General features: G+C 45.1%; 3 protein-coding genes across 4 annotated transcripts; all 3 read right to left on the bottom strand.

Moving 5' to 3' along the window:
* Window positions 1-23,104: 23,104 nt before the first annotated feature.
* LOC109907539 (poliovirus receptor homolog) lies at window positions 23,105-105,466 on the bottom strand. 2 transcript variants are annotated; one of them, XM_020505563.2, is made up of 10 exons: window positions 105,029-105,466; window positions 74,333-74,442; window positions 73,784-74,027; window positions 73,178-73,477; window positions 72,605-72,722; window positions 71,786-71,934; window positions 27,242-27,377; window positions 26,980-27,037; window positions 26,749-26,844; window positions 23,105-26,257 (listed from the first exon to the last, which is right to left on the bottom strand). In XM_020505563.2, the coding sequence occupies exons 1-10, from the start codon at window positions 105,111-105,113 to the stop codon at window positions 26,027-26,029; spliced, it is 1,527 nt and encodes a 508-aa protein (XP_020361152.1). In that variant the 5' UTR covers window positions 105,114-105,466; the 3' UTR covers window positions 23,105-26,026. The 2 variants fall into 2 exon arrangements, with proteins under 2 accessions (XP_020361152.1, XP_020361151.1); XM_020505562.2 differs by lacking the exons at window positions 23,105-26,257; window positions 26,749-26,844; window positions 26,980-27,037; window positions 27,242-27,377 and adding an exon at window positions 59,418-64,831 and having other exon boundaries at window positions 105,029-105,447.
* Window positions 105,467-115,288: 9,822 nt separating this feature from the next.
* Window positions 115,289-120,051, bottom strand: LOC109907537 (transcription factor 19). Its single transcript, XM_020505561.2, has 5 exons — window positions 119,798-120,051; window positions 119,187-119,349; window positions 117,936-118,547; window positions 116,705-117,683; window positions 115,289-116,623 (listed from the first exon to the last, which is right to left on the bottom strand). Exons 3-5 carry the CDS (start codon window positions 118,192-118,194, stop codon window positions 116,314-116,316), a joined length of 1,548 nt encoding a protein of 515 aa, XP_020361150.1. The 5' UTR covers window positions 118,195-118,547; window positions 119,187-119,349; window positions 119,798-120,051; the 3' UTR covers window positions 115,289-116,313.
* Window positions 120,052-120,786: 735 nt separating this feature from the next.
* LOC109906923 (uncharacterized) lies at window positions 120,787-133,667 on the bottom strand. The gene is made up of 9 exons (XM_020504743.2): window positions 133,489-133,667; window positions 131,719-131,777; window positions 131,338-131,358; window positions 130,901-131,173; window positions 130,296-130,595; window positions 129,799-130,086; window positions 129,374-129,552; window positions 126,141-126,239; window positions 120,787-125,850 (listed from the first exon to the last, which is right to left on the bottom strand). Exons 2-9 carry the CDS (start codon window positions 131,762-131,764, stop codon window positions 125,458-125,460), a joined length of 1,599 nt encoding a protein of 532 aa, XP_020360332.1. The 5' UTR covers window positions 131,765-131,777; window positions 133,489-133,667; the 3' UTR covers window positions 120,787-125,457.
* Between the last annotated feature and the right edge of the window lie 4,609 nt (window positions 133,668-138,276).

Below are 138,276 nucleotides of genomic sequence, written 5' to 3'. Positions count from 1 at the left end.
TCATGTTCAACCCTAATCCAAGTCTCAACAACCACAACCCTAACCTAACCCTAGCTTCATGTCCACCTTCATGTTCAACCCTAATCCAAGCCTCAACCTCAACAACAACCACAACCACAACCTAACCCTAGCTTTATGTCCACATCCTGGTTCAACCTAACCCTAGCCTCAACAACCCTAACTTAACCCTAGCTTCATGTCCACAACCTGGTTCAACCCTAACGCTAGCCTCAACAACCCTAACTTAACCCTAGCTTCATGTCCACATCCTGGTTCAACCCTAACCCGAGTTTCATGTTTACATCCTAGTTCAACCCTAACCCTAGTTTCATGTCTACATCCTAGTTCAACCCTAACCCTAGTTTCATGTTTACATCCTAGTTCAACCCTAACCCTAGTTTCATGTCTATACCCTAGTTCAACCCCAACCCTAGTTTCCTATCTACATCCTAGTTCAACCTTAACCCTAGTTTCATGTTTACATCCTAGTTCAACCCTAACCCTAGTTTCATGTCTACACCCTAGTTCAACCCCAACCCTAGTTTCCTATCTACATCCTAGTTCAACCTTAACCCTAGTTTCATGTCTACATCCTAGTTCAACCCTAACCCTAGTTTCATGTCTACATTCTAGTTCAACCCTAACCCTAGTTTCCTATCTACATCCTAGTTCAACCCTAACCCTAGTTTCCTATCTACATCCTAGTTCAACCCTAACCCCAGTTTCATGTCTACATTCTAGTTCAACCCTAACCCTAGTTTCATGCCTACATCCTAGTTCAACCCTAACCCTAGTTTCATGTCTACATCCTAGTTCAACCCTAACCCTAGTTTCCTATCTACATCCTAGTTCAACCTTAACCCTAGTTTCATGTCTACATCCTAGTTCAACCCTAACCCTAGTTTCCTATCTACATCCTAGTTCAACCCTAACCCTAGTTTCATGTCTACATTCTAGTTCAACCCTAACCCTAGTTTCATGTCTACATCCTAGTTCAACCCTAACCCTAGTTTCATGTCTACATTCTAGTTCAACCCTAACCCTAGTTTCATGTCTACATCCTAGTTCAACCCTAACCCTAGTTTCATGTCTACATCCTAGTTCAACCCTAACCCTAGGTTCCTATCTACATCCTAGTTCAACCCTAACCCTAGTTTCATGTCTACATTCTAGTTCAACCCTAACCCTAGTTTCATGTCTACATCCTAGTTCAACCCTAACCCTAGTTTCATGTCTACATCCTAGTTCAACCCTAACCCTAGTTTCATGTCTACATCCTAGTTCAACCTTAACCCTAGTTTCCCATCTACATCCTAGTTCAATCCTAACCCTTGTTTCATGTCGACATCCTAGTTCAACCCTAACCCTAGTTTCATGTCTACATCCTAGTTCAACCCTAACCCTAGTTTCATGTCTACATCCTAGTTCAACCCTAACCCTAGTTTCATGTCTACATCCTAGTTCAACCCTAACCCTAGTTTCATGTCTACATCCCTAGTTCAACCCTAACCCTAGTTTCATGTCTACATCCTAGTTCAACCCTAACCCTAGTTATGTCTATATTTGTCTACATCCTAGTTCAACCCTAACCCTAGTTTCATGTCTACATCCCTAGTTCAACCCTAACCCTAGTTTCATGTCTACATCCTAGTTCAATCCTAACCCTAGTTTCATGTCTACATCCTAGTTCAACCCTAACCCTAGTTTCATGTCTACATCCTAGTTCAATCCTAACCCTAGTTTCATGTCTACATCCTAGTTCAACCCTAACCCTAGTTTCATGTCTACATCCTAGTTCAACCCTAACCCTAGTTTCATGTCTACATCCTAGTTCAACCCTAACCCTAGTTTCATGTCTACATCCTAGTTCAACCTTAACCCTAGTTTCCCATCTACATCCTAGTTCAACCCTAACCCTAGTTTCATGTCGACATCCTAGTTCAACCCTAACCCTAGTTTCATGTCTACATCCTAGTTCAACCCTAACCCTAGTTTCATGTCTACATCCTAGTTCAACCCTAACCCTAGTTTCATGTCTACATCCTAGTTCAACCCTAACCCTAGTTATGTCTATATTTGTCTACATCCTAGTTCAACCCTAACCCTAGTTTCAAGTCTACATCCTAGTTCAACCCTAACCCTAGTTTCATGTCTACATCCTAGTTCAACCCTAACCCTAGTTTCATGTCTACATCCTAGTTCAACCCTAACCCTAGTTTCATGTCTACATCCTAGTTCAATCCTAACCCCAATCCTTACCGTTCATATACAGGATGGTCGACAGCCATACGATGTACTGTATATACCACAAGAATGTACACTGCACAACATGTTTAAGGCAACATGCAATCATTTCTAAGGTTTTACTGAGTTCATATTAGGAAATTAGTCAATTAAAATAAAGATATTAGGCCCTAATATATGGATTTCGCATGACTGGGAATAAAGATATGCATCTCTTGGTCACAGATACCATTGAAAGGAAGATAGGGACGTGGATCAGAAAACCAGTCAGTATCTGGTGTGAACACCATTTGCATAATGCAGCACGACACATCTCCTTCGCATAGAGTTGATCAGGCTGCTGATTTTGGCCTGTGTGTTGTCCCACTCCTCTTCAATGGCTGTGTGAAGTTACATGCTGTCGTACACGTCAATCCAGAGCATACTCAATGAGTGACATGTCTGGTGAGTATGCAGGCCATGGAATAATTGGGACATTTTCAGCTTCCAGGAATTGTGTACAGATCCTTGCAACATGTGGCCGTGCATTATCATGCTGAAACATGAGGTGATGGCGGCGGATGAATGGCACGACAATGGACCTCAGGATTTTTCCACGGTATCTCTGTCCATTCAAATTGTCATCGATAAAATGCAATTGTGTTTGTTGTCCATAGCTTATCCCTGCCCATACCATAACCATCATGGGTCCCTCTGTTCACAATGTTGACATCAGCAAACCGCTCGCTCACATGACGCCATACACCCTGTCTGCCATCTGCCAAGTACAGTTGAAAAAGGGATTCATCCATGAAGAGCACACCTCTCCAACTTGCCAGTGGCCATCGAAGGTGAGCAATTGCCCATTGAAGTCGGTTACTACGCCGAACTGCAGTCAGGTCAAGACCCTGGTGAGGACATCAAGCATGATAGATGAGCTTCCCTGAGACGGTTTCTGACAGTGTGTGCAGAAATTCTTCGGTTGTCCAAACCCACAGTTTCATCAGCTGTCCGGGTGGCTGGTCTCAGACGATCCCGCAGGTGAAGAAGCCAGACGTGGAGTTCCTAAGCTGACATGGTTACGCATGGTCTACGGTTGTGAGGCCAGTTGGACGTACTGCCAAATTCTCTAAAACTATGTTTGAGGCGGCTTATGGTAGAGAAAATGAACATTCAATTATCTGGCAACAGCTCTGGTGGACATTCATGCAGTCAACATGCCAATTGCAGGCTCCCTCAACATGAAACATCTGTGGCATTGTGTTGTGTGACAAAACTATACATTTTAGAGTGGCCTTTTATTGTCCCTAGAACAAGGTGCACCTGTGTAATGATCATGCTGTTTAATCAGCTTCTTAATATGCCACACCTGTCATGTGGATGGATTATCTTGGCGAAGGAGAAATCCTCACTAACAGGGATGCATACACATTTGTGTACAACATTTAAGAGAAATAAACTTTTTGTGCTCATGGAACAGTTCTGGGATCTTTTATTTCAGCTGAAGAAACATAGGACCAACACTTTACATGTTAAATGTATACTTTTGTTCAGTGTATATGTTAGAGTCAAACAATAGTAGTATAGTACATTACAGTACAGTATAGTACGGTAAGCACACCGATGGAAATGTTTTGAGTAAGCAAAGTATGTGCACACCAGTGGGGGCTGCTGAGGGGAGGACGGCTCATAATAATGGCTGGAATGGAGCAAATGGAATGGAATCAAACCATGTGTTTCATGTATTTGATACCATTCCACTAATTCCACTCCAGACATTACCACGAGCCCGTCCTCCCCAATTAAGGTGCCACCAACCTCCTGTGGTGCAAACGTTTGTGTGACTTGTTAATGGGAATTTCTATGTTGTGTCAAAGACAATGTATGTGAGTGTGTTGCTACATGTGACTATGACGACATAGCTGTGTGTTATTATTAATGTATGTTGCTCTGGGGGGCTTTAATATGAGCACTGTAATCCAGATCGACATAATCTCAGATGAGATCACCACAGTGGTGTGTGTGTGTGTGTGTATGGTGTGAGTGTGTGCTTGTATGTATGTTTGTTTTACCCACTCCCAGAATAAAACAAAGGGAGGAAGCGAGAGACACAAAAAATAACAGAAGGGAGGCTGTGAATGGAGAAGGGATTTTATTTTGTATTTTACCTTTATTTAACTAGGCAAGTCAGTTAAGAACAAATTCTTATTTACAATAACGGCCTACCAAAAGGCATCCTGCGGGGACAGGGACTGGCATTAAAAATAAAAATATAGGACAACACACACACATCACGACAAGAGAGACAACACCACATATAGAGAGACCCAAGACAACAACATAGCAAGGCAGCAACACATAAACACAGCATGGCAGCAACACATAAACACATCATGGGAGCAACACCACATGACAACAACATGGTAGCAACACAACATGGTAGCAGCACAAAACATGGTTTTGGTTCAACCCTAACCCTAGTTCTGTCTACATCCTAGTTCAACCTTAACCCTAGTTTCATGTTTACATCCTAGTTCAACCCTAACCCTAGTTTCATGTCTACATCCTAGTTCAACCCTAACCCTAGTTTCATGTTTACATCCTAGTTCAACCCTAACCCTAGTTTCATGTCTACACCCTAGTTCAACCCCAACCCTAGTTTCCTATCTACATCCTAGTTCAACCCTAACCCTAGTTTCCTATCTACATCCTAGTTCAACCCTAACCCCAGTTTCATGTCTACATTCTAGTTCAACCCTAACCCTAGTTTCATGCCTACATCCTAGTTCAACCCTAACCCTAGTTTCCTATCTACATCCTAGTTCAACCCTAACCCTAGTTTCATGTCTACATTCTAGTTCAACCCTAACCCTAGTTTCATGTCTACATCCTAGTTCAACCCTAACCCTAGTTTCATGTCTACATTCTAGTTCAACCCTAACCCTAGTTTCATGTCTACATCCTAGTTCAACCCTAACCCTAGTTTCATGTCTACATCCTAGTTCAACCCTAACCCTAGGTTCATATCTACATCCTAGTTCAACCCTAACCCTAGTTTCATGTCTACATTCTAGTTCAACCCTAACCCTAGTTTCATGTCTACATCCTAGTTCAACCCTAACCCTAGTTTCATGTCTACATCCTAGTTCAACCCTAACCCTAGTTTCATGTCTACATCCTAGTTCAACCTTAACCCTAGTTTCCCATCTACATCCTAGTTCAATCCTAACCCTTGTTTCATGTCGACATCATAGTTCAACCCTAACCCTAGTTTCATGTCTACATCCTAGTTCAACCCTAACCCTAGTTTCATGTCTACATCCCTAGTTCAACCCTAACCCTAGTTTCATGTCTACATCCTAGTTCAACCCTAACCCTAGTTATGTCTATATTTGTCTACATCCTAGTTCAACCCTAACCCTAGTTTCATGTCTACATCCCTAGCTCAACCCTAACCCTAGTTTCATGTCTACATCCTAGTTCAATCCTAACCCTAGTTTCATGTCTACATCCTAGTTCAACCCTAACCCTAGTTTCATGTCTACATCCTAGTTCAACCCTAACCCTAGTTTCATGTCTACATCCTAGTTCAACCCTAACCCTAGTTTCATGTCTACATCCTAGTTCAACCTTAACCCTAGTTTCCCATCTACATCCTAGTTCAACCCTAACCCTAGTTTCATGTCGACATCCTAGTTCAACCCTAACCCTAGTTTCATGTCTACATCCTAGTTCAACCCTAACCCTAGTTTCATGTCTACATCCTAGTTCAACCCTAACCCTAGTTTCATGTCTACATCCTAGTTCAACCCTAACCCTAGTTATGTCTATATTTGTCTACATCCTAGTTCAACCCTAACCCTAGTTTCAAGTCTACATCCTAGTTCAACCCTAACCCTAGTTTCATGTCTACATCCTAGTTCAACCCTAACCCTAGTTTCATGTCTACATCCTAGTTCAATCCTAACCCCAATCCTTACCGTTCATATACAGGATGGTCGACAGCCATACGATGTACTGTATATACCACAAGAATGTACACTGCACAACATGTTTAAGGCAACATGCAATCATTTCTAAGGTTTTACTGAGTTCATATTAGGAAATTAGTCAATTAAAATAAAGATATTAGGCCCTAATATATGGATTTCGCATGACTGGGAATAAAGATATGCATCTCTTGGTCACAGATACCATTGAAAGGAAGATAGGGACGTGGATCAGAAAACCAGTCAGTATCTGGTGTGAACACCATTTGCATAATGCAGCACGACACATCTCCTTCGCATAGAGTTGATCAGGCTGCTGATTTTGGCCTGTGTGTTGTCCCACTCCTCTTCAATGGCTGTGTGAAGTTACATGCTGTCGTACACGTCAATCCAGAGCATACTCAATGAGTGACATGTCTGGTGAGTATGCAGGCCATGGAATAATTGGGACATTTTCAGCTTCCAGGAATTGTGTACAGATCCTTGCAACATGTGGCCGTGCATTATCATGCTGAAACATGAGGTGATGGCGGCGGATGAATGGCACGACAATGGACCTCAGGATTTTTCCACGGTATCTCTGTCCATTCAAATTGTCATCGATAAAATGCAATTGTGTTTGTTGTCCATAGCTTATCCCTGCCCATACCATAACCATCATGGGTCCCTCTGTTCACAATGTTGACATCAGCAAACCGCTCGCTCACATGACGCCATACACCCTGTCTGCCATCTGCCAAGTACAGTTGAAAAAGGGATTCATCCATGAAGAGCACACCTCTCCAACTTGCCAGTGGCCATCGAAGGTGAGCAATTGCCCATTGAAGTCGGTTACTACGCCGAACTGCAGTCAGGTCAAGACCCTGGTGAGGACATCAAGCATGATAGATGAGCTTCCCTGAGACGGTTTCTGACAGTGTGTGCAGAAATTCTTCGGTTGTCCAAACCCACAGTTTCATCAGCTGTCCGGGTGGCTGGTCTCAGACGATCCCGCAGGTGAAGAAGCCAGACGTGGAGTTCCTAAGCTGACATGGTTACGCATGGTCTACGGTTGTGAGGCCAGTTGGACGTACTGCCAAATTCTCTAAAACTATGTTTGAGGCGGCTTATGGTAGAGAAAATGAACATTCAATTATCTGGCAACAGCTCTGGTGGACATTCATGCAGTCAACATGCCAATTGCAGGCTCCCTCAACATGAAACATCTGTGGCATTGTGTTGTGTGACAAAACTATACATTTTAGAGTGGCCTTTTATTGTCCCTAGAACAAGGTGCACCTGTGTAATGATCATGCTGTTTAATCAGCTTCTTAATATGCCACACCTGTCATGTGGATGGATTATCTTGGCGAAGGAGAAATCCTCACTAACAGGGATGCATACACATTTGTGTACAACATTTAAGAGAAATAAACTTTTTGTGCTCATGGAACAGTTCTGGGATCTTTTATTTCAGCTGAAGAAACATAGGACCAACACTTTACATGTTAAATGTATACTTTTGTTCAGTGTATATGTTAGAGTCAAACAATAGTAGTATAGTACATTACAGTACAGTATAGTACGGTAAGCACACCGATGGAAATGTTTTGAGTAAGCAAAGTATGTGCACACCAGTGGGGGCTGCTGAGGGGAGGACGGCTCATAATAATGGCTGGAATGGAGCAAATGGAATGGAATCAAACCATGTGTTTCATGTATTTGATACCATTCCACTAATTCCACTCCAGACATTACCACGAGCCCGTCCTCCCCAATTAAGGTGCCACCAACCTCCTGTGGTGCAAACGTTTGTGTGACTTGTTAATGGGAATTTCTATGTTGTGTCAAAGACAATGTATGTGAGTGTGTTGCTACATGTGACTATGACGACATAGCTGTGTGTTATTATTAATGTATGTTGCTCTGGGGGGCTTTAATATGAGCACTGTAATCCAGATCGACATAATCTCAGATGAGATCACCACAGTGGTGTGTGTGTGTGTGTGTATGGTGTGAGTGTGTGCTTGTATGTATGTTTGTTTTACCCACTCCCAGAATAAAACAAAGGGAGGAAGCGAGAGACACAAAAAATAACAGAAGGGAGGCTGTGAATGGAGAAGGGATTTTATTTTGTATTTTACCTTTATTTAACTAGGCAAGTCAGTTAAGAACAAATTCTTATTTACAATAACGGCCTACCAAAAGGCATCCTGCGGGGACAGGGACTGGCATTAAAAATAAAAATATAGGACAACACACACACATCACGACAAGAGAGACAACACCACATATAGAGAGACCCAAGACAACAACATAGCAAGGCAGCAACACATAAACACAGCATGGCAGCAACACATAAACACATCATGGGAGCAACACCACATGACAACAACATGGTAGCAACACAACATGGTAGCAGCACAAAACATGGTACAAACATTACTGGGCACAGACAACAGCACAAAAGCAAGAAGGTCGAGACAACAATACATCACGCAAAGCAGCCACAACTGTCAGTAAGAGTGTCCATGACTGAGTCTTTGAATGAAGAGATGGAGATGAAACTGTTCGGTTTGAGTGTTTTTGCAGCTTGCTCCAGTCTCTAGCTTGCTCCAGTCTCCAGTCTCTAGCGAACTGAAAAGAGGAGCTACCCAGGGATGTGTGTGCTTTGGGGACCTTTAACAAAATGTGACGGGTAGAACGGGTGTTGTACATGGAGGATGAGGGCTGCAGTATGTATCTCAGATAGGCCTAAGAGGGTTTTATAATTAAGCATCAACCAGTGGGTCTTGTGACGGGTATACAGAGATGACCAGTTTACAGAGGAGTATAGAGTGCAGTGAAGTGTCCTATAAGGAGCATTGGTGGCAAATCTGATGGCTGAATGGTAAAGAACATCTAGCCACTCGAGATTACGTCTCTGTAATCTAGCATGGGTAGGATGGTCATTTGAATCATGGTCAGTTCGGCAGCTGGGGTGAAAGAGGAGCGTTTATGAAAGAGGAAACCAAGTCTAGATTTAACCTTAGTGTGCAGCTTTGATAAGTGCTGAGAGAAGGACAGTGTACCGTGTAGCCATACTCCCAAGTACTTGTATGAGGTGATTACCTCTCTAAACCCTCAGTGGTAGTAATCACACCGGTGGTGAGAGGGGTATTCTTCTTACCAAACTACATGACCTTTGTTTTGGAGGTGTTAAGAACAAGGTTATGGGCAGAGAAAGCTTGCTGGACACTAAGAAAGATTTGTTGCAGAGCTTTTAACACAAAATCTGTGAGGGGCCAGCTGAGTAAAATACTGTATAATCTGCACATAAATGGATGAGAGAGCTTCCTGCTGCCTGAGCTATGCTGTAGATGTAAAGTGAGAAGAGCGTGGGGCCTAGGATCGAGCCTTGGGGTACTCCCTTGGAGACAGGCAGTGGCTGAGACAGCAGATGTTCTGACTTTATACACTGCACTCTTTGAGAGAGGTAGTTATCAAACCAGGCCAAAGGCCCCTCAGAGACACCAATGCTCCTTAGCCGGCCCACAAGAATGGAATGGTCTACCGTATCAAAAGCTTTGGCCAAGTCAATAAAAATAGTAGCACAACATTGCTTAGAATCAAGGCCAATGGTGACATAATGTAGGACCTTTAAGGTTGGATAGACACATCCATAACCTGAGCGGAAACCAGATTGCAAACAAGAAAGAGTTGATTATTGGCAAGTTTTTCCAACACGTTCGATAACCAGGGCAAAACAGAAATAGGCCTAGAACAGTTAGGATTAGCGTGATCTCCCCCTTTAAATAAAGGATGCACCGTGGCTGCTTTCCAAGTAATTGGAATCTCACCAGACAGGAGAGATGTTAAAAAGGTCAGAGAGGCTCTGCGACAATAGGGGCTGCAACCTTAAAGAAGACAGGATCTAAACCATCTGACCCAGATGTTTTTTTTGGGGTCAAGTTTAAGGAGCTCCTTTAGCACCTCAGACTCAGTGACCGCCTGCAGGGAGAAACTTTGTAGAGGGGCAGGGGGAAAAGAGGGCGGAGCATCGGGGCTATTCGCATCAGAAGGGGTGGGAGACAAGGAAATGTCAGATGGGCAATGAGGCATCGCTGAGTTAAATAGGAATCCTGACTTAAGTAAGTGGTGATTAAAGAGCTCAGCCATGTGCTTCTTGTCAGTAACAACCACATCATCAACATGAAGGGACATGGGCAGCTGCGAGGAGGAGGGTTTATTCTCCAGCTCTTTAGCCGTTTTCCAGAACTTTTTGGGGTTAGACACACAGAGAGTGAACTGCTCCTTAAAGTAACTAACTTTAGCCTTCCGGATAGCCTGAGTGCACTTATTTCTCATTTGCCTGAACAAGAGCCAGTCAGCTTGAGTATGCGTGTGCTGAGCGTTACGCCAAATTGAGTAATTCTGCCAGATCACGGTCAAACCAGGGGCTGAACCTGTTTTTTCTATATGGGGGCGTGTTTGTAAACAATACCACTGAAAATATAGACAAAAAAGGTCCAAGCATCTTCGACAGAGGGGATCTCTGCCAATTTATAGATGCCAGGTCATGACCGAAGGCTTGCACATTCAAGTTCTTTAGCAAGCGTCTATGACACACCAGGACAGATCGTTTCACTGAGCAGACATTACGAACACAGGCTATAAAACAATGATCACTAAGGTCATTACAGAAAACACCAGACTGATACCTATCAGGATTATTTGTGAGGATAACATCAAGGAGAGTATCCTTTTTGGGGTGTTTAGAGTCATACACATTTTTTTTTATGGAGTCCCATTGCTTTAGGACTTGATCAGGCGGTTTAAACATGTCCCAGTTTAGGTCACCTAGCAGGACAAATTTAGACTTAGTGTAAGGGGCCAGGAGAAAGCTTAGGGCAGGTAGGGTATAGGCCGGTAATGATGGTGGACGATAACACAGAGCAACAGTCAACAAAGAGCTATTTGAAAGTTGAATGTTTAAAACCAGCAAATCAAATTGTTTGGAGACAGACTTGGTGGAGACAACTGAACACCACCTTTGGAAGATCTGTCTTTCCGAAAAAGGTTCTAACCAGAAAGGTTAACATCAGTGTTCAAAACACTTCCTTAACAACGTCTCAGTAATGATCAAAACATCTGGATTGGAGCTCTGAACCCACACTTTCAATTGATCAATTTGAGGTAATAAGCTTCTGGTGTTAACGTGCAGAAAACCCAAGCTTTTACGAGAGCAAAAATCAGTGAAACAGATATCAGAGCACAAGTCAGAATTAGAGCTAGCAACAGCAGATGGACCAGGGTGTACATGGAGAAAGGAGGCTGTGAATGGAGCGTGAAAGCAACATTAAGGATGACTGAGAACAGAGAGCTAGGGAGAAAAATGAAGAGGCAACGATGAGAAGGGGAGGAGTGGACTGAGTGTGAGGAACTGTGACAGAAGGTGATAGGAGTGAGGGAGGAGAAGAGAGTAGCGAGGGACTTGGAAAAAGGGAAATGCATTTATTTTTGCAGTCAATGGCAGGAGTCTGACTGAGGATCAGGTGTGTGTGTTTGGTTTTACTCTACTTGTGGGGATCAGGAGGACATCTCGCCGGTCCCCACAAGGAAAAGGCTATTTTAGGCTTAGTGGTTAGGGTTATAATTAGAGTTAGGGTTGCAATTAGGGTTTGGGGTTAAGGTTAGGGTAAGGTTAAAGGTTAAGGGTTAGGATTAAGGGAGATGTCATGCATCCTCTGAATATCATTATTGTTCGTCCACAGAGCACCGACATATCCTCCAGGGAAAGCAGGGGAGAACACACACACAAGCACTGTGCTGTTGCATAAGCTCCTTGAGATGCGAGAACAAGGGCTCCTTATGGTACTCTTCAGGGTGGCTGATGAGTATGGGAGGATCAGACAGAGGACGAGAGGACGAGGAAAATAGATCGATATCCCCTCCAGACCTGTGCAGTGTGTTTCTCGCAAGATCACTAACAGCGATTGTGTAATTGCTGTGATATCACATTAAACCGACAGTGCGGTAGAATGATGCTAGGTTTTCGAGACAAGTGCCACAGCTTAGCACAGCAACTACTGCTACTATTGCTGAGCACTTGAACACTACCAGCGTCATACTACTACTGTTAGGATCAACACCATTACTACTACTACTACTACTTCTATTAATATTATTAATAGTACTACTGCTACAGCTCTCTCTCTCTCTCTCCACCCCCTCTCTGTTATTGTGCTTAATCTGCCTCCCAGCTGTTTTTCTGTCTCCCACCCCCTCCCCCCCTTTGAACCCCTCCCCTCCTTTGAACCCCCCCTCTCTCTCTTCCTGCTGCTGTCTGCTCAGCACTAATAATTTTACACAGTCATTTTAGGGGTATATGTGGCCATCAGACGTTGACACTATGGCATTTTGGGCAGCACACAATTAGCAGGAATCTTTCTACGCAAATGACAGAGGATACCTCAAAAACGGATATCATTCATAACCTGGGTCTTTGAGCTCTAGATCAAAATATGACATCATCGACGTTCTATCTCGATGATGTCATCTAATTCAGCCATTAGGGTGCCAGACTTCCGCATTTAACAACACCACATTCTTTCCTTGCTTTGTCATAAGATAAGTAGAAACCTGGCCCTGGGCTAATATATTAAGCAGTACATGTACTATATATTAAGTATATTATATTGCTTTTAGGGAAAGTGAACGGGGATAGCTAGTCAGTTGCACAACTGAACGCATTCAATTGTGTCTTCCACATTTAACCCAACCCCTGTAGTTGTACATTGTTTGTAGCTTTGTGTGTGGGGGGAGGGAACGGATAGTGTTTCACTGTGCCTTTAAAGAGGTCACGCAATCCATACTGGAGTGGCCCATCACTACCAATAGGGAGATCTCATACATAATGGATTGAGCTGCCAGCAGTGGTGACCACAATATGGTGTGATTCCATTCTCTCTTTCTCTTTCTTTCCCCCTCTTTCACCAATAATCTCTCTCTCTCTACTCTCTCCTTCTCCACATCTCTCTCTCTCTCCATCACCCTCCCTAAACTCTCAATCTCTCATTGTTACTCTCTTTCCCCATCACTCTCTACTCTCCTCTCCACCCTCGCTCTTCCACTTTCTTCAGGTTGACTTGCTCTCGCTCGCTCGCTCGCTCGCCCGCACCCACCCACCCAGCCATCTAGCCATGACACACTGGTTCTGGCGGAGCATGAGAAGTACTGTGAATCACTTTTGGGGAGAGTTTCTGTATTAGTTCAATAATTCACATGAACGTGTGTGTGTCTGTGTGTGTGTGTGTGTACCATGTGATCCCACACCCGTTGCACGAGCCAATCAGGTCTTTGGGACTGAGTGCAAGCTGACGGATTGGATCGACTGACTGACTTGACATAAACCTCTTGGCACCGTTGGGAGCATAGGGCGTCCACCATGACCCTCAACCTCACTCTTACCTGAGCAAGGGCTTTTTGCCTCTTGCCAGGAGATCCCTACTTTATTCAGTTCTTGAAGAGTGGAGCATCTCCAGTTGGTTTTGGCCTTCCCTGCTTTCTTTTTCCGTATGGGTTGTAGTCTTATGTTTGATGTGTATGTCCAGTCCATTTCCTTCTCCTGATTACATTGCTGATGGCCTCCTGTTGATTTATTTTTTCTTCTACAGGTTGTGGTTGTATATTTTGTTTGGCCACCATATCCTCACAATGTATTGCGGGGAGTTTTCAATAAAGACTACTTTATTGATAAGGGATTGTGTGGTTTTCCAGGTTTTACAGCCATAGAGAAGAACAGATTTTACGTTTGTGTTGCAGATGTGGTTCTTGGTGTTTATGGAGATCTGTGATGAGACCCACATTTGGGGCGGAGCTTCCTGAAGGCATGTCGAGCGTTGATGAGGTGTACTGTAGCTCGACATCCTTGTCAGTCCCTCGTCAGTGCTGATGTTGCTTCCAAGATAGAAGAAGTCAGGCATGTTTTCAACAGTTTCCCCCATCTACAATGCATTTGTAAAATATTCAGACCCCTGGACTTTTTCCACATTTTGTTACGTTACATCCTTATTCTAAAATTGATTAAATCGTTTTTTCCCCTCATCAATCTACATACAATATCCCTTAATGACAAAACCAAACAGGTTTTTATACATTTTTGCAAATGTATTAAAAATAAAGATCTGAAAAATCTCATTTACATAAGTATTCAGACCATTTACTCAGTACTTTGTTGAAGCACCTTTGGCAGTGATTACAGCCTCAAGTCTTCTTTTGGGTATGACGCTACAAGCTTGGCACACCCGTATTTGGAGAGTTTCTCCCATTATTCTCTGCAGATCCTCTCAAGCTCTGTCAGGTTAGATGGGGAGCGTTGTTGCACAGCTATTTTCAGGTCTCTCCAGAGATGTTTGATCAGGTTCAAGTCCGGGCCACTCAAGAACATTCAAAGACTTGTCCCGAAGCCACTCCTGCCTTGTCTTGGCTGTGTGCTTAGGGTTGTTGTCCTGTTGGAAGGTGAACCTTCGCCTCAGTCTGAAGTCCTGAGCGCTCTGAAGCAGGTTTTCATCAAGGATCTCTATGTACTTTGCTCCGTTCTTCTTTCCCTTAATCCTAACTAGTCTCCCAGTCCCTACCGCTGAAAAGCATCCCCACAGTATGATGCTGCCACCACCATACTTCACTGTAGGGATGGTGCCAGGTTTCTTACAGACGTGATGCTTGGCATTCAGGCCAAAGAGTTCAATCTTGGTTTCATCAGAACCAGAACCATTGTTTCTCATGGTCTGAGAGTCTTTAGGTGCCTTTTGGCGAACTCCAAGCTGGTTGTCATGTGCCTTTTACTGAGGAGTGGTTTCGTTCTGGTCACTCTACCATAAAGGCCTGATTTGTGGAGAGCTGTAAAGATGGTTGTCCTTCTGGAAGGTTCTCCCATCTCCACAGAGGAACTCTGGAGCTCTGTCAGAGTGACCATCGGGTTCTTGGTCAACTCCCTGACCAAGGCCCTTCTCCCCTGATTGCTCAGTTTAGCCAGGGGGGGCAGCTTTAGGAAGAGTCTTGGTGGTTCCAAACTTCTTCCATTTAAGAATGATGGAGGCCACTGTGTTCTTGCGGACATACAATGCCGCAGACATTTTTTGGTACCCTTCCCCAGATCTGTGCCTCAACATAATACTGTCTCGGAGTGCTACGGACAATACCTTCGACCTCATGGCTTGGTTTTTGCTCTGACATGGACTGTCAACCTTATATAGACAGGTGTGTGCCTTTCCAAATAATGTCCAATCAATTGCATTTACCACAGGTGGAGTCCAATCAAGTTGTAGAAACATCTCAATGATGATCAATGGAAACAGGAAGCACCTGAGCTCATTTTCAGGTCTCATAGCAAAGGGTCTGACTACTGATGTAAATAAAGCATTTATTTATTTATTTTCATAAATGTGCTTTGTCATTATGGTATATTGTGTGTAGATTGGTTATGATATTGTTTTATTTAATCACTTTTAGAATAAGGCTGTAACGTACTAAAATGTGGAAAAAGTCAAAGGGTCTTGACGAGAGAGAGAGGTAGAGAGAGAGGTAGAGAGGTAGAGAGAGAGGTAGAGAGGTAGAGAGAGGTAGAGAGAGGTAGAGAGGTAGAGAAGGAGAGAGAGAGGAGAGAGAGAGAGAAGGAGAAAGGGAAATGTAGATAGGAAAGGTCACATGGGATGCAGCTGGGAAGTTTGATAGGCTAGGGTTTCTCCCTGCCTCTCTCAATGCAATTCAAAGGGCTTTACTCTCTTCATTTCCCCTCCTCTCCTCCCCACCTGTCTTCCGCTCTTTGTAAAGCCTCGTCTGATTCCATGACAGAGTTGCACAATGGCAGTGATAGAGACAGCGGGAGATAGTGGACGGCTGACTGCAAAATAGAGGTGGAGCTACACTGTACTACACTGAAAATCGTATGTACGTTTTGAATATCCAGTGTCTTAAAAACCCATACGTGCTGGGTATCTGAAAAATTTAAGACACGGAAATAACAAATAATTCAATAAATCAAATCATGTACTAGAACCTCGATTTTTAAATACCAAAGCACTCTTCAGATTTTTTGCAACACAAAAAAAAAAACTTGGTATTTTCACAAGGACATCAAAATCACACTCTCCTGTCTCTCCTATTCCATTTTTTATTTTTTTTGCGCTCAGGGATGCATTTCGTGAAGACATACCCATCCGTCAACGTGACGCTCCATTGGAGCGAGCAGCAGCGTGTTGTTGGGCGAAACCTTGAGATGAGCCATGGCTCCCTGAGCTAATAGGGAAAGAACACTGTCTGTACTTGGGAAAACAATACCTCTTGTGTAAGGGTCTGGTCTGGATGGATGTCTGTCCGTCTGGTCTGTCAGTCTCCTGTGTGAAGTAGGTCTCCCTACTATGGGGTGTAACTGGTTTATGAGAGACTGTACTGTGTCTACCATATGAGTCTGCGATCTTTCAGACTTGAGTGTCTTTCTTGAGCATCTCTCTCTCTCATTTATGTGCCATCCCTGTAAATGTTTCTCCCCCCCCCCCCCCAAGTACTTCCACACACAGGGTTTGACTTCCTCTGTTGCGAGTTTGTCATTCCATCCACGATGATGACCCTGTCCATTTATATTGCGGTGATATTAGTCACACTGTGGTACCCAAAATACTTTGTGTTCTGACTAATCAAAAGGTTCTGGGATATTCCTGCCACCCACCAGGCCAACAAAGCCAATATCTCGAGACAAACAATCTCCTGCCATGATCCAGAAATAACTGTCCACTACCCATCCTTTGGGAAACCGCCTTAGAGGCAATACTGAACTTTGGCCTTTGGGGGTGATCTAGAGCCTACAGGGGTCCTCTAAATGGATAGAAATATTGTCCAGAAAATACCTAATTGGAAAGAGAAAATGGTTCCCCCCTCACATAATTCATATTAGAGTTCAGGAAGCAGTAGACCTGGCACAAATCATGGTATATGACAGGACCTTTAAAGGGAAAACTCCTCTGCCATGCTTTTTTAGAATGATTTAGAATAATGGAGTTAGTACTGTACTGCTGCTTTGCGAAATATGTGGTAATGTTATGTTCACACATTGTTCGTTATGATCAGATTTCTGTCCTGATCGCTCTTTCATTCCTCTCCTCTGCCCCTCTCCTGTTTCACTCCCCTCTGCCCCTCTCCTGTTTCACTCCCCTCTGCCCCTCTCCTGTTTCACTCCCCTCTGCCCCTCTCCTGTTTCACTCCCCTCTGCCCCTCTCCTGTTTCACTCCCCTCTGCCCCTCTCCTGTTTCACTCCCCTCTGCCCCTCTCCTGTTTCACTCCCCTCTGCCCCTCTCCTGTTTCACTCCCCTCTGCCCCTCTCCTGTTTCACTCTCCTCTGCCCCTCTCCTGTTTCACTCTCCTCTGCCCCTCTCCTGTTTCACTCTCCTCTGCCCCTCTCCTGTTTCACTCTCCTCTGCCCCTCTCCTGTTTCACCCTCCTCTGCCCCTCTCCTGTTTCACCCTCCTCTGCCCCTCTCCTGTTTCACACACCTCCTCTGCACCCTCTCCTGGTTTCACCCTCCTCTGCCCCTCTCCCCTGTTTCAACCCTCCTCTGCCCCTCTCCTGTTTCACCCTCCCTCTGCCCCTCTCCTGTTTCACCCTTCCTCTGCCCCTCTCCTGTTTCACCCCCTTCCCCTCCCCTGGTTTCACCCCCCCCCTCTTCCTAGTTTTCACCCTCCTCTGCCCCTCTCCCTGTTTTCACCCCTCCTCCGCCCCTCTCCTGTTTCACCCTCCTCTGCCCCTCTCCTGGTTCACCCTCCTCCTGCCCCTCTCCTGTTTCACCCTCCTCTGCCACCTCTCCTGTTTCACCCTCCTCTGCCCTCTTCCTGTTTCCACCCTCCTCTGCCCCTCTCCTGTTTCACCCCCTCCCCCTCCTTGTTCACCCCCTCTCCCCCTGTTTCACCCTCACTCTGCCCCTCTCCTGTTCACCCTCCCTCTGCCCCCTCATCCTGTTTCACCCTCCTCTGCCCCTCTCCTGTTTCACCCTCCTCTGCCCCTCTCCTGTTTCACCCTCCTCTGCCCCTCTCCTGTTTCACCCTCCTCTGCCCCTCTCCTGTTTCACCCTCCTCTGCCCCTCTCCTGTTTCACCCTCCTCTGCCCCTCTCCTGTTTCACCCTCCTCTGCCCCTCTCCTGTTTCACCCTCCTCTGCCCCTCTCCTGTTTCACCCTCCTCTGCCCCTCTCCTGTTTCACCCTCCTCTGCCCCTCTCCTGTTTCACCCTCCTCTGCCCCTCTCCTGTTTCACCCTCCTCTGCCCCTCTCCTGTTTCACCCTCCTCTGCCCCTCTCCTGTTTCACCCTCCTCTGCCCCTCTCCTGTTTCACCCTCCTCTGCCCCTCTCCTGTTTCACCCTCCTCTGCCCCTCTCCTGTTTCACCCTCCTCTGCCCCTCTCCTGTTTCACCCTCCTCTGCCCCTCTCCTGTTTCACCCTCCTCTGCCCCTCTCCTGTTTCACCCTCCTCTGCCCCTCTCCTGTTTCACCCTCCTCTGCCCCTCTCCTGTTTCACCCTCCTCTGCCCCTCTCCTGTTTCACCCTCCTCTGCCCCTCTCCTGTTTCACCCTCCTCTGCCCCTCTCCTGTTTCACCCTCCTCTGCCCCTCTCCTGTTTCACCCTCCTCTGCCCCTCTCCTGTTTCACCCTCCTCTGCCCCTCTCCTGTTTCACCCTCCTCTGCCCCTCTCCTGTTCCACCCTCCTCTGCCCCTCTCCTGTTCCACTCTCCTCTGCCCCTCTCCTGTTCCACTCTCCTCTGCCCCTCTCCTGTTCCACTCTCCTCTGCCCCTCTCCTGTTTCACTCTCCTCTGTCAATCTGTGAATGAAACAAACTGAGTGACTCAGAAAACAGGAAAAAAAAGTTTAATTTTAGCATCAACACGTAATTCCCTCTCCCTTGCCATCGCTTCTATAAATACACATCTATTTTGTAGGGGATGGGGCGAGGGATGGAGGTTGCCTGGCAACCACATCCTGTCTTGCATGTCACATGACATGGTTTTACTAGCACTGAATTCAGGAGTAGTAGCACACTGGTGGTATACAAAGCTTGGCATAGTTGCTGGCAGCAGGCATCACATCAGAAACCCACACACATTCAAACACACACACACACACAGCTACTAACAAGAGAGTCTCCTCACATCCATTTGAAATGGGGTGACAAAGAGGTGTCTGTCAACAATTGTATGCTTTTACTGTAGGCTAAATGTTAGATACGACTTTACGTGTTGCTTAAGGCTGGAAAATGGAATGACATGGAAGCAGAGGGAAATAGGGAACTGTGTGTACCAGATGACCTTTCTGCACATCATTCTGGATGAGCAATGAGCAGCAGATGAGCAGCAGAGCAATGAGCAATGAGCAGCAGAGCTGATATGTAGATGAGAGAGGAAGTGATTGCATATAGGTCGCAAGTGGGTTTGTGGGCACGACTTCGGAAAACTATCTAGCGTCTCTCCTCGAACACCCCTCTCTCTCTCCTACTGTGGTATCGTCACCACAGAAGGGGACTTTATTCAATGAAGAGCAGCACTTTAGCAGACAAGTGTCATTCGACATGTTCCAAGCGATGTTGAGGCGAGAAACATTGAATAAGGCTCAGCTCAGTCGGCTAGATGTACCAACGAGGAAGTGATCGAGGAAGTGAACGATCACGCCTCTGAGCATTCACATTCACGGCTGACGTCAGGCCCACCACTCCCATTGGAGGTGAGGTAGAGCCACCGAGCATTCCGATTGGGTGTTAGGGGCCAGCCTGTTGCTGGGCTGTTTCCATGGTGATCACTGTTTTTCCGCGCCACATCGGGAGCCAGGGAATTCGTGGAAAAGAGGAAATGGTGGGCGAGAGAGGGAGAGACTGACATGGTTCAATTAAGAGAGAGAGAGAGAGAATTCTGGGATTGTTGTAGGCAGTTAAGATGGCTGACTCAGATGAGAGACAAGGGGCTTAGCAGATAGTTAGCACTGATATAGAATCAGTTGTGTTCATTTGCTCATAATTAGTACATCTGGGTCTTTCCACGAAATAAGTGCCTTTTGCGTCCCGTTAATATTTGAAATAGACATCATGCACCAATATTGTATTTTAAAACCATGTTACAAATGGAGTACCTTTTAAAATAGACTACATGAAGAATTCAATAAATAAGATTTTTTTTATATGAATAACGGCATCTTGACATGTCCCACAGTCAACTCGGTGTCACTCCTAGGAAGATTTTAACCCACGAGATCCCAACATTTCTTCAAGTTTCTCCATCACCGAACTCTCGTTTTAATATGGCAAAACTATCACTATTTGAATATTTTTTTTCAAAAAGAAACATTAAACATCTAATAGTTCTAACATCTAACATCTACTGTTTTTGGCAATTTTCTGGTGTTTTTTTGACCACCTGGGGACATTTTGTTAGTCCCCACAAGGTCAAATGCTACTTCTAGAGGGGTAAGGGTAGAGAAGAGAAGGGTAGAGTAGAGAAAGAAAAAGCAGCTGGAGAGTGAAGCCCCTTATTCCCATTGAAAAAGCCATATGAAAATCTCAAGGCAACTGATTTAATGCCAGTAGTTAATCCCGTGAGATGGTGGGCCACTCTCAGCTCTACTCCCCACAGAACACAGTGTACAATACCACAATAATAACACAATGTAGAACATTTGTTTCCTTACAAGAAACCACTATTTGGGGGCTAGTATAGGATTTTAACCCTGGACCTCTCATAGCTCAGTATGCTGCGAATCACCAGAATGAGTTTGTAATAGTTTTGAAATAAAAACTTCTCCATCCCACTCAAAACATGTACACAACCCTATCATAACAGAAATACCTACTAGGTGTGCTGATTGTGCTATAGTTAATCGAGTGTGCTGTTGAGGACCTAGTTGAAAACAGCACATGGCCTTGTCATGTGTATGACCGTCGGGTGTTTCCTTACAGACATTTCCATTAACAGAATGAGGTATGAAAAGCATCATTATCTTACCAGTCAACACCCCGCCTGTTCACATGCACACAACATCATGGTTGATCTCTGCAACCCACTGCTCCCTCTGGTGGCCGGTCTGGGTAAAACGTTTCTCCTCTGATTTGGAATTACTGGATGGCGAAGTAATTATATGACGAGATGTAAACATTATCATTTTTAGATTCTAACCATTAGGTAGTGTTTGTATAAAAAAAATATATACATAATTTAAAAAAAGTTGGATTCACTAAAGCGATAGTGCAGGAAAAGTACATATGTATATATTTGTTTCCTTACCTTGAGAGTTTGAGAAGGAAAGACCTCAATCCACACTGCGATTTAGCCACTGCCACCAATGGCTAATTTTTGCATTTTCAGAACAAAAACCAATCAATGTATCCAGATTAGCATGTTTTAAATGTCATGCCCAAATATGCTACCAAATACTTTATTTAGTGTCACAAAGAGGAGCGATTTCACTGAAATGACATGCAAACAGAGAATATCAAATTAATAAAATCTTACCACCATATATCACTTCAACATACCAGACACACATTCATATCAGTCAGTGTTTTAATCCCAAATGACTAAATCAATTAATTATTTGATCTATAGTGTGTGTAGTTTAATGGAAGGTGGATATTGAGGTAATAGGAAGAGCAGGCACAACTATGATCTGAAATAGCTGCAGGCAAAAAGCTATTCCTGGTGATTTTCTTAACCCCCCCCCCCCCCCCCACACACACACACACAAAAAAAGCATGTTATAATCTGCTGTTATAAATCTGGTCTGTGTTGGCAACTCTAGCCATGTTGTCAAACTGTTGATCTACGGATCAGAGAAGGGAAGAAGTGTTGTTTGACTCCGAGGCCTACTTACGGATACAGCCACTGGTAGTACTTGGGTGAATATATTTCATCTCCATCACTAAGCACTCTAACCATAATTGAAAGTGCTTTATTATCAGACACTTCCTTCATCTTCAACACAAGGGTTAGTGATGTAGCATTAGCATAATTTTGGTTCCCGTCTCATTTAAAACCGCAATCTGGGATATTTACAGCCATCATTAATCATTTAAATTAATAATTTTGTTCCATTATAAACAGCGTCTTTGTAAAACAATGCACAACTTTAAAGTACGTTTACAATTATCATGTGGATGTCATGGACTGTCAGTCCTTGCAGAAAGAGCACCGTTTATGAATTTGAGGATTCATTGGAGGGGGGGTTACATGACCCCAGCCTCATCCCTCATCTGTATACCAAAAGAAGTGACGGGCAGCCCATTTGGCTGGGGGGGAAAAAACTAATCCCAGACTGCACCTTTAACACTCCCTAGTCTGTTTAATATACGCTTCAACACACATCCGGATGCCTGGCTCAGTAGCTCAAAAAAAATGACAACACTTTTCACAAGCAGCACGTCTAGTGGTGCCTAACATTTTTTTTTGCGGCTAAAATAATACTCCTGGATTTGTCTGTGCTTGAGCCTCCGGAGGATATGTTTACACACAAATCTCAGGCATACTGTAATTTGCCATGTTTTATGTTTTTGGGGTTTTGTTAAAGTGTGAAAGTACCTGCCGCTTTGAAATGTGCTCTGGGGCCCCAGGAGGCCTATAGCCCTATAACACTAATTAATGTAATTAAAGACAGAGGTTAACAAATGCATGGTGACAGTTCTAAGGCCAGGCTATATCACTTGGGTGCTGGCTATAGAATGGTAACAGACACATACTTGTCCAGGGGCAACGAAGGGCAATCAGTGTCAGCTACCACTGGACATTGTACTGCCACAGGATGTGATGCTGTCAGTGACACATGTTGGTTGGTCATTTAGGAGCCTTAAAGGACTTAAGGCCTGGAGGTCGTTGTGACTCAATAGAAGTTTAACAGAATACAGCGAGACATTCAGGGCCTTTGGTTTACATTTTATTCGACAAGACAATGATCCTTAAAACACATAATAGGTTTTCAAAAAAGCAAATGAAATCTTTAAAAAAGGGGGGGGCAAAGGAAAATTAAAAACATGTTTATTAAAAAACAAATCACAATGATCTCAAGTGTTTGGCTTTCCACAATCAGAGGTTACCTCGTCTTTTTTTAATCTCATATTTATTTTCTAAGACAGAGACAAATGTGTAAGTGAACAAGCTAAAAAAATTAAGTAACGAAGGCACATCTGGCTTGGTGATGAAAAAAAATGCGACAATGAATGTGAGATAATTAAACAAGCCGGGAAGGAAGAAGACCGGATTCAGATTAGCGTTAATCGCTAACATTCACAGTTTGTATTTTTTGGCATTAAACCTATCGGGACGGAGGCAAAGCGCTTGGCAAACACACACTGCAACTCTTGCCTGCAGCGAGAAATCGTTATCAGATGCCTTGACTATAAAACAACAGAACTAAACAGAATGCTGACTCATTGGTCTTTGATAATAACAAACCCAGGGGGCCCAATGATTGTCGTTTTCTAAGGTCAATATATCAACACATTTTAAATTTTGAGGCTCTTTTTATAGGCAAAACACAAAACAGTACAATATATTTCCGAAGGCAACATGAAGCAATACATTTAAAAAAAATAAAAAGAAGATGGAATCACAGTTTATGAAAGCAAAAAAAAAAAATGCACAGTTAATTTCCCTTTGAACTCTGACCTGTGTAAGGGCTATAAAATTCAGATGTGATTGTCTGACACTGCACCACTTTATGCGAGCCCGCAGCCATACGTTTTCAAAAATGGCGGCACGAGTCTTTTTGCACAGAGAAGAAGTTGAGCTACCCATAGTTCCATGCAGCATGCAGACATTATCTTTAAAAGAAACACCATAGAGACCCGAAGTGCCACCAAAAGCCAATGAAAGTTGTTTTCAAAGTGATTGTCACATCAAAAAAAAACGACAATAGCGCAGTGGAGCACTGACTGATTGAATAAAGAACCGTGAGGTAGGCAGTTACTACTGTGTTCTATTTCTCTGTGTCCGTATGCCCACCTAGCAGTCTATATACCATATCTATTTTTTTCTACATCTGTCCAGCAATCATTAGTGTCATAGTATCTATTTATTTACTTACAAAGCTACATGTGCTTTTTGTTCACGTTTTGTCTTTTTCTTCGCGTCGTTTTATTTAATTCAACATGCTAATGTACTTAGCGAGAGTATAGCCTCGCTTGCCTCTGAGGTGACGCGGACAGATCAATGCCCTTGTGGAATTGTGCGACTCAAGCTCTTTGGAACGTCCAGAACCAATGATTTTTGTTCCCATTACTCAGCAAGAGTTACATACAACTCTTTGTTTATTGCGCCCTGCAGTAAGCACTCTGTGGACAGAACATAGTCATATGCTGACTGACTTAGTATCAGCTAAAAGCTATCTCAAGTCGTGCTGTGTGCCTTCTATACGGCCTAAATCACCCCGCTGCTCCACATCCATGTGTTTGTGCTTGAAGTAGACGATACAATGGAGGAACGCAAAGACATCGACAACATTCAAAAAGTATAAGCCCTGGTGTGTCTAAGTAGCTTTGGGGAAAAAGTGAGCCAACTGATTGAAACAAGCCACCGATCATGCCATGCAGAGTTACAAGGGCTAAAATCCACACAGCATTTTTAGATTAAAAACATAAGCCTTGTGACTGACAACCTCAATACCCGTTAAAGTAAAATGTATACTTTTTTATCTTCCAATTTCACTTGGAAACTGACACCCCTATACATAGAGGTTCTGAAAACACCTACACTCGTTTTTTTGTTCTGACATTTTACACATTTCACCGACAATATATTAATTCAGCATTATTATGTACAGTGTTCGTTGATAATTTGGTTCACTTTGACATCTTTGACCAACTTGACACGGTCTCACATAATTGTTCATCAAGGACGTTTTGCACATTTGTGTTTCGGTACATAAAAGAATAAGACTAAAATAGAAAAGATTTCAATTCATATTTCACTGCGTGTAAAATAAACAGCATATATTACAGCGTATAATAGCCACTTCATCTACATAAATTGGTACTAATGGCAGTATTTTCCAATATATGCTGGGTATTTTGACACTGAAAATACAATCCTTATTATTTGAACTTAATTGGACTTAAATGTTTATCTTTCGTGTGTGTGTGTGTGGCGGGGCGGGGGGGAATTGCACGCTCATTGATAATTGTGTTTGCATTGTGTGCTTTGCTGGAAACAAAGATGTCACACTTCGTTACCCTAACAACGTAGTATTGCCAGCTCTTGCAATTTAGATTGAACCCAAAACATGAGTCAGATTCTTAAACTTTGTCATGTTGCAATGTTATAAAGCAGTGACAACCTCATTCTGTTCATACTGCCATAAAACGGCATTTTGGTCTGAGGATGCTTACTGTACATTATAAACTGGGTGGTTCGAGCCCTGAATGCGGATTGGCTGAAAGCTGTGGTATATCAGACCGTATACCACAGTTCTAATTACGTTGGTAACCAGTTTATAATAGCATTAAGGCACCTCGGGGGTTTGTAGTATATGGCCAATATACCACGGCTAAGGGCTGTACCCAGAAGAACAGCCCTTAGCCGGGGTATATTGGCCATATACCACACCATCTCTGGTCCTTATTGCTTAAGTATAACACTGCAACATTCAAACAAACAGTTTCGAGTGATAATTCTGGTGATATTTTGAATTGTGTTTCTGGTGATATTACCTTTCCGGAATCACAAGAGTAGTAAACACTGCATTTAGGTTCTGATCACATCGGGAGGCTGGATCGGTCCAGAGCCTTCCTGGGTCTACAGGCACGTTGTTGTTGTCGTCGTCACGGAGGCTAAAACGTCATCTGCTAAACATACATGGCTGCCGACACAAAACTTTCTCCGCGGGCCACAGTGGTCGACGGCGGCTCGTCAACGTGTTGACCGCCCGCGCCGGAGTACGGCGGCAGGGCTCCGTCATTTAGCGTGTCGTCGACATCGGCATACCGTATCGAGTCCTCCAGGACAGCAGGGCCGCCGCCATTAGCAGCCCCACCGCCGGCGGCGTTTTCGTCGTCATCGTCGCAGGCATCCAGATCCTGTAACAGCAACAGATCCCGGTTGAACCAGCAACAACTCTCGAGAAAATGTCATCAACTGTGGTATGGTAGACAAAATCCACACCTTGACTATGCACCGTTCAATAGTTTCACAATAGGTTCAAATAGCTTTTTTTGCTTACAAAATAGTCAAGATGTTGAGGGACCATGCAGGCAGAATGTTATAATATAGTACAAAAGGGTGAGTAATCGGACGATAGAGACGAATCCAGAGTCTAGAAAGCAGCCGGCTGTACCTCATGAAGGGTAAAGGTCGTACAGGTAGTAAATCAACGACTATAAACAGCACTGTGTGAAAATGGAGACAGTCCGGGTTGTGTTCATAAGGCACCCAATGGCAGACAACAGACTGAAACATGGAGCAACTACCTGGACTAAAGTACGATAGGAAACATTCATTTTTTGGGGGTTTTCTGGTGTGACCTAAAGATCACAACCCAGAGAATGGAGATTGGAGGATGTCCTCTTACCGTGACAGGCTCTCCGCTGGTCTCGTAGTATACCTTACTTAAAGGCTGGGTCTCCGTCAACTCCTTCGTCACTGGGTCCGTGACATGCTTGTTCAGCTGTGGGTAAAGTCAGATAACTGGGCCACTCATCTCCAATCAATAGCCATTAGCCCCATTACGAACTGCACTCCGTGTGGTTTATGACCTTCAATAATAACGAGCCCGGAGTGACAGGGAACATGGACCACTCACCATCTCTGTGGAGCTGCCGGTCTTCACAGGCGGAGGGGGCTTGTGCTTGGGAGGACCACTGATTGGATGAGAGAAAAGGAGGGCAGGGGGAGAGGTTAGCGCAACTCACTGTCCACACCTAACAGATATTGAGTGAGTAAAACTTAATTGATTGAAGGAAAGATATGGATTTGCTAAATCGTACATATTGAAAAAGTAGTATGACTGAGAAATCGCTAAGAGTGTCCTGAAAGGACAATTTGCTGAGAGCGGGGACACTCACTCTCCGTTCTCTGCGTTCTGCTTGCGTTTGCGGACCAGCACGATGGCAGCGCCCACGATCGCCAGCAAGAGGATCACACCAATGATGCCTCCGATAATGCCAGCCGTCGACGGCCCTGCTGTTTTCTTTCGCTGCTCTGAAAGAGAAGACGACGCGGGGGTACTTAGGACTTCGTCCAATTCAAATATACGTGTCATCACTCCTTGTGATAAGAGCTGGGGGGAACATCAGCTGTTAGAAATCAGAATCCAATCAGAAGTGTTAAATGAAAACAGCTGTACTGAAGAACAGGGGCCTGTTCAGGAGGATGTTACAGAACATTCTGATAAAAACGCGTCACACAGAACAGACATGACTGTTCATTCTATTTCTCTCTGCAACATTCAGAACATTTCTCACCATCGAACGCACGCCAGGAAATGAGCCGTTAGGCATTTAAATGCCTGCCACACATCTTATCATCCCCCGATGTTCTGCGTTGACCTAAGCCTCCTTGCTCAATTATGCCTATGTTTGTGATTTCCAGAGGGCATTGAGGCTGAGTGAGGCGTCTAAATTAAATGTAAAAGCCTCTCATTATGTTGGTTTTAACCAGCTTGCAGTTTCCACAGACTGCCACTAGACCACTATTATCCTCAATATCACATTGGAGGATAATGGCGGTCGACTTCCTCTTTTCAGCCACATGGTGGTGTGCTGTTGCCAAGCTAGCACCTCGCTGCTGAGTGAGTGAGTGAGAGCATAAATTACTTTGTGGATTCTCACTCCGGCTTGCGTCCATATCAGAGATTCCGACTACGGGTGATTCCACTGGGAACGGTGCAGACCCGCGCATCTGTTAGCTGTGTAGGTGTAGTGGAGTCTGCTGTATCTACGCCGGGGACACGTTCAGAGACACACACTCATGCAACCCCAGTCACAGCTGAAAAGAGACCGGTCAGCGTCAATCATTTGCTATCGCATAAACATGAAATGGAGAAGGGAAGGAGGGAGATATGGGGCGGTGGCCAGGGCTCCGTCCTGAATTGCTCGCTCTCTCTCTCAAAGCTGGATCCGCAGACACACACACAAAAATCTATACAGACAGAAGCACCCCCCCCCTCCCCCTCCCCAACCTATTGGCATCCCTCTGTGGGTACCCTAGCTGCTGATCTGATGTGCTGTGCTTGATATCAGCGTTTACATTAGCAGCGTTTACCATTAATGTTCTCAGATAAAAATAAAACTGTATCTTCAATAAATAATGAGTCATGCTAGTTACTGCATCAAAAACAAGCCGTCTAACATGGAGGAAATGAACTGGTCTTAAAACAATTATTGACTGAAAAAGAAAAACAAGCTGTTGTTATTGGTCAAGTCCAGATACATCCATCCCTGTTTCAGTCTGCTTTCTTATGCCTGATGAATATAACCCTGTTTGAAGGGCGGGAGGGCTGAGGGAAGGAGGTAAAAGAAACAGACGATTGTATTGGCTGGGAAAAGAGGGGTAACGATAGGGGGTGCCCACCCACCCGATACCCACGGGTTTGGCAGAGAATGAGGGCCAAGACAGGGTGGGGGTAAGAAGAGAGGGAGGGAGAGAGAAAAAGGATTTGGATCAGATTTTGTCAGGGTGGATACAAGAATGGGGCGTGGTGGAGTGGAGAGGGAGACGATGTCATTGGAGACTGATTAGCTCACATAACAGATGTGATGTGAATAGACAAACCCCTTAGCACACTCAAACACACACTAAGACCCACCCCACACACATACACACTCCTACCCAGTCATCCTAACATATTCTACCCCATATCTCTCCCAGTTCAGTCACTTACCAATACCATTCAGTGAGTAAAACCATTCTGTCAGCCCAGATTGAAAGAATGAGACTATCCCAAACCCACATTTTGTTACATTACAGCCTTATTCTAAAATGGATTAAATATTTATTTCTTGTCAATCTACACACAATAAACCATAATGACAAAGCGAAAACAGGTTTTTATAAATATTTGCAAATGTATTAAATATAAAAACAGAAATACCTTATTTACATAAGTATTCAGACCTTTTGCTATGAGACTTGAAATTGAGCTCAGGTGTATCCTGTTTCCGTTGATCATTCTTGAGATGTTTCTACAACTTCATTGAAGTCACCTGTGGTAAATTCAACTGATTGGACATGATTTGGAAAGGCACACCTGACAGTGCATGTCTGAGCAAAAACCAAGCCATGAGGTCGAAGGAATTGTATGTACAGCTCCGAGACAGGATTGTGTCGAGGCACAGATCTGGGGAAGGGTACAAAAAAATGCCTGCAGCATTGAAGGTCCACACAGTGACCACCCGGGCAAACTGAGCAATCGGGGGAGAAGGGCCATGGTCAGGAAGGTGACCCGATGGTCACTCTGACAGAGCTCCAGAGACTGGGGCGAAGGCTCACCTTACAACAAGACAATGACCCTAAACATACAGCCAAGACAAAGCAGGAGTGGCGTCGGGACAGGTCTCTAAATATCCTTGAGTGGCCTAGCCAGAGCCCGGACTTGAACCCGGTCAAAAATCTCTGGAGAAACCTGAAAATAGCTGTGCAGCAACGTTCCCTGACAGAGTTTGAGAGGATCTGCAAGAGAGGAATGGGAGAAACACCCCAAATACTGGTGTGCCAAGCTTGTAGCGTCATACCCAAGGTTGTAATCGCTGCCAAAGATGCTTCAACAAAGTACTGAGTAAAGGGTCTGAGTACTTATGTAAATGTGATCATTTTCTTCTAACACATTTTCAAAAAATTCTAAAAACCTGTTTTTGTTTTGTCATCATGGGGTATTGTGTGTAGATTGATGAGGAAAAAATGTAATGTAATCCATTTCAGAATAAGGCTGTAACGTAACAAAATGTGGAAAAAGTCAAGGGGTCTGAATACTTTTCAAAAGCACTGCATATACATAAGATGTGTGAGGCTAGAGAGAGATGGGAGGGAAGGATGGTGCTAGGAGGGAGAGCGACAGGGGTGCGAAGGCTCTGAAGTGGGGCCAATAGAGGCAGACTGTAAAAGGTCCAGCGTCTCTCTGGGATACGGTTTAAGTGACAGGGAGGAACAACTAGCGAAACAACCCCTCACAGTCGGCCTGGCTCTCATTGCCATTGGCATTCTGCTGCTACACTCCTCCGCAAAACTCCCAACTGGGACAGCTCTCTCGCTCTGTCTGTCTCCATCTCTCTCTCTCTCTCTCACAGTCCATTGCTCACTTTCCCTTCACTGGCAAGCAAGCTCTGAAATGTTCTCTTTTAGTCACACACTCGGTTAGACACAGAAGTACACACACACACACACACACACACACACAGTCCTTTGGGCCGAAAAATGTTCAAATTCTACATAATTACCTTATAGTTCAAAAATGAACCACAAAAAAAAAAAAGATTTCTTCCTCTCCTTTTTCAAAAAAGGTATTGTACAGTAAGTGCTGGAGCTAGAGGGGGAGCGAAGGAGTGAAAGAAAGGATAAAGAATGGAGAGGGAGAGGGATAGAGAGAATATTTCAACGTAACATGAAGTCAAATACTGCCTTGTGCTTAGAGGCCAAAACTGGATTACCCCTGACATCCGCCTCCCTCCACGTGTTTTTCTTTACCCCTCCCTCTTTCTCTCTCCTTAGTGACCTAGCGTGTTCTCGGCTTCCCGCCTGCTCCACCAACCCAAACCCTCACACCTTCTTACACACACACACTTACTTTGCGGGGCCGTCTGTGATTGGAGAACAGGCTCGCAGGAGTGTTGCTCTCCTGGACTGTTTAGCGTCCAATGAGCCTACATCTTATCTTTCCCCATTGCTCACCAGTGAGCAATACAACGCAAGGCACACACACACAAATCAAATTTATTTATATAGCCCTTCGTACATCAGCTGATATCTCAAAGTGCTGTACAGAAACCCAGCCTAAAACCCCAAACAGCAAGCAATGCAGGTGGAGAAGCACGGTGGCTAGGAAAAACTCCCTAGAAAGGCCAATACCTAGGAAGAAACCTAGAGAGGAACCAGGCTATGTGGGGTGGCCAGTCCTCTTCTGGCTGTGCCGGGTGGAGATTATAACAGAACATGGTCAAGATGTTCAATGTTCATAAATGACCAGCATGGTCGAATAATAATAAGGCAGAACAGTTGAAACTAGAGCAGCAGCACAGTCAGGTGGAAGTTGAAACTGGAGCAGCAGCATGGCCAGGTAGACTGGGGACAGCAAGGAGTCATCATGTCAGGTAGTCCTGGGGCATGGTCCTAGGGCTCAGGTCAGTTGAAACTGGAACAGCAGCATGGCCAGGTGGACTGAAACACACACACACACACACACACACACACACACACACACACACACACCCACAAACAAACCCTGCATGTGTACGTGTGTATCTGTGCGCTTTGAGTGTCTCAGCGTTTTATGTCCCTCTTAGTCTTAATAGCTACACTTTTAAACCCTATCAATTGCCAGAGATTCTCTCTTTTTCCGTGCCGGTCAACTCTCCCCATGCGTTTTGGTTTCCCTCCATCGTTCTTCCACTTAGTGGATTAAAAACGCTCTCCGAGTTCGCTTACTCAAATAGCATGACTGGACCAGAAAAAATGTGTTTCTCACAAAAATAAAACTGAAATGAGTTTATCGTCATTGCAAACGCCTCCAACCATTCCATTCCCAGGGATCAAACTGAGTCAAATAGGCGCGAGACAGCAACAGTCACTTCATTTCGACTCCAGCGTGGCGCACGTCCCCTGATCTTTGCCTTAAAACAGATCACGTACCCAGCGACTGTCACTTATCTGGGTCAAGTGGACCAAGGTTGGGCTTCGGGGGCGCGGCTGCCGCCTTTTACCGGGCAACCTTCAGCATAAGTAATGAGGCCTGGGTGTTTGCGGGGCCACCGAGGGTTTGTCAGGTTAAGAGAGCAGTGTGTGTGTGTGTGTAGCTCAGAAGGGCATGAAGCAGGTTTACTGAGCTGGGTGTCTCCAGACCAACAGGCACTTATACTAGCATGTCTTTGTGGCCACCGCTGCTTGTGCCTAGTAGCATCAAGCAGAGCCAAAGCTAATTTACTGCGATCCCTCCCCTGTTGGCCCCTGTGCATTTTAACTGTCTGGAGATGAAGCTGAGGTCAGTCAGTGACACTGCATGTTTGTTTTGTCAGATTGTGTCGCTATATCCTTCTGTCTGTCCTTCTCTCTGTGTGTGTGTGCATGCGCCCCTCACTGTGATACTGATCTCCTCTACCTCCATGCCTCCCTCCCTCCCTCCTCTGCAGGCAGCAGTATGCTTCCTGCCATCCAGTGCCACAGTGAATCACGGCCCACACACTCCCATCCAGCCACTGCTGGCCCTCTAGCCCTGGGTAGACAGGCCTCTTACCCTTCCTCCCCCCCCGCCGCCCCACTGAGTGACCTTCCTCTCGCATACAGACAGACACAGAAGGGACACAGAAACACGGCAGAAACACAGTCAGACAGACCCACGGACGAGGACAGCAGAAACACATACTTCCACCAAGTCCGCTCCTCCTGCTGCTACATGCCATATCAGTTTCTGATATAAACATTGGCAGTTGCAACGGCACAGGAAACATATGCCGCGCTAAAACGGTTTAATAGGCTTAAACCCTGATACACACTGTCAGTGTGTAGGCCTTTTTTCCGTTCACTTTATCTTTTTAGAGAGAGGTCGTCTCTTAGGAATTGTTTTGACTGCATGCCGTGGATTCTACGTCGTGTTTTGACACCCCAGGTATGCAGGTACTTTCACTAACGGTCATACAAAATGGCCACCTCGTTCTTCCCGCAAAACAACATCACAACTTGTTTATCTGCGAGTGATTTGTTGCAGCTGGAGATGCTAGCATTGAACTTTGTAACCTCTCAACAGAAACACCGCCACTCACTATAATTCCCCTCACATACTGTGAACACACACACACACACACAATCCCTGCAGGACTAACAGCTGATTTGTCTTAGCCTGCCTGGTATGCCTGTCGAGAACCAGACGTTTCATCATCCTCCACTCCCTCCCTCCCTCTCCCCTACACACTCATCCATCACCTCACACCTCTCTGTTCCGCTCCTGTAAAACTGCTCTTGTTTTACCACAATGGAGTGTTTCAGAAAACGGACAGATCAAGGGAGAAGCCCGGAGCGCACTTAAACCCCATTTCTGTGTCTTTCAGCATCTAATTTGCGTTTCCCGGACTATGGTTAGGAGGGGAGAGTAGGAATGAGAGAGAGAGAGAAAGACCAGAAAGAGAGCGCGAAAGAGAGGTTGAAATGGTTTGAGAGAGAGAGAGAGATGAGCTACCTTGAGTGCATTGGTTTGAGATGGTGGTTAACAGACTAATAGTGTAGTGAGCCGTGAGATTTTGCTACGCTAACGACGGTAAAGGTCTCTGGGATGGCTAGCCATGGCGGAACTAAAGGGCAGGCCCTGCGAGGCCACAGTTGGAGTGTGTTTAATGGACAGAGAGAGGTAGAGGAGGAGAGATCGAGAAAGATGAGCGGAAGGAACAGGGGAAAGAAAAACCAGAGAAAAGGAAAAGGAAAAAATGTAAATAATTATATATTCATGACTTCTGCGAAACCATCTAAAAAATGAATCGCTAGGAGACTGGAGAAAAAGAAGAAAAAAACTCTGAATTTCACATTGGAATGAACTGCATTCTTTTCTACCTGTGATTTCCTATAATTGGACTCAATGAAAGGGTTGAACCTAGGGGTGAACATCAACTCTGTTGTTATGACAGCAGTGAGAAGCTGTTGTCGTGCAGCTGGGAAAAGACCAACAGTCATAGGAAAAAACGGAGAAACAGCCATGATCTGTACATATCGATATATGACTAAGGGAATGTACAACAAAGCCATTCCCATGGCAACACCGGCTGTTTTATATACAGAGGAAGTGAGTCATCATTGAATTACAGAATATTGTGCATCAAATGTATATAGAACTCTAAATGCCAATGCATTCTAAACAATATATACCTTTTATATTAAAATGGTACCCCACATTTGCGACAAAGACTGTATTAACTACTAGGCTATTGCTGATTACCAGCAAGCACACAGCAATCTGTATGGCGGTTTACAGCATCAAAAAAAATATATACTCCACGGCTTATGGTTTGGAAGGTACTACTGAATAGAAGGAACTCACCCAATTAATTCCATCCAAGTGTTTTGATAGAGCATTTTGCTTTCATTACATCAATACATTCTGTGAAAGCCACACCTATTCTCTTGTGTGGAATAAGTGCTTCTGAAATCGGTTTAATTGCAGATAGCATTTTTTCTCTTTGTGGTAATTATCCACCTATGACAACCGCTGCATACTAATGAAATCTGAATCCATATTTAAAGGCCTTAACTGATAGAAAAAACTCCATTTTCTCTTGTGTCTTTATATAGATCATCTAACCTCTGGTTGCTGGGGGCTTTTTATATAAAAAAAAAAAAAACTGAACACTGATGTTCAGGAGCAGTGTTAATGAATGACAGAGCGCAGATGTCACGGTAAGGTACAACACACACACGCGCACTCAACAAAAACCCTTTTAATCACGTCCCCAGAGAAAGACACCCAACGCCGGGACTCATTCTAACAAAACGCAAACAGATAGAACATCTGCCGATCGAGACAAAAAAACACACAAACCTCTCTATATCGACATACTAATCACAACACACGCGCATAATATACAGGTACACAAGCCCAGGCGGGAGCCAGACGCATTAACATCTTTAAGTGGGTTCCGCAGCAGGCATTATGTTGGGCTGAAAACTAAGCAGCGGAGTAGGAAGACTCGGTAAAGACACTGAGTGCCTCAGAGAGTAAACAGTAGCGGCTCATTAGCCCTGATCAAACCGCATTAAGATGAGGATTCTAAAATCACTAGCTCGGGAACAACGCGACTGTGTTTTATAACACATCTACAGACTGACTAACAGCTGCTGGCCACACGGATCAGAGAGATGCAAACTAAATCGATTCAGACACAAAATGTCCACAACATTCAAAGAATGTTCCATCAAAACCTTCTCCGGGGAGCGTTGAACCGTTGGTATATTGTGCCATTTAAAACGCCTACTAGTGTATGTAGTACATTCTTCGTAATCAGAGGGATTACGAATTGAGTCTTGGAGTCAAAGGTCACAGCTCTTATTAATCAGAGACACTTGGTTTATGAGCAGTGCTTGATGCTAATGGTTACTAATGATTGGGCCCAATTACTGTGGTGACTAGGCTGGTGTGAAGGAAAACGAGCCCCCAGATGAAGCAAACAAACACTGGTGTGGTAAAATGGAAGCCGTTTGACGAACTCTACTCGGAGATTGTCACACTAGTGGAAGGAACGCATGGATGTCTATGGGCCCTGACAGATACTTGGTGGCTGCTCTCGATATCACCCAAGACCAGGAGTATCCCGCAAACACGACTCGTGTCAAACACTTTCAGGCCACATGAAATCATGGGCACACAAAACAAATAGTTTTACAAAAATATGAATTTTTGGGGATCTGTATGTAAATAGTTCTAGTCACCTTGAAAGTAGCTATTTGCCCCCCATAAAAAATGATTACGTACGAAGCATAGTTAAAACTATAGCTGTCCCAGGTAGCAACACATCTGCCATGCTGATCTTGAACACTGTAGCTCCCCAGGGGCGCATGCTCAGTCCCCTCCTGTAGTCCCTGTTCACCCACGACTGCATTGCCAGCCACGACTCCAACACCGTCATTAAGTTTGCAGATGCCACAACAGTGGTTGGCCTGATCACCGACAACGACGAGACAGCATATAGGGAGGAGGTCAGAGACCTGGCCGGGTGGTGCCAGAATAACAACCTATCCCAAAACCAAAACTAAGGAGATGATTGTGGACTACAGGAAAAGGAGCACAGAGCACGCCCCCATTCTCATCGAAGGGGCTGTAGTGGAGCAGGTTGAGAGCTTCAAGTTCCTTGGTGTCCACATCAACAACAAACTAGAATGGTCCAAACACACCAAGACAGTCGTGAAGAGGGCACGACAAAGCCTATTCCCCCTCGGGAAACTAAAAATATTTGGCATGGGTCCTGAGATCCTCAAAAGGTTCTACAGCTGCACCATTGAGAGCATCCTGACCGGTTGCATCACTGCCTGGTACGGCAATTGCTTGGCCTCCGACCGCAAGGCACTTCAGAGGGTAGTGCGTACGGCCCAGTACATCACTGGGGCAAAGCTGCCTGCCATCCAGGACCTCTACACCAGGCGGTGTCAGAGGAAGGCCCTAAAAATGGTCAAAGACCCCAGCCACCCCAGTCATAGACTGTTCTCTCTACTACCGCATGGCAAGCGGTACCGGAGTGCCAAGTCTAGGACAAAAAGGCTCCTCAACAGTTTTTGCCCCCATGCGATGAGACTCCTGAACAGATAACCAAATGGTTACCTGGACTATTTGCATTGTGTGCCCCCCCAACCACTCTTTTATGCTGCTGCTACTCTCTGTTTATCATATGTGCATAGTCACTTGAAACTATACATTCAGGTACATACTACCTCAATTGGCCCGACCAACCAGTGCTCCCGCACATTGGCTAACCGGGCTATCTGCATTGTGTCCCACCACCCGCCAACCCCTCTTTTTTACGCTACTGCTACTCTCTGTTCATCATATATGCATAGTCACTTTAACCATACCGACATGTACATACTACTTCAATAAGCCTGACTAACCGGTGTCTGTATATAGCCTTGCTACTGTTATTTTCAAATGTCTTTTTACTGTTGTTTAATTTCTTAACTCACCTACACACACACACACACACACACACACATACCTTTTTTTCCCACACTATTGGTTGGAGCCTGTAAGTAAGCATTTCACTGTAAGGTCTACACTTGGTGTATTCGGCGCACATGACAAATAAACTTTGATTTGATACCACAAAATCCACCAGTGAGAAGTGGGTGGCAGTTTTCCAAAACCTAGGGAAAGCCAACTTGATCAACATGTTCAGGGTTGTCTCATTTGTCCTCAGTGTGCCAGGCTCAAATGCCTTTTGTGGAGAGGATTTTCTCTCGGATGACCATTTAAATGGTCAGACTCAGATGTAGCAGTGCTTCAAATATCTGTGGACTGTGACTTGTCATGTGAGGACTTCTCTCTGGCTATGCAAAAGGAGAAAGGACTGCTTGAATCAGTCAAGAGCAGCAACATTTTTTGAATATTATTCAGATAAGTTTACATAATGATACAGTTTTAGTAAAGCTATAGAGTAAATGGAATATAAAAAGGTTTTGCCTTTCCAATTGACTAAGAATATGATATACAGTGTATATTAATTCACACAACACCATACCGCCGTGGCACTGTGCACTGGCACACCACCTTTTGTCCCTTATTTGGTAGTGAGGAAAGTTGGCAACCCTATTAGAGCTTGATATCAAATGTTACTGTATTACCTTATGTCGCACTCATTATGAAAATATATTAGTTAGTAAATTTGAAGCTGCAAATGTGGTCTACTCTAATGTTGAGGTGATTCAATGCATTTACTTATAGGCTATAAGCCAGTTGTTGTCCATCACCAAACATTTCTGTAAAAAAACAAACATTAAAGCCTTTGTTTCTTTTTTTGTTTGTTGGCGGTGCACTTGATTCAGTAGCCCTCGTGCCAGGAAAGCAAAAGTGTTCCCATTTTTAACCATTTCATGTGTCTGAAGATAGAACTGCGCCTACCAGGCAGGCCCAGAGAGCAAATCAAAACGCACCTATATAGGCCTACCGCTGGCCAATCAGAGAGCTCAGACCACCGTATCTGCAGTTTCCTCGAGCCGTAGGCTGCAAAAAGAAGCCTAGAGCGCACAGCAAAGTTGCTACTTTGCGATTTCACCGTTTTTAAAACCATGACTAGAGAGACTAGATTAATACAGCAAAGAGCTGCTGGTTTTTAAAACCATGACTAGAGAGACTAAATTAATACAGCAAAGAGCTGCTGGTTTTTAAAACCATGACTAGAGAGACTAAATTAATACAGCAAAGAGCTGCTGGTTTTTAAAACCATGACTAGAGAGACTAAATTAATACAGCAAAGAGCTGCTGGTTTAAAAAATTATTAATTAATGGTTGTTGTTATTCAGCACTGTTCAACACTTTTACAAGCCAAGCAGCTGCAATTAATGAGTATATCAATGTGTTCCGATAAGCTTACGTTGTTATTATTAGCGACTTGTCTTTTTTTTAATATCAAGGAATATTTCACTTTCTCTGGTCATAGGAGTAACAACATGAATTGGTTCATGAGGCAGAAATAACGCAGTGCGACTTGAGTTTCGCCATCAGCTGGAAGACTGTCCCCTTTCCTCAGCAGAAGGGAGGGAGAGAGGAGGGACGGGTGAGGCAGCCTCACAGCTGCTCCCTCCCACCCTTCAGACTGACCATCAGTTGCAGGCCATCAGTCCAGTAAAATAAAAAATAAAAACGAATTATTATGCTCCCTCAGCTGTGCCTCACAAGTAATACAACAAATGATCTATTACCAGTGTGATCATATACCTACAATTTCAAAATGGTCTGAGAGCAACAACATTGGCAGTGCACTTCAAGCATAGCCAATAAGCAGTGATCATTTATTGGACCAAGAGCAAACTGCTACAGAACTGTTTTTAATCGGTTAATGTTGCACACAGTAGGTATATGTTTTTTAAAAAGTCATTAAAAAAATACCTGAGCGGTCAATCTCGGCTTGCTTTTGGACTCTTGCCTCAGAAAAGGTTGGTGACCACTGCTATAGGCTATATTAAGATTCATATCTGAGAGCCCTCCAAACCGAGTGCTATTGTTGATATATTTAGACTAATTAAACTAACTGTTGGAGTTTTTGGTTCTTCATAAAATATCTGTCTGCCATCAAATAAATATTTATTGTGTTTTCAAATAGGTATTCAAACACCCTGCGTGTCCCCAGGCACCCTCATTTGTTGACTTCTGTGATTGAAAAAACCTTGGTTTCATTCATGTCAACATCAGAAGCCTCCCCCTAAGTTTGTTTTACTCGCTCCGCCAACCCTGATGTCCTTGCCATGTCTGAATCCTGGCTTAGGAAGGCCACCAACAATTCTGAGATTTCCATACCCAGCTACAACATTTTCCGTCAAGATACAACTGATAAAGGGAGAAGAGTTGCAATCTACTGCAGAGATAGCCTGCAATGTTCTGTCAATGTTCTGTCATACTTTCCAGGTCTATACCCAAACAGTTTGAATTTCAAATTTTAAAAATGAACCTCTCCAGAAATAAGTCTCTCACTGTTGCCGCCTGCTATCGACCCCCCTCCGCTCCCAGCTGTGCCCTGGACACCATTTGTGAATTGATCGCCCCCCATCTAGCTTCAGAGTTCGTTCTGTTAGGTGACCTAAACTGGGATATGCTTAACACCCCGGCAGTCATACAATCTAAGCTAGATGCCCTCAATCTCACACAAATCATCAAGGAACCCACCAGGTACAACCCTAAATCCGTAAACATGGGCACCCTCAGACATTATCCTGACCAACTTGCCCTCCAAATACACCTCTGCTGTTTTCAATCAGGATCTCAGCGATCACTGCCTCATTGCCTGTATCCGCGGTCATCACTGTCAAACGCTCCCTAAAACACTTCTGCGAGCAGGACTTTCTAATCGACATGGCCCAGGTATCCTGGAAGGATATTGACCTCATTCCGTCAGTTGAGGATGCCTGGTCATTCTTGAAAAGTAATTTCCTCATCATCTTGGATAAGCATGCTCCGTTCAAAAAAATGCAGAACTAAGAACAGATATAGCCCTTGGTTCACTCCAGAACTGACTGCCCTTGACCAGCACAAAAACATCCTGTGGCGGACTGCAATAGCATCGAATAGTCCCCATGATATGCAACTGTACACGGAAGTCAGGAACCAATACACGCAGTCAGTCAGGAAAGCAAAAGCCAGCTTTTTCAAGCAGAAATTAACATCCTGTAGCTCTAACTCCAAAAAGTTCTGCGACACTGTAAAGTCCATGGAAAACAAGAGCACCTCCTCCCAGCTGCCCACTGCACTGAGGCTAGGTAACACGGTCACCACTGATAAATCCATGATAATCGAACATTTCAATAAGCATTTCTCAACGGCTGGCCATGCGTTCCTCCTGGCTACTCCAACCCCGGCCAACAGCTCCGCCTCCCCCGCAGCTACTCGCCCAAGCCTCCCCAGCTTCTCCTTCACCCAAATCCAGACAGCAGATGTTCTGAAAGAGCTGCAAAATCTAGACCCGTACAAATCAGCTGGGCTAGACAATCTGGACCCTCTCTTTCTAAAACTATCCGCCGCCATTGTTGAGACCCCTATTACCAGCCTGTTCTCCTCTCTTTCGTATCGTCCGAGATTCCTAAAGATTGGAAAGCTGCTGCGGTCATCCCCCTCTTCAAAGGGGGTGACACCCTAGACCAAAACTGTTACAGACCTATATCCATCCTGCCCTGCCTATCTAAAGTCTTCGAAAGCCAAGTTAATAAACAGATCACTGATCATTTCGAACCCCACCGTACCTTCTCCACTGTGCAATCCGGCTTCCGAGCCGGTCACGGTTGAACCTCAGCCACACTCAAGGTACTAAACGATATCATAACCGCCAGCGATAAAAGACAGTACTGTGCAGCAGTCTTCATCGAACTGGCCAATCTGCCGATAAGAATACGTCTCTGTCAATCACCGTATTCTTATCGGCAGATTCAATAGCCTTGTTTTTTCTAATAACTGCCTCGCCTGGTTCAAAAAACTACTTTGCAGACAGAATTCAGTGTCAAATCGGAGCGCATGTTGTCCGGACCTCTGGCAGTCTCTATGGGGGTACCCACAGGGTTCAATTCTCGGACCGACTCTATATACTCTGTATATATCAATGATGTCGCTCTTGCTGAGGGCGATTCCCTGATCCACCTCTATGCAGACGACACCATTCTGTATACTTCTGGCCCTACCTTGGACACTGTGCTAACGAGCTTCAATGCCTTACAACTCTTATTTCCCTCACCAACTTTAAACATCAACTATCTGAGCAGCTAACCGATCGCTGCAGCTGTACATAGTCCATCTGTAAATAGCCCACCCAATCTACCTACCTCATTCTCATACTGTTTTTATTTTATTTACTGGTGTGCAAAAGAGCAGAAAAGTATCTCTACTTGCACATCATCATCTGCTCATTTATCACTCCAGTGTTAATCTGCTAAATTGTAATTATTCGCTCCTATGGCCTATTTATTAATCCTCATGCCTTTTGCACACACTGTATATAGACTTTATTTTTTCTACTGTGTTATTGGCTTGTTTATTGTTTACTCCATGTGTAACTCTGTTGTTGTCCGTGTCACACTGCTTTGCTTTATCTTGGCCAGGTCGCAGTTGTGAATGAGAACTTGTTCTCAACTAGCCTACCTGGTTAAATAAAGGTGTTCTCAACTAGCCTACCTGGTTAAATAAAGGTGTTCTCAACTAGCCTACCTGGTTAAATAAAGGTTAAATAAAAAAAATAAAAAAATGTTTTTCTGAGATCTGTATTTGAATATCAAAGAAAATAGTTGCCTTTTAGTTGCAACTATCAAAACTATATTCGGCTACAGAGTATTTTAACTTGGCATATAAAAAAATATAAAAAAATACAAATATTTTCTTCCCTTGTCTGCCACCCCCCCTACACACACACACACACACACACACACACACACTGCCTAATCAACAGGGTCATTAGCATAATAAACTGGGCTGCCCAGTGTCACTGCGACGAATTAATAGCTTCATACGCGACTGCTGTGTCACCAATTTAGGAAGACGGGGCGTTCAAGCCTGCAGACAAAGACATTGCAAAAACAGCAGGGGGGGGGGGGGGGGGGGGTTCCAAAGAGGAAAAGGAAGACATCCTGTATGTGTAGACAAGTCACTGGAAATACACCCCTTAGGGTACAACCTGGTTCGACTGCCAAGCCCTGTGTGCTACAAACTGAGAAAATATACTCAGATACACAGCCTCCGGGCTCACAGTAGCAGCCAGGTAGCACCTTGGTAACAAGCAACGCCTGCCACTGGGCCGTAGCCCCAAACATCAAGACTACAACAGAAAATCTATACAGTAGCATCAAAAGCATATTTCCAGTGAATATCATACATCAAAAGACTCACAGGCGCATCAAAGCTCACATTTCCTAATATACTGTGTAATACCCTTGAACCAACTAGGTCAGCTGGTTATGTGTAACACATTACCGTAGCTGCTATTCTGACAGTGCAAAAAAAAAAAAGTGGGGCTATTACCAAATATGGCCGTAATATTTCAAATATAAAAATGACCGTAATGTTTCAAATATAAGTGCATGGTACTTAAATCGAATGCAACAGATTGTATTTGCATTGCGTGTAAAGTTCATAACTGGTACGTTTGAGGGTTTTAACCCACATAAAATGATCAAAGGCTTTTCATAGCCCTCTTTTACAGTTTGTGAAATAAAAGCTGGGGTAAGTACTGCATCATGAGTAATACATTCTTTCTAGAATAATCTCTGCATGCAATTTCTGAGCTGTCTCATAACTGGGGCCAAGTCATGAAAGAATCTTCCGACTAGCTCTCTCATCCCAGCTGAATGGTAATACAATGTGCACTAACACTGTTACAACGAACACAAACAAGGCCATCTTGAATACAATGGTCCTCTCCACATAATCAAAACAATTTATTTTTTCTACCTTGTGGCTAAATGTGCCAAAGAAAACAGTTTATTTCCTTGTTGGAGGAATGCGAGGTAGTGTCAAGCAGTCATGTGAAAACTGGACTTAGAAGGAATGAAATGTTAAGGCATCCGGCATCAAGCAAACAGTGATTTATATTCAAGGCCATGTTAGCGGTAGCCTCGGTGCTCAAACAGCCTAGCTAAGCTAGCGCTAATGCTAAGGCCCGGGGAGGAGACCGGAGCCTTTCAGGGGGAGCCAATGACAGGAGGAGATGGGTGAGAGGAGCGGATGCCAGGAACCTTTCGTCGGAGGTGAGATGGAACACACACACACAGTGAGCGAGAGAGCGACGTGGCTACACACACACACACAGTGAGCGAGAGAGCGACGTGGCTACACACACACACACACACACAGTGAGCGACGTGGCTACACACAGTGAACGAGAGAGCGACGTGGCTACACACACACACACCGTGTCTCCACCGCTGCTCAACAGTGCAAAGGGTAGATGGAACACACACAAAGACAAATCGATATCTACAGTTTACACACCCACACAGGCGAATACATACACAACATGACCAAAAGGCGTATTCAACAGGTAGGGCACAACACTGCAGCTCCACAGCCCTTTAACAGATAAGGAACACACACATCCCCTTTTCGCCTTCACACTCCACAGCCCATTGGGCAGAGGGTAGAAAGCCTCCCCAGAGACGCAGCACGTTTCCACAGCAAGAAAGTGACTACAGGAGGGAGAAGAGCTACTCAGTCAGGAGCACAGAAGGGGGGTGGGAAGGTAGGGGAGTCAGGAGGGGGAGAGAAATGGGTTGGGAGTCAGGCAGAGAAGACAGGGATGGGGGGGGGGGTGACAACTCGTCAACTGGGGAAACGTGAACTGAAGCCCACACCGGCCCCCAATGGCCCCTCAGGTCACACCAAGCGCTCCGTAACCCTCCTCTCCTCCATCTGTCCTCCTCAGCTGCCAGGTTGCTTCAGGACATCTCCCTCCTCTCTGAGTCTCTCCTCAGATGTATGTATCCCTTTCCCATCTGGCATGTGTGGAATATGTGTGGATCTGTGTGTGTGCATACAGCATGTAAATGTGTGTGTATATGGGAACTGTCGTGGCACACTTGGGGACTGGTTTTACCCCCATCCACCCACCCAGTGACACACACTTCTCCCGCCATTCTCCCCCCACTGAATATTAACATGGAATATATTTAAAATTGCCAAGGTGTGTGAGAGGCATGCAGAAAAATGGGCGCACACACGGACGGATTCAGGCCTGGATAGAGAATGTACAGTAGATACCACGCACAGCAAGGGGCTGCACTGCCTATTCCACACACAGCAGGCAGACAGAGAGCACACATAATGCTCGCATGCAGTACACACACACACACACACACATAGTCGGCATGAAAAGAAAACTAGTCCATCTTGAATTCTCATTGTTCAATTGTTATTTTAAACTGGGTGATTCGAGCCCTGAATGCGGATTGGCTGACAGCCGTGGTATATCAGACCATATACCACGGGTATGACAAAACACTTATTTTTACTGCTCTATGACAAAACACTTATTTTTACTGCTCTAATTATGTTGGTAACCCGTTTATAACAGCAATAAGGCACCTCGGGGGTTTGTAGTATATGGCCAATATACCACGGCTAAGGGCTGTACCCAGAAGAACAGCCCTTAGCCGTGGTATATTGACCCTATACCACACCCCCCTGGGCCTTATTGCTTAAGTGACACACACACACACACACACAATATGAAGTGGATTTCCTTTACCATTCACACTGCCTTCTGCTGTTGTTCGCACAGCAGCACGCAATCACACGTTGCTAAGAGTACATGCAGCAACAGACACGTACATGTAGACAGAACAAAGCGAGCTGGAACCGACAGACTCCTCAACCCTCCCAGTGAACACAGTACAGCACGTCAACACAAGGCATTAGCACGCTTGGGCGTTTTGCCATTTCATGGCAAGCAGCAGGTTGTTGAATTATTTATAGCGTGTGTGTCTGTGAGTGTGTCTGAGTGAGAGACCTGAAACAGGAGAGAGAGAGAGAGACCTGAAACAGGAGAGAGAGAGAGAGAGAGACCTGAAACAGGAGAGAGAGAGAGAGAGAGACCTGAAACAGGAGAGAGAGAGAGAGAGAGAGAGAGAGAGAGAGAGAGAGAGAGAGAGAGAGACCTGAAACAGGAGAGAGAGAGAGAGAGAGAGACCTGAAACAGGAGAGAGAGAGAGAGAGACCCTGAAACAGGAGAGAGAGAGAGAGAGAGACCTGAAACAGGAGAGAGAGAGAGAGAGAGACCTGAAACAGGAGAGAGAGAGAGAAGGAGAGAGAGAGAGATGAGACCTGAAACAGGAGAGAGAGAGAGAGAGAGAGAGAGACCTGAAACAGGAGAGAGAGAGAGAGAGAGAGAGAGAGAGACCTGAAACAGGAGAGAGAGAGAGAGAGAGAGAGAGACCTGAAACAGGAGAGAGAGAGAGAGAGAGAGAGAGACCTGAAACAGGAGAGAGAGAGAGAGAGAGAGAGAGACCTGAAACAGGAGAGCAGGAGAGAGAGAGAGAGAGAGAGAGACCTGAAACAGGAGAAGAGAAGAGAGAGAGAGAGAGAGAGAGACCTGAAACAGGAGAGAGAGAGAGAGAGAGAGAGAGAGACCTGAACAGGAGGAGAGAGAGAGAGAGAGAGAGACCTGAAACAGGAGAGAGAGAGAGAGAGAGAGACCTGAAACAGGAGAGAGAGAGAGAGAGAGAGAGAGAGAGAGACCTGAAACAGGAGAGAGAGAGGAGAGAGAGACCCGACCTGAAACAGGAGAGAGAGAGAGAGACCGACCTGAAACAGGAGAGAGAGAGAGAGAGAGAGAGAGAGAGACCTGAAACAGGAGAGAGAGAGAGAGAGAGAGAGAGAGACCTGAAACAGGAGAGAGAGAGAGAGAGAGAGAGAGAGAGAGACCTGAAACAGGAGAGAGAGAGAGAGAGACCTGAAACAGGAGAGAGAGAGAGAGAGACCTGAAACAGGAGAGAGACAGAGAGAGACCTGAAACAGGAGAGAGAGAGGAGAGAGAGAGAGACCTGAAACAGGAGAGAGAGAGAGAGAGACCTGAAACAGGAGAGAGAGAGAGAACACTGAAACAGGAGAGAGAACACTGCAACAGGAGAGAGAACTGAAACAGGAGAGCGAGAGAGAGAGAGAACACTGAAACAGAGAGAGAACACTGCAACAGGAGAGAGAACTGAAACAGGAGAGCGAGAGAGAGAACACTGAAACAGGGGAGAGAGAGAGAGAGAACACTGAAACAGGGGAGAGAGAGAGAGAGAACACTGAAACAGGAGAGAGAGAGAGAGAGAGAGCGAACACTGAAACAAGAGAGAGAGAGAACACTGCAACAGACTTTACAGATTCTGGGCCTGTAATCATATGGTCGGACACCGCAAATGACCATCATCGGCACGGCAGAGCCGACCCGCGCTAAAGCGTGCTCAGACACTGCGCATGGAAACGCCTTTGTGGGCGAAAACAAACTGAAGACGCTCGGAGCACACAACGCAAGTTCAAGTGCGTACTGTGTACATATCCCAACGCACAGAGGACTCGTGTTAAGTACACAGAAATGGTGGTGTTTAAAAAAGGTCACACAAGCTATATACAGGGCGCTAGGCATTAGTGTGGACGCTGCTTCAAAACTGCCCCCAACCTCCCCCCCCAATAACAAACACACAACGATGAGAATCCCATGGGGCACCTCAGTAATTATCTCCATGTCGTTATGTGCACGGCGCCAAGGACCTGACGGGGAATCTTCTTGGCCCAAGACATGATCCGGACAGACAAAGGTCAATAGTGTAATTCCTTTCAAAAAAATGGGGACTACACTTTAAACCCAGGAGACGTAGGATACAGAGACCCACATGGCAGTTTGTGGGGACTTATGAAAATGTGTGGTAAGCCATTGGTAACCCACTGACATGCCCATTGAGTAACAGGTGTTGCTTCAAATGGGCTTGCAGACGATGCCGAATTCAGTCAGTCGGACCCCCAATGTGAGAAAATTAATAATGTTAAGGTGCTTCCAAATCATTGTAACTACAGTCCTACAGTCCTTTAAGGTCGCTAATTAATAAAAGACTCCCTTCACCTGGTTGTCTAGGTCTTGATTGAAAGGAAAAAACAAAAACCCAACAGACAGTAGAACCTCAATGAAATGAGTTTGACACGTGTCAAAAAGGATTATCATTCAGAGTAGTCCTGAATTTTATTATTTTCTACAGTACTTCAAAAAATATCCACAGGGAATAAGGAACGTTTCAATTTTCTCCTAAAATGACATACCCAAATCTAACTGTTTGTAGCTCAGGACCTGAAGCCAGGATAAACATTATTGATACCATTTGAAAAGGAAACACTTTAAAGTTTGTGGAAATGTGATATTAAATGTAGGAAAATAACACATTAGATTTGTTAAACAAAAAAACATTATCAAAAATCTTTGAAATGCAAGAGAAAAGCAATTACAAAATATTGGAATTTAGGCACAATTTAGATTTTGACCACTAGTTCGCAGCAGTGTATGTGGACATTTTCAGACTGATCCTGTGAAGCATTGCAATACTGCTCAATATTTTTTTTTATCAATCCTGCCCAAATGTGCCGAATTGGTCAATTGATACATTTTCAAGTACACATCTATAGAGAACACACAAAACATGATATGGTAATAAAAAAATATGTTTACACACTCCCAGGAAGGTCATACATGATGGAAAATTAGCTTCCCCACAGAAAATACACTAACCAGAAATGGCTAGTGTATTATGGCAGAGGTTCAAACTTTAGAACCCAGTTCCTACATTCGAATCTCAAAATGTATTTTATCAAACAAAACTACATTTTATCTCCGGGACCCTCAAGATGACAAATCAGAGCAAGATTACTGAATGTAAGTACATTATTTACCTTCAGATGTGAATGTATCAAGCCAGTTGCCGTGATAAAAGTTTTTGTTGTTGTGCACTCTCCTCAAACAATAGAATGGTATTTTTTCACTGTCATAACTACAGTAAATTGAACAGTGCAGTTAGATGAACAATCATTTAAGCTTTCTGCACATATAAAGACATGTCTATGTCCTGGAAAGTCGGATGTTACTTACAACGTCATTCTAGTCACATTAGCGCACATAGGGAGTTTATTTTTATTTTTACAATAGTCACTTTTGAGGAGTTATTTTCTATGCTACAGGAAGTGTTACTTTTACCAAGAAACTTACAAAAGGAATAATTTGAGGTAAAAAGGAGTTGGATATGGATGAAATTAAGCAAAAATAAATCTAATTGTACGGGATGCGAACAGGTGACTGATGTTGACGTCAAGCTGACGTCTTCCTCAGAGTGACCTGACCTTTGCACTTTGCTCCCATTTATAGCTTAGTGGCTCATTGAGACACAACAACGTAAAAAAGAATCCTGTTTCAAGCTAAATCGCAAATTACAGCACCAAATAATAAGAGAAATAGCGTGTGTCAAAATATACATAGGCCTGTAAATCCAGAGACACAGAGACCCCCCCCACAAGAAAAAAAAAAAATCGGGGCAACAACATTATAGGAGGCAACAACATCCTCGTTTAGCCCCTTTGGATCCACAATGTGTAAGGAGTGTTGTCAGAATGCCTCGGTTTTAGTTAATGTATGATGTCACATCCTCTTGGTTAAATGTGGATGTGTTCTATGGCTGCAAAGAGCAGGGAGGAAGGGGAACCATGGTTGGCGTCGATGCAGTGGTGCGCAAAAGCATAGTCCATGTTTTATTTTGAATAGCAGCCTTCTGTTCCGTGATGTGAAGTTTCGATGCTTGTTTGGTCCGGCCAATACAAGCAGCCCCCTCAGATTCATTTGAGCATGTACAGTGCATTTGGAAAGGATTCAGACCCCTTGACTTTTTCTACATTACAGCCTTATTCTAAAATGGATTAAATAGTTTCTTTCCTCCTTATCAATCTACACACAATACCCCATAATGACAAAGCAAAAATATCTTTTTTTAAATGTTTGCAAATGTATACAAAAAAAAAATGAAATCACATTTTACATAAGAATTCAGACCATTTACTCAGTACTTTGTTGAAGCACCTTTGGCAGTGATTACAGCCTTGAGTCATCTTGGGTATGACGCTACAAGCTTGGCACACCTTTACTTGGGGAGTTTCCCCCACTCTTCTCTGCAGATCCTCTCAAGCTCGGTCCGGCTGGCTGGAGTGTCAACGCACAGCTATTTTCAGGTCTCTCCAGAGATGTTCAGCTCTGGCTGGGCCACTCAAGGACATTCAGAGACTTGTCCTGGAGCCACTCCTGCATTGATTTGGCTGTGTGCTTAGGGTTGTTGTCCTGTTGGAAGGGAAACCGTCTCCCCATTCTGAGGCCCTGAACGCTCTGGAACAGGTTTTCATCAAAGATCTCTGTACTTTGCTCCGTTCATCTTTCCCTCAATCCTGAATAGTCTCCCAGTCCCTGCTGCTGAAAAACATCTCCACAGCATGTTGCTGCCACCACCATGCTTCACCGTAGGGATGGTGCCAGGTTTCCTCTAGACGTGACGCTTGGCATTCAGGCCAAAGAGTTCAATCTTAGGTTTCATCAGACCAGAGAATCTTGTTTCTCATGGTCTGAGTCCTTTAGGTGCCTTTTGGCAAACTCCAAGCGGGCTGTCATGTGCCTTTTACTGAGGAGTGGCTTCCGTTTGGGCACTCTACCATAAAGTGCTGCAGAGATGGTTGTCCTTCTGGAAGGCTCTCCCATCTCCACAGAGGAACTCTGGAGCTCGGTCAGAGTGACCATCGGGTTCTTGGTCACCTCCCTGACCAAGGCCTTTCTCCCCCGATTTCTCAGTTTTGCTGGGCGGCCAGCTCTAGGAAGAGTCTTGGTGGTTCTAAACTTCTTCCATTTAAGAATGATGGAGGCCACTGTGTTCTTGGGGGCCTTCAATGCTGCAGACATTTTTTTGTACCCTTCCCCATATCGGTGCCTCGACACAATCCTGTTTCGGAGCTCCACGGACAATTCCTTTGACCTCATGGCTTGGTTTTTGCTCTGACATGCACGTTCAACTGTGGGACCTTATATAGACAGGTGTGTGCCTTTCCAAATTATGTCCAATCAATTGAATTTACCCCAGGTGGACTCCAATCAAGTTGCAGAAACATCAAAGATGATCAATGGAAACAGGACGCACTGGATGTCAATTTAAAGGCTTATAGATAAGGGTCTGAATACTTATGTAAATAAGGCATGTTCATCATTTTTAATACATTTGCAAACATTTCCAAAAACCTGTTTTCGCTTTGTCATTATGGGATACTGTGTGTAGATTGATGAAGAACGTGTTTTATTTAATACATTTTTGAATAATTTGTAGTGCTACAATTAATGAAGCTTTGTTTTTTGTCTTCTTTACCTGTTCTCGCATGGTAAAAAAAAACTAATAAACTTTAGTATTGGCCGTATTGTCACAATGAACACATTGTCCACACTTGTAATTGCCAGTGGATGGGCCTGGGAGCCAAGTCACACGCTTCTTGGTAGCTGCATGCTGTGCATAACGGAATCGGCCTGATTGCCTCCATTTGCTTCTGTGGTACGCTCAATGTCGTTAACTCTAGTAGATCTGGATCACATGAGGGTGTTCCAGTGTTCCAATACAATGGATTTGACGTGACCGGCACATGGGCTGTACTCCTTGGAAAAACACAAACGTGGGGGAAACACAAACCCCCTGGTTTCTATTAGTGCCAGTGAGTAGAAGTTCAGTCTCTCTAGCACGGGTATAGATAGGCCTGTTCAATGACACTCTTATCATACCCGCCTTGCAGGAACCTGGTGCACATATGAATTGAATTAAAGCCATTGTGTGTACAGTATTGTACCCCACAAGGCTATTGTATCTATAGACAGCGCATGGAGTATAACATTAACCAGATCCCGATCACACTGAATTAGACTGATTAGATTGGGCCTCAAATGGAAATAAAGCATTGCGTAAGATATTGTATAGCATTAACAGAGAGATAGAAATCCCCGTTGCGCTCGTCGCTCCATTTCATTTCCCTCTGGCCTGAAGGTCTTTCTCCCTCTCTCCCTCCTCTTTATGGGTGACAAACTGCGAGACGCCTGCTCTGCCAGGCGAGTGTCGAGACTGGCGACCCAGGGGGAGTCAGGCAGCCAGAGAGCCAGGCCGTACAGATGGCATCTCAAGACAGACAGAAGCCACCGCATATATCACAACACGGACGACAGTGTAGTAGCTAATAGGCCTTGGGGCATAATAATGAGGGTACGAGGCGGGTACAATGGAAAGGGTAGAAAAGACATTCAAATATGGTTTTTACCTGTGCTGCCAACCAGTCATGGGGACAACAGGTCATGAATTGTGGATAGAGGCATGGTTAAGACTTTCCTATTAGTCACTGTGTTAGAGGGGATGAAGGAGACAGTCATGAGATGGAGATCTGTGGGGGGGGCGAAGGGAAGACCGATAGAAAGATGTAAGAGAGAAATTAAAAGAGTGTTTCTGTACCTAAAACAAGACAAAGCAATAAAAACACCAACACTATTCACAGGAATCGACAACGAAACCGAGACACGAAAAGGCCAAAAAATATTCTAATGGATCTTCGCCTAGGCGCGCGGCTCCGCATGGGTGCCCATTACCCAGGAGTCCGTGCTTTGAGACCGCGGGGCCGGACCGCCCACTCAGGCTTTCGAGTGTAATCAGGCCGAGTAGGTGAGCCACGCTCGCTCGCCGTCTCTACTCGTCAGGCTAATGCAAATGGATGGATGGATGGACGGCGTCCCGGACGGGTGATAGAATGAACGAGTGACAGCTGGGTCAACGGCAGGGAGTGAGTAATAGAGAGAGAGAGATGGAGGGATGGGAGTCATAGGATGGACTGTTTTATTAAGACGGTAAAGATGGTGAAAGGTAGTGGCAAGATGTCTCCACGTGCCCTGAGGGAAGAGCCCCCAAGAACCGTAGCCCTGATGAACTGGATTCTGTTAGTGAGCCTGCCGTGTGAGAGGGCGGGACAGTGTGGATGTATGTGTGCGTGAGACAGAGAGCTAGAGAAGACAGAAAGAAAAGGAAATGGAAAGAGTAAGAGAAAGAGAGAATGTGTGTGTGTGTGTGTATACTGCACGTGTGTGTGCGTGTGTTAACCAAATAAAGATAGTGGAGATGGATTGAGTGATGTGAAAGCGGATATGAGACTCCATTATATCACCCTCACGTTTGTCGGGCTAAGCCGGTCGCGAGACGAAGACGGAGGGGATGAAAGACAAAATGAAACTGATATCCCGGGTGAAGATGTTCTCAGTAAGATCCTGACAATGAGATATGATCTGTCGGCTGGAAGAGAGATGGAGAGGGGATAGACGGACATGACAATGCCTCAGTCTTCAAAATGAGAATGCGAGTGAGCGTGTTCAAGGAGGTAGACAGATGGATAGTTGGAGAACATGAGAGAGGGAAATACAAGACATGAAGCAATACGGCGAGCTGCACATGGAGTTGTGCGAGTCTGACTGATACACAGAGTAAGGTGACGGGAGAGAGGTGGTGATGAAGGGAGCGAATGAAAAGAGCGATATGAAAGACGGGTGAAAGGATGAGGAAAGAAATGAGAGCGATATGAAAGATGAGAGTGGACTGAGGGGTTGAGTGGCTATTCATCATGCACTGAATAGATGGGTAAATATTTGAGGAATGAAAAGGCTTCTCTCCCCCTCTCCTTCTTGCTCTCTCTCAGACGGAAAGGTATAGGATAAACAAACCAAGCTGTTTTTGTTCAAACTAATCCTCAAATTCCCTAGAGGCTGATATTGATTTTCAACAAACAAATGCAAAGGCATCCCCACAAATTAAATACATTTTTTTAAAGGCATTCCCACAAAAGTTAATAAAGGGCATTCACACATACTGCAGAAACGGTTATGTTCGGTACAAGAGTAAATCCAATGAGACAAACACACACACCCAATCATCCAGCCACAGACGCACGCAATCATCCAGCCACAAACGCATGCAATCATCCAGCCACAGACGCACGCAATCATCCAGCCACAGACGCACGCAATCATCCAGCCACAGACGCACGCAATCATCCAGCCACAGACGCACGCAATCATCCAGCCACAGACGCACGCAATCATCCAGCCACAGACGCACGCAATCATCCAGCCACAGACGCACGCAATCATCCAGCCACAGACGCACGCAATCATCCAGCCACAGACGCACGCAATCATCCAGCCAGACGCACGCAATCATTCAGCCACCCACCCACCCACCCACCCACCCACGCACGCAATCATCCAGCCACACGCACGCAATCATCCAGCCACGCGCACGCTATCATCCAGCCACACACACCCGCACGCAATCATCCAGCCACAAACGCATGCAATCATCCAGCCACAGACGCACGCAATCATCCAGCCACAGACGCACGCAATCATCCAGCCACAGACGCACGCAATCATCCAGCCACAGACGCACGCAATCATCCAGCCACAGACGCACGCAATCATCCAGCCACAGACGCACGCAATCATCCAGCCACAGACGCACGCAATCATCCAGCCACAGACGCACGCAATCATCCAGCCACAGACGCACGCAATCATCCAGCCAGACGCACGCAATCATTCAGCCACCCACCCACCCACCCACGCACGCAATCATCCAGCCACACGCACGCAATCATCCAGCCACGCGCACGCTATCATCCAGCCACACACGCGCGCACGCTATCATCCAGCCACACACACTCGCACGCAATCATCCAGCCACACACACGCGCACGCAATCATCCAGCCACACACACACGCACGCAATCATCCAGCCACACACACGCGCACGCAATCATCCAGCCACACACACGCGCACGCAATCATCCAGCCACGCACACAATCATCCAGCCACACACGTGCACGCAATCATCCAGCCACACACGTGCACGCAATCATCCAGCCACACACACGCGCACGCAATCATCCAGCCACAGACGCACGCAATCATCCAGCCACACACACACACGCACCCAATCATCCAGCCACACACACACACGCACCCAATCATCCAGCCACACACACACACGCACCCAATCATCCAGCCACACACACACACGCACCCAATCATCCAGCCACACACACACGCACCCAATCATCCAGCCACACACACGCACCCAATCATCCAGCCACACAGGCAAACCCATCTACACACAGATCTATGTACACATCAATCACCCATCCCACTCCACACACACTCCCACCATTCATCTCATCTTTGATTCCCTCTGCAAAGATGATGATTAGAAGAAAACACAACCCCGGGATATCAGCCCAGAACGTACAGAAGTGCGTCATTTTCCCCTCTCTTTCTTCTCTTTGGTTAGGATCTGGAGGAAGTAGCGCAACTCTAGAGTGGGAGCTGCCTGTTGGGAATCGTGCTGGCGGGGGAAAGCGCTGGATTAAACATGGAAGGATCTGCAGAATGCCGGGAGCCACGCACATAACACACAATCACGCGCACACCCTCCACTTCGCATTAAAATCATTTCCGTTTCGCAGGTCTATTCTTAGGCGCTAGAATACCCACTTCCTCCTTCCCAACACGCATAAAGCAGCAGTAGAATGCTGGAGAACCAGAGGCCCTCTTGAATAGCTCTCCTAAGAACGAGTCATCAATCTTCTCCATTACCCTTCTTAGAACGCCAATTAACCGTGGCTGGATCTAAGTGGAGGGAATAGAGCGCTATGCTACTAAACGGTAGGTAGCCTACCGGCTACAGCGTAGGGCCAGTAACCAGTGCCTCTGGGGTGTCATACTAAACTCTGTCGATAACAAAAATATCTTGGTGAATAAAAAATTCTAGCTAATTGGGGGACAGAATATATTGTAACGACCCTGGATTTATAAGCGCGGAAATAGACTCTGCCGCACGAGCATGCTTTTACCGCACAGTGGATAGAGCGCCATGCCTGTGTCATTACAATACGTTGAACGGTACACTAAAGACCGTGTTCTGGATGTGGGAGAAAGCATCATGGCTGTGGATTTAAAGGGGAACTCAGTAGCTCAAACAATAACTAAGCAGGCACCCCACCACTGTTTTGGTAAACAGCTGAGGGATGGGGTTGGATAAATATAACCACTTGTTTACAATTACACAAGCTTATAAGCTTTATATACACACACAAAGCTTCAAATGATTGGAGTCGGCCATTTCAGCGACACAACAGGTGTATAAAAATCGAGCATACAACCATGCAAATCGCCATAGTCAAACATTGGCAGAGGAATGGCCTTACTCAACGTGGCACCGTCATAGGATGCCACCTTTCCAACAAGTCAGTTCCTCCACTTTTTGGACAAATCTGGGTTTGGTGGATGCCAGTTGAACGCTACCTGCCCGAATGCATAGTGCCAACTGTAGTTTGGTGGAGGAGGAATAACGATCTGGGGCTGTTTTTCATGGTTCGGGCTAGACCCCTTAGTTCCAGTAAAGGGAAATCTTCACGCTACAGCATACAATGACATTCTAGATGATTCTGTGCTTCCAACTTTGTGGCAACAGTTTGGGGAAGGCCCTTTTTTCCTGTTTCAGCATGACAATGCCCCCGTGCACAAAGCGAGATCCTTTCAGAAATGCTGTCGAGATTGGTGTGGAAGAACTTGACTGGCCTGCACCGAACCCTGACCTCAACCCCATAAAACACCTTTGGGATGAATTGGAGCACCGACTGTGAGCCAGGCCTAATCGTCCAACATCAGTGCCCGACCTCACTAATGCTCGTGGCTGAATGGAAGCAAGTCCCTGCAGCAAATGTTCCAACATCTAGTGGAAAACCTTCCCAGAAGAGTGGAGGCTCTTATAACAATAAATGGGGGACCAACTTCATATTATTGCCCATGATTTTGAAATGAGATGTTCAACGAGCAGGTGTCCACATACTTATGCTCATGTAGTCTATTTCGGGTTACGACAGTTGAACTAAGCTCGCGAGGCATGTATAAGTTATATTCTTCAAGAATCACTGGGTATATATATATATATATATATCATTCATTTAATAAGTCTAAAATGGATGCAGCAATCACAGATTGACCGTTTAAAAAATATCATTTCAATTTGACATTAAAGATGTTCTTGATGGGGTAGAAAAGTATATAAAAATGATAGTGGATTTAAAAGGCCTCTAGACAGTATGGCTGAGAGCAGTGGGGCAGGACTGAGCACGCCTATCCCTTCGCAGCCTACATAAAAAGGGTTCGAGAACTGGTGGAATCTGACCATCATTTCGCAGGGAACGATGGGGACCTGAGAAGCGATGGTGCAGTGGTCTGTTTCAGAGGTGTCAGTCTTATCTTCACAAGCCAGAGAGAGAAGAGAAAGAGAGAGCAGCCGTCTCGTATCACTCCCTCTGCTTTAGTCACCGCTGTGCAGAGAGCCAAACCGAAGATGACATGTTCGGTCTCCAAGTGCTCCAACCTCCTCTCCTTGGCTCAGTGTCACTTCCCTGGTTCAACATTCTGAACCTTGTCATTGCAGTTAGCGAGCCGGCGCTATCCATTACCCACTGTCCTGGGATCAGTTCGGATTGGAAACTTTGACCCGCTTAACATCACATACCAACTGGTGACCACTTTACTGGGTGGTAGGTAGATGCTGATTCTAGATCAGCTGGAAACGCGTTGAATCCTGTTGCTGCCGTAGCCTTCTCAAAAGCTGCTGTAGCGAGGTGCGCTCGCCGAGTTCTCCCTCGTGCGCACACGTATGACGACGGGACACCCGCGAGTGTGAAACAGGCACAGCTGACGAAGACACAAGGCTTTTCTAATAAATAACAGTGCGTGACATGTGATCTTCACACATTACTGTAGGTTTTCCCTGGCAGCTGCTGCACATCGACTCGGTACTGGTACTCACTGTATAGGGCAGCAGGTAGCCTAGTGGGGCGGCAGCGTGGCCTAGTGGTTAGAGCGTTGGACTAGTAACCGAAAGGTTGCAAGTTCAAATCCCCGAGCTGGCAAGGTACAAATCTGTCGTTCTGCCCCTGAAGAAGCAGTTAACCCACTGTTCCTAGGCCGTCATTGTAAATAAGAATTTGTTCTTAACTGACTTGCCCAGTTAAATAAAGGTCAAATAAAAAATTATAGTGGTTAAGAGCGTTGGGAGAGTAAACGAAAGGTTGGAAAAGGACTCATAAATAAGCATTGTACCGTTAGTCCGCACCTGTTGTTTACAAAGCATGCGACAAATAACATTTGACTTGAACTCGCAGGTGCTGTGACAACTGACGGCAAAAAACTGTTCACACAGACACAAATGTGAGTTTCTGACGAGAAACAGAGAGAACAATTCAGGAGGTGGTGAACTGGACAGGATTTTCTCCCTGGCTGACTATCTGTCCATCTCACTGAGAGACTGGCCTGGAGAAAAGACGCTGTAGGCCATTTATCTGTCAATCTGTGTCAATCCACTCAGCCCGAGTGGCGCGGGGAAAGGTGAGAGAGGTGTCAGGTCCCAGGGTGGTCCACATAGGGCTCAATGGAAGACCCCCCTGCGGCTGTCCACAGTTCTGCCGGTCTATTAATACTGGACAGCAAGAGCCATTAGTGGCCTTGTCAATATACTGTGGGCAGGGCAAGCAGCCGGCGGGCCCAAACATAGTAGGCAATCAGGCGTTTCTGCAAGCCCTGCCCGGACACCCTCTGGTTAAGATCACAAGCCCCAAGGTAAATAACGAGCTACTAGGTCATGTGGGCGAGACACTTATTGACGAGTCGAGGAAAATCTTTTCAAGCATTCCAGTGCAATTTTATGGGCTACCGAGTACAAACAATGACATTCCACAAATAACACTACGGAAGAACGTGTTAGGCAGTTTATTTTACATTTCAGTTAGAATTTTTTGATTTATAATCTCTCTCATTTAAAAAAATTAATTAAAAAACATTTTCTAATTTGGCATGGAATTTTGACGTGCCTGGGAATGCAGACCTGCCCGTCTTCCATTCATACGTGGGGATAAAGGAACGTTTTAAATAAAGAAAAACGACATGCATAGATAGTGGCCAACAAAATCCATAACAATTCACATTCTCTCACACATTGGTCTCGTGAGGAAAAATTAGGTCCAACAGTCACTGTTAAAAGAAAAAAACGGGGAACTAATAGAATAATATGCACCAAAATAAATAAATAAATGAATGGAGTGTCAGCTAATGACATGATTTCGCATCGAGGCAGAAAAACGACATCCCATTACTATGACATGTGGGTCTACTTCAGTCGTTAATGTGCCCTGCTACATTATTTAACATTCTGCCTGTATGCCCCGCCAGAAACAATTGGTATCCTTCCACTTTGACAATTGACAACCAAAGGACTGTAGAATGTCTGAGGTACAGTAATTGTTTGTTTTCTTGTCACAATCCCAGCTTCCAAAGCCATTACTAAGATTTACATGCCAGCAGACTTGAGGTAGATTGACTTTTGTAAAATATGACTCTTAAAAAACAAAATCTTAAAAAATAAATGTAAAAGTATTTTTTTTCAGTACCGTTCCCTGAACTAAAACTAAGCCATTCGTGTCACAATCACCTGCATTAGGTCAACAAGGATAAAAGGCCTGAATGAAGAGGGATTGACAGAGTGCTGCAAAGAGGCGTAGTCAAGGCAACAGACGAGGACCTAAAGTGGACTCAGGAGGACCATAAATGTCTCGACTGCAGTCAAGAATTCTGCGGGGCAATGTAGTACCACAGGTTTGGGCTGAATAAGCCACCTTATTTAAGTCCATACATTTTTTGGGGGGGGGGGGGGGGGGGGTCTGCAGTCAACAAACATCATCCAGCCCACACTCAGCGAACCACGAATGCATCCATTTTAAGATACTGCTCGTTGTCGTCAGTATTCTTTGCATGGCGGTCTCTAGCACTTTGGGTAACTGCACTTGTCTCGATAGGATGGTTGTCGAAGCATGTGATAGAATGTAACCGAACAGACTGTCCTGTGTGTAAACAACGAGAATCATTTCATTCCTATAATAAAGCTCCACCTAATAACAGCAAGGGCCGAAGCAAAAAACACAAACATTGCCGATATACATGTTACAAACGCAATCAAATGCGCAGACGGATCGCTAGGCTGGCTGAACGTCACACATAACAGACTCTAATCATATTTAGAAATCCATCATACTTTAATAAAACACCAGAATACAAATATAATGTTGACAGGACGAACCGGAACGAAAGGTTCCAAATGAAAAACCACCCACACACACAGTCAGACGGTGACACAAAATACATTGTTATTCTAGCAGCTTGTAGTGAGGAGACACAAACATCTTGGAATATAGGAACATTTTAATATTATTCATATTCTCCAGGTCACCGTCCTGTCAATATTGTACACAACAACAACAACAAAAAAACACTGTAGAATTGACCAGAAATGATGAATATCTTGTTATACCAGCAGCTGGGCAGAACAGATGCACTAACGTAACCACATCAATTAGTAATGCATGTTGCAAGTATGTTGGATTTATTTATACTTTGTACACAAAGGGACACGGGGAATAATGCATGTGGCGAAACTGTGAATTTAAGGCTTAGTTTGGTGGTCTTGAGATTAGAGTCGGACAAGAATTGTAGGATGTCTTGACCCATTTATGCTTTTTAAAACCACCACCACCACCACCACTACCCTTACACAGGGCTGGTAATTGCATGCCAGAGACATTGCTTTTTATTCTGACATGGTCCTTAGAAGCTGGAGCACCACTTCCCACAGAGTGAAATTGGTGCTTGTTTACTTCTAAAAAAATAAAAAAACAAAAAAACAGGGGAATGGCGAATCAAAGGTTTTAAGCCTCTGTAGAGAAAGACGTTGCCTCTCTGTTCATCTTAATAACAAGATGGAGAGTGATGGAGTCACAGGAGCCCAACGAGGAACAATCTTGCCCCCCCCCCACTAATGGGAGGCATCGAACTCAAAGTGTGTGGCGGGTCAGGGAAATATAGTGGGTGTGTGAGAGAATTCTATGGGTGAAACAGACCTGCATGGGTGTGTGATTATATGCTCTCTTGTGGAAGGGAGCGAGAGAGTGTTTGCGTGGAAAAGATGGTCAGAGCAGATTGGAGAGCAAGGCCCTCGATAATATACACCTCTACATACCAGCAGGCTACAAGATGCATGCCTTGACGCACATGTAATTAAATTAAGGTAATTTGTAGTCATTGGTTATTTTCCAACCATCTCCCATGATAGTAGTCTGTGACGTTTAACATTACCCACACTGCACTTATAAATAACATCTCTTAATGAGTATTGAAGATACACCTACTTCATTAAATGGATATCTTACATCAAGATATACACAACCAACACCTCACATAAGAACACTTATTTTTCTTAATTAGAAAAAAAATATATAATAATCGGTACCCATTCGCATAAAACATCATAAGGAAAACAGTTCATTTGAACACAGTGGTGATGATCTGATAATGTGATAGGAATCTGTGATTAGAGGTCGACCGATTAATCGGCATGGCCGATTTCAAGTTCATAACAAAATCGGTAATCAGCCTTTTTTGGACGCCGATTATGGACGATTACATTGCAATCCACGAGGAGACTGCGTGGCAGGCTGACCACCTGTTACGCGAGGGCAGCGTCAAAAGGACCTTGTGGCTGCAAGGAGTCAAGGTAAGTTGCTAGCTAGCATTAAACTTATCTTATAAAAAAAACTATCAATCTTCACATAATCACTAGTTAACTACACATGGTTGATGATATTACTAGGTTAACTAGCTTGTCCTGCGTTGCATATAATCAATGCGGTTTCTTAATTTATTATCGAATCACAGCCGACTTTAAATTTCGCCAAACGGGTGATGATTTAACAAAAGCGCATTTGCGCAAAATGTATCTAGCCATAAACATCAATGCCTTTCTTAAAATCAATACACAGAAGTATATATTTCTTCCTAACAAAGACCGTAATTAATTTGCCAGAATTTGACATAATTATGACATAACATCAAAGGTTATGCAATGTAACAGAAATATTTTGACTTAGGGTTGCCACCCATTCAATAAAATACAGAACGGTTCCGTATTTCACTGAAAGAAAAATTTTGTTTTCGAAATGATAGTTTCCAGATTTGACCATGTTAATGACCTAAGGCTCGTATTTCTGTGTTTATTATATTACGTCTATGATTTATTATTTAATAGAGCAGTCTGACTGAGGGGTGGTAGGCAGCAGCAGGCTCGTAAGCATTCATTCAAACAGCACTTTACTGCGTTTGCCAGCAGCTCTTAGCAATGCTTGAGGCACAGCGCTGTTTATGACTTCCAACCTATCAACTCCTGAGATTAGGCTGGCAATACCAAAGTGCCTATATGAACATCCAATAGACAAAGGAATCTGAAATACAAATGGTATAGACAGAAATAGTTGATGCATCATAATTCCTATAATAACTACAACCTAAAACTTCTTAACTGGGAATATTGAACCACCAGCTTTCATATGTTCTCATGTTCTGAGGAAGGAACTTAAATGTTAGCTTTTTTACATGGAACATATTGCAGTTCTACTTTCTTCTCCATCACTGTTTTTTGCATTATTTAAACCAAATTGAACATGTTTCATTATTTATTTGAGACTAAATAGATTCTACTGATGTATTATATTAAGTAAAAACAAAAGTGTTCATTGTTCATTCAGTATTGTTGGAATTGGCATTATTACACATATATATTTATATATATATTTATTTTTAATTATATATTTTTTTAAATCAATAAAATAACTAATTTAATAGTTTGTTTTTTTAAATGTTTTTTTATTTAAAAGATAAGAAATCGGTATTGGCTTTTTTTTGGTCCTCCAATAATTCGGTATCGCCGTTGAAAAATCATAATCAGTCGACCTCTATCTGTGATAAGAAAAAGCAAAGGAGGGGGAATGGGGCACAATATTTACAGAGCAACGGCCCGGACGCCAATACCCAATCAAGTTTCCATCTGGCCGGGGGTGGCACAGGAGACCACTCCAAAGGCCCTTTGAGCCAGTCCGGCTTCATCCTGGCTCCGTCAGTGTAATATTCATGTCCACGCGGGTCCCCGTGCTAAGCAGTTTCCTATCACCGTCCTCCAACCCCTTCATCAGTGAGGTTACTGTGCATGAAATGACTGATGAATGACTCAGAGATAGGCCTAGCCATCCATATGTATGACATTATGCAAAACAACTCCCTCATAACATTGGGCTATTGCGCGGTGAATCAGCATGTGGGATATACACAACTCGAATCTGTACAATCACGCTACATACACCCTTGCACAATACACACACACACACACACACACACTAGGCCGCTACGTTAAAGTGAACTGCGGCAATCTGACAGTGGAACATACTGCGGGTGGGGTTAGCCCCTTAACCTCGTTCCAAGTCTGGCAGCGATTCAAATTCGGTCAACTCAGAACTCGAAAAACACATATGCCGGCCAGGCTTAGAACTAATGGGCCTCGCACATGGTCAGAAACATCCCCACACACAGTCACAGGCATATTTTGTGTGTTACTGCTCCCCTTAGAAGGCCCGGCAGAGATTTGTCCATTAACATACAGCAAAGAAAACGACTCAGCATTTCGCCCTGCTAAAATAATAATAATACTGTATTTTGAAGTAGATGAATCGATCGTTGACGGTCGACAACAAGGCAGACGGTCGACCTCATAACTCCTACTGTGTTCGGGAGTGAAGCTTCGCAATTTCAGCTGTATGTGCGGCTTGTCTTATTATTAATGCTTGGGCTTATCAGCATTAAAAATCGCAAAAGCGCTCAATACCAGCCAGAAATCAGCCTCTCTCGCTCTATACCTCTACATAAGATAATGCGCAACACTTTTATGCTTCTTCTACTCCTGAATTAAAACATGTGGGCTAGGAACAGTTTGTTCTGGTATAAAAATTATTTAAAAAACGAGGGAAATATTCCGCCTCCGGTCCCTCGAGCATCAGCGGCGAAACATTTCTTTACCATTAAATAGACGGCACGTTTATTGACTTGCCGGTGAAATGGAGTCCGCTTCCTTTTTGTTTTTTAATTGGTCAAACTGACAGGCAGAGCAGGAGGTTCAGTTAGAGCCGGGTGTGCATGTCGATCTGTCTCATGCTATCGCTAGGCAGACTAGACGTGGCTCCGATCATTACAGGAGCTGGCTGGTCCCTCAGCGTGGAAGGCCAGTACAGCCTGGCACGGGGCCCAATACCCTGGGATGGTGCCAGCTGACCCCGCTGCCCTTCGCTTCAGCAGTGACGTTCCACCAACAGACAGTTGGGAAAAACAAACAGATCTGGTCGCACCATTTCTCTCATCCAAACCCCAGCTCCAGCTCGGTCTACCACGTCGCTGGCCTCCCATATGTAAAAGAAAATAATGAAGAGAGAAAAAAAAGAAAAGAAGGAAATGGAAGTTGGAAACTAAGTTGGTGGGACTAACTCTGCCTAAGTCATTATATATGAGTCATTAACACCAAATGTGGTTTCAACAAGGCCTGAAGGCCCAAACATCTTGATAATACAAAATACCATTTTTACGTAACACTGTGCTATGGAACGCCTGTGATGATGCACACGAAGACAACAAGTTACAGCTCGGTTCCTCGTCCTCCGCACGGCGGTCCGCTGGAGGACGTCTTCAAGCAGTAGCCGTGGTGATAGAACGAGTGTGACCATCTAGGAATGAGTCTAAAAGTTGTACCACGAAGGAGACATTGAACGGTACGTTTCCTTACAGAGAAAAAGTCTTTAGTGTTTGCAGTCCTGTGGATTAGTGGGCTACTAAACGCAGTCACATGGTCACTCTTCACGTTTCACTTGCTAAGATGAAATGGAGCAGTAAGCAGCATTGAAGATGAGTTACATTGTTACTATTTATTTTGGAACACTGACTGACTTATCGAGATGCCGAGTCATTGACCAGCGCACTCAAGTCATCACTCCGCTTCTTCCTCAGTTACAGTTCAGTCTCAACACCTTCTTTTGTTTCTGTAGTTATTTTTTATGTGTAAAATTACCATAAGCGTAGCATGTCTATTTAGTATGCAGGGGGATGGGTGGTTGTTGGTGGACTCTCCACCCTGTCCTCAGCTCTCCCTCCTGGCCCCTGTTGGTTGACCGCCCCTCTCTAGACGTAGATGGCAGTCCGGGAGATGACCGACCCGTCCCGCTGTGACTCCATGTCGTCGTCGAGGTACATGCTGACCCCTCCCATCTCTTCGTTGTGCCGGTGGATGTGATAGGCTGGAACCATGCCCACGCTAAAGCTGTCGTAGCGCTCCTCTTCCTCCTCCAGGCTGTCGTCGAGGGCGTCAAATTTCCTGCGCTCCGCCTCGTCCATCTCGCTGCTCAGCAGGATGTCGTGGGCGGTGGGTGTGGAGCCTGGCGGGCCGTGGAAGTCGTTGACATTCTCCGCCAGCGCTCCGGGGTCGCTCTCGCGGTACGTATAGATGGGCCCGTTGATGTTGGCCCCCGTGCCTTCGTTCTTGTTGCCAGCTCCGCCGAAGAGGCGGGCTTTGTTCCCGTAGGCGCCAGGCTCTCCATTGCCGGGGTAACCGCGCCGTTGCCGGCGACTGCGGGTCACCAGGACAGCAATCAGCGAGCTGACCAGCAGTAGGGCCAGCAGGCTGCCGATGATAGCCCCCGCCACCACGCCCGCGTTGGACGGGTCCACTATGGCCTCTGAAAAGGGGGGAGGAGAGGAGCAAAAGGTAGAGGGAGAGACAAAAAAAATGGGGGGAGGAAAGAGGGGGTTGGTCGGTTTTTAAATGGGCCTCTTTCCGTAGGAGTAGTGTTGTTGTTCTGGTGCTCTCCTGGTGAGATGCGGTCAGTGAGGTGGTGTCTCGATTAGTGTTGTAGCGATTTGACTGGGATTGATTCCTCCCCTTTAGTTGCAGTTTTTGAAGCCCCCCGTTGCCCATTTCTACGGTCCTAGTACCGTTGGTGTGAGCCAAGTTTGAGCCGGTCCACTCTTGTTTCGGTAGAGAAACAAAAATGAGGAACACATTTTGTGACCCACGATGTGACGAATCCCTCGTCTGAGATAATGACCGAGGCGTACATCGGGCACAACAACGCAGAGACGAGAGACAGGGAAAGAGACAGGAAAAGGGAAGTGAAAGGGGACTATAGAAGTGGAAATGACTAGCACACTGTGGTCATGCATGATGGAACTGAAAAATGGAAGACGTCGACATACTGCTCTGCCCCCCCCCCCTCGCACCTAATCGGTCAGTTAGTTTAACCCCGGGCTTTGAGCGCTCCCCCACTGTAAACCAGAAACCAGTGTAAACGAAGCAACTCAACTCAGAGTCACACGAGACTATAAGAGGCAAAAACCCACCTGCAGTTTGATCCATTCCAAAAACCAGACCCCATACAGGGCAGCTTGGAATGCACTGCCAAGACAGAGGGCTAGGGAGATGCAAGGCCCTGATGTCCATATCTAAATCTGGGTATAGGGAGGTGAAAACATCAAAGCCACAGCACAGGGAGAAACAGGACAGGGGTAGTTGGGAGTCAGGACTAAATTAACCAGAAAGGGGTAATAAATGTCAAAAATGATCACAGCGAGCTTATATCACCGCCTATATTACTGTCACTCATAGAGATTAGGGGGAAGGAGCACAACAGCCGACCTGAACCATATTTTCCTGTTTCAGCGAATCACAATTTAGCGAACAGGAAAAAGGCAGGGGAAATAAAACGGACCTGGAATGGATGTTGAAAATAATGAGGAGTACGATTTCAGGTTCTTGCTGTACAGTACAGGTAAAGTACCCATATGTACAGAACTGTAAATATCCAATAATATTTATAAGGTTGACGCACTCAAGGCACTTAACGTGTCGAGAGGGAATGTACAGAGTTGGGCTGCCAGTGCTGTACAGTGTGAACTCTATCAATTGAGGTAAGAGCACCTTCTCAACCTCTGCATGCACGTTCACCTCAAATCTTCCACCCAGTCTCCCCCTCCCCTGAAAAGCTCCAGTGTTTCCATGACAATCTCAATCATTTCAATTTCAAGTAGTCTAGTCTGAAGCGACCGGGGCGTTTCTTCAAATCACCCCAATTCCCTCCCTCTCTTTCCGTGTTGGAAGCCGATAAAAACGAGCACACACACACACAGTCTTTTTTTTTTACTCCGCAGTTTTCCTCAGTTCTCTACAGCCCATTTAATCCCCCTCTCTCTCCGGAGACGTGGAAGTTTCTAAACAATTTATTTCGGAGAATGCCGGGCAGATGTGCTTAAACTAACACACAGAGCTTTCCCTCACACACACGCACACACACACACACAGAATTTAATTGCGGTGCTCGTTCTTCCCACTAGAGGTGAGAAACGCTAGGAGGCATCCCCCCCACCTCACCCCGGTGACATCCCCCACCCTTAAGTCAATCTGCTTCCTCATTCACCAACGCCTTCTTCCCAGCTGCAGTCTCTACGCGGCAGTAACACCGTATTCACACAGTCGGCAAAGCACTCTTAAGTGGCCTTGCTGGCTGCTGTGAGGATGTGTCGACAGCACACAACAAGGCGGGGGTGGACTAGCGTAGCGCCGAGGGCGCCCCTCCCAGTCTGACACGCCACCACAACAACGTAAGCTAGGAGTTAATGAAAAGAAACGACTGCATTGCATGATCGTAAAATAAAAATACATCCTGGAAAGCAGATGGGTGAATCTGGATCGGGTATTGATTTTCCAGTGTTGGTGTCTGGCGGTACGTGGCTAGATGTAAACACACCGCATTTCATAGCTGCAAAGGATAAGCATCTTGTTAACGGCTATACTCTGCATACTGGATAACATAAACGTTGAGAGGTCCATCAACAAATATTATTGGGTTACCGTCTAAACACATCTGATGTTTAGCTTACGGCACATCATTTAGACGCCAATGTTACAGTACACGAGGCACACAATTTACACATTTGTCAGCACCTGTTTGTCTTAAGACTCAATAAATACATAACATGAATTTCTATTCTTAGATAAAGGACTCGGATTCTCAATCAGTTCTGCAACTACTGTACCAAGACTGCATTATACACAGGCATGCATTTCGAGACCAATTCTAAGTTGGACAAATCCTGCTGCGATGATTGAATCCAGGACCTTGGCTGTTGATTGAGCTCAACAAACCGACACACGGTGAATAGCAATGCTGCAATTGGCCTCAAAATGAGTTATTCTGTGTTTCCATGAGTCATTCACGAGGGGAAGCTGAAGGGACAGAGAACAGGAAAGAGCGAGAGAAAATGAAGTGTGTGTGGTTCCAGGTTCATTCTTCCAGTACAGAGTGAGGAGGCCAAAAGCTAGGGTCGAGGGGTCGTTGGGGGAAGCAATCCCAGTACTCGTCCTGAAGGATTTAGGGCACTGGGTCTTGCGTTGACTACCCATTGATTAATGATGGGGGATTATTGAGACAGATAGTCATCTGATGTGCCATAAGAGCTCACCCTCTGGCTAATTGAAAAAGGTAGCTTCATGACCCTGGAGGATTACACAGCTATGCTCCTGCCGGAGGTTATGCAGATAGTGCAGCCTGTTTCTGCTGGGCCAGGCCAGGGGGCAGTTTCATTTACAAGCCTGGGGGGGGACAAAAAATGAAGAAAATGACAAAGCACAAAATGGCAGGGTGTGAGCGGTTAATGCAACGGCAAAGCATTCGGGCTTAGACTTTATCATTCGAATTGAAATGCAGCCGCTCGCAGGCAAGGCAATCATTGCCCTCTGCTTGGGTCTGTTAGACGTCTGGCAGTGGAATGACAAATCAGGCATATCATTCTGTCGCTCGTTGACGTCAAACGGCTGAGGCAGAGCGTGATTGGATTTGGAGCGGGGGGGGGGGGTGTCTCTCCTGAGAAAGTCTGGCTGCTACCTCCGGTAGGGTTGGTGGAGAACCTGAACACCAGAGTAAAATTGAAAATGTGGCCCAAGTTCAGTGAAGGAAGCACAAGGTGGTTGCTGACATTTGAATGAAAGACAAACAAAGTCTTCCTGACTAGTAAGTCATGAACCACCCATTTCCCATCAGAAATATTTAGGAGATATAAGGTGCATTCAGACCCCTCGACCTTTTCCACATTTTGATACATTTACAGCCTTATTCTAAAAATTGATTAAATTAAATGTTTTTTCATCATCAATCTACACAATACCCCATAATGACAAACAGCTTTTTAGAAATGTCAAATTTATAAGTAAATAAAAAAAAGAAATACCTTATTTACATCAGTATTCAGACCCTTTGCTATGAGACTCGAAATTGAGCTCAGGTGCAACCTGTTTCCATTGATCATCCTTGAGATGTTTCTACAATTTGATTGGAGTCCACCTGTGGTAAATTCAATTGAGTGGACATGATTTGGAAAGGCACACACCTGTCTATAAGGTCCCACAGTTGACGATGCATGTCAAAGCAAAAACCAAGCCATGAGGTCGAAGGAATTGTCCTAGAGCTCTGAGACAGGATTGTGTCGAGGCACAGATCTGGGGAAGGGTACCACAAACTTTCTGCAGCATTGAAGCTCCCCAAGAACACAGTGTCCTCCATCATTCTTATTTTTTTATTTTATTTTACCTTTATTTTTACCAGGCAAGTCAGTTAAGAACAAATTCTTATTTTCAATGACGGCCTAGGAACAGTGGGTTAACTGCCTGTTCAGGGGCAGAACGACAGATTTGTACCTTGTCAGCTCGGGGATTCGAACTTGCAACCTTTCGGTTACTAGTCCGAACCTCTAACCACTAGGCTACCCTGCCGCCCTACTTAAATGGAAGAAGTTTGGAATCACCAAGACTCTTCCTAGAGCTTGCTGCCCGGCTAAACTGAGCAAATCGGAGAGAAGAGCTTTGGTCAGGGAGGTGACCAAGAACTCGATGGTCTCTGACAGAGTTCCTCTGTGGAGATGGGAGAACCTTCCAGAAAGACAACCACCTCTGTAGCACTCTACCAATTAGGCCTTTATGGTAGAGTGGCCAGACAGGAAGCCACTCCTCAGTAAAAGGCACATGACAGCCCGCTTGGAATTTACAAAAGGCACCTAAAGGACAACGACCATGAGAAACAAGTTTCTCTGGTCTGATGATACCAAGATTGAACTCTTTGGCCTGAATGCCAAGCGTCCCGTCTGGAGGAAACCTGGCACCATCCCTACGAAGAATGGGAGAAACTCCCCAAATACAGGGTTTAAATGGACCAACCTTGGACATCAGCATTCCACCAGACTGGGTTAGCATGCAGAGCTTAAAGGGTTAGTATGACATTTTGGCAACTAAGCCTTTTTTCTACTTACTCAGAGTCATATGAACTTAATGAGCATGTTCTGGTAGACTTCCAGTTATTGCGCTAATGCTAATTAGAGACATAAAAATGTAATCCATGAGTTCATCTGACTCTGGGTAGGTAGAAAAAAGGCTTAGTTTCCAAAATGTCATACTATCCCTTTAAGCTCTGCATGCTAACCCAATCGGGTGGTGCTAATGTCCAAGGTTTGTCAATTTTGCTAGTTCTTTGGGGTTAGTTCTTTGTAACACGCCTCTTCAGGCCACGGGCAAGGTTACTGAGTCACATTGGACTAGCACTGCAAACTACCTCCAGTACATCTAGTATCATTGGAGGCAAATGGGCAGATGTTCATGGTAGATATTCTCTAACTTATTTATTTGTACCTTCCCGCCAGGCTCTCCATTGGGCAGGCTTAGCCTCTTTCTGAGCACCACGGGACAGTCTCTGATAAACCACCATGGCCAGGTGCCTGCCTCTCTCCTTATCTCCCTCACAGAGATGAAACCTCACGGTCTGGCAGTTCTCACTACAACCCCCTTAACATGGCCTAAATCGGCTCAATGGAGATGGATTAATCAAGATGTGACAATCAATTAAAGGAGGAACTTCCAGTGGCCTGCAGCCATTCCAGCCCTGAGGACAAAACCAGAACTAAGGCTACAATACTAGCACCGGGTTTATGTCAGCAGCCATTCAGTGCCAGCATTTCTCTCTAAGCTAGATTAGTTTATTATTCTTTCCCTGTGGAGGAAAGTCTGTGTAAGCCCAGAGGATGGCTTGCCTAAGGCAGTAGAGGAAGTAATGTGTGTGTGTGTGTACGCGCTGGTCACTTCAGAAGTGTTACAGTGCAGAGTGAAAATGGACAGAGCCAGCTGGACAGCCCACAAGGGGAGGGGGGGTCAAGGGAGACAAGGGGTCGCGAACCCCCGCCAGGCCTTTGAAAGTCTAGCAGGAGTCATCTAAGAGTTCTATGGAATGTTCTGTTATTGTTTTTCCCCCCTCTCTGCCGCTCTCTCTACGAGGACAGATCCAGCTGACACCTCGTCGACACTAACACGCCATCTCTGGCACGTGCCCACTGAGCAAGTGTCAAGCGAGAGACCGGCGCATTTTCCTCTCCTGTCAGCAGAACTTAGTTCTGTATTTTACTCAGAGGTTGTGGGTCACGTGAACGAGCACTCCTCTTTAAAACCTAGAGGAGAAACGTCATATTCTACTTTGTGCTCGGCACCTCCGTCAACCCTCGCTACAATCACAACCTCAAAAGGGGTGTTACGAAAGCCACCCCCAGACAAATAGAGCTTGGCGCTTTCATCTGAAGTTAAAGGGAACAGAGAGTGCTTTTAAAATGGTTTCAGGAGTGAAAATTAAGGGAGCCGATTGCGTTTGTGCTACAATTGGTTTCATTTAGAAGAAGAAGAAACAAATGTCTGGCACCATCGCTTGGGATGAAACTGGAGGTTGGACCAGATTCTCTCAAGTACTTGCAAAGACGTGGTGCTGGTGGGAGTGCCAGCCAGCCCTAATACAGTGGTCACAAGGCAACGCTGCTAGCCAGAGCTCACTTCTTCCCCACCTCCCACACGTTTCAGTGCCTACAAAGCACCTTGGAGAACAAAGGGAGACAATTCAAAATCTCTGAAAGGATTCCCACGGATTCTAAATGTAGCTTTCACAGCGTCTTTGGTGAGAACAAGTGCTACCTGCACTGGCTCCAATGATCCAAAAGGCAGCACCCGTTTTGACCAGGCAGAATCCAAATGTGACAAAGCACAACTGACATTTTGCAAACCATAACTGACGCTAGCCAATGTAAGGCTGTTTTTGTGTTCATTGGATCAATGTGTGAAAGCAAGAGAGGAGAAACCGCAGCATATATGAATACAGGAGAAATCTGTTTAAAGTGCATGCAGAGGAAGAGCGGACTCTTATTTTGAAGGGAAAGGGGGGGGGGGGGGGGGGGGGGGAGAGATCCAGACCTACACTAAGGATGTTAGTGGGGAGAAAAGAAAACCCGGCAAACTGGCTCACACCAACCGATTTCCCGCATGAATAGAAGAACCCTTCCAAGAACCCCTAAAAGCCAAACCTTCACCCCCTTTAACCTACCCAGCAGACGACAGAGTTAGCTGTGAGAGAGCGTTGGTCTCTCTGACAGTGTAAATGATGGAAAAAGACCCCTGTGTAGCTCTGATCCCTGTGTGTGTGTGTGTGTGTGTGTGTGTCCACATAATGTCCACACCTGTGTTCGCTCGTGGGCTGGAATGTGTGCATCAGTGTGTGTACATAAGACAAAGTAAGAGTACGCAGGCGGCAGTCACGTGCTCAGTGGGCTTGACTCACCGATGACCGCCGTGGTGACCTGGTGCTTGCTCACTCCCAGCCGGTTCTTCACCTCGCAGACAAAGGTGGTGTTCACAGCCTCGTCCACCTTCCGCACGATCAGCTTGTTGTCGGCGATCTGTACCGTGTCAGGCATCCGACCGGACATGCTGTGTGTGTTTGTGTGTGTGGGGGGGGAGCAGATATGAGAGAAGGAGGGAAGACAGAGATTAACGACTTGGAAGAAGCACAGCCTGGTGACGAGTTCCTATCTGGTTCCATATTCAAGACCTCAAATGGAGGAGCAGGCTGTAACAGTCTATCCGCCGTCTGTCTATCACCACCAGACGAAATTAAGACCATGTGGATAATCAACAAGAGAAAAACAAATTAAATATGTTTTTCTTTTCCGTATAACCGATGCAGAGATACTTGTGTCCCCCATTAAGAGATGAAGGCAAGCTGCTGGGACCCAGAGGACGGGCAATATTGGTGCTCGAGCAGATCAGATTGGAATTGCTAATTGATTGTTTTTGGATGACTGACTCCCTTCTGTTGTCTGGGATAGATCGGGGAGACGCTGTCTAAAGTCGTTCTCCCATCTCAGGGTAAATTAAGACCAAAACGGGTAGGGATATTCCTAAAGTCTGGGATAGTCATGAGATGGGTAATCACTGAGTCAGGGACTGCAATGGGAGGGATACTCCAAATGCCTGGGACTGTCATGGCTACTCCAATCCAAAAGCCTGGGACTGTCATGGCTACTCCAATCCAAAAGCCTGGGACTGCAATTGGGGGTACTCCAAAGATCAGGGGCCAGCTATGGGAAGATTAACTCACGCTGTCCAAGTGACGTTGGTGGGGGCAGGGTTGCCAGTGGCCTTGCAGGTCAGGACAGCGTCGGTCCGGCCAATGTACCAGTTGTTATCATAGCCCACTATGGACACAGTCGGGGGATCTGAGAAAGAAGGGGAAAGGAACAGAGGGAGTAGAGAGAGAGAGAGAGAGAGAGGGGAGGTGTTACTGTGAATTGGAGCGACCAAGTGAACACTGATTGCCTACTGGGGTGCAGGAGTGGGAGAAGCTTCAACACAGAGGTTTTCACAGCGAGACTTGTCCTACAAAGCATCACTGAAACTGAAACCTACCGCCGGAGGATTGCAGAGATATGACGATGAGTCACGCCAGGTAAAAACAAACACAGGGAAGTCCCAAAATGCTTCAGAAATGGAGGTGGTGAACCACGCTTGTTGAATGAGTAACCCAACCTTGTCTGAGACCTAATGTAAATATTCTGTGCCTCCCCCCCACTTGGTTGAATAAGACGGTTATTCAAACATTTGTTATTCGAGTAATGCCTAGGCCTCGGTTCAGAGGGTTAACAATCTTGTGGTCTGGGTTCGAAACACTTACACTCAACGGACAGCTTCATGGGGAAGGTCTGCGGCTTGTCCTGAGTGCGCTGGCTGATCATGCAGGTGACCTCCTTGCCGTTGTCCTCAGGCGTGGGCACCAGTAGGTACACGCTCCTCACCGTCACTGTGCCGTCCAGACCTTTTTTGGAGGTGGTGTTATCGGTGCCACCGACTTCTCCCATCCACTTGATGGTGGCTGCTGGCTTGCCGTCAGCCGCCTCACACTGGGCCACGACCACTGGTTTGCCGCTTGTGCTGGCTTGGACGACAACGGGGGATGCAGAGTTCTTGGGTTTCGCTGAAAGAGAGACGGTAAGCGAATGCATGAGTGAGTTTGTTGTTGTGCATATACAGGAAGTGTGGTCCCTCCTAGAGTCTAATAAAAAGACAACAGTGCAAGAGAAAGGCAGCAGAGATTCAGCTGGCGAGGGGGAAAAGTGAGGCCATCGATGCGGCGGCTTAACAAGGTGGGCGCTTCGGAGCGGATGCGTTTCGTGACGCCGCATTCATTTGAGGACACCATTAGTCATCGCACCGGAGCCCACTCTTCGCCGAGAGCAATTAAGGCGCAGACTGAAAGAAAACAAAAACACCAGCTGCTCACCAAGTATGACCAGATTGGTGGTGCCTTGCTCATTGCCGCTGGGGTAAGTGGCGTACTCGCAGGTGTAACGCCCGGCGTCGGCCATCTTGAGGCTGCTGATGGTAATGGAGGGGTTTGTCAAGGTGCCTTGGATGAAGCGGACACGCCCGTTGAAGGGCGATTCGGGGAAGCTCTCGCCGTATATGGGGTGAAAGACGGCAATGTTGTCCCTCTGGCCCTCCGTGGGCTCCCATATCCACGACACCTGCGTCCAAGAATGACAAGGAATTAAGAGGGTTGCAGGATGGCAGGCTATGCACATACAGTCTATGCACATACAGTCTATGCACATGTCCAGTCGATTTCATGAAATAGCATGAAGAACACCCACACTGACAGTATTTCAATGCAGCAACGTTCGACCACAACGGTTGCTACATTAAAACTCTAGAGAACATCGCTACAGTACTGTCCTTCCTTTTCAAATAAATCAGAGGGCAATATTTAATGGTTCCCTGCGTCAAGGCCGACATGCACCGCAGGCTCTCTCCTCGTGTGTTATCTGGCTACCTGTGTGAGCTTGGTGTTTCCTCCGTCGACAAACTGACAGCGCAGGTCGACCGACTCGGCGGGGTACGCCTCCACCTCTGGTACCACCCTCACCCGCTGACACGAAGCAGCTGTGGATGGAGAGAGAAAGAGTGAGTGAGTGAAACACATATCAGCCTCTCCAGTTTCTGCCTGTGGCTCACGCGTACAGAACCCACCCTCTTATAACCCATACTAATGCTGAGTGTAGTGATTGAGAAGTGCTCTGCCATTTGAACCAGAATTCTCCCCTGCAGGGAGACAATGGGGGCCAGGGGCTGTCAAAAGCAGCAATCAGCCATTCTTCACAACCCCTCCTCCTCAAAACGACATATTAAAATCACTGGGATCAAAATAGACCTAGATCTAGTTTCAGGACATTATGCAGTGTGTAAAGCTCTCTCGGACTCAGGTATAACTACCAAACGGGCCATAATGCTGAAAGAGAAATAACCACTTATCACTACAGACTGAGCCTATTATTTACAAGTATCGAAATGGAAGGCTCAGATTCACCCCTTACATCCTGATAATGGCAGTCTATGATTTCCAGTAAACCGATTTCCTTGTATGCCAGCGTTTTAGATAAACGAGATATGACTATAGTGGAACTTAAAAGGTGCATTCAGAGGTGACGCTGCATGCAGGAAGTAAACACAAAGCGGATCAATTTCCCCAACAACTAAGAGCGTTGAAGCGCGAAGATCAACTTCTCCGCCGTTTTGGTCCCGTAGTAGCGTAAAGCGCCCCCGTGCACATGCGCGGACACACCGTGTGACTGTGTGAGAGCAAAGTCTTTGCATCTCTCTCATTTCAATATCTGCGGTGAGGTTTGTTGCGACGTCATCTCGCCGAGTGTGCCTTTAACCGTGCTCCGCAGTGCTGTGCATGAAAGATCCGAGGAGCACAGCCTTGAACCGGTGCCTACTGTAAGCTAAATTGACATGAATAAAAGGCGACAGATTAAGATCTCGTACGTCTTTCGTTCAAAGCACTTCAATGTGAGCTTTGAGCTGGCATGCACGGAAGGAGGAGTTCCTTTGAAAAAACAATGACTTCCAGCGTCAACAGAAAACAGGTATTAGATCCGAGTGAGCGCACCGTCGAGAAATCAGCTCGACAGTATCACAAAAGCGAGAGCATTGCTTCAGCTCAATACGGGCTGACATAGACATATGTTGCAGAACAGCAGAGGAAAACCCACATCATTATGCCCGTTTCTTACTGGACAGTACTTCACAATTAACCATAATATCATGGAAATGTATATATTTGTTCTCCATTCTATAGTCCTGTGACACTCTTATCAAGGCTACTCCTTTCATGTAGACATATCATCAAAAAGAGTCCTGCATTAGTCAGGAATCATTAGGGTTCATTAGCATCAGTAAGCAATAGCCTATTGTCACTGGGCTCATTATAATAATATAATACACGCAGAGTCAACGTCATATACATCTTCCGGCTTGTAAAGCAGCAGTGAACGGGAGAGAAAACACAATTAATAACACCTCAGCCATAAAATCAGTGGCGTTAACCACACTGGGGCAATTACAGGTTTCAATGCAAACACTTTTTCCCTGCTGCCTAGTTGGCCAAAACGCTGACCTCGTATGTACAGTGTTGATTTGTTTCCCCAACTTCATCAAATGCAGTTTAGGTCAAAGTGAACGTGGGAAGAGAAAAGGCGGTCGAAATGGGAGAAATATTAAGAGGAAGCTTTACGACCTGGAGTCTGGGTCGTTTAAAGAGTGGGATCGGTCCAGTACGTGGAGCACCCTTGATAAACACTCCCGAACTAGCCAAATCAAATCCAATTTTACACGTCACACGCTTCGTAAACAACAGGTGTAGACTAACAGTGAAATGCTTACTTGCGGGTCCTTCTCAACAATGCAGGATTGGTCATCAGCACGTAAAAACGGCTGCTATCCACTGCAGCGGCTAGTCAAGCGCAAAGGTATAATTACCGATATTTCTGCCCGAATGATGTAAAAGTGGCAAATAACGGGATAAGGGGGTGGTGGGGGGGGCTGGATTGGAGACAGAAGAATAGGTACAGGTGCTGGCCGAGTTGAGGCACCCGAAATGAAAAGAGAGCCCGAGGGAGGGAAAGAAAGCGAGAGTCGGAGAGGGGGAGGGAGAGAGACAGAGACAGAGACACACAGAGACACACAGAGAGGGGGAAAGAGAAGGAGAGAGAGAGAGAGAGCCAAGGCCCGCAGAGGCAGTACTAGAGGAGGGTTCAGAGCACAGGAACAGAGAAACTACAGAGGGAGCTGGAAGAATTGTATGTGGGCACTCTGTTCTTTATTTTACACCAAAATAAATGAAGAAAGACAAAGCAAGAAAGAGAATCGAGTGCTGCTGTGTACTTCAGGCCAGAATGTGTCCAACGCGAAATGAGTTGAAAGCAAAGGCACTTTTCCCACCCGCCACTCTTTATGTGACCCCTGCGATGAGCGTTGGCGCAGTGATGACATCGCTGCCATATTAAAGCAGACCTCCGGTAGTGCCGGCCTATTCGTCTCCCTCCTCCCTCCCTCATCTGAATCCATTAGCTCTGCAGGTACACTGATCACAGCCAAATGGCCATACTAGAGGATTAGGCTCTGGCAGCTAGGGTCATACCTCTCTTTCCCTCTGTCCTTCCCCTCTCACTCTCACTTATACAAAACACACATAAACGCAAACCGTAATACAGGCAGAGCAAACTCAGTAAACACACATCATGCAGAGACAAAGACACACACACACACACACACACACCTCACAAAAGGACACACACAGAGAGAGACACACAGATGGACACACACAGAGAAAGACACACAGATTGGACACACACCTCACAAAAGGACACACACACACACACTCAGAGTGCCTCCAGCTGTTTCCCCTCACTCTCCTGTCGATCTGACAGACACTAAGCAGACTGATCCTCTCAACTCTGGCTGTCACCGACTGCCGGCTAGCTCTTTCGCTCTCCACTGCACTCTTTTTCTCGCCCCCCTCTTCATCTCAAGGTCAAAGCAGTGCTCCCTTCCATCTTCTCTGTACTCCCCAATCCTTTTGTCCCCATCTTTCTCATCTCTACCATTTTGCTCCGTGTCAGTGCGCCTCTCCATCTACCTCCCTTCCACTTTTCACTCCCTGGGTCTCAAGTCAGCTCTCTTTTACATCCAATGTCCTATCACGTCATTCACTCTCTTCTTAAGCTTGTAGTCTCCGACTCACTTTTTCCCCCCTCTCTCTTTGTGCTGTTCTCCTACCCCTCTGTGCTGTCTTTGTACAGGGAGGATGGTAATATGTGGAGTGTGTGCGCACACGCTGCGATGCATTGGGAAAGTATTCAGACACCTTGACTTTTTCCAAATTTTCTTACGTTACAGCCTTATTCTAAAATGGATTAAAGAAAAAAAAAAGTAATCATTCCACACACCCGCACAATACCCCATAATGACAAAGCGAAAACAAGTTTAGACATTTTTGCAAACGTATTCATACATACATACCTACATACATACATACATACATACATACGTGGGGCAAAAAAGTTTAGTCAGCCACCAATTGTGCAAGTTCTCCCACTTAAAAAGATGAGAGAGGCCTGTAATTTTCATCATAGGTACACTTCAACTATGACAGACAAAATGAGAAGGAAAAAAAATCCTGAAAATCACATTGTACGATTTTTAATGAATTTATTTGCAAATTATGGTGGAAAATAAGTCTTTGGTCAATAACAAAAGTTTATCTCAAAACTTTGTCATTGCCAACAAAGGGTATATAACAGAGGTCAAACATTTTCTGTAAGTCTTCACAAGGTTTTCACACACTGTTGCTGGTATTTTGGCCCATTCCTCCATGCAGATCTCCTCTAGAGCAGTGATGTTTTGGGGCTGTTGCTGGGCAACACGGACTTTCAACTCCCTCCAAAGATTTTCTATGGGGTTGAGATCTGGAGACTGGCTAGGCCACCCCAGGACCTTGAAATGCTTCTTACGAAGCCACTCCGTTGCCCGGGCGGTGCTTCTACACCTGCATTGCTTGCTGTTTGGGGTTTTAGGCTGGGTTTCTGTACAGCACTTTGAGATATCAGCTGATGTACGAAGGGCTATATAAATACATTTGATTTGATTTGATTGTCATGCTGAAAGACCCAGCCACGTTTCATCTTCAATGCCCTTGCTGATGGAAGGAGGTTTACACTCAAAATCTCACAATACATGGCCCCATTCATTCTTTGCTTTACACGGATCAGTCGTCCTGGTCCCTTTGCAGAAAACAGCCCCAAAGCATGATGTTTCCACCCCCATGCTCCACAGTAGGTATGGTGTTATTTGAATGCAACTCAGCATTCTTTGTCCTCCAAACATGACAAGTTGAGTTTTTACCAAAAAGTTATATTTTGGTTTCATCTGACCATATGACATTCTCCCAATCTTCTTCTGGATCATCCAAATGCTCTCTAGCAAACTTCAGACGGGCCTGGACATGTGTCCCCTGCTTAAGCCAGTACGTCTGGCACTGCAGGATTGGAGTCCCTGGCGGCGTAGTGTGTTACTGATGGTAGGCTTTGTTACTTTGGTCCCAGCTCTCTGCAGGTCATTCACTAGGTCTCCCCGTGTGGTTCTGGGATTTTTGCTCACCGTTCTTGTGATCATTTTGACCCCACGGGGTGAGATCTTGCGTGGAGCCCCAGATCGAGGGAGATTATCAGTGGTCTTGTAGGTCTTCCATTTGTAGGTCTTCCAGTTGATTTCTTCAAACCAAGCTGCTTACCTATTGCAGATTCAGTCTTCCCAGCCTGGTGCTGGTCTACAGTTTTGTTTCTGGTGTCCTTTGACAGCTCTTTGGTCTTGGCCATAGTGGAGCTTGGGGTGTGACTGTTTGAGGTTGTGGACAGGTGTCTTTTATACTGATAATAAGTTCAAACATGTGCCATTAATACAGGTAACGAGTGGAGGACAGAGGAGCCTCTTAAAGAAGAAGTTACAGGTCTGTGGGAGCCAGAAATCTTGCTTGTTTGTAGGTGACCAAATACTTATTTTCCACTATAATTTGCAAATAAATTCATAAAATGTGATTTTCTGGATTTTCTTTCTCATTTTGTCTGTCATAGTTGAAGTGTACCTATGATGAAAATTACAGGCCTCTCATCTTTTTAAGTGGGAGAATTTGCACAATTGGTGGCTGACTAAATACTTTTTTGCCCCACTATATATATTTTGTCCCCGATAAGTATTCAGACCCTTTGCTATGAGACACAAAATTGAGCTCAGGTGCATCCTGTCTCCATTGATCATCTTTGAGATGTTTCTACAACTTGGAGTCCACCTGTGGTAAATCCAATTGATTGGACATGATTTGGAAAGGCACACGTCTGTCTATATAAGGTCCCACAGCTGACAGTGCATATCAGAGCAAAAACCAAGCTGAGGTCGAAAGAAGTCCATAGAGCTCCGAAACAGTATTGTGTCGAGGCACCGATCTGGGGAAGGGTATCAAAAACTGTCCGCAGTTTTGAAGGTCCCCAAGAACAGTGTCCTCCATCATTCTTAAATGGAAGAAGTTTGGAACCACCAAGACTCTTCCTAGAGCTGGCAGCCCGGCCAAACTGAGCAATCAGGGGAGAAGGGCCTTGGTCAGGGAGTTAACCAAGAACCCGATGGTCACTCTGGCCGAGCTCCAGAGTTCCTCTGTGGAGATGGGAGAACCTTCCAGAAAGACAACCACCTCTGCAGCACTCCACCAAACAGGCTTTTATGGTAGAGTGGCCACTCTTCAGTAAAAGGCACATGACAGCCCGCTTGAAGTTTGCCAAAAGGCACCTAAAGGACTCTCAGACCATGAGAAACAAGATTCTCCGGTCTGATGAAACCAAGATTGAACTCCTTGGCCTGAATGCCAAGAGTCACGTCTGGAGGAAACCTGGCACCATCCCTACAGCGAACCATGGTGGTGGCAGCATCATGGGGATGTTTTTCAGCAGCAGGGACTGGGAGACTAGTTAGGATTGAGGGAAAGATGAACAAAGCAAAGTACAGAGATCCTTGATGAAAACCTACTCCAGAGCACTCAGGACCTCAGACTAGGGTGAAGGTTTTACCTTCCAACAGGACAACGACCCTAAGTACACAGCGAAGACAACGCAGGAGTGGCTTCAGGACAAGTCTCAATGTCCTTGAGTGGCCCATCCAGAGCCCGGACTAAACCCGATAGAACATCTCTGGAGAGACCTGAAAACAGCTGCGCAGCAAAGCTCCCCATCCAACCTGACAGAGCTTGAGAGGATTTGCAGAGAAGAATGGGAGAAACTCCCCAAATACAGGTGTGCCAAGCTTGTAGCATCATACCCAAGAAGACTCAAGGCTGTAATCGCTGCCAATGGTGCTTCAACAAAGTACTGAGTAAAGGGTCTGAATACTTACGTAAATGTGATTTCTGTTTTGTTTATGAATTTGCAAGAATTTCTAAAAACCTGTTTTTGCTTTGTCATTATGGGGTATTGTGTGCAGATTGAGGGGGGGGGGACAATTTAATCCATTTTAGAATAAGGCTGTAAGGTAACAAAATGTCAAGGGGTCTGAATACTTTCCAAATGCACTGTATATAAAAAGAGACCATGTGAGAACATTAAAAAGAGTTTGTGTGTGTGTGTGTGTGTGTGTGTGTGTGTGTATCTGTGTAAAACGAAAGGAACAAGAACTGGTGTGTGTAGAGGACTGGCGATTGCAAGATCTGCATAATATACAATGTGATTCAGTCCGAGTGAACCCTCCTCCCATAGCACCCTGGGTGGTTCTGTAGCCGTGCATCACGTCTGTGGAATGGCTCTCCAGCCCCACGGCTACAGCTCTACTGCCCAGCCCTTCTATGATAAATGTATGTGGGCCTCAGCACCTCACACAAACCTGCTAACATACCCCCAAAACACAGTTATCCACACAGCCCATCTATACACACACACACAGAAAATAAAATAAGCTATTCATTTGGCTACAGACGCATGCTTCTAAAACATGCAAGAATGAGGTTGTGCCTGCCACAGTATGTACATGCTCGTCTTCATACTTCTATATACAATTATTTAATCATTCCTCTTCACAAAAGCCCAAACACAGCCCCGCAGCATTCCAAATAGTTAATAATTCATCCGCCTGGTTATGAGCGAGTTCTCCCGCTTATTAAATTATTGACAAGCAACATCTATACTGCACCTGACCAGGGGGGAGAGAGGAAGAGGATGTGGGAGGAATGAGATGAGGAAAAGGGTGGTGGAGTTGGATCGGGGAGTACGCTGCGCCCCCCCCCCCCCCATTTGTTTCGAAGCCTTGTCGATGCCTTGTTGCCATGGACTCCACTGCTTCTGTCACGAGGGCCGCAATATTCATTTGAGAGCCATTAGAGTCGGTCGCTTGTCTGTCGGGCACACAGCACTGTAAGTTAATGATTGGATGGAACAGGCAGTGCAGAGTGAACGTCGGCTGACGGGAGAACAGCACTTAAGACGAATGGAGTCCGGGTGCACACCATTGCAACCCAGTGGCTTTGAAAAGCTGTTTTGACGCACGCCAACAATCGTCCCTATTAAGAGCGGTCAACTACAAGCCAGACCCCCACCAATGTAAATGTCTTTGATAGAGGAGGTCTGTTGAAAGAATGGACGTCACACCTTCCTTCGAACAAATATGAAAGGGAAAGATATATGTAGGAGCTGGAGAAAGTAGAAGGGAGAAGTCCTGAATCCTGCTTGGGCTGTACATTATTTACAATGACAGTTTGTCTCTACGGATGTTACCCTCCCTTTGCCCTCAGAACAGCCTCAATTTATCTGGTCTTGGACTCTACAAGGTGTCGAAAGCGTTCCACAGGGATGCTGACCCATGTTGACTCCAACGCTCCCCACAGTTGTGTCAAGTTGACTGGATGTCCTTTGGGTGGTGGACCATTCTTGATACACACCGGAAACTGTGAAAAACCCAGCAGCGTTGCAGTTCTTGACACACTCAAACCGGTGACCTGGCACCTACTACCATACCCCATTCAAAGCCACTTAAATATTTTGTCTTGCCCATTAACCCTCTGAATGGCCCACCACACACAATCCATGTCTCAATTGTCTCGAGGCTTAAAAATCATTCTTTAACATGTCTCCTCCCCTTCAGGTACCCTGATTGAAGTGGATTTAACATGTGATCTCAATAAGGAATCGTAGCTTTCAGCTGGAATCACAGTGGTTGTGCACACTCAGTGTAGATCCATCATGTGGCGAGGCAAAGACCTATTTAGCTAGGGATTAACGTCAGGCATGATATTTATTCCTGAATCTAAAGGGTTACTCGTAGAATAAAACTAGCTCTGCTAGCGCGAGGAACAGCACCGGGTAGGGGAGCGGTTGGTTTCTAAAACCGAATAAGGCGAGTTTCTAAAGAGCACACTACCGTCACCGAGCCACAGGCAGCAGTGTCTACATTTATAGTCAATCATCACGGTAAAATAAGCCACCCAGGAGGGGAAACGCGGAATTACAATAAGGGCAAGAGACGTATCCACTAGAATGAGAAAAGGCAGCTTAATCCAAGTTTGCATCATAGACCAATCACTCTCCTGAGCACAGATGAAAAGATCCTGGGAAAGGTTCAGGCAAATACATTGACGGAAGGTCCTTGGAGGAATATTCAGTCCTGCTCAGACTGGGCTTATTTCATTGTTACAGTTCAGACAGTAAGCCATTAAAGAAGGTTGATTAACAGAGTGCGGGTTGTTGCGTACTCACCCTCAATTGCCTGGCTATGGATTTTGTACAACGCTCTTTATTATCTGGTAGACTTTGTAGTCTCCACTGCACTCCATTGGGAGACGTCAGGTTATGTGTATTCTCTTGCCTGAGTGAGCGACCGCACCGCAGAGGTTAGCCAACGTCAGTTGCTTTGTCATTTAAGTAAGCGGGTTGAAAATACAGCTCAGATATTGCGCAATTGATTTTATATCTTCTTTTTTTTTTACACGCGGGACCAATGATCCGTCGATTTTTTCCCCCGCACTGAGCTAAATTCATTGCTGCTGAGTGCAAACTTCAACGTGAGAATTCTGTGTTCTGTGCAACGTTTACTGTGAACACAGGCTGTACCCGCTTTAAGCTACAGTTTTAACAGCGGCCAAGTAGGCAACCTGATCATAATAATGTAGGCCTACCTGAGTGGCCTACCATCAAAAACAATGAAGAAAATGCATCCCATTACATTTGAATGGAAATAGCCGTTCTATCATTCAACCTACAGTAGCAGCCAATGTGTGGTGTTCAATGTGGGCCTACATTCCATGAGACTGAACGAAGAAAACATGCAGGGCTTGACATTAACCTGTTTATCCACTTGTCCTTCAGACAAAGGCAACTGAAAATGTTGTGTTGTTTGATGCAAGAAATCACTTTACAAAATAAAATGTATTATTATTATTATTACCATACCATTATTACAAAAAATCAGACAAATTATTCTACCCTCTGCCTACTGGCTACTTAGCTTATTCAAGCCGGTCTCAAAATACAACACTGACCCTTTAAAGACAAAAAAATAAAAAAAACTATCTGATTTGCTTTTCAAAGGTGTCTAGAAATGTGCACGTTTCGTGCTCTTGTAGGATGACGACAAATGATCTATAACTGGGCTAATAACTCACTAACTAGTAAAGGATATGAACAACATGTGCACACGTGGCTTCATGCAGCTAATTCTATTTGATCTGGACTCACGACCACAGCTGTAAACACAGTCCAGTTCAAAGTAAAACGGCACAGATCCATATATGGCAACAATCTATTTGCATATAGGCCTATTGCAGCTCTGATTGGCTATACCGCACAGGTCTGTGTATGGGCGGAGTCGTGCGCAATAGAACAGTCTCGGGCAACTGCCCGCCCTCACACACAGCTTGGAGAGAGCCTTGCATGGGACCCGACGGCTTGGAAACGATGATGATTCAAATAGCAGGTGATTCGGCCCAGGCAACCGGGCTATCCCTAAGGAAGATACTTCACCTGATTAGCTTGAAATGGATAACGAAATGTGAGCAATGTAAACAGCCCCAGATGATGCCATCAGTTAGCTAGCTGAATACCAGGAGACTAATGTATTAAGATACTAAGGCCTCTGAATGGGATGCAATATGCAGTGAGTACACTATTCAATTGAAACAGCCTCCGTTTCAACTCCAGACAGCAGTCAAAGGTCGCACTGTGCCCACCATTTCTTTTTTGTACTTTTAAACCCTTTTTTCACCCAAATTGGTCGTTATAGTCTCGTCCCATCGCTGCAACTCCCGTATGGACTCGGAAGAGGCGAAGTTCTAGAGCCATGCGTCGACCCCGCCGAGCTGCACTGCTTCATGACACACTGCTCGCTTAACCCGGATGCCAGCCGCACCAATAATGTTGGAGGAAACGCCATCCAGCTGGTGACCGAAGTCGGCGTGCATTCGCCCGGCTCGCCACAAGGAGTCGCTAGAGCGAGAGTTGACAAGGACACCCCCAGCCAACCAAACCCTCCTCTAACCCAGACAAAATTAGGCCAATTGTGCGCCGCCTCATGGGTCTCCCAGTCGCGGCCAGCTGCGACACAGCCCGGGATCGAACCCGGGTTTATAGTGACGTCTCTAGCATTGCTATGCAGTGCCTTAGACCGCTGCAACACTCTGGAAGCCCTGTGCACACCATTTCTGTCAACTCAGCAAACCTAACATGCATGCACAGTGTTTTCATCAACATGCCATAGGTATAGATTTGTGGACGTCGGATGTTTATAACTCCGTCAAGGACGTTGCCGTAACGGCAACACAGCGGGTCAGGACTGGAGCTGCATTAGAGCCAACCTGGTAGAGGTTTATCTCGGCTGTGTGTCAGGAGTTCTCACAAACACACAGGTGGCGAAATCGTGTCGGCTTTGTGACTTAAGTCCTCAAATTAGGGGTCTTGCTGCTTCAAAAAAAATGGCCCTATTGAGGGATTCACACCGATTAAAAATACCCAAATCTCTCGTCTCTGGCTTCTAGGCCGGGGCCGGGCTGCTCTCTCCCGTTGATTACATACATATCTGGCTCTGCTCTGATCCCTGGATTTCCAGGATCACAGGCACAATCTGTCAGATGGGTCGGGAGGAAACATAACGGGAGAAATGTAATTAAGTAACAGCAGGTCCTTGGGCTAAAAGATACTCTTTAAGTCGAGCACCCTTTTCACCTCTACCCCAATAAAACTGACATGTGATAGGCCGGTCATAAAGTTCCAGTCACCTCTTCTTGAATAAAGAAAGATACGATTGACAAGGTCAAGGTCCCTGAATGTCACAGACTAGCTGCTCACACTGTGCGCCAAAATGAGGAGGGCCGTCAACCTTGTCCGATTCTATAAATTCAGTTTTGGTTTCTGGCCACATCAAATGTCTTAACTTTCCTCGCAGTTCCATCTGGTTAGTAATCCTAAACTATCAAAACACACACACAATATTGTACCAGTGCCCTTCAATCAAAACATATCAAAATGTCCTTGGCTGAGATTAGTCTGGACGAGAAACTGTCCAAATCCCTCCCCTCTCTCCCGGCAACAATATCAATATTTTCACGACTCACTCAAGCCAACCGTAAATAAGTCATAAACAGACTGAAATTCGATCCCAACCCAGCTCGTGATTTCCAGGAACGCATGCTGGGCTATTGGTCGTCAAGGAGATGTGATGGAGTCACTGTGGACGAGGCGAAGCAGCTGTGAAGCTGAGCAACATCTGCTATTTCTCAGTCACATCTGGTGACAGCCCTGCTCATCACAAAGCAGACAGACTGCCAAGAGTGGACCGGGGATAGGGAGGGGCAGGAAAGGGGGAAGGATAGGGAGAGATAAGGGGCTTGGGGGGGTAGAGTTGGAACAGACCATAGTCCTATATGCCTGTACAAGGACAGATAATTGCATAGTAAATTAACATATTTGCAAAGCTGTTATTCCATCCATGACAGCAATCAAGAAAATATGCATTCACTGGCATATGTTACAGACAGATGATCAGGAGCAAGTTTCAGAATCTGAGGTATGGCAGTTGTCACGTGTCGATATGCCGACCAGTGAAACTAAATGTACGGATGGCGAAGAACGACTCCGTACAAGACCATACATTTCAAGAGAGAGCAGGTAGGTAGGTACGCTTTCTTCAAGAGCATTGACATTTCAAAAACAGGCTTCTCCCCAGGAAACCTGATCACTTGCTAAGCCCGTCTTCAAGAGAGACTCTTCACTCCTCCTCTACACACTCCCACCCACTGCATCTGTCATTCACCGGCTGTCCTTCCTCTCAGTCACTCGCTTTCGTGGTTCCCCTCTCGCTCTACACCACATCAGTCTCCCCTCAAAGACAAACAGAAAATACCACGCCAAGTCTGTAGAATATCCATCCATCTGCATTTCTTTTAACACCTTGCCAAGCCTCTGTGACAGCACGGATAAGGCAAGCAAAGAGATCATCAATAAAGTGACAGGGGCACGCACAAACAGAACAAGAAGGCTGTACGTCTGCATTGCTTGCTGTTTGGAGTTTTAGGGCTGGGTTTCTGTACGGCACTTTGTGACATCTGCGGATGTAAAAAAGGACTTTACAAATACATTTGACTGATTGATATGGTTGCTAAATACATTTGGATTGATTGACAGGGTACACTCACATGACAGTTTATTAGGTACACCCCCCCAGGTTCACGGAAATGGATCGCTCCTACAGACAGTGAGACATATGGCCGTGGCTTGCTACACAGTGCATTCGGAAAGTATTCAGACCCCTTGACTTTTCCCACACATTCTTCTGTTACAGCCTTATTCTAAAATTGATTAAATTGTTTTTTCCCCCCCTCAATCTACACACAATACCCCATCATGAAAAAGCAAAAAGGTTTTTATAAATTTTTGCAAATGTATTAAAAATAAAGAACTGAAAAATCTCATTTACATAAGTATTCTGACCCTTTACTCAGTACTTTGTTGAAGCACCTTTGGCAGCGATTACAAGTCTTGAGTCTTCTGGAGTATGACACTACAAGCTTGGCACACCTGTATTTGGGGAGTTTCTCCCATTCTTCTCTACAGATCCTCTCAAGCTCGTTCAGGTTGGCTGGAGAGTGTCACTGCACTGCTATTTTCAGGTCTCTCCAGAGATGTTCGACTCTGGCTGGGCCACTCAAGGACATTCGGAGACTTGTCCCGGAGTCACTCCTGCATTGTTTTGGCTGTGTGCTTTGGGTCGTTGGCCTGTTGGAAGGTAAACATTCACCCCATTCTGGAGGTCCTGAGTGCTCTGGAGCAGGTTTAAAATCAAGGATCTCTCTGTACTTTGCTCTGTTCATCTTTCTCTCGATCCTGACAAGTCTCCCAGTCCCTGCCACTGAAAACATCCCCACAGCATGATGCTGCCACCTTGCTTCACAGGATTCCCCGGAGCTCAATTTCAAATCTCACAGCAAAAGGGTCTGGAACCTTATTTACATAAATTGTTTTTTGTATTTGAAATACATTTGCAAACATTTCTAACAGTTTTTGGTTCGTCTTTATGGTTTATTGTCTGAGGATTGATGAAGATTTAGCTTTACGTAATCCATTTTAGAATAAGGCTGTAACGTAACAAAATGTGGGCAAAAAATCAAGGGGTCTGAATACTTTCCGAATGCACTGTATAAAGCAGGAAGACAGGCATCAAGGCATTCAGTTACTGTTCGAATTGAACGTTAGAATGGTGCAAAACAAAAAAACATCCAGTCAGCGGCAGTCCTGTGGACGAAAACAGCTTGTTGATGAGAGAGGTCCAAGGAGAATGGCAAGAATCGTGCAAGCTAACAGGCCACAAACAGACATAACGGCACAACAGTGGTGTGCAGAACGGCATCCCAGAACGCACAACTCGGTCCTTGTCACAGATGGGCTACTGCAGCAGACGACCACACTGGGTTCCACTCATATCAGCTAAAAACGAGAAGAAGCGGCTCCAGTGGGCAACGCCATCACCAACACTGGACAATTGAGGAGTGGAAAAACATCACCTGGTCCGACGAATCCCGGTTCCTTTTGCGTCATGCTGATGGTAGAGTCAGGATTTGGCGTAAGCAGCATGAGTCCATCCTGCCTGGTGTCAACGGTACAGGTTGGTGGATGTGGTGTACCGCCGTCCAATCTGCAGCAACTGCGTGATGACATCGCATCGGCATGGTTCAACATCCCCGTGGAACATTTCCGACTTGTAGAATCCATGCCCCGAAGAATTCAGGCTATTCTGGAGGCAAAGGTGGGCCCGACCCAGTACTAGATGGTGTACCTAATAAACTGTCCGGTGAGTGTACACCTTCACTGTGGTCTACAATGGACTTTACTGTCTGACTAACATCCTAATATAAAAATACCAGGTGCTCTCCAGTCACCCACCTCTTTGGGTAAATGTGCCTTGTGTAGGTATCAGCTTACATAGTTAATGGAACTTGACCCCTTTTTATCCAGCAGTACGTTCACCACTGACCGTGGGACTGATTTCGCACATACAGTGGGGAGAACAAGTATTTGATAACCTGCAAAATCGGCAGTGTTTCCTACTTACAAAGCATTTAGAGGTCTGTCATTTTTATCATAGGTACACTTCAACTGTGAGAGACGGAATCTAAAACAAAAATCCAGAAAATCACATTGTATGATTTTTAAGTAATTCATTTGCATTTTATTGCATGACATAAGTATTTGATACATCAGAAAAGCAGAACTTAATATTTGGTACAGAAACCTGTGTTTGCAATTACAGAGATCATACGTTTCCTGTAGTTCTTGACCAGGTTTGCACGCACTGCAGCAGGGATTTTGGCTCACTCCTCCATACAGACCTTCTCCAGATCCTTCAGGTTTCGGGGCTGTCGCTGGGCAATACGGACTTTCAGCTCCATCCAAAGATTTTCTATTGGGTTCAGGTCTGGAGACTGGCTAGGCCACTCCAAGACCATAAGATGCTTCTTACGGAGCCACTCCTTAGGTTGCCCTGGCTGTGTGTTTCGGGTCGTTGTCATGCTGGAAGACCCCATCCATCCTCCCCTCAATACGGTGCAGTCATCCTGTCCCCTTTGCAGAAAAGCATCCCCAAAGAATGATGTTTCCACCTCCATGCTTCACGGTTGGGATGGTGTTATTGGGGTTGTACTCATCCTTCTTCCTCCAAACACGGCGAGTGGAGTTTAGACCGAAAAGCTCTATTTTTGTCTCATCAGACCACATGACCTTCTCCCAATTCCTCCTCTGGATCATCCAGATGGTCATTGGCAAACTTCAGACGGGCCTGGACATGCGCTGGCTTGAGCAGTGGGACCTTGCGTGCGCTGCAGGATTTTAATCCATGACGGCGTAGTGTATTACTAATGGTTTTCTTTGAGACTGTGGTCCCAGCTCTCTTCAGGTCATTGACCAGGTCCTGCCGTATAGTTCTGGGCTGATCCCTCACCTTCCTCATGATCATTGATGCCCCACGAGGTGAGATCTTGCATGGAGCCCCAGACCGAGGGTGATTGACCGTCATCTTGAACTTCTTCCATTTTCTAATAATTGCGCCAACAGTTGTTGCCTTCTCACCAAGCTGCTTGCCTATTGTCCTGTAGCCCATCCCAGCCTTGTGCAGTTCTACAATTTTATCCCTGATGTCCTTACACAGCTCTCTGGTCTTGGCCATTGTGGAGAGGTTGGAGTCTGTTTGACTGAGTGTGTGGACAGGTGTCTTTTATACAGGTAACGAGTTCAAACAGGTGCAGTTAATACAGGTAATGAGTGGAGAGCAGGAGGGCTTCTTAAAGAAAAACTAACAGGTCTGTGAGAGCCGGAATTCTTACTTATTGGTAGGTGATCAAATACTTATGTCATGCAATAAAATGCTAATTAATTACTTAAAAATAAAACAATGGCATTTTCTGGATTTTTGTTTTAGATTCCGTCTCTCACAGTTGAAGTGTACCTATGATCAAAATGACAGACCTCTCTCTACATGCTTTGTAAGTAGGAAAACCTCCAAAATCAGCAGTGTATCAAATACTTGTTCTCCCCACTGTACATAAAAAACAACTAGGGCACAAAAACAAGCGAGGTAAAACAGACTGAGCAGGAAACCGGGCTGGCCTATTTTCTGTGTGTTCTGACATACTAGCCTGTCCAAGGTCTGAGAGTTGAGCAAATGGCTCCACGCCGCGTGAGGTCTTCACCAGAGGAAATGCCCATGATGCAAAAAAATTGTGTTTTGTTATTCTGTGATTTTATCTGGTGGGGGGTTTATTTAGTAGCCCACTTCCAGAGGTCTACCCGCCTCGGCACGAGCAGTCAGTCTACACACTCAGCAAGAGCAACAATGGGCATTTCCTCACTGTCCATTTGCTCTACCCTAATTGAATTTGTCTCGTGAAGGCAGCTGGACAGAGCCCTTGCATCACCTGACTCACGGATAGAAATGCACAGTGTCGAGTCTATCCATTTCACTGTCAGCAAGATAGATGGCTAGCTATGCACAGACACAGTTCAATACAATTCTAACCAATGAGAGCTGTGCAAGAATCCTCACATCATTTGGATTTACTGATGTCGATTCACAGGGGGTGTTCGAGTCCATCCGTTCAGCGTCAGATCAGTAGATCTGTGCAGATTGACGCGGAGTTCAGACGATGTGAGACAGCCCCCGACTCTCCCCACAGGCTTCTGCGGGAATCTCCCACGCCAGGCCTCCCTAATCATCATCACCCCAGTTTCTTCCCTCTCTGATGTGCGCTCACGAAGCACAGACCTTCATCACTTCAGCTCATTACGGAGAACAGTAGACACCTTCCCTGTCAGCTTAGCACTCCCCCCCCTCCCCCCTCCCCAGCCCCCGTTCCTCGTTTCTAGATTCCATTACTTATAATGAGGCAACCCCACCCCTCTCTGCCTTCTGCCCTCAGTCTCAGTGACAGATCATCTCCTACATTATCTCTACCTTCTCTAACTACTCTCTTTTGTCTGCTGCGGCAGTTTCTCTTTCCTGCTGTTAGCATTCACCCCATTCTGGCTCTTCACACGGTTCCCTCCAGCTCTTCTATCTCCATGTCCTCTCCTCTGATTTCTTCCTGTCAGATCTCTCGCTTTCTCCACCTCCCCATTCATCAACACCTGGGTCATTATCCCAGTGGATAAGCAGCGGCAGATTGCTTTTTAGAGAAAACAGTTGCGCACAGTTTTTCCCCCGAGGTCAGCCGAGCATCACCTGATCCAAACCTACAACACAGTATGAAGAGCCTTAGTTCTGATTCCGGGTCAGCCGTTATGGACACCTCTTCAGGAGGATGCCTGTGTGGCGAAACAAAAGCCTCCGCTCGGGCTCCCGGTGTGACCGCTAATTAGGTGCTCGTCAGCGTCAGCCTGTCCTGTTCAATCCGGCACAGTCCCCCCCCCCCCCTACAGTGTCCCCAGAGTGTAGGTACTGCCTAATGAAGTCCTGTAGCCATCACTGCTAATGGAGCCGTCACATTGCTTATTCCAACAGTGCCAGGGCCTGGACCCTCTCCAGTATCCGCTGCCTTAGACGATGGGAGGCGGCACCGCGGCACAGTTTATCTGGCAGACTACTGGAGTGACAAATATCGAGAGGGACAGTCTGTGTGCGAGTGTGTCTGTCGGGGTCAATGGCAGAGGTGTCACTGGAGATACCCAGCGATACAGTGACACATTAGCCCACATTTGTTTTCCGGAAGGAAGGAAAGTGTCCACTGAGCGATACTATACTGCCGCCGAGACTGTGGCCCTGGGTAGTGTGACTGTTCATTCATATCCCAATCGCCGTCGGACTCTCTCGTTCACTAACTACCAAATGCAAAAACGTACACCGCCTCCGCCAAGCTCTACTCACTGAGGCTTCACTCATTGAGAAACTTTTGAATTCCGTTGGCTTTAGATTGGAAATCGGTCATCTTTTACCCCTTTCTATCTGGAGGCTGACCGTACTAACGGAGAACGGAATGCCAGAAATGCTCACTTCATGTTGGTTGCTCTGAGGGAGAGCTCATTGCGTTTCCCTGGCTCCCCTCCCTTGACACCCCCACCTTCGCTACCTCCCTCCCTTACTCTCATTTGCTCGCCTTCACATCTGAATAAATAAACATCGGGAGGGGTGGCGGAGTGGGAAAGTAGGGCACTTCAATCTGAAATGTACTGCACCAGTCTAACCAATTTGCTGAGATTGGACAAGGAAAGACAGTGGACAGACAGACAGAGAAAAAGAGAGCGAGAGAGATTGAGAGTATGTCTGCTAAAGAGGGGGATGGTTTGAAAACAGGAAAATAAACCAGGCAGTCTCTGTCAGGGAGAGCTAGAGAGGGAGAAAAAAAATGGAAATATAAGCAATGTAGGGATGGGTTGAAGAGGTGAACTGAATCAAGGGAAGTGGAGAGGTGGCCTGAGAGGGGAGGTAGATGGAGAGAAAAGGAGAGAGAAAGAACAGGGGAAGTGGGGGGAGAGAGAAAGCGGAAGGGGAGCGTTTCGACATGGGGTACAGAAGGGACACATTTCCACAGTGCATTAATAATCTATGCCGGTTCCTGTGGGCATGACGTGCAGGCACCTCTCTTCTTCTGCTCCCTCCCAAGGCAGTGTCTATTTAAATGTGTGTTTAAAATCGGGGAGCTCTAATGGCGGCTGGCGTCACAGCCCTCTCTTCCCCTCGCTTATCTCCCCTCTTCCTCTCTCTGGAAGAGAGCAGGAGAAAAGAGGGCGAACAGGGAGAGGGAGAGGGTAAAGCAGTCCCTCGGCCCCTGAGCGCCGGGCCTTGTGGTGATGATGATGAATTAATGAATCGCTGACAAACTCTTGGGCTGCAAATGAGTGTAAGCACTCGCCGAAGGGACATGATGGGGGAGGGGGCTAAAAGCATTGCGTCTGAAATTAGGAAAGAATAAAGTTGGGTTGCAGCCAACAGGGTGGCGCCTGGGGGGGGGGGGGGGGGGGGGGGTAATCACCGGGGAGAAGATTCAGCTCCCCCCCCCTTCCAGCTCCCAAAAATACTGGCACGCGCAGCGCCCATGCCCACCAAGCAATCATAAACACAGCTCGGCTGCAACGGGAGGCCCAAATAAAGGGGGAACCAGGGAAGGAAAAGGCCCTTGGGGGCCCACGGGGTGGTTTTTAGTTCAGGGGAGGTCCTCAGCAGCACGCACCAATTCTCTCCACAGGCAGAATGTGCAGCGAGACGGAAAATAGCAAAGCTGGGAGATAAAAAGAAAAAAAAGAAAAGAGGATATATGTCTCTCTTTTACATGCTGCTTCACTCATCCGGTTTCTTCATCGACAACTCCAAGGCACAAACCCCCTCAGAGTCCTCGGGCATCACATTCTCCTCATGTTTCTCCGGTCATCGTCCGTCCACTACCTCAACTGCTTTCATATACTGGACACAGAGACATAGAAATGGTATCCACAAGTTCATCCGACTCTGGGGAAGTACATAAATGGGCCTTTGCCAAAATCCCGAAGTATCACTTTAAGCCATAAACGCTATCTTGATTTAGCACCGTGTGGGGGGGGGGGGGGGGGGGGGGGGGGGGGCATGGTCTGTTTGTCCTCCATTGTCGTGTCGCTGGGAAAGCTCTTCTAATCTGTTGGCAATTCTTATCCTGGGTATATAATTAGCAACTGGGTGGGGAAAAAGGTCACACAATTTTTTTTTGTCTTGGATTCCCCCCTTGGATTGCGTTGTCTGCCTCGATGGCGCACCAGTATCATTATCTCTCATCGGTAATGGTTATTTCTATGTATCAACAGGGCGGCTTAAATATATATATATATATTTTCTCCCACATGAAAACATGTACTTCTCCCCAGTTACGCTGGCCTTCAGCGATAATGAATTAGTGCTACGTTGCTCTTAAGACACGGAGGACTGTTATTTATCCTCACAAAAAGAGAGAGTGAAGTACCGTGGATGCTCTCTCCCCGTCGCCTATTGGCGGTGCCGCTTGACAAAAACATGGTTCCTCTAAACCAGGTCCAGATTGAGTGGCTGTCGCTACAGTAGATTCTAGATATGGAACACAGGTGTTCTTTGCCACAAGGACTATCGTTTGAAACGGAATCTCTACGGAAGCGAAGCTCGTCCTTCACACCATACTGGAAGAAAAAGGTCTAATGCCCACATCAACAGGCCGGGCCACATACAAACAGCGATGGTCTAATGGGAACAAAATCCTAGCAAAGTATCTATTCACCCCCATTCATGAGTGGCAAAAAAACAGGAAGCTCCTCTCTGGAGTGCTGTTTGGCAGGATAAAACATGAAAAAGAGCCACTCAAAAAGGTTGATCTGGAGCCAGTTTGTTTTTGGGGTTTCTAAAAAAAAAATCTATGAATCCCAGGGGCCAGTTTGGGCAGTGAGAACAGATCCCAGAACAGTGTTACTGTGAACACTGATCCAAATGACTTATGGAAAGCTTGTCTCATACAGGTTAGGCGCACAGGCTTCAAAGGGCCTCCCTCTCAATACTCGGTCACAGCGAGAATGGTGGGAGGGAGAACATTCAAAGTCTATTTCTGTCTGGAGAGGCCAGGGCTCCATTATCCCAGATAGACTAGGACTACATGATGAATAGGACAGCGGACGACCTGTCACAGAGTCCGCCCGCAGGCACGGCACAGGACTTCGTGGACTGGAAAGCCATCTGTACATCATAGGGGCACGACACTCAGTTTAGGTGGCAATTCAGCTCCAACCCAGAGGGAGATTGTCTGGCTTCTTCCAAAGGCAGGACAGCAAAGGGCACCAGGAAGAAAGTCATGCCTGCAGGACAGGTCTGTCTAGATCCGCAGGGTCATCTTTTACTGTCCTCTTAGTGCAGACACACCCTGTGCTGTACAATACCCATCCTCCTGCTCGTACTAAAAGTCTGCAGTCGGAGTCAGGCAGCAGTAGGGTTTCTGAGAAGCTCTGACACCGTGTTAAATCAAATCGTCAAAAGCGACACTGCAAATGAGTCTGTGCTACATTTCATCTGATGTATGGCGCAAAGGCAATGTTTGAGCTGTCATGTGTTTTCCGTTTTCTCATCTTCATTCCTTGCGAATGGGGAGACACGTCGTCCCAGCTACGCCGGCACAGCGCTGAAAAGACGCAGCGCTATTGACAATCCGTGTTCAAAAACTAAATGCTAAAATTGTGAGAGGAAATCAACATTAGTCTAGCAAACACAGACGGGCAAGAACAGCGATTGAACCAACAATATTAACTGTCCTCATTGTTGGACGTTCTGGGGGGGACAGTGTAGACAGTGTGGAGAGAGACAGCTGGAAAGTCCTCAGGGGAAGAGAGTTAAAATAAGCACTTCTTCCAGCCTTTTTGTGCTATAATATCTGGGTTCAACGACTCAGGCTGAAAATCATGTGTCAGAATGATAGATTATTTTTGTCTGCTCCCATAACAGAGAACTGGGAAATTGGAGAACGAGATAAGAGGGGGGGGGGCGTCTTATCTTTGATAGTACAATATTATGTACATCGTTTGGCAAAATGAGGGCACATGTATCATGACAAGACGGTACACTCAATTGAACTGAGCAGGGGGGGGAAAGGGAAGGAAAGTGAGACCGTCAAGCTAAGCCACTCTACTGTGTGTAGTCGCCTAGACGCAGGGTGTGCAGAGGAATGGCTTGAAAAGATAGGAGAGAGAGAGCAGGGCGGGATAAGGAAATGGTGGCTGGAGAGGCAGAGCAGCACAAAGGGAGAAATATTGGATGTGGTGAGAGGAGGAGAGAAGGGGGGGGGGGGGGGGGGGGGTCGACGAGAGACCGTAATATATGGTGGCTCGGTCTGAGGGTCACCGTTACAGATAAGCACTAAAATAAACATGACCATGCCTGACCCTCTCTGCCGCCGAGTCAGCGAGAGATGGAGGGATTTCAGGGGGAGAATATGAAAGAGAGAACAGATAAAAGAGAGACAGAGCGAGCTAGTGAGGGTGCCGGGGATTAATCTTAGAGGACTGGCTTTAATGTGCGAGGGAGAGAGAGACAGAATGGGAGTTGGAGAAAGACCGAGGGCAGAAAGCCAATTTAGCTTTCACAAGTAATCACACTGGTAAGCCTTTTACAGGAAAAGAGGACAAAATTATTTTCTATGACATGGTCATTTCAGACAGTATTTCTCAGCACTGAGCAGACAACACTCAGTGTGGCGCTCTGTGTGGCGCTGGCTGAATATCAACAACAAACCAATCAATATATACCTAGGCACATTAAGCCTACCGGGAGGATAAATTCCTGGGAAGATATTCAATGAAACATTTATTCATCACCTTTGTGCAGGGCCAAGGAATCTGTTGCGTGCCTGAAGAGGCACAAGTTAACGCCGTCCCCCATTACTTTTCGCTTGGCACTGCTTATCTGATCGCACTTTGAACAGAGGAGTGGGAGACGTGAACGAGAAAAGATTGAGCACAAGAGAGATCTTGAGATAGAGAAGACAAAAGAGGAAGGGAGGGATGACGAGCATAAACGCGAGAGTAGAGAAAGACAGCGGCGAGGAGAGAGAGGCTGAGAGAACGATTATGTTAAAACAACCCCGCGGCCCACGGTAATTGTGCTGTCTCGCTCCACTGCCCAAATAAGGCAATGGAATGCGTGAGCAAAGGGGTAAGGATAACCTGTATTGGATTCAAAACCCTTGCTACGGTGCTTTCCAGACAAACAATATATTCACTGTGTACAGAAACTAGTGCACACACACACACACACACACACACACACACACACACACACACACACAAAAGACTAACAAACTGAAAATGGCATTTCCAATGAACTTGTGAACCTCGCTGCGAAGCTTATCTGGAAATTCTTCAAATTCTGCCAGAAAGGCAGATGACCTCCAGCGGTGACCTCACCAGAGGGGGTGCAATGAGCATCACCCCATGTGACACACACCGACTGAGCGATAGCGACTGATGGAGGTGGGAGGCCTGCCATGTCTTCCCTTAGGCAGTGTCCAGCCTGCATCATCCGTGAGTCACAGACAGACATAAACCTGAACGGAGGAATTCAACCAACAAACAAGCTGGCAGGGAGGAGAGAGGGGGGGTGGGCACGGATATGGAGGCATAATGCGCTGTCTGGAAGCAGGCGTGCCAAAGACGCCGTCACTGCCATGCCTTACATAGCATGCAGTCACCTTGGCTTGTTGTGGTCGGTGTTAACCCACCGCCAGTGCAGAATTCTGGGTATGTTTTGCATATCAGAGGGTGAAAACAACCAAGCCTGTTGAGGGTCGCTGCCATCGACTCAGACTCTCTGTCAGAGAAACGGTACACACTAAACGCCTTAACCGTTTCCCCCCTACAGTGCTGTGTGCTGTCATGAGCCTCAGAGCAGTGTCTTCCTCCAGACGCTCCAGTGGATACCTTCCCGAGGCGGAGGCGTCCAGTTCCCTCTGACACTCTCCGGATGGCTCATTCCGGGAAAACCAGAAACATTTTGACACTCAACAGGGTTGCAGCAGTGTCACAGTGCAATAAACCCAGATACTAGAAGAAAAAAAAGTTCCAGGAATAGCGAGAGGCTGACAATCACCACAAACCTGTCTAGTTCAAAGCGGTGTGTTACAGACGGAGACTCGATTCCAAATCCATGTAAGGTGAACTCGTAAAAATAAAAAACGAATGCGTTGACAAGAGGATGATTTTTTTTTTTCAGGACAGTGTAGCCTACATTCTTAATTTTTTTCATTGCCATATGTACACTGAACAAAAATGTTAAAAAAGCAACATGTAATGTTTCATGAGCTGACCTACAAAGATCCCAGAAATGTTCCATATGCACAAAAAGCTTATTTCTCAAAAATGTTCACACATTTGTTTGCATTCCTGTTTAGTGAGCATTTCTCCTTTGCCAAGGTAAGTCATTCACCTGACAGGTGTCACATCAAGGAGCTGATGAAACAAGTTGATCATTACACAGGTGCACTTTGTGCTGGGGACAATAAAGGGACACTAAAATGTGCAGTTTTGTCACACAACACAATGCCACAGATGTCTAAAGTCGAGCGTGCAATTGGCAAGTTGACTGCAGGAAAGTCCACCAGAGCTACTGCCAGAGAATGCAATGTTCAATTCTCTACCATAACGTTATTTTAGAGAATTTGGCAGTACGTTCAACTGGCTTAACAAATCGCAGACCACGTCAGCTCAGGACTTCCACATCAGGACAGCTGATGAAACTGAAGAGTACTTGTCTGTAATAACGCCCTTTGTGAGGAAAATTCTGATTGGCTGAGCCTGGCTCCCAAGTGGGTGGGCCTATGCCCTCCCAAGCTGACCCATATTTTGTTTCAGTATATTTAGATCTTCTTGCAATTGATTTACTGTTTCATGAGTAAATTAGAGCAGATGGTGTTAAACTATATAGCCTTCCTGCATTTTGTTTCAAATCAAAGCACATTCTGCCTAGTAGCCTACAGTCGCATGCTGTTGAGTTTTGACCTCGTTCGATTTTCGTTGTTGGACTATTCAGCTAACAATCACCTCACAATCACCTAATTTCTTCTGAGATTTTAGGTTATTTTTGGTGTAACAGTGACATTATACTCTGCTATTATATGGGTCTCTGTAGAATACTAATGAATCCTTATGTGATCTTCCAAGACATGAATTCATCTTTGATCTTAGACACTCCAGTGGGCTCTGGCAGTACTACTACACCTCCGCAGTGCGCTGCAATGAACTAGCTAATAGCGCACCAGCCGCACCTAGTCTATCCTTTTTCCTCATCCAAAATGTGAAACGAGAGACCACGCGTGGCCGTTTGATGAACATCCGGGAATATGTGGACAAGGAAACGTTGGTTGGTCTCAGTGAATGTCAAACGGTTATCAAGGGAGACTTCTAAAAACGGGATCGAGTGACGTAGCAGCATATCTGTTGAATGAACAACTAATGAGCATGGAGACTGGAGAGCCTCATGGAGACTGGAGAGCCTCATGGAGACTGGAGAGCCTCATGGAGACTGGAGAGCCTCATGGAGACTGGAGAGCCTCACAAGTTTGACAAAAAAGTACCTTAGAGCTTTCAGTCTAATACAGCCAGAGGCGGTTGGTGCCGTTTAAGATTAGGGAGGATGATTTGTTTGTAATGAGCATATCCTTATTTCTATCACAGCATGTTGGATGACTGTCATTCATATTCCATTCACCCGGTTCAGTGTAACAACCATAGGTTTAGGCTACTACATGATACAAAAATGTTCCCCAACCCATCAGGTTGCTACAACCTAGCTTACGAATGAAAGTGTAAAATGTAGGTGCAGAGATTGAGAGAATTTTTTTTGTAATCAAGGTGACAGTCAGGGACACATTCAATACCACCTTGCACTCTCTTGCCTGCATCTAGCTGATCTAAGGTGTAATCATTAGTGCAAATGAGTTTCTATTAGACAAGTTCAGGTATTTTTATCCCAGTTTTGTTTCCGTTTAAGAAACATTTTCAACAGGATTAGCGGAATGAATACACCCCTATCATCTGCACACGCAGTTCACTTTCATAGCAGCCACATACAAAACAGCATGATCACTTTGCTCGTTGTATAATTCCTTCTCGCATCCGTCCTCTCACCTTTTTCCTTTGATTGTGGACTTCAGTGCACAACACAACAGCTGTCTGTGACCAGGCGAAAAAAAACTTTCCAAGCCAAACCTTCATACCATAACCACTACGCACAGTCTACATCGTTTTCACCATTAGCTAACTTCAAAGTCAGCATAGCTACTGGGACTAATATGTCAGTAAACCTGCTACAATCATGCAGTACAGTGTACAGCAAGTAGTTACACCGGCAGGCCCAGGTAGCAAAACATTTGTAAAAACCAAAAGCTTACATAAACATGGAAGAGTTCCAGTGTTGGATAGCCTTAGCCAGCTAGCTAACATAGCACCCCTCTCTGTTAGAACCAGGTGTTTAAACTAGCTAGCTGCATTCACTAGCTAAATAAGTGAATCAAATACCACAAAATATTGCTAGCTCTGATACGTTGGAGGACATCCTCTGGAAGTCATCTTAATTACTGTGTAAGTGTATGGAAGGGGGTGAGAACCATGAGTCTCCAATACAAAACCTAGAAGTCAATGTACCCAGGGACACCATGTGCTAACCCAGGAAGTACTGTCGAGGCTACAGACGACTTTCATTGCAAAAAAGTATGTTTTAATAAATTATTTGGTGACGTGAATATATTTAGTATAGTTATATCTAAGAAGGATAACTTCTGAAAATGTTTTAACATTTTCATGAAGTTCACTGAGGATGGGCCTCCCCTGAATACGGCTATTGACTTACTTTTGTAGCTCTTTGTCAGAAGCACGCTTTTTGTAAGTAACTAACTGTCCTCTCAAAGTTTAGCCTGAAAGGATTTGAGAAATGTGATAGGTATATCGTCAACCAATGACATTGGCCTACGTCTCCTCTTGCGCTGCGCAGAACAGAGCTCAACAACGATTGGAGAAATGTTAATCACCAGTACAACATCCTTATGATACAATATATAGAGTGCGTTCAGAAAGTATTCAGACCATGACTTTTTCCACATTTTGTTACGTTACAGCCTTGTTCTAAAATGGATTGAATAGTTTCCCCCCCCCCCTCATCAATTTACACAGAACACCCCATCATGCCAAAAGCAAAAACAGCTTTTTAGACATTTTTGCAAATGTATTAACAAAGAACTGAAAAATCACATTTACGTAAGTATTCAGACCCTTTACTCAGTACATTGTTGAAGCACCTTTGGCAACGATTCCAGCCTCGAGTCTTCTTGGGTATGACGCTACAAGCTCGGCACACCTGTATTTGGAGAGTTTCTCCCATTCTTCTCTGCAAATCCTCTCAAGCTCTGTCAGGTTGGATGAGGAGCATCACTTTCCCATAAGTGCAACGTGACTGCAAGAGACATGTTGGAATGTCTGACTGAAATATGGGACAACTCTACCTTTTTTTTTCTAAATTTGCGGTGTTTCAATTTGTTGATAAAATGCGGGAGATGATTGTTTGGTCGCGGGACACGGAACAATGGGCTGAAATGCGGGACTATCCCACACAATCAGGGACATGTGGTCACGCTTACTGGGAGGCTGTTTTGAGTTATTCCAGTTGTTCTGTATTCTAGTTGGATCAGATCATGCCCCTGTGTCTCATCAACGGTGTTCAGTGCCATGTGCCGGAGGATTCCGACAACCTCCTGTCAATGTGCAAGAACGTGTGATGCTGCGAACAGCAAGACTCCTTAGCATGTGCCCACATCCCTTCTGCACTCACGCTCACCAGTTAAACATTCTTAACTGTTTAAACATTTGTGTAGGCCTGGATTTTATACGCCTGGAACATCAGATCGGGCCTGCTGGAAATGGCATGCAAAAAATGTAACCGAGCATACTTGAAAGAGAATGCATCTTATTAGCAGCCTCTGCAGCAATCACTCACCCAGTGTGACAATTGGGTGCCTATAAGTCACTCCCCCTGAAAGTAAAAGACCAATAGAAACATCAAGGTATTAGGGTCTCATCGTCACATTTGTAAAAGTCTCTGCACTAAAAATAGACTCTGGGGTTAAGACTGTCAGGCCTAGACATGCCTGTCAGTTTCATTTGCCAAAACCACTGGAAAATGGAAGCAAAAATGTTTATCTTTTTGTTTGCTACCCAAGACAGTCATGAAAATGCCTCGATGTTTTCTGTTTTTCCATGCATATCATTTCATTCCATTTTTGCTTCGATGCCTAGGGAGTTAAGGGAGCTGCCCAAATTAAAATCAGAAGGAGGAGGAAGTGGTAACAAGATCTCTTTTACAGGAAGCAACTAAATCCACTTTAGTAAATTTCGCCTCCACAAAAGTGAACTGATCCAAAAGTGATGGAAAAAGGGACGGTGCTCAGCTCCTGTTTGAGCCAGACGGGTTACGGCGTCGACCATAAAGACACCATGCGTTTGTCCTGCCTTTTAACAGCCAGACAGAACGGTCGGCCAGGCCTGCAGAGACGACACGTCGTGGTGAAGTGCTCGAAGGAGAGCACACCGAAGTGGCGAGGACTTGTTGTGCTGCAGCTGCCAGGCACAATTTTCAATCAACCCTAGAATTACTGAGGGATATAAAAGTAATTAATAAAGATTGCACTGGACCAGCGGGATTTTTATTTTATTATATTCTTTGTCTGTTTTACATAGGGAGGTGCTGTGAATACATTTTCAGCCCGACACTGGTGGAGAGAGATGTCGGTGTGCAGTATGCAAATGGAAATGACATGCTAAACGCAGGGGAGTCGCAGGGAGCCAAGTCAGACATTCTGATTTAGACAGAGGGCACATGGAAGGGCGAGAGTTCTCCTAGCCCACTCAGAAATCCATCTCTTTAGCCTCCGTTTCATCTCAAACTGCAGGTGGGTGGAGGAGTTTGAAAGAATAGGAGGGGGGGGGGGCGCCATCTCACTTGCATCAGCAGGAGGGGTTGACCTCAACAACTTGTTGAAGTTACTTGGTGGTGGAGAGGGTGTTTATTTCCGGTGAACCCATCTCATTACTCCAGCATAGCGTTACTCGTTTATGTGTTTCTAGTTGCATGGATTACTCCTCTGCATGTCTTTATGCATTTGTGAAGGTGCTGTTCTATTCCATTTGCCTGTAAGATTATCTGGGTTATTCCACAGTAAATCCTTGAGACGGCTTGACCGGTCAGAAAAATTCTAAAATGTATCATTTATCTTTTGAAATTGTTGTCATTATAGAGAGTAGGTCATTTAATTTGACCAGGCCTGAAAACCTCTACATATAAGACTGAGTAAATTAGGAAATCATAGTTGATACCTTCCCCTTCAGCGAGAGGCATGGTTTGGGTGAGTTGAGGACATGCAGGAACTTTTGGCTGCCTACCCCCCCCAAACCACTAGTCTATAAACAATGGGGCCCAGAACTCCGGTTGGAGAGGGAGTGGAAGGGGGGATATCGGACCAATGACTAAAGCTGCTCCAACAAAGGGCCCGGACAGGAGCTGGAGCAAAGTCTGAAAATAGGCTAGAAAGAGAGAATAGGCATACTGTGAAAGGGCTGGGATTTTTTTTCAACTTTGGGTGGGGGTATTGGATGGGGGAGTGGGGGGGGATAGAAGTTTGTTATGTTCAGTTTATTCAGGGTGCTTCAAATGTTGATTGAGCTCTGAAATCATAAACATTCAGAAATGTATGCGCAAGCAAGGACCCTGTTTTTTTTGGTTGTTGCTTAAATTCTACTGCAGGCTTTACAATACTGACACCTGTTTGCAATGAGGATTTGTATGGACATAAAAATTTGCTAAATGGATTCCTAAAAAAATGGAATTTTCTTTACGCTTACTAAAACATTACAGTACACAAAACAGATGTATTTTTTCCCCCACATCCCAGGCCTGAATTCAAGATGTATCAAACGGTATACGAGCAAAGCCACCAGACAAGATGGACATCTCAATGTCCCAAATTCATGCTGCCACTCAGGAGTATCCATGACAACCAGCTCACAATCTGAACTATAAACCCAGGCAAACCTCTACCCAGAAACTCTTAATAGAATTAAAAGAATCAGGCTACAGTAAATACAAATTACTTAGGCTTATGCAACACTGTGCGATCAACCATCAAAATCAATACATTCCTCAAATCTTGTAGCCCTAAAACCCTGACAGGCTCAAGACATCTATACTCTCTCTGGTCAAACCCCAGTCCAACCTTAGGAGAAACCTTATTTTTCATATCCATGCTCAGGTTTTGGCAGTGATGAGGCTTGCAGTCAATGCACTCTTCAATTGTGCTGAATGCAGGAGACATGACAACTGAATTGTTTAGAAGGATAACATAACTAGCTCATAGGCTATGTAGGCTACATTAGCCATTTTCATTTGACAGTTTTGAGGCTACAATAGATTGATATTTGGTTGGTAAAAATAAAAAAAACTGTAGGATAAATACACATGTAGGTAGAGTCCATTCTCGTTTTTCCCCCCCTTGTCACAACGGACCAGTCAGTCAAACCACACAAAACGCCCATAACCAAGTGTCTTTGCTGACAATGTCTTGTAGCCTACAGGAACACCCTGTTGCTTTTTCTGACTTCATTTCAGTTCTTGTAAAATATCAGCAAGATCACTATTGGCTGAATGAAACTTGATCTGCGGATACCAACAAAACAAGACAAAACCAAATCAACCTAGACGGTGTCGAAACAGAGCACGAGTGGATTAAGGTGATTCGGAACAATCACACCTGCGCTGTAGTCTGCGCGCTCTGAGAAATAAATACCCCGGGAGGCCACACCTTGCATGCATAACATGGCGAACCGAAACTCGGGAGGAACCAGACGGTATTGTGTAGAAATAAACTTCCATAACAAGTCTTGAGAAATCCAATACCGCCACCTCTGAAATCATGTACGACCGTGTTGATGAGCCACACAATGTAAATGCGTTTCATATGGGACTGTGGGTGGATCTATGGCACAGTTCGGTTGCCGATACCGAACATTTGAATGAACGTGACCCATTGATACACAAAGAAAACGTAAACGTAATAAAAGGACTGGAGAGTACAGAAAACAGGGTCAATGTCCATGGTTCTTACCTTGAATAATCAGAAGTATCCCTGCTGTCACCAACAAACTGTTTTTCATTGGTGATAGGGGGCAATGTTTAGCGTCTCTCGCCATTCTTCTAAAAAGACGAGGTGGATATAAAATCCCCAGCACCACACCAGAACAGACTTAATATTCCTTGACTGATTGCTTCTCAATAAAAATATATCATAGGAACTAGACCGCAAAACAGACCGGAGTCCGTAAACTATAGGTTTGATCTTCAGTCCGACGTCTTATTTTCTCGATTTCAAATTAGAGTCGACTTGACAGTCACACAAAAACATTCAAAACCCCTCCCCGTCTGGGGCGGACGTAGTGCGTACAGGTATGTCTCTGGTGTTCGCTAAATGGCACCAGAAAAAAGTAACACTCATGTTCCGTGTGTCGGTTATCTCCACTAAGCATTCGCACGCATTCTGAGTGGGGGAGTGGTTGTGATGTCACAATATGCCGCCTAAAACCAGAGCCATAGATTAAGGGTGCGTTCGTAAATTCAATCTGGAGTGCCAGAGTACACTCAGAGTGCCCTCTGGTCGTTCGTAAATTCAGAGCATTGTCAGATGGTCCGTTCGTAAATTCGTAAATTATTCTGCGCTCTGACACAATCAGACAAGATTACTCTGAAATCGGAGTAGATAGCCAGAGTGAATTTACGAACGCACCCTAAAATAGTTAGGCAAACTTTTAGAATTGTGAATATTGTTCTAATTTTAGACATTAAATTGCATAGCATGGTTTAAATATTCCCCATGTAATGTTAATGGTAAACTAACATGGCTGCAATATAACGTTGAAGTATCATGTTTATGCATCGTAATGCTCATTCTATACATTCCGTTGTATAGTATTTTTTTGTATATTCCCATGTAATATTAATGGGGAGCTAAAAACGGCTGTCATCGAATGTTGAAGTGTCATGTAAAATGCACATAATGCAGAAACCGCATTGGCCTGAAGCCGCGTTCAAAATAACTGGAATCTCGGAAATCTCAGACATTCGAAACCAAAGCGTTCAAGACAACTGGGAACTCTGAAAAAAACTAGCTCCGACTCGGAATACCAAGTCGGTAACTGGGGCTTTTTTATAGCGCTCAGACCTGAAGATCACTGACGTCATTATTTGACCTCATTTTTTCCCGAGTTCCAAGTTGTCTTGAAAGCACGATGAACGTGTCTCTAATGGTGCTTTAATGACCAACTGGGAACTCAGAAAAGAACAAGGTCAAATAAAGGAACAGGGTTGACAATTTCATCTTAAATCACCCATAAATCTTGTGATAAGGGAAACAAATGGAAGATTGTTGTGTGCAACAGGGAAGGGCAAATGAATGCAAGCTTTAAAAAAATCAATTGTAAAAATTGTTACAAAAAAATGTGCATGTCTAAGGCTAACATAGTTGATGGATAACAGTTGTTATGCTGGACTCACTGAATTTTCCAACACAAAACACCATAAAATGGCAACAACAAAAAAAAGAACCAGCTCACCTTCTTTACACTATGATTTGACTATTAGATGTTAAATGTCTATTTTGAAGAAAAAAACACAAAAAAAAACAAATAGTTTCACCATATTAGTTCAGTTAATATAACAGGGTTGACCTTAAAGTGAATCACTAATCACATGAAATAAATAGTAATCTTCAGAAATGACTGTCAAAGCAACAAAATAACTAGGGATCTACAATGCTGGTGGAAATTTGGGAGAAAAGTTGGGGTTAAATGGATTCAAATCTTCCTGTATGTCACCGAGGGTGCATGGAGGGGCATGTCAAAAGCCTTTATTCATATATTTAAAAAAAATGATTTCTTGAATTCTCCATGTGGTATATATATTAAAGAGAACTTCACTGAATATAACAGGCTTTTAAAATTTCTACTTAAAATATCAAAGACACTCATTACAAAAATGTTTTTAAAAAATCACAATAGAGAACATTCTTGCATATTCTGCTGACTTATATGAATGGTTGATCCATTTTCTGTCTATTAGTCTATACATTTATCACTGTAGGATATGGCATGAATGTTATCATAGTGGTAGACTACGCAGAGGATAATTGGGCTATTTTGAGTGGGTGGGATTCATGATGAATATATCTATGCTGAGACCACAGGTTGAGAGACAGCATAGAAATCAAAATGCTTCAGTTAAAATGATCATGTTGTGAAAAGCAGTGAAGTTTAGGGATTTTCCAACCACGAACACTCATTCCTATGAAACAGGAACTTCCCCAAAATAATATTTGCAGAGCAAATTTTATAGCTGATCAGCTATTTCACAAGTATTCAGACCCTTTACTCAGTACTTTTTAAGCACCTTTGGCAGCTATTACAGCCTTGAGTCTTCTTCGGTATGACGCTACAAGCTTGGCACACCTGTATTTGGGGAGTTTCTCCCATTCTTCTCTGCAGATCCTCTCAAGCTCTGTCAGGTTGAATGGGAAGTGTCGTGGCACAACTATTTTCAGGTCTCTCTGGTGATGTTAGATCGGGTTCCAGTCCGGGCAGTGGCTGGGCCACTCAAGGACATTCAGAGACTTCTCCCAAAGCCACTCGTGCAATGTTTTTGCTGTGTGCTTAGGGTCGTTGTCCTGTTGGAAGGTGAACCTTTGCCCCAGTCTGAGGTCCTGAGTACTCTGGAGCAGGTTTTCATCAAGGATCTCTCTGTACTTTGCTCCGTTCATCTTTCCCCTTGATCCTGACTAGTCTCCTTGCTGCTGAAAAACATCGCCACAACATGATGCTGCCATCACCATGCTTCACCGAATTGATGGTGCCAGGTTTCCTCCAGACGTGGCGCTTGGCACTCTACCATAAAGGCCTGATTGGCGGAGTGCTGCAGAGATGGTTGTCTTTCTGGAAGGTTCTCCCATCTCCACAGAGGAACTATGGAGCTCTGTCAGAGAGACCAATGGCTTCTTGGTCACCTCCCTGACCAAGGCCCTTCTCCCCAGATTGCTCAGTTTGGCCAGGTTGCCAGCTCTAGGAAGAGTCTTGATGGTTCCAAAATTCTTCAATTTAAGAATGATGGAGGCCACTGTGTTCTTGAGGACCTTCAATGCTGCAGAAATGTTTAGGTACTCTTCCCCAGATCTGTGCCTTGACACAATCCTGTCTCTGGACTCCACAGACAATTCCTTCGATCTCATGTCTTGGTTTTTGCTCTGACATGCACTGTCAATTGTGGGACCCTATATAGACAGGTGTGTGCCTTTCCAAATCATGTCCAATCAATATAATTTACCACAGGTGGTCTCCAATCAAGTTGTGGAAACATCTCAATGATGATCAATGGAAACAGGATGCACCTGAGCTCAATTTTGAGTCTCATAACAAAGGGTCTGAATAGTTATGTAAATAAGGTATTTCTGTTTAAATTAAACCTGTTTTCGCTTTGTCATTATGGGTTATTCTTTGTAAATTGATGAGTATTTTTGTTTATTTAATCCATTTTAGATAAGACTGTAATGTAACAAAATGTGGAAATAGTCAAGGGGTCTGAATACTTTCCAAATGCACTGTAAGTTCATTTAAATCCTCTGTTGATCAAATGTGGTATTGATTATAGGTTGGTGTTGTTCGTCCTTACCTCATTTCCAAGATGTCACCTATTGAAATATTTGGCATAAACACACCTTCAGTAACCTTCTTATGTATACATGTCGCTCAGAGGAGAATGTTGCCTCAGAATATCGCCCTGTGATTGGTGGTGTGGCCATAAGCTATGAGATACTTCTCTATCAGCAGTTCATTATCACCGTGGTCACCAGCTGACTCTTTGTCTTGGCAATACTCTCAATCAAACACTCAAAACTGGTGGAGCATCGAAAACCTTCTGTCCTCTAAACTAGTGACCCCCCCCCTCCCCCGTGTGGGTGTACACAGCATACAAATCACCAACTACAGTGTGCCATCTGTTGTCAGTTCGATGCAATTGCGGCCACATATACCACCTCGTGTTCAGGTCATCCTGGCCTTTGCTCCTCAATCTCCTTCCAGGAGGGAATATAAATCAACTCCCACCCCCTGACTGGCTGTCAGCTTGGACCCCTATTGTGTTACTTACCCAAGATGCTTTGATCCACCGCTGGAGCCAGGCAAGCTAACAAAGTGCTCTCTCCCTTATTGTTTTCTTTATACAGGAGCCCATGAATTTTATATGTGGCCCTCTGTTTTCACTCCCATTCCAAGAAGCCACAAGGCCCATATGGTTTCCATGTGATTTGTGTGGATATAGATTCGTATGTTTTTCTATGAGGGAAGGGGACCTGTAGCTTGCCAGATAATCTTTCAATCTGCAAACACATGAAGCGGTGGGTAAGAGGTGGCTGTCCATCACGATAAGGAGCCTGCTGACATGGCTGTGATTGGGGGTCGCAAACAGCAAACGGCAGGGGGCCAGAGCTGTGCCTGAGCCAAATGGAGGCAATGTTCACCATCACTCAACGAAGGGTAGATTGGGTTGGCCATATCATCTGCCACATCTAGCCGGTACAGATGTAGGTCAAAAGGGTCTTAATGCTTAACTTCAGCCCTGGGGTTTATTGGGGGTTTATTAGGGTTATCTCCATGGAGACCAAGGGGTCCATAAACAACAAAGTTAATACCTCCAACTACCACTGGAAATTAGTTCTGCTTGTGAACTGTAAACACTGAAATATTGCACTGTTCAATGGGTAATCTCTTTCAACTAATAAAATAATGTGTTTATCTGTCCCAAAGCTCTGCCAATTGTCTGAGTGGCACCACTGATGGCTCGACCCAACATTCTGCAAGGAGGCTTCAATGGAAGACTAGTCCTTCTACTGTGACATGCAGAGCAACAGAAACACCATGCCTACAGTATCTCCGGGGAAACTAACTGCCAGCCAAAAAGTTGATTTGGTAAAACCATGTCATCAAAAAAGATGACTACAGTAAATGCATCTAATGTTTACTGGCCTCTTCCATCTCCCCCTCTCTGTCAGACCGTGCCATTTGAGAAATTGCCCCTGTGGCCAGAGATCGGCTCAGAGGAATGAGAGCGATTTAACAAGCTGTCGCTTAATGTGATCGTGTATCAGCCGGAGCAACACATTTAAGCGCCGTACGTCTTAGCCGGTGGCAGCCTCCTTCATTTTCTGAAGTGTTGATCTCCCATCTCCCTCCTCTCTCCATCTTTTCCCTCCCCCTCGATATGACTTCCGTCTTCCCCCTTTCTTTCCCTTCCGTCATTAGAGTTTACCCCTCTCCCTTTCCCCTCCCCTATTAGCTGAGCTGTAGCTAAGTGTCGCTTTGGTAAACGCACTCCAAGGGAGCAGCAGATAGTACTGTTCGCTTTAATTAAAGACATTAAAGGGCTAGAGAGACATGGAGCCCCAGGGAGGAAGTGTTCTCACACCTCCTGAAATATTCTTAATTTCTTCCCCTCCCGCTCTCATCCTATCTTCCATTCTCTCCCACTCGTTTCTCTTCCTCTATCTGTTTCTCTCTCGGTGTCTCCGCCACCTCCTCCTTGGTGTTCTCCGACTCGTGAATATCTTCATTAGTTTAGTACTGTGGACTTTGTTTACAGTTAATGAGTGTTTTCCCTGCTCATTTATTTCCAGTACGCTTGTTGCTGGATTTAAGAAAGTGTGTGGGTTTGAGTTTCAGGCACAAGGGTGGTAGCTGTGTGTTTGTGAATATATACTGAAGCCCATATGGGGGTGTGTGTGTGTGTGTGTGTGTGGTGTGTGTGTGTGTGTATTTACAGCTTCTGTGAGTTGGCATTTGTCTCACCTAAAGTGTAGGCTTTTGTCCTCATGCTGAGAGAGCCTCTCCTAGAAGGCGTTGTTGCATCTGGTCCGTCTTGTTTCTCCATATTTGCCATTTTACCCATAATCATTGTGCATCTGTTCTGTTCCCCGTACGGCGTCACCCGCTTCCTGTTTGTGTGTTCGCTCATCCACTCCTCATCTACAATGCACAGCTCACACACAAACGCAACGCCAGGAAGGCGCTTTCTGATTGTCTCACGTACGCTCAACACTGCTCCATAAATAGAAAACCGGCTCACCAGGGGTGAAGACAATGTTTGGTGGACAGATTAAAGGGTGGAGAGCTCATTGAGTGAGGGGCTGAATGGCTAGATTGGTGAGTCTGGTGAGATAAATTATCCTGTTTCATCTCCTCACATTCTCCCAGTGTGAGAGGGCCTGTGGGTTTGACTCATGTCTGCTGCTTGGCCCTTCTGCCATGTGAAAGAGTAGGCCTTTTACTCCCATCTCTTATAGACTTAGCTGGGAACTGGGAATGTAACAACATCTCCACCCTGCTGATCCTCAACACTGGGGCCCCATAAGGGTGCGTTCGGAGCCCTCTCCTGTACTCCCTGTTCACCCACGACTGCGTGGCCATGCACGCCTCCAACTCAATCAAGTTTGCGGACGACACGACAGTGGTAGGCTTGATTACCAACAACGACGAGACGGCCTACAGGGAGGAAGTGAGGGCCCTCGGAGTGTGGTGTCAGGAAAATAACCTCACACTCAACGTCAACAAAACTAAGGAGATGATTGTGGACTTCAGGAAACAGCAGAGGAAGCACCCCCCTATCCACATCGACTGGACAGTAGTGGAGAGGGTACTAAGTTTCAAGTTCCTCGGCGTACACATCACGGACAAACTGAATTGGTCCACCCACACAGACAGCGTTGTGAAGAAGGCGCAGAGAGCATCTTGTCGGGCTGTATCACCGCCTGGTACGGCAACTGCTCCGCCCACAACCGTAAGGCTCTCCAGAGGGTAGTGAAGTCTGCACAACGCATCACCGGGTGCAAACTACCTGCCCTCCAGGACAACTACACCACACGGTCACAGGAAAGCCATAAAGATCATCAACGACAACAACCACCCGAGCCACTGCCTATCCACCCCGCTATCATCCAGAAGGCGAGGTCAGTACAGGTGCATCAAAGCAGAGACCGAGAGACTGAAAAACAGCTTCTATCTCATGGCCATCAGACTGTTAAACATACACCACTAACATTGAGTGGCTGCTGCCAACATAGACTCAACTACAACCACTTTAATAATGGTAATTGATGTAAAAAACAATGCCACTTAATATAATGTTTACACATCCTACATTACTCATCTCATATGTATATACTGTACTCTATATCATCTACTGCATCTTGCCTATGCCGTTCTGTACCATCACTCACTCATATATCTCTATGTACATATTCTTTATCCCTTTACCCTTGTGTGTATAAGGTAGTAGCTGTGGAATTGTTAGGTTAGATTACTAGTTGGTTATTACTGCATTGTCGGAACTAGAAGCACAAGCATTTCGCTACACTCGCATTAACATCTGCTAACCATGGTGTATGTGGCCAATAAAATGTTATTTGATTTGATTGAGACAAGAACGCTAATTTACTGTCAGCAGTGGCGCAGATGCAGAGCAAATGTATCCCATAATTGGCAGTTCAACAGACTTCACTCAATCACGTAAAAGACTTAAATCAATTACGGAGAGAGATCTGATACAGCCTACTGGGAGGATGCTTTCTCTTTCTTTATTACAAGCAGCGGATTTAGAGAAAGTGTCCCACGTAATTGGTAGTTCAACAGCAGTTTGCCCTTGTGGAAGACGAAGTGGGCACTGCTTCACATCCCACAATAAAGCCACCTGCCATTGGCCCCCATTTACTTTCATCCACTGAGAAATAGCCGTGTGACCTGTGGGAAGGTGAGGTGGGAGCCGTGGAATGATAACAAAGACAAACTGTTTTTAGCATTCCCCAACACAGAACCCCGTAGGTGCAGTTAAGTACAACCTTGTTTTGATGACCCCAGAATTCTCCAACACAGACCCCCGTAGGTGCAGTTAAATACAATCTCGTTTGTGAGATTCACAATAATAATGAACTGCTCTTGCGATGTTAACCTCACCACCCCAGATCACTCAAATACCAAGACGCTGGAGGGTTGATATAGCCAAATTGATTAGAATAATAATGAACTGCTCTTGTGATGTTAACCTCAACACCCCAGATCACTCAAACACAGACATTACCGTGCAGATGTAGTCCCATTTGTTTAGAGATTAGGATAGACTGGCGACTGATGGCTGTTCTGTTTACCACCTGTGGACTGAGTTCAGAGAATGAAGCATGCCACCCACTGTGAGATGCTGCTGTGTGAGTGATGGCGTGTGAGTGATGGCCTGTGTGTGTGTGTGCAGGCACGCATGTTTGTGAGACAAAACTTGTGTGTGTTTGATCCTAAGCATATGTGTTCTTATGGGTGGCATAACTGGTCATTTCATTACATGTTGTGATACCAGGGTGTGTTGTATGCTTGGGCAGCGTGTTGAACCCTCTCTGATGAGCCTAATGACAGGGGGATGCCATTAAAGTGGCATGTCCAATTACCGCTACACTTACTCTCCCTTCCCTCTGACACCAGGGCCATCCATCAAAGTTAGTTATCAGCGACATAAAGCCTGGTCATGTGCGATGACCATCCCCCTACAACTGGCATATTAAGGATAAGGAAAAGGGGGAGACCTTTTTTTGTACCAAAATGTGTCCTCCTGCATTTAACCCAACCCTTCAGATTTATAAAATCTTTAATATGTGTTCCAGGCTTATTCGATCCCAAGTTAAGTATCTGACTACAATTTTGGTCAGCTCGAAAAAGGGCCATGAATGTATGAATGGACTCTATCCCATTGCCCACCTGTGGCGATAAGTAATGCATACATTCTCCCCTCGGTTCTACTAAAATTGATTGATTGAAATCTTTTCTAGAATCATACTTTTATAACCTGTTGTTACAGGCCATGTTTTATTCATTATTGAGAGAGTTGCAACTTTGAACCGCAAGCATTATAACCCAGCAAGTCCCATCAGACATTCATTTCCTTGGCCCATTAATATTGTCTGAGTGTAATTGATACACTCATTAAATTGAAACAAGGCTTATGAACAGTACGCTCATTGTGTTCCAGGCACTTACCTCTCAGGCTGTACTAGTGAGTAAAAAGGTTTCCCCCTCCTCTCCTGACTGGTGCTGGAAGCCCACCAAACCAGGGTCAGGAGGAAATAGTAAGCGTCTCATATCCTGTGCTGAGGGCAGAAACAGGTTCTTGGGGGAAGTGGCGGCTGCTCTAGTGATCCCATTAGGCTTCGGTTAAGCCTGTGTGTCAGTCACACCACACCTCTCAGGAACCAGAGCACATACGGGCCAAACTCAGTTTGGCTGGGGTGTCTGACAATATGCTGTGTCAATAAATGCACTGTAATCCATCCATTCCAAGCCTATTTTGGCCCACGCAGTAACTTCTCACCCGCATGCATTCAAAAGATATTGAATTCTCATTGAATTGTGTAATGAAAACATATGATTTTCATTGAAAATAATTTGGAATGGCTGTAAAAATATATCCAGACAGGTAGTTTTACACCAGACACTTTTAAGCCATGTCAAAAAGCCATAGAGTTCACTTAAAAGAACAAGACAGCCCTCTGCTGGTAACAAACAATAACAATGTGAAATAGCTTTTCAGCTCCATGTTCTCGTTACCACCCTCCCGATAACAGTACTGCATTTTCCCTCAAACTACAATTATCCGAGTCAAATAGATTTCCCCCCTCCCTACCATCTCATTTCCAATCGCCTCCAAGGTTCCCAGAATTAACACTGCCTGTTGCTGTGGCTGGCCGAAAAAAGTGTTGCCATGGAAACACAGACAATGTTATACTCTCCCTTGAGAGTCGGGCAGCTCTATAATCTATTCCCCTGGCCGCCTGGGGCAGTCTGCAGAGATCTGACTTGGTATCACGTTAACCAGGGCTTCAGGGCACACCTCACTAACCCGAGAGGAGACGTACTCCAATTGGTGAAAGAAAATCTGGATGAAAAGCCATTAGAAAGGATAGAGAATGTTACCACGACTCACAACCCAGAGCCATAACTCGATGGATATGTACCCCCAGAGGGCCGAAGTACGAGTCATTGGTAATATCATGGTGAATTGAAAAGAAGCTCACACTGGTGATCTTGATGCTCCGCAGAAGATCAATTAAATCCTTGAAGCTGCTGCGTCAACATCACCAGTGTGCTGAAGTTCCTTTTCAATTTAGCACCGTTTCTTAAACCGCGCACCTGGTAATTCAATAGCCACAACAGGTGTGCGTTAAACTTTCTCAATGCGACTCACGGCGAACAGACGTACTTGTGAACTACAGGTTGGAAAATATACTCCATCAACACATTTTTAAATAGATTTTATTTTTTCCCTAATAACGTTGAGAAAACATCCAAACTGTAACGCTCTCCCGCGAGCTGATCTTATAATCATCAAAGTGAAGACGGCGTGCAGTCTTTTGTGACCATACATCAGGTGTAGCAAACCCTCCTTCCTGGAGAGCTGGCTTTTACTCCAGCAGTCCTACGTCAGCCAATCAAGATCCCGAAGGAGCAACTGGTGAGCTATAGTAGGGCGGGAACAAAACCCCGCAGGAGGTTTTGGCAGTCCCTGCTTCACAGCTGAAATCTCGTCGTGTTTTGGACCGATACATCGTTAGATATATGAATCGAAGTCATCAGACAGAAGAACAAAATAAAGTCGGCGTCAACACAACAGATTATGAACGCAGAAAACCCACGCTCAACTTTTTTTGAGTGGACATCTTTACCGCACGGGATAGAATCAAGCTCAAGGAGATCCCATTGTGTGATGAGAGCCTTGCGATGCATTGTTACGGCAGATAAGAATTTGGCGAATTCTCCCAATACCACCTTCATTTAGCCCCATCAACAGCAGGGTTTATTCACAACCCAATATCAAAGTGCTTCGTACAGGAAGTTAGAAAACCTGCAGCCCGTCACTGTCAGCCAACTCGTTTCGAGACTTGTACTGTTCACCAGAGTAGCCTGTGTGCGGCTAAAATAGTTCAGTTCATATCAGTCCCCGGGGTTACCACCAGCTAACCCAAGTACATGCTTTCATTGTAATTCCTCAAACCGTTGCTCAGCATCAGAGTGAGCACTTTGAAAAATGTCAGTTAAGAACAGCCTCTAACCATTAGGTACGAGACCCATCCTACTGTTCATAAGAGCCTCAGTCGCAACTTTTTTTTTTTTTTTTTACCTCCACGAACACTGTACATCTATTTTGACCATACAATCCCCATTATACAAGAATAAAATGGATTCCCCCCCCATAATTCATTGTGGTATGATTAAGGCATTAAGTGTACTCTGGTGTAGGGGTCTGTGACCCACTCCTGCTGTATCAGCGGCAGCCACAGTGGAAGTCTGCGTTGGGGTCCAGCAGGAGGTTCTTGCGGTCGCGGTGCAGGCAGTCCAGGTGGTACCAGGCGTCGCAGTCGTCACACTGGACCCACTGCACCGTGTCCTGCTGGGGCAGGCGGCAGCGAGGCGCGGCACACGGCTCCACCCCCTGGGACACTCCCTCCACCTCGTCTTCGGAGGACGACGAGGAGGAGCTCGAAGAGGACGATGAGGAGGAGGAAGACGAAGAGGAAGGAGGGGGAAGGGAGGGCCGCGGAGGAGGGTGCTTCCTTGGTCTGCCCCGCTGCTTGCTGGGAGGGAGGGAGAAGAGCGAGGTGTGAGCGTCACATTCGACTTTCAACGTATTCACTATAAATCACTGGCATTCTTACCCAGAGGTGATGTGAAATCTGGCAAACTGCCCTGCCCGTCCTCCATCCTCTTTGCAGATCCTTAAGGATGGAGATCCCAGGGTGTAAGTCTTTCCTCCCACCACCACAGGGGAGTAAACTGGGGAGCTGTGAGCCCGTTGTCTTCCCCGCCCAGAGGATGGCGGCGGAAAAATATTCTGCTGGCGAAACACAGAGACGTTCACATTTGGGCCAGTTCTTTGATTGTTTGGGTCAATCTCCCGCCTCTGACGGATGTTGAAGGAAACATGGTTGAGTTTGCCGTTAGCGACGATGGTGTGACAGTTTGCGACCGGTTTGGGCACAGGCACGCGTTTCAGTTCAAACTGGCGTCGTCCATCCTGGTCCGTTTTGGGTAAATGAGCGTGGAAACCCTCAGATTCGGACTTGTAGAGGCGCCTTCTCTTTGTCCCACTCGGTCCGTCTTTCACTCGTCGGTGGTTCCCGGGCTCATCCGAGCTGTCATCCTCCAGAAGGACAGTGTGGGCTGACTTGCGCCTGCTCTTGGATGAGGGCGGGAGTGACTTGGATGAGACCACAGAGGTAGTGGGTGGAAAGGGAGGAGGGGTGGAGGGCGGGACCAAGGATGTAAAAGGAAAGAAGGTGGAGCTTGCGTCTGTGATATTGCCGTCACACCTCCTCTTAAACGTCCAAAGAGTCCCAGTCATCTTGCTCAGGCTTCCGATGGAATTCAGAATGACGGTCGCCCTGTTGAGATCCAAGTTGGCCACCGCCTTGCGGTCCAGGCTCGTTCTGATTCGGTTCTTCAGGTCGGAGGAGAAGGTGCCGGCCTTTGGGATGGTGATGGCGTCGAAGTCCAACGGCCGCACGCTAACCTTCTGGAAGAGGAAGTAGAACTCTGGGCTCCCTCTCTCTGATTGGCCACCGAAGGTGAGCGTGTCACCATCTGAGAGCTCCCATTGGACACCTGGCTGCAGCCGGACCTCATTCACCCAGGTACCTGGCATGGGAAGGTGGAGAAGAAAGCTCAGATGAAAGGCTAGTAGAAGAGTTGAATGAGACCTAAGGAAACTAAACACAAGTGTGTGTAGTTCTAGAATATGTTACAAGAAAATTAACAAAATAAATATTAAATCCCTCCCAAAGATAGAATGACAGACATCATATCAGACTACATCACAGTTTAATGTCTCTGGTGGTGATTCTTCGAAGAACGGTGTACTGTAATCATGTGGGAAGGTGTGGAACTCACTATGGCTGCTCCGATCCTTTATCTGCACCTTCCAGCCCCCCTCGGCTGCTCCCTCCGCTTCCCTCTCAGCATGCAGCTCGGCGTGGATCCGAGACACAGACGTCGAGTCCAGTGTGACGTCACACAGCTCTGCCTCACGGCCCAGCCGGAACACGGAGTGGGTCAGCGCAGGCCGGAACGTGTACAGGTCCCGGGCTGAATCCGTAGAGGACGAGCCGATTCTCAGCAGCTGGAAACACGGCTGGACGCCGGACAGCATGGCCACGACTAACCGATCTCCACCCCAGTCAGTAACAGCTACTTTCTTACATAGAGCTTTCCATTGCTTAAATAGCACTTAAGTCAGTGAATGTGATAACAAAAAAAGCTGTCTGTAATGCTGGTAAAAGCTTGGTTCTTAGTGTGTGGTGTTGAATGAATTTGAACAGATGAAACATTAAAACTCTCGTTTTAACAGTCAAACGTATCGTATACAATCTAGAACCTGCACGGTTATTTGCTGAGTAATGTCACCGAAATATCAGTTGTAAGGCCGTGTACATTTGACTAAGCTAACTAATTCAGAAATTGACACGTAAAAGGCTGGGAGCTAGAAGCTTGAGGTGGTTCAATCTGAAAAGACAGAAGAGGGAACGTTTGTAAGACAGCATACCCATGACTCACTCAACCTGTCTACACCATAGATAGTTAACTTGTTTATATTGCTAATATAATAAATTATGACAATCTATGGATTGATGGCAATTTAGCATCCTATTGCCTAGTGATGGGGAGCAAAAAAGTAGATAGTTACTACTTTGGACGATATTATATCGATACTTTGACTACAAGTATCGATTTGTACATCTACCTTTTGCTAGGTAGTGTTAGCTAGCGTTAGTCGGCTGTACCGGTGCCAAAACTCTGGTACAATATTTTTTTTTATCCAATAGCTTGTTCTCCATCTTTTTAAACATGAACCTATTTTCAGAACTTATTTCCCCGACTGATCAAAGCCAATTTTCTCATGCTCTCTGCAGAAGACATATAGTGAGCAATATGTTTGGAACATTGAATCACAATACATATGATATTGGCACCTAACTATTGTGTTGTGAGGTCCCTGGCAATTCCCAGCTCTATTGCCCTATCTGGCAGCCCTGGGCCCCCCTTTTGTAGGCCCACAGATCAATTTCCAAAAACCAATACACACACACACACACACACTTCCAAAAATATATTTTAGGAACTCAAATCGGGATCTCAGCTTACCGTTGAGAGTTAGAAGACACAGATGCAATTCGAAATGTGGTTGTGCATCAGCAGTTTCTCTTATGATGTCAGTCAGAATTGCAGAAAGGCTACGGCCAGGCCCTGATCACTGTGGCCTCTCATGATGAGTTCAGATTGTGGCCCCCATCAAAGTTGCCCATAGCTGCACCTCAGAAAAGTTGTATACATTTTTTAAAAAATGCATCAAAATAGACGTTTACATGTAGTTGAATTGTAGGTACGACCTTGCCGTTATGAGCGTTCACCAATATGATGCATTGTTCTACGAAAAACGAACAAACTGCATGTAGCTAATAGCTAACGTTACTGTATGCCTGACAGTGCTGCTGATTTGCTAGTGTAGCACAAGGCTCGTGTGGTGAAATGGCACAGGGACAAAGCAGTGGACAACAAGTGAATCACTTTTGTTAGGTAACTAGCTAAATTACAACGAATAGTTTTGCCAAGATTACTATGCAAATGTCAACAAACTAAACCATCGTTACACCGCATCATATTAAGATGTCAAAATACACTACTTGGGAAAAAGCATTTCACAAACAAGGCGTAGACAGCCGGATAGTTCCTGTAATCCACATTGAAAGTCATACCTCCACAAAAGTGGCTCGAATCTGGCGCACTTGAACTCTTATCCACTGTCTAAATATGATGCTAACGCCGCCGATTGTTTCAAACTGTCTATATACTTTAGTCTTTTGATAATTTAAACGTCGTTGTTTGCTGAACGGAGATTTTCGCGTTCTTTTCCCCCAGGAAGTCCTTTGAAATTTGGCGCGCCATCCAGGCTTCCTTGCGCTTGATTCACGCCATTTCCGCCCGCCTCTGCTCTGTCACTCACAGCTGTGGCATAGTTTTAAATGAAACTCAGCTGCACCTGCAGTAGCAACAGGTTGTAGGCCTACTACACCAGATGATGTGATATAACCAAAGGTTGTTGGTGTCCATTACTGAACTTAACAGGTTTGCCTATACCAAACAGTGCCATAGATTTAGCATCTAATCTGCAACTCCCTTTGTTCTTGATTCTGGAAAACAATTTATTTTACATGAGACATGGCCACATGTAGAAGTAGGTGACCGGGCGACTAAAACAGATGCATGCAGTAAGCATATCTCACTCGATACAAAACATATATTTACTATCTTCCTGAGTTTTATATGGTGTTTGTAGAACCACCTGCAACTGGATACAGACATTTTATAAAGTTTTCCTTTATACACTGTTTTCCTGAATCGAGAACAAAGAAGAGTATCACCAAATGCAGGTTAGTAGAAAGCTTGTTGGTGAAGTTTTGTACAGGCAAGTTTATAACATTCAGCAATGGACACCAACAATCTTTGGTTATATCACATCATCTTGTGTAACAATCTGTAGACACACCTCCAGTAGGCCCTGGGTCTACACATTACAGGAGGAAACTGGATTCACTTCCTGAATTTGACTTCATTATGGAAATGACTTGCCCAACCCTCCTACGCTAAGAATGTTCCCTAGTGAGTTTACCTCAGCTCAGTATTTTCATTATATTGGAAGAATATTATTGCAGACATGGCACTGACACAAGACACAATTATGGCATCCTTTTCCATCTGTCTCTTCAAAATCCTTTAATGGACATTGCTCATTCATTACAGAAGAAAAAAAATATTCCTCAAAATTCTGTGCATGATGCCAAAAGTATAACATTTTCGAAATGGTTCATTCTAGCACACAAGGGCATAGTTGTTCGTACGTGATATCGAAGTATTATAAAAGTCAACGATAATATAGCTAGAGAGCCAACAGTATGAATTCTGGACTTAAACCTAACAGGCAAGTTTGGAAAGTAATTCATTTTAAATGAAACAAAACAATGAATTGCAATCATAATAACCAAGGTTAGCACGCATCATTTCATTTTCAGAAGCAGTTTTCCTGATTACATCTGACATCTTTTCCCACCAAGGTACCTGAAATAAACCTGCCAGGTATACCATTCAGCTGAATTAAGCTATGGACTTCGGCCTTGTGAACTCAACCCTGAAGTAGGTCAAATGGACATAGATTGCTGAATACTAAATACTACTAATAATGAATTACTTTGTAATGAATGGTCATACTTTGTTGCCGAAATCCCACGTTTTCTACCTGTATATAGCATAAAGTCACTCCAGACTTACTCTCAACTCTGGTTGACCATTTGTTTTACATACCATGTTGACATCAATATTAAGGAAATAGAATCATTGTGAAAATTGCAGAGGTGATTTTGTAATGGCTTTTGCGGGCGACGTGTACATTATTCCAGTATGAGCCATAGTAATATTGACAATGAGAATACCTCTTTGACTGCATGAACAGACACCAAAAAGATAGTATTTACGTTGCAATTTAAATATGGCAGTATTCCTGCTGTCTCACAGGCAACCTACGGCTCAACATGCAGCAGTAGTTTTTGGGTACACTATAGCTGACAGCAGTTATCTGCATAAGAAGAAAAAAGTGTAATATCAGGTAAAGTAGTTGTGATACTAAGAGTTCTTATGAAATGTTCAAGCATGTCTAGCATTTTCTAAAAAACATTCTGAGGTGCCGATACTATCGTGTGATACTCTAGGTAGATGATGTGTGATGGAAAAGAGAGAAGAGAACGAGAGACAGAAAAATCTGCATTTTACTGCTATTATGTCTCCTCGATCACTCAGTCTAAGGCATCTCCTACATTACGTATATCAGTATAACTACTGTGAACTTAGTGAAAGGATAAATTACCCAACTCAGGGATATAAAATCTTGCATAACTTTGCAGTAAGAAACAGTATTGGCTATACACATGCAATATAACTCGGCTATATTACAAGAGTGCTTGAAAGTGAGCTTTGGGTAAGATTTGTAAGGTAAGATTTTTAGATATATATCTTTGTTTTTCGGTGCTAAAGCGCAGATATTGCTCAAGATTCAATTAAAAATCAATCCCCCTTTAATTAGTTAAAATAGGAATGGGTCAAATGTACCTCATCAGACCATGGATTCAGTAGCTTGTTACCTGATATGAAAGGGATAGCTTTAAAGGTGGCTTTTACATTGTCTTTAGTCAAAGTTGTCATCAATTCTAAATAATTAGTGCATTAGCCGATAGAATAGCAACGATCAAGTAGCTACATCATATATGATGAATTTACACGTAAGATATTTATTTACGCTGTCCGACATTCTCATGTTGCATTAAAAACAATTTAACTTTCATTTTCAACCAAAAAAAGGAATGTAGAATCATACTTTTTAGTTTTTGTCGGTAGTGTTATTTACAACAGCTGCAATTAAATTAATTTTGAACATTTTTGTTATACTTTTAACTGTTTCTCATGTTATATTTGTGCTTTTTCTTTCAGACACCAATCATGTCTGCCTTACTCAGTTGAGTTCCACTCACGGACATCCTACATCGGTCACAACACGAGGTAGCGATATTGCTAGCAGACGCTGTCCCCCAACAACAGCTATGCCGCGTCCCAAAATTCCTGGGACTGCTACACCACTTCATTCCCTTTGTTTTGACCGTTTTAACATGATCATGTGTACACACACCAATTATCGACATACAGAATGCCCTCGTTAATAATATGCCGAACCTGATTGTACTAGAGTTGAAACCAATGGGAATCCTTAGTGGAATGGTTTGTCAGATGTTGTAATGGGTGTATTAATATAGTGTTACTGAAGAAAATGGATGGTGGATGACTTTGCAATATATATTTGCAGCAAATGGACAGACCAACATCTCTCACTGATGTTATCTGAACGGTTGGCAAACGGTTCTGCGTTTTTCCTGTTCAGACTGAATATATTGAATAGATCCGGGATATTAGGCCTATTTTACAGTACAATTCTCATAGGACTTAAGACAATACAATAATCTTGACATTTCAACAGTTCAGCAACCACGATGTTGGATTAAGAATCATGTTCTGTTTTGCATTGGGACTTTACCACTTTCTTATAATCTAGTCGTGCATCCTCACCCATCTGAAATACAATGCGTTTGAAAAAATGTTGTACTGAATTGAGATTCTGAGTGGGATGTTTGGTTCAAATAAATGAATCTGACAGTACCTAATGTGTTGAAAGGAAATGTGCAAACCTTCTCCCATAAAGACTTTGATGAATGCAGCGGCAAGTACATTGAATCGTAATAACTTTGCTGGCTCTGTTGGCGCGCCAATCTCAGTAAGCGATGTGTTTTCAGTCTGTCAGAAAAGTTGGCTTAATTGTTAGCATTTATCAATTCAGCACTTAGTTCATTTTGGGCCGTGGAGTCAGGCAAAATAGGAATGAAAAAATGGGTCTAAGGTACTGCATCGCAGTGCTAGCTGTGCCACTAGAGATTCTGGGTTGGAGTCCAGGCTCTGTCGCAGCCGGCCGGAGACCCATGGGGCAGCACACAATTGTCTGAGTTAGGGGAGGGTTTGGCGGGCAGGGAGGTCCTTGTCCCATCGCGCTCTAACAACTCCTGTGGCGGGCCGGGCGCAGTGCTCTCTGACACGATCGCCAGGTGTACAGTGTTTCCTCCAACACATTGGTGTGGCTGGCTTATGGGTTAAGTGGGCATTGTGTCAAGAAGCAGTGTTGTTGGGTTGTGTTTCGGAGGCCCTGCTCTCAACCTTTGCCTCTCCCAAGTCCATATGGGAGTTGCAGCGATGAGACAAGACTGTAACTACCAATTGGATACAAAAAGAAGGAAGGGTGACATCATGCAGGTCATATTATCATATTATCACTCCTGAGTGTGTCTTTATTAAAGGGAAACAATCCAAATGTTTAGGTCCCTTCCAACCAGAAGTCCCTGTTCCAAGGCTTTTTCTGCAGTGGCTGGGGTTGTAATGAGAAACATGCCCTTATGTAGATGGGTTCAAAATGGCGTGATGTGAAGTTGCCGTTGTATTAGTTCCGGGTCATTTGTGTTGCAAGCTAAGGGATGTTTAACATGTGTTTTACTGGATGATGTCATCAAAAGTGGCAGAGATTTGGACACCTTGTTACATGCCCAGGGACACTACAAGCTTTCTTGCATAGCATGGTGTTATTCAATCTACGAGGCTTGTATCAGTTATCAAGAATTAGCTCTCTATAGAGGCTATATGCTGAGACAAGTGCTTTCTCTGAGTTGGTGCCAAAGCCTTGCCTGTAATTTCTGTCATGTAATGAAATTGTAGCGGTATAGGCCTATGTCAGAAACTATGGGCTTGTGGTTGTCAGAAGTGTTATTTACCAAGATTTTTTTAGAAAATAAAGTTGTCTTTATTGGTTTTGTTAGTCTAGTATTACAATTTTATTTGTAAAATTAAGTTGGTCTATTACCCTGGGCCTATGTCATACATTTTGCTGCTATGTCTATGGCCCCACATACATAGTATCAGTGATAGGGACATTCAATGCTAATAAGAAAGATGGATTAAATATGTTGTAGATCTGTCATTTTTGTCATTATAGGAAATCTAGGATACATTTTTACAGGATTATTTAAAACATTTTTTACTTTGATATCAGTGTGCACTCGTTCCTTTTGGACATTTTAATCTTGCATTTTCCCTTAGTCCACCAAGTTATTTTAGATATTATCTCTGAGTCTGTGGTTCTTAATACTTAGTACTATCAGTAATTAATACTATCAATTCCCTCTTGGGCCAGCTAAGGATACATTCTAGCTTTAAGTCTAATTTAAAAACATGTGTAACGGGGGTCAGTGTGCTGTTAACAGCTTAGCTTCCTCCACAGTCCAACTGCCACATACTGGGCTCGAAACAGTGATCCTCTGCTTCACAACACACGTGACCACCCTCCTTGACAACATTCCAACGAGTTGAGCCACCCAGAAGGTGCCAAGTGGATGGCTCCATCCGCAACATTTCAACCGAGCTATGGAGTGAGCTTACGGTACGTTCTTAACTCCGCTACACATGCATTTCCTGTATGCACAGAATTCATGTGTTCTAATGAGCTAAGTTCTTGTATTTTTCCTCTTTAGATAGTCTAGCGCTTTTAGACTGGCTATTTTTACACCAAGTATTTTTTTTGTAGCTTTAGGTTAAAAAAAAGAAGCAGTGATCAGGATTTGGGTCGTGTCTGTGTGAGTGGGGGAGTAATTGAGGCTGAAGAGTAAAGATTGTTAGGGTGTCCGGTGGTTTGTGTCTGACTTTTAGGAATACAATGCAGGAGCTCTCAGGTGATGGTGTTCTCTGCGGTGGCACTGGGAATCAATGGGCTGCTTGCTTAATCGCCAGGCTCAGCAACACTGTCGGCTGCTTTAAGTCCTCCAGCCAGCTCGGCGCCCCTGGATGTCATTTCTGGCGTGCTGTCACCCATCAGGTCTTCTTCAGGGGCGTCGGCCTCAGAGCGGGCCTGGGTCACGAGGCTGGGGCTCATGGCCGAGTCGGGGTTCCGGTTGGTGCTTTGATCTCCCTCTGGGATGACAGTGGCTGCCACGCTGTCAGAGTTGTTGAGGAGCAGCTTGTGGGAGGTGAAGGTCTGGGGCACGTCCGTTTCGTATTCGCTGTCTAACGGGAGGCCGGAGGAGTTGAACTCTACCCCCGAGTCGCTCATCTCCAGGAAGTTCTTGTCCGAGGAGAGAGTGTGGTAGCGGCCTGCTTTAGATACCTCCAGACCCTGTGGAAGGAAAGTCGTGTGGGGGGAGGGGTGTGTAAAGATAGGGTCAGCAAAAAAAAAGAACATGAATGATTCATGATGTTTCTGCAAATGTCGTTTAGGTACTGCTTGGCATGGAGGTTATTTTCAGCCTTTTATGGAAACATTACCCCCTGTATTTCTGTTTATGTCTGTCTTTATTTAAAACATTTGCAATTGTAATGGTGGAACCTGTTTATCTGTTGCAACGTAAAACACGCGCACCGGTAGGCAACTTCCCACCCCATAATGTTTCCCTGAGCCCTGCTTACCTTAATAGTGACCTCCGTGCTTTCTGTGGCATTGCTGTTGTCCCACGTAGACGTCAAAGTGGACTCCTCAGCGAACCGCGTATAGGCCTCTTGAACAACCTACCAACAACAGCACAAGAGGGTCGTATTTTAGCAGGAAACCAACGGCAAGCACATTACAGTAGCAATCACAGGTTCACTTCATCATGTATACTGCGCGTCATAAAAACACATACGGGTAAACAGGAGTTGGCGGGAAAAAAATGTACATGTACTGCACATTAAGCTCTTATATCGATGTATAAGATCGTAAGGTGTGTGTATATATATATATAGAGTGACAAGTTGAGCGACTGGAGTTGTTGGTGTGAAAAGAACACCCTGGAGGTTTAGAGGAGCAGGCTTCGGGGAGCCATCGTTCTTGAGGGACAAGGAATCGCATTCTAGTGTGTATGTCAGGAGAGAGCGAGAGATGAGGTAGATCAATCGATTTTTATGTCGGAAACGCTCCGGAAACTGCTGTGGGGAGCACAAAGGCAATCAGACAGGCTGTCCAGGTTTTTGTCGACCTAGTCTCCAGAAATCCATAATGAAGTGGGACATGAAGCCTCGCTGCATATTGATAGTGTCGTCTAAGCCTCCAGAGCAAACACCTTACAGGGGAATTAGAACAGTTGAGGCCCCTCACATCATGTCACAATATATACATGTAAGTTATCTACGGTACACCACTTTCAAACACAAAAATGTATAGCATCAGGTGCACAGAAATTACACAGACACACATGACACAGACAAATAGAAACAAACAGAAATGGCACAGCTTTGACACAAACGTCTGTTGGGCTAGTAGCTGATTAAGCAATAGAGTTCCCCTAAATTTTGGGCAATCAAGAATACAATCTTACTTGGACGTACAGTGTCGCATACTTTGAATAATTACTACAGTACTTGAATTGGCCCGGCTTCCCGAACCCAGATTAAGCCTGTAACTGGACTAAAAAGCATATCCTCAACAGAGATTCACCGTTGAGGATGTGTTTTAGACCAGGAGTAGTCTGTGTCCAGAGAACCCACCCAGTGTGTACTCTTAAACTACATGATGTCATAATGCCTAATGCTCTTGCTCGATGTACAGTACAGTAGTTATTTGATGCACTAATTCATGTCTATGAACTCATCTCCACAGTATTCCGTTACTAGAGAACACTAATTGCTATAATTCTGTATTGTACAGCTGTGATAATCTTAGTCCGGGTGGCAACTTAATCCAGTGTATTATACAGCCTAAACCCACATTATGTCTGTATACTCTGCATGTAGGCTACTGTAAGTGTGCCACTAACTAGGTGGACATATGTACCACTGCATGTACCACTGCATATAATCAAGAAAACAAGTGGTAGATCTAGTCCAGTATCACCAAGCCAATTGATATGTTAATCGCCACTGCCCCGATCTTAGACAGACGCACAGTAGATTCACACACACACAAATCAGCACATACTCACACATACACATAAATACATGTTTACCTTGTAACTCTGCCCCCCCCAAACAACAACATATGTGCATGTGTGCTTGAGAATAGCTGAATCGTATTGGACGGCTGCATCTGTATGCTTATTTGCACTGAGGCTATGCCTGCAGTTATCATGAATTATCATGAATGAGTAACTGCAGTTATTTGTCAGCTTGGAGATTTGGCGAAAGGAGGGAGGGGTGAGGAATGGATGGCACAGACAAATAATCACTGACGGTGGTAGGAGGCCCACACAGCATAGTGACGCTATGACCATCCCAGAGCGTTAGTACAAACACCAATACAGATTCATCCACTTAACACTACGGAATGAAGCCAGAACACAGTTCTCTCACCAAGCAGAGGCTCCGTCTGAGGCTCCTTTAAGAGGGAGAAACGTAACCAAAGGCAAATCGTTAACTAGATTTTCCCCAAACTTGTAATTAGGCTGACATCTATTGGGTGGACCAAATACATAAGGATTGAGATAAAGATGATGGGGGGACAATGGCAACATTGTGGGCTGCAAATGTACAAAACACTTCAAGTTGCCACTGATGGATTCTGCGATATGGAGCGAGCGATGATATATGTGTGATCTCATTGTGTGACAACGGCAACATTGTGGGCTGCAGACAAAACACTTGAAATGGCCACTGTGATGGAATCTGCCGTGTGAAGAGAGTGATGACTAATGATATGTGGATGATCTCATTTTGTGTGATTCAAAGCGCCACACATCCAGGAATCCGACATTGGGCAGGCAGGTTTTGTTCCATGGTGAATTCCAGCGAATTAACAAATGTAAATTAGGACCTTAAGTGTAGTCAAAGCTATATATCTGAGACTAAAAGACGAACACAGGAATGCACTCTAAGGAAAGGAGAGTGGGACAGACAAAGGTGCACACGAACACTCACAAATACAGTTAGATGTCCACTGACATCTTTCTTTGACCATATTTAAAAGTGATCGTTTTACAGAATTACATGTTGTTTTCCTTACCCTTGTAAGCAGTCTATGGACAAGGTATGACAGCAACGCATGCTTTAGCTTTGTTCAACTTTTTAGCATTTGTGGCACAAATCCAATGCAAGTCAATGGGAACATCGTCAACATTGTCATGTCCAAATCATCTCTAAGTAACTACACTGAGTCGCAAAACCAATTTTAAGATGCTTTAGGATGATTTGGACACATACTCATGTTGTTCGCATGGACTTGCATTGGAGTCGTGCCACTAATGCTAAACGGTTAGCAGTTGAAACAGCGGCCAGGTAAACTAAACCAAAGCATGGGTTGCCGTCATACCTTGTACATAGACTGCTAAACAGGGTAAGGAATCCAATATGTCTCACTATCCCTCTAAGAGGGGTTACCATCACCAATATTTCTCTAACAATCACTTTGCATTCTGTGACCTGTGTCATAGCAATATAGCATTTTCATTTTGGAATCATATTGAGCCATTGTCGCAGTGTGCTATGTTCTACGAGGATATTAGGCTTACAATCAGAGTAACATGGTTCCAGAATACTCATGAATAACCAAAACGTGAAAACTGCGCTCTTGAAGAGACAATGGCCGATAATTGTTCAGAAATGTAGGTGTTTCAACATGAGAATAGCACACAGGTTTGATAAATCAGATGCTGCCTAACTATAGTAAAAGGGTTGCATCATGGTGTCTTGAAGTGTTCACCCCTGTTGAGGAAGCGTTTTGGGTGAGTTACCTTGACGAATGCGTCTCCATCCCCCTTGCCCGCCTGCTGGGCGATGAGGGCAATTTGCCGCGCCTTCTCCGCCCGACGGCGCACACTGGTCAGGCAGGAGAACAGGCACACCAGCAAGAGGAGGACCAGGAAGCCCAGTAAGGAGAGGATTGCAACATACAGCGTGGGTAACTTATAAGCTAAAAGAGAGAGGGAGGATGGAGGAAGGAAAGGGAAGACAAGGAGGAAAGGAACACCAAGAAAAGAGGAGAGACGGATGACGGAGGAGGTGAATGTGGAGAGTTCCAACATGAAAACAATAGAGTGAAATAGACAGTGCGATCGATGACAATAACAAGAAAGAGAAAGGAAAGACCATTAAAAGGGGTGATACATGGATCCATATGCTAAAGCCCTAGTCTCCTCTCTGACAACCCACGGTTTACCTTCTACCTCCAGGTAGATGTTGGTCACAGGGAACCCCAACAGGTCTGTCACTCTGAAGAGCCCCATGTCACTGAACCGGACCCTCTCCAGAATGCACATGGAGCCTTCTACAGTCAGCCTGCCATCCAGTGAAGGGTCCAACGGCACCACCAGCTCTCCTTGCTCCAGTATGACCCGGTCCTTCCGGTCCCAGTCTGGAGTGTACAGGAGGTTGACTTTGGTGTGGTCCACAAACAGGTTGATCTTCAAAGTACTGCCATATGATAGGTGGACGAAGTTCTGGTGCTCTTTGGAACAAAGGGGCGGGACAAAAAAAGGATCAAAGTTGTCAAATAGTTCTGTTTGCTCTTACCTTGGCCTGTGTCTTTCAAGCTGTGTTTACCATATTTTGGCCACACCACTAACCACATTTTCAAAACTGCTGGATCAAGTATTATCTCCCTTCCATCTCTGACATTGACCACTCCCTCTCGGACTGTGGTCTTCCTCCTCTCACCTTTCACGTTCAGGCATGACCTCCTCCTGACCTTCCCGTCGCGGTCCAGTACGGTGAAGCTACCTTCGTCTGTCCCCTGCACCATGCTTAGAGTCACCCTTTTCTCTGACACACTCAGACGGCCCTTGTACTCTTCCGCGGGGATGGAAGTCTGGTTGAGCAGCACCACCGCCGGTGGCTCCGTGGTCTGATTGGCCTGGGCTTGACTGGGCCTGAACTCCAGGGTGATAGGGCCCAAGATGTCGCTGAGCGGGATGTGGTATGTCTCACCGTACTTAACCACCTGCTCCAGCGCGCAATCTGCCAGGGAGCACACAACAGCACAGTACTGTCACTCTGGGCTCAGGGGGAGTATTTTATTCCAATACAGTTGCACTTGCATCAGAACAGTGATCGTAATCGATTGCAGGCAAAAGAAAATGCAAGGAACTCTCATTTAGATCGATATCTGCATCTAAGAAATACAATCTTAGACAGTGAATGTATTGGATAAACACCGATAAGTAGGAGGATACAAACAAGTCGATTGCAACGTTAGAAGAAAAGTTTGAAGAATTAAAAGGACAGAAGATTATTTAACTGTACAGTGATTGGAAGAACAGTACCCCTGACGAGGAGGAGGATGTGTTTGACATCGGCAGGCGCCTCTGTGTTCTTGATCACGTACATGCCCTCGTCCTCCTCCCCCACATCCTCCAGGATAAGGTGCTTGAGGGAGTTGAGCTGGGCCCGGTGGCCCACCACCCGCCCGTCCCTCATGAGGACCACCTCGGTGGTTGGGTTGGAGGCGGGCTTGAAGAGAACCTCAGTGCTGTCTAGGGATGGGAGTGGGATGTGCACATCCTCGCCAAAAAAAGCAATCTTGTGTTCTTCTTTGACTGAAGACAGAGAATGGAAAGGAGGGTGGAGATTGATAAGGGGACTCAAGAGTATAAGGATTAATATGTCCGAATCAGGGAAACGTTAGTGATGGTATTCATATTCAATCTTCAGGTTTTGACAGTCATAGACAGAATAAACTGTAGATCATGCATGACTTTACCTTTCAGGGAAGCAGTCAGAACTGTAGAGTAAAAGAGAGGTTTATTTTAGTATTACTTTATGTTCTTTGTCAAAGATCCTTCAAGAAGTTAGAAATTCTTTGTTCTGCTGGAAGAGAAACCACAGAACTTGGCAAATATCTCAAAGCGTTTGCAATGTAAATGCCCTAGATTCTCACCGCCAAAAATAGAACTGCTGTCAACAACATCAAACCCTCCATAAATTAATGAGGGGAAAAAGGAACAGATAATAAATGACTCTAGCAATTTTGTACTCATGTGAATAAAATCTGATGTAATCATGTGACTGTGTCAAACTTTGCTTTATGCTCTTTCAACCTCTCAACCTAAATCCCTGGTGACTAATTCTCCAATATACTTACCAGTGCAGAACACGGCTCCAAACACGGCAACACCAATTACTTTCATCTTGATTGAATCTCTGAAAACACCAAATAAAACGTTTTTTTTTTTACAGCAGGATATTGCTTATCTAAATATGGATTTAATTATTGTACATGCATGTAGAGATATGAAGATTCACTAAACATAATAGGGTATAGTTTCAATTTGGACATGAAGAGCTCATATTCAATCATGTACTCCCAGTAAATTCTACTGTAACTGAAGAAAAAAAAAGCCAAATAAAACAAGGTGTCTGCAGTGGTATTGACATCATTTCCTGAGGTTAACAGGAGTGGCTTGTAGTTCCCCAGGGCATTAGTCAGCTCTTTTGTGTGATGATGAGGCTGACCACCATTAGACTAGAGTGGACATGAGCCCAGGCTCAGACCACCATTCCACCATTCTGCTTACAGTGACAGGAGATGGGAAGGAGAAGGAGTTAAGTGGCTCCAAAGATCTAGCGTACAACCATGAAAGAACACAGAGTGCTGTTTAGCAAGCATTGCCTCTTTCAGCGGCATAAATTAAGAAATTACAGCACTAGCTCTTCCCTATTTGCGTCTCATATTCAGGACAATCAAAGTGTAGCCAGAGTTTTGAAAGCAAATGATTTACAATGGGTTGTCTTTAGTATCTGAGAAGAAGGATGCTAATCTACGTTCGAGTGAAGCTTGCCTTGAGCCTGTCGCATGCAATAACAATGTACATAAATCAGAACTCTGAAAGGTCAGGAGTCTATTTAACAAATTCAGAGCTGAAATTGTTCACCCCAATTTCTCGCACATATATCATCAGTTTGACATCCCCGTGCTGCTCTTCCTCCACTACACACTCTCGCGCGAGCAGCATCCTCTTTCTTGTGCTATCTCTCAGTAAAACAGTGTGCAGTCTTATACACCGGTGGTGCGACAAGGGTGTGTCACGCTCCGCTGCATGGGCTGGCCCAACAAGATAATACACTGTGGTAATGATGATGACTATATTGCTCTGAGGAATCTGAAAGACATAGAGAAGACTCCTCCTCGCTCCAGTTAGGATTTCGCGTGTGGATTTGTATTCTCTCTTCAGTAGAGTGAATATGTGATCATACCAAACACTTACTCAGCGACTATGCTACATTTGCCATCTGTCGTTCCCATTAATTACGAAGCGTAACGATTGGGTGTCCAGTCAGGGTGTCCACGCATTAACGCATTGGGCAGGACATTAAACGAATAATGAAGAATCACCAATTTCACATTGAACTACCATTCGTTCATCAATACATAAACGATTGAGGGGGGAGAGGGGTGGACGAACCCTCCTCATAGTGTTTGTTCTGGTGTTCATTGTAAGGATATAGGCTACAATCTGTAGATGCAGAGAGGGCGTTCAACCTTCCCAAATAGCATAAGTAGCCTATGAAATGCTGCCTGGTGCCCAACAATAGTCATTGTCCCCGTTTCTATTTTCTATTATTAGCCTTTGTTTATGGGAAGTGCTATACTCTACATGTAAAATAATAATGCTTTTTAAAAAATGTGAAGGTAATTACTGTCATCCTACCCGATTCTGCTGCGTTATTACCGGTAACACGCCCAAAATCACGCATATTGGATATAGCTGTTAGACATGCATAAAAAACAGCCAAAATACGAGCCAGCAAACGAAAAAACGGTCCAATTTAACCCATACATTTCCCGGTAAAATAAAAAAACCGCTAGAACTGAGCAGATACCAATGAATCATAATTCGATGCTGGTAAATACCTTTCAGACAGGCTTGGATCCGAAAACAGCAGATGGGACGGGCGGGGTATAGGAAGTAGGGTTTTCTGCTAAATTATTATGTTTTCTTCTTAATATCGTCCCCCTCTCCCTCACCCCCAACCCGTCAAATAAAGGGACTTCAATGGTGTTACGAATCGGGATTATCTGGAGAGCCTCGGTAGGTGTCGGTTTGTGGTCTATTAATGATCGGTGGAGCTCGTGCAATTTCGTTAGAATCCGGACTCCGGAGGTTCGGCTTTGCATTTTATCACTTTATAAACAAGGTGGTTCGAGCCCTGGATGCTGATTGGCTGACAGCCATGGTATATCAGACCATATACTGTTAAAGGTCCCCAAAGCACAGACATCCCTGGGTCGCTCCTCTTTTCAGTTCGCTGCAGCTAGCGACGAACGAGCTGCAACAAACATTCAAACTGGACAGTTTTATCTCAATCTCTTCATTCAAATACTCAATCATGAACACTCTTACTGACAGTTGTGGCTGCTTTGTGTGAAGTATTGTCTCCTCCTTCTTGCCCTTTGTGCTGTTGTCTGTGCCCAATGATGTTTGTACCATGTTTTGTGCCCCTACCATGTTGTGTTGCTACCATGTTGTTGTTGTTATGGTGTGTTGCTACCATGCTGTGTTTTTTATTTATTTTATTTTTTATTTAACTTTTATTTAACCAGGTAGGCCAGTTGAGAACAAGTTGTCTTTTACAACTGTGACCTGGCCAAGATAAAGCAAAGCAGTGCGACAAAAACAACAACACAGAGTTACACATAAACAAACGTACAGTCAATGACACAATAGATATATATATATATATATATATATACAGTGTGTGCAAATGTAGAAGTTTAGGGAGGTAAGGCAATAAATAGGCCATAGAGGCAAAATAATTACAATTTAGCATTAACACTGGAGTGATAGATGTGCAGTTGATGATGTGCAAGTAGAGATACTGGGATGCAAAAGAGCAAAAAGATAAATAACAATATGGGGATGAGGTAGTTGAGTGTGCTATTTACAGATTGGCTGTGTACAGGTACAGTGATCGGTAGGCTGCTCTGACAGCTGATGCTTAAAGTTAGAGAGGGAGATATAAGTCTCCAGCTTCAGTGATTTTTGCAATTCACTCCAGTCGTTGGCAGCAGAGAACAGGAAGGAAAGGGGGCCAAAGGGGGTGTTGGCTTTGGGGATGACCAGTGAAATACACCTGCTGGAGTGCGTGCTACGGGTGGGTGTTGCTATGGTGACCAGTGAGCTGAGATAAGGCAGGGCTTTACCTAGCAAAGACTTATAGATGACCTGGATCCAGTGGGTTTGGCGACAAATATGTAGCGAGGGCCAGCCAACGAGAGCATACAGGTTGCAGTGGTGGGTAGTATATGGGGCTTTGGTGACAAAACGGATGGCACTGTGATAGACTACATCCAATTTGCTGAGTAGAGTGTTGGAGGCTATTTTGTAAATTACATCGCCAAAGTCATGGATTGGTAGGATAGTCAGTTTTACGAGGGTCTGTTTGGCAACATGGGTGAAGGAAGCTTTGTCGCGAAATAGGAAGCGAATTCTAGATTTAATTTTGAATTGGAGATGCTTAATGTGAGTCTGGAAGGAGAGTTTACAGTCTAACCAGACATCTAGGTATTTGTAGTTGTCCACATATTCTAAGTCAGAACTGTCCAGAGTAGTGATGCTAGGTGGGTGCGGGCAGCAATCGGTTGAAGAGCATGCATTTAGTTTTACTAGCATTTAAAAGCAGAAGGAGGCCACGGAAGGAGTGTTGTATGGCATTGAAGCTCGTTTGGAGGTTTGTTAACACAGTGTCCAAAGAAGGGCCAGATGTATACAGAATGGTGTCGTCTGCGTAGAGGTGGATCAGAGAATCACCAGCAGCAGGAGCAACATCACTGATATATTTTGAGAAAAGAGTCAGACAGAGATTTGAACCCTGTGGCACTCCTTTGAGACTGCCAGAGGTCCGAACAACAGGCCCTCTGATTTTACATACTGAACTCTATCAGAGAAGTAGTTAGTGAACCTGGCGAGGCAGTCATTTGAGAAACCAAGGCTATTGAGTCTGCCGATAAGAACACGGTGATTGACAGAGTTGAAAGCCTTGGCCAGGTCGATGAAGACGGCTGCACAGTACTGTCTTTTATCGATGCCGGTTATGACATCGTTTAGGACCTTGAGCGTGGCTGAGGTGCACCCATGACCAGTTCGGAAACCAGATTACATAGCGGAGAAGGTATGGTGGGATTCAAAATGGTCGGTGACCTGTTTGTTAACTTGGCTTTCAAAGATTTTAGAAAGGCAGGGCAGGATGGAAAAAGGTCTATAACAGTTTGGGTCTAGATTGTCTCCACCTTTGAAGAGGGGGATGACCATGGCAGCTTTCCAATCTTTGGGGATCTCAGTTGAACAGGCTAGTAATAGGGGTTGCAAGAATTTTGGCAGATAATTTTAGAAAGAGAGGGTCCAGATTGTCTATCCCAGCTGATTTGTAGGCATCCAGATTTTGCAGCTCTTTCAGAACATCAGCTGTCTGGATTTGGGTGAAGGAGAAGCGGGGGGGGGGGGGGGGGCTTGGGCAAGTTTCTGCAGGGGGTGCAGAGCTGTTGGCCGGGGTAGGGGTAGCCAGGTGGAAAGCATGGCCAGCCGTAGAAAAATGTATGTTGAAATGATCGATTATTGTAGATTTATCGGTGGGGACAGTGTTTCCTATCTTCAGTGCAGTGGGCAGCTGGGAGGAGGTGTTCTTATTCTCCATGGACTTTACAGTGTCCCAGAACTTTTTTGAGTTAGTGTTGCAGGAAGCAAATTTCTGCTTGAAAAAGCTAGCCTTGGCTTTTCTAACTGCCTGTGTATAATGGTTATTGTCTTATGTTGTGTTGTGTTGTCTCTCTTGCCGCAGGAGGCCTTTTTCCTTTTTGTAGGCCGTCATTGTAAATAAGAATTTGTTCTTAATTGACTTGCCTAGTTAAATAAAGGTTAAATAAATAAAATAAAAACATACCAGGGGTATGACAAAACATTTATTTTAACTGCTCTAATTACATTGGTAACCAGTTTATAATAGCAATAAGTCAACTCGGGGGTGTCTTATTTTGCACACTTTGTACAAAATAATAAAATGCAGTACTGATGTAGGGGTCTCTCTTTTCTGCTTTTGCTTTGTCCATGAATGATTTAGCAATCTGCAGAGATTTTTCAGCAAGGCCATTACTTTGAGGGTAATGTGGGCTTGTGGTGACATGTGTGAACTCCCATGCTTTTGTGAAGGATTCAAACTCATTGGATTTGTAACAGGGCCCATTGTCAGATATTAAAGTCTCTACAATGCCATGCCTGGCAAAGGCTGCTTTCAGCTTGTGTATCACAGCTGCAGATGTGGTGCTGTGAAGCTTGTCGGGTTCGAAGTATCTGCTGTAGTAGTCCACTGTTACGATGTAGTCCTCGTTGTTCCAGGTGAACAGATCGGTTGCCACGACCTGCCAGGGTCGGTCTGGGATACAGTGAGGTAACATTGGCTCTTTGGTGTTTGAGGGGCATCGTTCAAGACATATGGCGCATTTACCAACAATGTCCTCTATTTGTTTGCACATCCGGGCCAAAACAAAATGTCCCGTCCTCTCTGTTTGCACTTTTCCATGCCCATGTGTCCAGCATGGATCTTTGTCCAAATATCTTCTCTGAGACTGGAAGGAATAATGATTTTCTCTTCTTTGAAAATTATTCAGTTGATCTGCGATAGTTCATCACGATGGTTCCAGAATTTTGAGACGCTGTGAGGGCATTTTCTCCTCTCCTCAGGCCATCCATCCTGTATGACTTTCCTCAGCTGTGTGAGTCCTTTTCTGTTTCTTCTTGGATCTCCTTCAGTTTTGTGTCACTAACTGGTAAGTTGCTGTACACAGTGTGCACTTGCATGTCCATGCCTTCACTGAGGCTGCTGTCCTTATAGGTAAGAAACTTCCTGGAGAGTGTGTCTGCGACAGGGATGTCTTTGCCTGGACGGTGAGTGATTGTGAAGTTGTATTTTTGTAGTTGAAGGATCATTCTCTGTAGCCTTGGCGGGGCTGCGGCTAGTGGTTTCCTCATAATTGACTAAAGGGGCTTGTGGTCGGATTCCACAATGACTTGTCGTCCATATATGTACTGATGGAAACAATTATATCCGAACAGAATGGCATAGAGCTCCTTTTCGATTTGAGCGTAGTTGATTTCACAGTCTGTGAGAGATTTGGAAGCGTAGCCGATGGGCTTTCCTTCTTGCAGTAGCACTGCACCTAGTCCATACTTTGACGCGTCCACTTGGAGTCTGAGCTCTTTGTCGGGGTCGTAGTAGGCAAGGATTGGTCCTGGTTCTCTCGTGATCAAGTCTTTCACATTCTGGAAAGCAATGTTGTGTGGCTTGTCCCAGAGAAACTCCCTGGACTGCTTTAGCAGTTGACTCAGGGGTGCATTAGCATTGGAGAGGCTGGGTGCGAACTTGGCTAAGTAGTTGACCATGCCAAGCACTGTTTCCAGCTGTGCACGGTTCTTTGGTGACTCCATTTCTTTTATTGCTGAGATCTTCTGTGGATCTGGCTTGATTCCATTCGCTGTGAGAAGATGTCCGAAGTAGCTGACCTCTGTAGCGCCGACTGTGCTTTTCTCGGGGTTGAGCCGGACTCCTCTCTCGCGGGACCTTTGCAGCATCGCGCGGAGGTTTCGGTCGTGCTCCTCTTTGGTTCGACCATAGACAAGGATGTCGTCCACAATTGCCACAACTCCAT

Source organism: Oncorhynchus kisutch, linkage group LG17 (assembly GCF_002021735.2).
Source record: "Oncorhynchus kisutch isolate 150728-3 linkage group LG17, Okis_V2, whole genome shotgun sequence".
Classification (NCBI taxonomy): domain Eukaryota; kingdom Metazoa; phylum Chordata; class Actinopteri; order Salmoniformes; family Salmonidae; genus Oncorhynchus; species Oncorhynchus kisutch.
This window is presented reverse-complemented; position numbering and strand designations above follow the sequence as displayed.

Coding starts and splice junctions, on each gene's coding strand:
- LOC109907539 (XM_020505562.2), bottom strand. CDS start 105,113: ATGGCGAGAGACGCTAAACATTGCCCCCTATCACCAATGAAAAACAGT. Junction 74,028..74,332: donor GAAACACCAAGCTCACACAG/GTAGCCAGATAA, acceptor TCTTGGACGCAG/GTGTCGTGGATATGGGAGCC. Junction 72,723..73,177: donor CATGAAGCTGTCCGTTGAGT/GTAAGTGTTTCG, acceptor CTTCTTTCTCAG/ATCCCCCGACTGTGTCCATA.
- LOC109907537 (XM_020505561.2), bottom strand. CDS start 118,194: ATGCTGTCCGGCGTCCAGCCGTGTTTCCAGCTGCTGAGAATCGGCTCG. Junction 117,684..117,935: donor AAAGGATCGGAGCAGCCATA/GTGAGTTCCACA, acceptor TTCCCATGCCAG/GTACCTGGGTGAATGAGGTC. Junction 116,624..116,704: donor AGATTTCACATCACCTCTGG/GTAAGAATGCCA, acceptor CCTCCCTCCCAG/CAAGCAGCGGGGCAGACCAA.
- LOC109906923 (XM_020504743.2), bottom strand. CDS start 131,764: ATGAAAGTAATTGGTGTTGCCGTGTTTGGAGCCGTGTTCTGCACTG. Junction 131,174..131,337: donor TCTGACTGCTTCCCTGAAAG/GTAAAGTCATGC, acceptor CTCTGTCTTCAG/TCAAAGAAGAACACAAGATT. Junction 130,596..130,900: donor CATCCTCCTCCTCGTCAGGG/GTACTGTTCTTC, acceptor GCTCCCTGGCAG/ATTGCGCGCTGGAGCAGGTG.